The sequence below is a fragment of the Vidua chalybeata genome, chromosome 5 (genome assembly GCF_026979565.1).
Source record: "Vidua chalybeata isolate OUT-0048 chromosome 5, bVidCha1 merged haplotype, whole genome shotgun sequence".
NCBI classification, from domain to species: domain Eukaryota; kingdom Metazoa; phylum Chordata; class Aves; order Passeriformes; family Viduidae; genus Vidua; species Vidua chalybeata.
The window spans coordinates 22,884,617-23,012,996 of NC_071534.1; the positions used below are offsets into that span (position 1 = coordinate 22,884,617).

The following is a 128,380-nucleotide window of genomic DNA, read 5'->3' on the forward strand; positions in this document are numbered from 1 at the left end:
GCTCCATTCCTGTTTCTGCTATCTTCATCTTCTGGGCAAATCCCGTGGAAGAAACAGAGAAGGATCTTGTTTCTGTACTGGCTTCTCTTTCCCACTTCCTCATCTTTATTACCAGAACAGGAAATGTTAACTTTATTTTACATATATTAACACCCCTGAGGAAGCTATACGTATAGGTGAAGGACAGGATATGGAGTAAGCTGACAGATGACTTCTAGAATCAACTCTGTGTCTGTGCTTGGGGAACATGATGCTGACAGATGCAGGAACTGGGAGAGGAACATCAAAAGGCTGCCTAGGTAAACAAGCACAGCAATTCCTTCAAAAGCCTTTAATTGACACAAGCACCACGAGAAAGTGGCCAGGGCAGACACATATGCAGGTACCTGGGAGAAAATGAGCAGAAGAGCAGAGGCATGCAAATGATGGATTGCACATGCACGGGGCAGGGGGCACCTTCCTTTTAGTTGGAAAGAAAAGTAACATGAATTGCAGCTGGCATGCTGTAACTGTAGATATTTCTGAAGCCAGGTTTTGTTGAAGATGAGCACAGTCAGCCTTAGATGATCTTCTCTTACTAATGTCTGTGAAAGGAATTTTGCTCAGCCCAAGCTCTCTTGTTTATAGAGTAGTGCAGTGACAGTGTTGCCAGAAGAGACTAGTGGAAATATCTGGTTCACATTGGTCACTGGTCAGTCTGCATGGAGGAACGGAATTCACTCTCCTGGGTAGTATCAGCATCTGTAGGAGTTGAGAAGAACCACTGCCCCCAGGGCTGCTGACCAGAATGCTCAGCCTGGGAGACACTTGCTGACTTGAGTTTGAGAAAAGGGCAAGCAGTCATCGATTTCCGAGCTTACACCAGATTTAGCTGGTTTTTGTTGTGTGTAGCTGGTACTAGTTACCAGAGGATTTGTACTGTGTGTTGGAAGAAGAGCCAGCCCTAAAAGCTATTATAGACAACAGACACAGAAAAGATCCATTCCAGACTGCATCTCAGCTGCCGAACAACTGGATGTGAAGCTGTCATATCCTTTTAGATGATCGACTGATAATGAGCTTCTTTTGATCTGCCTGGAGCACAGAGAATTACCTTTCAGTGCCTGCCTCTGACTGGCAGGGGGAGGCTTGAATGCAGAGTTTAAGTTTCCAATTCACCAGGAGTTAAGGGGAAAACCATTTCCATTATTAGAACATAATTTTAGTAAGAAATTAGAACTTTGCTGTTAAGCACACAAATTTCTTTCTTAGTTCTTAAGCTATTTCTCAGTTTATGTTTTATTGTCAAGTAGACAATAACTACAGTGCACTGTCTGGAATGGTGAAGCATATGCATAGGTCAAGGAGCTCCCCAAAACTCAGGCTAGTGAAAGACAAAGGCTCTGCTGCAGTTAGCAGCAGGGAATTGCTTTTGATTTGGCTCTAACATGCTGTTTTTATACTGACTGGGAGGAGGGGACAAGGACATGCACAAGGTTATGGGAAAAAATATGTGGTCACTGGAACCACCTCAGAGTTACCTGCCTCAGGAAACATGCAAATAAAGGGGTTAGTTAGGAGAAATAGATAGTTGTTTTTTTTTTTCCCAGCAGTGAGATGCAAAGAGCAATGGGCAGCTCATGAGCTTGGAAGAATTTTTTGGAAGATGGAACAAAGGCCTAAGTCCATTTGCTGGGTAGACAACAAAAATCTTTGCTGATTATTTTAAGACAGAAAGAATAAAGCCATATAGACTGCTTTCTAAAAAAAGCCAACTTCAAAAATTCTCTGTATTAGCTCTAACCTAGGTTTGGAGAGCTTAACTGAGAGTTCTGGTGTTTTGGGATGTATGTTCATATGTAAGGAAGGCAGAGTGGCTGTATTTGCCTCCCAGGTTCCTATGGTGAGTTCTTAAGTGATTGCAGAGAGGCAAAATTGATTCATGCAGTCTTCACTACCTGAAAGCACAGTCTGACTGGGGCCACATATCCAGGGCAGAGTAAGATTGACAAAAGTAGCTGTTCTTACCCTTGCACCTTTCTACCCCCTTCCCAAACAAAGAACTCCTCCACTGAAACTGGTGGGCCCAGGCTGAGATGGAAATGTCATGACAGAGGTGGACTGAAGTCAGAACTCGCTTCAAGCATGTTCAAGTCTCTAGCAGCATTTAGGTCTAAAACATGGATCCATTTCTGGGCTTCTGAGCCTTGGACACAGAAACTGGAATCCAGATCCTCACCGTGCCTTGCACACGTTAAGCCTCCCAGCACTGGTCCAGATAATAGCAAAGAGTCACCATCTGGCTGGATTTTACGGTTTGATGAAGTGCTCAGTTTTAAGGCAAGCACGTGTCTGGCACCTGGGGACTGTGGAGCCCTGATCCCAATTCTGGCACAGTTTTTCTGTGGCCCTGGGCAAGTCACGTCCTCTTCAGAGGAGGGAATTCATCAGGTGACCCATGGCCCTGATGAAATGGCGAAGGACTGTAAAACAATCCTCAGCTCCAACGGGAGGAGAGGCTGGCTGGAGGGGCTCTCAGCAGTGCTAAGCCAGCTCCCTGCCACCGCTCCAGAGGTACTTGTGCTGAGACACAGCTGAGGAGGGCTCCTGTGGGTCCCTGTGGGAGAGCTGCAAGCCAGCGACCTTGTTTCAAGGCTTACGCTCCCACTCACTAGGGCCATCCTCATCCTCAAGAGCCTTGGGGCAAAGTATGGCCACATTTTTATCCCCTCTAGTTTGGTTTTGCAGCTGTGTGACACCAGTTACTGTCAGGCTTTACAGGTGGTCTGAGCAGGGCTTGCAATTCTATTGTCAGGTGCACAGCACTTTTCATTCGTTTGCCATTTGTTACCACTAACCAGTGAAATATTCTTTAGTCTTTGTAAGTTTTTAATTATGATGTACTCCCATTTTGCTATAAACCACAGATATTTTTCTATTTACCATTAGAAAACATGAGAAAGACACAATAATTTCTCATTGAGTCTATGTTTTTCATTGGTTTTCCTCCCTGTTTAAGCAAGAAACAAGGAGTCCAACAAATTAAAAAGCTCTCTTTGCTGCACATTGAAGCTTCATTGTAAGGAAAACTCCTAACAAGATATGGGAATTACAAACAAAACCAATTGTGCATAGTGGGAGCCCTTCCTTTACTTTCATCTTAAAATTTTTATATCTCAGTATGCCTTTATTTCATAATATATCCTCTCTGAATGCCAAAAATTGGCCAGTCTGGTTTCCTTTTCCTTTATAGTTTGTTTTTCTTATTTTTGTGTTTGGATACATTTACCTTAAAAAAAAAAAGAAAAGTTAAATACCTGTGAAAGTTATATAAATGATTTGATGTGAAGCAGTTTTTCTGAACTCTAAACTCTAAACCTGTGTTGCCCTCAAGCTCCAGAACTGGCCAGATGCCCTGTGCTTTGCTCTCACCCCATAGCATTCTGCACCTCACCTCTGGCTTCCTTCTGTTTCTCACAACCAAACAGCAGGGCTGGACATGTACAGTATTCGTTAGGATACATAGCATTTAACCCTTTATCTGCAAAGCAAGTGATAACATACTACATGGAGTTAGGTATCTTTTCCAACAGCAGCATACACCTCTAGCTCATATCAGAAAATGGATTGCATCTGGCATTTCAGCTGGGACTGATGCTCAAGACCTTCCTGCCAAACAGCAATTCTAGAAAGCTTCTCCTGGGCACTATATACAAGGGATAAAAAAGTTGCAATGGAATGGAAACCTTATGGTACTTTTCTAGCCACAGCTCCTAGAGCTAAAGTCTTCAGATTTTGTCAGGTGTTGTTCAGAATATGGTATCTAATTCAGCAGTTAAGACAGTGATGGCAGGGTTGATCTGGGTAATACCAGCTTCAGCAGTGCAGCCAAGAGCTGACATAAGACCTTCTTTCTGAAGGCATTCACAGTATAAAAAGGGGGGAGGGGAGGTTGTCTGGTAAGATAATTCAAATGGCTGCAAGGATGGGGCTTACCAGAGGAAAGTAATGTGACAGCTCTGAAGTTCTGTATTTTACCTCATCAGTTCACGCATTATAATTTTTTCCTGACTACAGTAAGATTCCTTCCATGAATTGCCACTTCGACCAACCATATTCCAGGAATCCATAGCCATTTGTTCTGTTTCTGCTGCTGGTTTTGTAATGCTTATTCCATTGCCAAGAGATTACTTGTAGGTGTCAATTATGACAGAACACAGGCTGCCTCCTAGAGAGAGGTAAGAAGTAAGCATCGGAGTTTCAACCCAGATCTGCACTCAAATAAGCCTCCATTGTAGGCACAGGCTCAGGTCAGCCAGGAGTGATGTATAAATGCAGCTGATGTAGGTATCACCAGAGTAGCTGATAGTGGGTGACCCTCACTAGACATAGAAACATGTCTAGTTTCTATGCTTTGCTGGATCCATCATTCTTATGGCTGCTCCTTTCTTCCTAAAAGGCTCACTCCCTCTGCTGGTGTTCCCGAGCTGCAGCTGGGCCATGTCAGGCACCAAAGCTGAGGCTGTTCATTTGGTTGAGGCTTTTGGTTGACCTCTTCCTCCAGTGTGGAGGACGTCACTCTCTCACTCTCTTAAAACTCTTTGGTAAATAACCCTGAGCTGTTTGGATCCTGGAAGAAGTTCTTCAAGAGCTTTTCCAATCCAGCTGTGCTGTGTTGACATCTCTGTTGTCACCAGTCCACTTGCAAGAAAAATGGGGGGGGGGGGGGGGGAAGTGAAGTAAAGTAGAACGTATTTCTTCAGGCTTGGTTTTTAAGCCCAAACATAGAAGTACTAGTTTAAGCATTTTGTGGAAGGCTAAAAAGAAATCTACTCAGGCTGATACTCATCTGTGCTCAGAGCTAAGAGAACAGCAGCAACACGATTGCATGAGCAGTGTCAGGATTAGCAGGATTGTCAGGATCAGTACACGAAGTTCAGCCATATGAGGAGTCAAAGAGCATTTCAGGACTTCTACATCATAGGCAGTGTTCTGTATCCTCACTAACCCAGAGTGCTGCTTTTCACTGAAGGAAGTCTGTGCATGTTGATGTCCTTTGCTTAAAAAGTTAACTGCATGCTTTGCTGAGTAAGGGCTGGTCAGTTTAGAGTACTAAATGATTCTTAGTTCACCCACTGCTTTATTTCTAGGCCTTAGACCTCATGAAAAAAATCCAGCTGCTCCCTTTCTGAATTCTTTCAGGTCATTCAAACTTGCTTCACTGTCAGTGAAGGATTTGTTGTTCTTCATAGATTTGGTTTTGGTTTGCTCTTAAAATGTTTTGGCTATGTTAATATTTTAAAAAAGTTCTAGAGTCCTATGACAGCACACTAGGTAATGATCATTACCTAGTGTTTGCAGCCTGTCTTTTCAGGACTTTGAGCCAGTGTATTATCAGATCTGCTACCTCAGTAGGAATGGAATGGATATCTGTGTGCTGTATCATGCACTTGCTACATATGCAGTCACCTCCGCCCCTGAACTTCTTGGAAACTGTGTACATTTAGTTGACAGCATATTACCTGTACAAGCACACCATTGCCAGCACACAAATGCACCTGCATGTTGAAATCTCACTCAAAATGTCTCATCTCAAGCTCGTGAGAAAGTAGTTTCATTTCTCTAACATTTACACTACTTTAGAAAATTTCAATGCTTTAACAATGCGTTAGGAACAGCAAATGGTTTAGACATTATAACACCTTACCATCCTTACACAACTGTCAACATATTCAGCCAGTATTATTTAAAACATTTATTACAATGGTTTGGAAAACATTTTTAACATCTATGAATAAGATGTGTATTTAGTTCTGCTTAAGACCTAGCCCAGCTTTTAAGACCAGACCACCTTTTCAAACACAAGCATGGGATTTTTTGAAGTGATCCAAGTGCTTTTCTGGACCATGGCCTTATTCCTCAATTCCCACACGTTCTGTTCTTGACTAATCAAGGCTTCAGAACTGCTCCTACTATATTTCACTGACAGACTCTTCCATGTCAGCTTTAAAACAAGGAGGATATGTAAGAAAGATTTCCTACTGTCTTGCACCTCCCTTCACTCAGGTTTTAGAGTTTATTCCTGTTCACCAAAACTCTCAGTTAGATACACTGGATTTTCATATCATTCCTTAAGGTACTTTTTTGGGGTCTTTTTCATCTTGTTCATTCATTGTACTTAGCAAGTTTTAACCTAGGTATGATGTTCATGGACTGCAGTTCTTGGAATAAGAGTTTACAAGCATAAGGTATGCGCAGAGAAGACACATGACAGGATGATTTGCAGTAGTGGCACCTAGAGAAACAAACAAAAAGAAAGTTAGGAGTTGGTCAATAACTTCTGCTGAAAAAACCCAATTGCCACGAGCCACTGTTGTTTTATCCATCTGCATTTAAACAGTGCCCACAGTCCCAGAAGCCCCAGATGCTTGAGACACATTTTAGTGCTTAAGTCATAGCTTTAAAGTCCTTAAATAATCTGACTGAAATCAACAGGAGCTTAATGTTAAACCTGCACTTTTCTAGGAGGGCAATCACAATGCTCAGGACCTAACAGGACTGACTTCTGCTTCTTCAGCACTCCCATAAATGTCAACAAATTCAGCACTGCATAGTGACATAAAGGAGGTGAACAAAGCCAAGTGTTTCTGAAAAAATGGTTAATGGTCCAATTTCTGTGCTACATATATGTCACAAAAAGAAGAGTCAGGAAAGAAGGTTTTTTAATATACAATTTCACCCTATAATGTCTCAAATCATTACTTTCCAGAAAAGAGGCCCTTCTCATCTTACATCTTTAAACTTTAGTCAGCAGAGAAATTCAGTAAAACTGCTTTAACACATTCTTTGTGCTCTTTGCTCTAATAAACTTAAAATTCAGAGAGAAAGGGATTTTTTGTCAAATAGATATAACCGTGACTATATAAGGAATCAACAGGCTAGTCAGCCATCTTTACAGTACTGGGACTCAAATTCAGTGATGGTAGAAAATATTTCTTATAAAAATCCATTTCCAATCTCCCTATTTCTTCATTCTCCTGTATATTAAATTTTCTGGTTTTGGAGAGTTGAGAAAGCTACTCCTTTAGGAACACAGAGTGACTCAGCACTTCCTAATGGTCTAACAAAGCTCTTTTTTTTTTGTTCCTGTGTTTCAAATTTATATTTCTGCCATGAAGTCGTAACAGTCTGAAGATCCAATTAAAGAAGAATTAGCAGAACTCCTGCAGGCTTCCATGGTACAGAATGAGGCTCACAGTCAATGCAGGTTTATAACCACTCCCCTAGTCCATATTTATAGGGATAGGTACATTTTATGGTGGGAGGAAGTGACCTGAATGGGAGCCGTTCTCCAGCGATGGCAAGCAAGCAATTGCTCTCTATAGGAGAGACAGAATTCCTTGCAGGCCCTGGAAGCCTGATGAGACACAACTTCTCTGCTATGAGCACATGTCTGGCATCTGATTACACCTCCTAGGGACTGACAAGCAGAGACCACTCACTGCACCCAGGCTCAAAGCTACACCATTCTGGGCCAGCTTTCTACTCGATGGGGACCACCCAGCAAGATGCAGTAAGCACAAAACTCCATCAAACAGAGGTCACAGAAACAAGTACATGAAAGACCATTTAGTATTGAAATTGACACTAAACTGGTCAGAAAAAGGCAACTGTACCATTTAAGGCTCAATTTGGACCAGAAACAAAATTTTTATTCATGTATAGTTTAAAATGCACATACTAGAGAGATCAGAATAACATCATCAAAAAAGGACCAAATTTTGCTCATTGCATTCAGTGCAGCTCTGCTCCTAAGCACCTGTGCAACAGCTAAGGTGTACTGGGAAATCTGCATAAACCCAGTACATCATAGTAAGTTTCAACCACATTTTTTACAGGGACAAATTCTGTCACTCCCACAAGAACCCCTTTTCCCTGTGAAAATACCAGTTCATGCCCCACACTGATCTGCTGTTACTATCTTGCACAAAAACCTACCCAGGGGCTAGTCCTTGTCTGAGAGGAAAGGCTCATCTTCCATAAGACAAGTGCCCTTAATGCCAGCCACAAACAATGTCTCTAAAAGGTTTCTTGCAGCAACGTCTTATTAATGCCTCAGTCACTGAAAAGGCCCATTTGGAAGTTTCTCTTAATGAGTTCGTCTCTACTGTGATGCTCATTATAGGGCCACTTACCTCAGATACTGGTAGACACAGTATAAAATTTAGCAGAAACTCTCTTATTGATTACTCTCACATCAGACAGCTTTTCACAGAATCAGATTGCAAGAATGTCTGGCTCTGTCTGAGACAGTAGTTTCTTTCACAATTATTTAAGGAGTTACTTAACTTTGCTACGAACTTCAAAAAATGAAATGTATTAGCAACACCTTAAAAATAAAATGTAGCATTACTTCTAAAGTTTAAATTCGTAATTTTCTTCTTCAAGGTACTTTCACTTCCTGTGGACTCTGAAAATCTTCAAGGACTGCTCTGAAAGTCAAGGTCTTATTGAAAAAATCATTGAGCTACATCTGCATGTGAGGTTTTTTTAAAGGCAATGCTTTACAGAGTTAGAAGTGGTTGGTTCTTTGACTTATGGCACGTGCTTCCTTTCACATTACTTCCTACAATTGTTATTTGCATTGCACTAGTTTTAAGAGACCTGGGTCAGAAAAAAAGCTTCCCTTCTTACACACACTGAACACACCCTCAAGAAAAACAGGACTCTCAAAAAGGGTTATGACACAAGAGCCAGCAGCACCATGCCCAACTGAAAATCAGCAATTTCAGGATGCCCAGAGGATGGGCAGGATGCTCATCTCTCCTCTGGATTACACGTTTACCCACCTCTGTCTGAACATCTGCTTCCCCAGGAGCAGAGCTGCTGCTGCTGTGAGCAGACAAAGGTGGTGCTTGGTTTCTGGCCAGAAGCCACATGCTTCAGAAGAAAGGTCTGACCAAGGGCAGAAACAGTAGTTGTCACCTTTACACATCTACAAACTGAGAATACACCTTACTTTCCTACTTCATTACATCATGGAAAAATCACTCTTGAGACACTCTTGAGAGAATAAAGTCCAATTTCCTGCCTCTCCCAATAAATTGATGCTGATATCCAAGACGTGACAAGTTTCCAACTGTGGTTTTTTTGAGGTCTAGAAATTAAGCTTTCTCCTCCTCCTTTTAATTCTCTATCTTTTACCAACGTAAATATTAGAGTAACTTGTAACTTGAATTTGCACCACTTATTTTTTCTTCCCTTAGTCATGGTATTTCAGGTCACCTGGTTTTGCAAAGCTTGCAAGAACATTGTATCTCAAACTCCTATTGGTCTCACAAGTTTGTTTTCTGCTTGCCTAAAACAAAACCAGGTCAAAGCAAAACATCTCCTTCAGAGACCTCTAAGACTATAAACAGAAGCTTATTTATCTTCCCATAATAGTGGTGTATTTTCAGCATGCTACAGGACAACTTTAAGTCTAACATCTCAAAATTGTTGGAGAGAAAAGACAGTTGAAGGAAAACCCAGTGTGTTACATGTGGTGAGCTCCACACAGCTTTGACATTCAGTTTTATGCTTCCCGTACATGAAAAACCAGTTTGTTTTCAGGAGACCAACTCAGTACTGTGTTAGGTCTCAGAGTAAGACAGCAAGACCATTAGGCAGTCTAGAGAGGAGTTTCCTAGGGACAAGGCATTCAGGCAGAAGCCAAATGAATTTCCAAACAGGCAGCTGCTTGTCTCGCAAGCTCCAACATGGGATCAGTGCACCTGCCTGATGCTTTGAGGAGGAAATCCTTGTTTTACAAGATTACAAAGCAAAAGGCATTTGGGAGGGGCACAGCCAAAGAAAACCAAATGCATGGGATTATGAACTCCATAGCTAGAGAACAAGAAAGCAGGGGATATTGCTTTCTGGTCCTGTTCTTCTGTGCCCACTCTCACTCTTCAGCCTTGTGAGGTTCAACGTGGGATTGTAGCAGGAAGATGTGTGACTAGCCCAGTACATTGACACTGCAGTTCCCCCCTTTTTAAAATATAGATGATATATGGGATTGGGTGCTTGCAAGGCTGGGACGGAAAGTCAGCAGTGGGATGGAAGGTCAGCAGACAGACTGAAGGGTACGGCCTGGCTGTGGAAGAGAACACACCTGTGGCTCCAAAACAGGAGAGATCCCTGGCCCATTGACTACACACTCAATTCAGTTCTAACTTCAATCAGACCACAATAAAGAACCATCCCCATTTTTCCAAATACCAATTTTTGACTTTTTGATTAAAGTGCATGAGATTGTTAATTGGTGCCTGTGAACTCTTGAAAACTGAGAAGCACTGCAGCCAAAGGCAAGGTTCTGTTACACAGAGGCACTTGACAACTTACCATCCAGAGTACCCTAGCAAGCCACACTGGCCACAAACATCCACTTCGAAGGCATCACTTGAAATCATCAGTCTCTCCAACAAAAGCATGCTGGCTCCATAACCTATCAAACAATCCCTTTCCATCTCTCCAAGACGTAAACCACCATCACGTGATCGACCTTCAGTGGGTTGCCTTTGAAATAAATATTTGAGAAATGTAGTAAGTACTCCAAAACATACATTCTATGACTCTAGGCTGTCTTCAAACTATAGGAACAACACAGGGTTGATGGACTTTACAAACCAGAGCTGCTGATCTCACAAATGTGCTGCTCCTGTGCCCGCAATATGATGCAGTTCTGTAAGTGGCAACTGCAGCACCAGGCTGCAGCTCTTTACCTCTCAGAATGCAGCTAAATAAGTGAAAACAAAAAGATTTCTAAGAGTATCCAAGACTATCTGGACACAGATTTGGCGCTTTTTCTTGATGAGACATTATCGTTTGTAGCTACCAAAACGAAATAATATTCAGCAGTTAATGAATCAATCATCAACCTAATGTTTCAGCTGAACTACAGCTAAGACTAATTTCTAAAATAAAGATGGTTTTGATCTGTGAGAGAACACCAAAATAAGTCAGGAAATGAGTAGTACACATATTGCTAACTCATGATTGAAATGCTATTTTTTTAAGAAAGTAACATTTATTTAGTTTATTTTTTATCTATGATAGTAAATAGACTCATTTTTGTGTTCTACAGGTTCCTCTACACAAGTTAAACTCTTATTTATTGTCTGCGGAGACTTCCTGTTTTATGGTGCTAGAGGAAAATTTTAATAAAGCAATCAAGTATACACTAAAGTTTTTGAGGTAAAAAAATAAGGTACTGTATATAATCTAACATTAAGATTGCATAAGACAATCTTTTTGTTGGACACAATCAAAACTTTTAACCTCTTGTTGGTCATTCTGCAATTTCATAGTATAAGCTCTACTCTCATGTACCAGTACAATGATGGAGTACTTAGGTTGCAAATATCAGAGCAAACTATGAAGCAAAACCAATCCTGAATTCCTACAGCACTAATATACTCCATGCATTTTAATTAATATTTCCATCTTAGTATATTCCCTGAAACATGACAGCAAAGAGAAGGAATTTAAAAGAAGTTACTGAGCTTCACTGCTCCCTGAAACCTCATATTTATGTGCTGTTTCTGACACTTGTAGCAGTGTAATCCACCTAAAATATTCAAAGACATATCTGGTCCATTACTTTTGGAGTATATTTTGTTTCTATTATTTCTAACAACTGAATTCGTTAAGCTTATTAAAGATAATAAATATAAGATTTTGCCCACTTGCTGCAAACCATAGGAAAGAATTTATAAAAGCCTTCAACTTCTAATAATCTCTTGTAGCAAGTAAAAACTAAGCCTAATTACCAGACCAAAATACCTTCTAAAGATGCAAGTTGTATTTGTTTTTAGGGGGAAGTAGTTTCTCTTACTCTGACCACACTGGAACTTTAAAACTAATCTGCTTGTAATTCAAATTGTCCTTTGCATTCATATAACCACCTGTTTTTCCCACTGTTGGGAGAATGGATAGAAGTTGTTTACATCCTGATTACACTCCCCAGGGCCCCCTCCCCAGATGATGGCACCATCACTGTTCAGATGCTGGTTTAAAGGCTAACCCTGTGGTGAATTCAGTTTCTCTTGTGAAGTGCCAAGAGGCAGATTTTAAAAGCAGTTTGGACCTCCAAGGAATCAGGCATTTGCTACGGTGCTAGAAGTGCCCAAGTTGTTTTATGAACTGACTGCTGTAATATTATTTAATACACAAGTCTGCTTTCAGAAGTTTCACCTGCTGCTGTTGTACAGGTCAAAATGACAAAATAGTTTTACAAATGTGAGCCCAAATAAAGTCCCACCCCAAATATGGCAGGATAAAACCTCTGGAAATAGTATGGGGTCTCAACTCCATGCATAGATATTCCACTGGTCTTTCAACAGATACAGGGTGAACATTTTTAAGGCAGATGAAATTCCATTTAAAAAAATACATAAAGCTCCCCAAACAAAAAAATCCTGTTTAGCTGTTAAGTTTCACTCCCACTGTCTGTGATCTCATTGAAAGAAAACAAAATGAAATCCTGACTTCCTAAAAAGTAGTCTTCTCTACAGTACCAAAAATTTCAATACTGAGATTGAGCCTTTGAAATGAGCCTATCTTCTGCTTCCTAAGATTATCATATTCTTCTTCCAGTTCACACAAGTTTTAAAATTCTTCATATAAAAAGTTGTTTAAAATGTTAAAACAGCACTTATAAAGCATTTGTGCTTTCCCTTTCCCACTATACACATATACACTGCAGCTGTTGCCCTGGGCGACTAACTTCTTTCTTCATTCTAAATATAACATCAGAAAACAAAGTAGACTCTTGAAAATAAGATTGGGAATATAATGAAAAAGATATATTTTTAATATTAAGGAAATAAGTAAGTTCCTAAAATCCTCAAATGCTAAATAAAATGCAGTGATGCTTTTAAATAAAAAAATAAGTGATCTTTATTCTATTTAACTGTTGCCTTTAGAACAAAAAATCATAAAACAATTAACTTCAGTGTTTTTAAGCACATTAAGAATTTATTGGCACTAATTCTGCATTTTCTGTAAGAACAGTGGGTTCTGCTGAATGGACTTATTCCTTGTTTCACTGGCCAGTGGGGGAAATAAGTCTGCCTCCATGGTCTCAGCAGATCTCCCTTGTGCCTGCTAGGGAAGACAAGCGACTAGTTTGAATGGAGTTGTTTGCTGAAACACTGATCTCTAAGACGTGAAGCATTACCTAAAAACCACTGCCTGAAGGAGGAGGGCATCCCGTGCTCGCAGAGCCCAGAGCACAAAGGGGAGCCCTGAGCACTGTTTGTCTCAGTGCTCCCCTGCAGCACAACAGGACCTGGCGCATCTGACATGTCCAAAGACACACAGGTGGCAGCTCTGACAACGTCCATCAAAACAACTCTGCATGCAGAAAGCTTACATTGCTCTCGTGTAAGAAAAATTAAAAGCAGTTTATCTATTAAAAAGATTCAGCAGGACTGGGTATCTGAGCAAGACCGCATATAGAACTGTGTTACACATGAATTGTCAATTACCCATGGCACTGAAATGAGGGATTGCATTTCATTTCTAGTACCAGTCCAGAGGGCAACATCCTGGTGGGTTTGACCATGTTGACAAAGGGTGCTGCTTTGCAATTCTGCAAAGTCTTGTTTTAATCAGAACAATAACAAGAATCAGTGATGATCAAGAAGCTCAAGTATTCTGCCGTATTCCAGATGGAAATATGGCTGTGCTCTGTCACTTAGGGTACATTTGATATATAATAAAATGCATTTCAAGACAACGACAGCCAAATTCCACATTGGAAGCTGTTACAGGACTACTTTTAAAATAAAAAAATAATGTTAGATGCAATCTACTCTCCAGGAAGTGCAATGGATGATAAAACAATAGCGAATAGGAAAGCTGGCAATGCTGACTCTCTCAGCAGAGGCAATGTCAGTAACAAATGTTTAATTATTTGAGGAGAAAAAAGAAAATTCCTGAAAGACTAGTCAAGAGGCAGCATAAATTGAACATCCACTAGCTTTCCTGAAAGTAAAATAAGGAGCCCTAATTACATAGTATGATGCTACTGACTGAACAAAGAATTTGCAGAAAGTAAGGGATGGGGAAAATCACACAACCTTCATCTTGACATATAAACATGCATTGACTTGGTATTCAGGCTTCATTTAAATTCAGTACCTCTGAACAGCTGAGAAGTTGGGATGGCAATACAAAGGCAGATCAAGGGATTTGGGTAAGCCAGGAGTTCCAGTAAATCCAGTGTACTGTTAGCTAAGATAGAGAGTTTTCACTTTCATGTGAAGGACCAATACAATGCTTAACACACTGAAGAACAGAAAATGGGGCACACAGCCCATTATTTGGGAATATCATTTATGTTCATATAGGCAAGCAGCTGTGGTTGTGCTACACCTCTTTTTCTCAATGTGGTTGATGAAAAAGTTCAGACAAGGGTTACAAAATCTTTTAATTATTTCTTTCCCAGTTCAACCACTGGCATTTATTTCCATGGAAAGCACAAGTTTGTCCTATAGACAGTGTGAGGTTGGAAAGCAAAAAGGCATAGGAAAAGCCAAAGAGGAAAACACCTCTGTATCAAGTACAGCAGAGATCTACCTCTCCTTTCTCTAACAGCACATCAATAGGTAGAAGCTGCACTTACTAAGAGCTGCTGTGCAGCCAGGTAAAGCAAGAGTGGTGGACCCTCACATGATCAGAGGCATAAAAATAAAGTAAGAGTTAAAGAATATAAATTATACTTGTTATAGGGAAGAGTAAAGGACAGACATGACTGTGCTTACATCTTACAAACAGTACAAAGATTGCTGTGGTCAGAATCAGTACAAGTTTTGACTGGTCAAAAAGAAAAGTGCTACCATGCAGGAGGTGAGGTATAAGGGTGTACATAATAGCCCAGAAAGACTGGCAAAAGACATTTGGAATAATCTTCGCTAGAATATTCAAGATTAGCTGGAATTTAATTTTCTGGCAAGTTTCAGTAAATAATCCTATTGTGATGGAGAGAGGTGAAGTAAATGACCCCTTAGAGGCATCCCCAAAGCAAAACCTGTGCCACTAAATCTTTTTTTGTGAGCAAGGAATATCAGGAACTTTGAACATGAGTGCAAGCAGACACAGACCTTGGTTTTAAGGAGAAAAAGTAAGTAGCACCAGTAAAAGCAGAAGGCTTCAATTTCCCCAAAGGGTTTCTCAAAGTATGTTGAAATAGACCATACTTAAAAATTTCTTCCTTCTACTCATAACCGATTTTGTTAAAGAAAAATACCTATGATATGAGCTAAATACCTAACAAACTTCTTAAAATACCTATGATATGAGCAATTTGACAAGAAGGGCCCACAGTAAGTACTGTGAATCAGAGATGGTGTTTTTACCAGCTGCTAGCAGAAGTTTGAGAAGCAAACTCAAGTTTTGAACTACATAGAGCACACCTGAACCTTCAGAACAACCTCCTGCCACAGTCTACTGACTAGAGTTTTTAGTCTGCAATCATGTAATAACAGTTCAGAGCACTTCATGCCAGGTATCACAAGGTAAAAAAAAAAACAACTTTGTTTTATAGCTATGAGTCAGCTGGGCACACTTCTGCATGTACACAAGAATTTTGTGCTTAGCCTGTAATGATACCTGGTGAGCACCGCTCTGGGTCCTCGAGCTCTTGCATGCATTTTATCCAACACCATGTGCTTCAGTTTCTGGTAATACACAGGACCAAAATAGATATATGCTTCCAAAGGCTCCCTGGAAGAATAAAAAGCAAAGCAAAACCAACAACCACAGTTAGCACACATCTACCTTAAGAGAGGCAAGGGTGTCATGTACAGGAGAAATGTGAACCAATTTGGAAATAATGAATCCTAGAAAAATGTGTTTGGGCTTTCTGGGCAACCAGTCTGAAACCTCTTCCAGGGAAATTTGCTGAACACAGGGGCAGTACACTGCCAGCACCACATGCCGCTGTCTCTACTGCAGCAAGGAACAAGCTCCTAAATTCTGGTCTTATGTTGTGCAGACATGATGCTACAGCTACAGGTACCTGTTTCAGCTGTGCCATGGTAAGCCCCTCCTCTGTATCTGTATAGGAGTGTTTCAACAGTGTCATCAGTAGCCAGGAAGGACTGTAAATGTCTCAGACTCTGAGGAGTGACTTAGTGTATTTCTGTTTACATTCCTTCATAAAGGTAAGCATATATGTAAGCAAATACATCCAGCATAAATGCTCAAAACATCCTTTATGTAGGAGCACTTTAAGAAATTTGCATTTGCAAGAATCTCTTAGCACTGGCACAGTGAGCCTGACAGTGTCCTCATCCACTAATTCTCCCTGCACAGCACCCTGAGGCACAACCCCAAGGCCCAGAAGGGTGAAAACCCTCCTTGAGTGGCTGTGCATCAGCACAGCTGCCCCGGCAGCACTGTCCAGCAGCTGCATCCAGGGGACAAAGATTGCTATCCTGGCTGGCACTGGGGGCTCAGATGAGCTGGGTAAAGGGCTCCTGAGAACTGCATTTAGGCACTTTCATCAGCTTGAGAACATCTGTGAGCTGTACAGAGGGTGCTACTCCATTCTGTGAGCTGGAGGATGGCTGAAGATTTCTGTGTTTAAAACACCCCCAACTGTAAGAAGAGTGTAAGCACCTAAGGATCAGAAAACAAGCAGTGAAAAGCACCCAGTCATTTCCCAGCTACCACCTTCACCCAGCTACCACCTACAGCACTGAGAATGACCAGAGTTAACACTGACAGACTCAGCATGGCCACTAATTTATTTGAGGAAAAAAAAAAAAAAAGGTAAAATGCAATGGAAAAACAAGCAGGAGACAACAGTATTATACTTCCCTTTCAGAGTAATTACTGACATTATGCAGTGTTATTCCAAAAGCTGACTATTGAAGAAAATAATAAAACTTCATTAGACATTTGAAATCCACAAACTTTCACATTCTTATGAAATCTGCCTTCAAATTTCATAACAAACAGATTAAGCCTGTGTAATTTGCATGGAAAAAAGTATCAGTATCCTTAAACAACATCTCCAAATAGGGCACTTCAAAGTTGAAGTTTGGAGATGGGGGATTTTTAGAGCTAGATGATTTTATTCTCCCTAGGAAACATGATTAGTCAGATTTTTTAAAAGCTAACATGTTATACCAACAGGAAGTGTTTCAAGCACCAGGATACTTGATATACAATTTATGGAATATGGAGTGAATAAGGAAAATAAAATTGTATCTCTGAAACAAAACGAGAAGCAACATATGGAATAAGTTGGTAGGAAAGGCAATTAAAATAAGAAGTATATTAAAAAAACTTGCAAAAGAGACCTAAACTTGCTCCTTGAGAAGAAGGGGACTGGAAGGATAATAAAAATAGCAGGAAGGTAGGATTAAGATACATTTTGGAAGGGCAGGCATGTGAAGCCATATGGCCTTTTCCTGTTCCTAAACTATCTTATGTTCTTTGAACTCTGTGTCTCAGAAGCCAGTCTGATCAACACAGCAGGAAGTTTGCAGATTAGAGTATTATGCCAGACTGAAACATTGTGTAATCGAAAGAAAAAAAAAAAGGAAAAAGGAAAAAAGAGCACACACAAAATATTCCCAAGAACAGATGCTTGCCTCCAAATCCATATTTGCAGTACTATTGAAGTCAACATGAAAATGCTTATCTGATTCCAAGCATATGCAAGACTTTCTGCTGACAGAAATCTGAATTTTCTTCTATCTCTCAACAAGAAAGCCTTGGTTTTAGCTTTTTTTTTTTGCCAGGCAGTAAAACTTCAGAAATTTTCATATGTACCACAAGGGCCATTCCCCATTACAGCCACACATACACTAGCAATTTTTAAAATGTGGAACTACAAAATGCTTCTAAGAAAAAAAAAAAAAAAAAAACGCACACCACTCTTCAGCCTCTTTTCTCAATCTCACAGACCAGTTTTCAAACAAGAGAAAGTTCTCAAGCTCTGAGATATAAGAAGATTTTTTCAGATGTGCCTCAACAGGATTTCCCCACTCTCCTGAAACACCTAAATCTAAAGAGCAGATTCTTACCCAGTGATCCCAGATGTTACATAGTCCTTCCCTAGGTAGTTATAACCATGGCGAATAAGATCTTCACACACATCCTTAACTTTACTGCCGCCAAAAGCTGTTCCATAGTGAAATCTGCCATCGAGCACCCCGGCCTTTCCAGCCAGGAGTTCAATCAGCTTTCCTACCTGTGAAAGAAAAGCAGAGTTAGCAGCCTGGTCACTGGGACAGGCACATTACTGCATTGCTCACAGCAAAAGTTAGTCAGAAAAAGTGTCCCAAATGGCAGCCTGAGCTATTGCATGCAACAGGAGGAGTGGAAGAAGCCCAAGAACTAGGAGTACTCCTGTGTGAAGGGGAAAACTGGACTCATCACAGGGTCTGGGAACACCCGAAAGGTACCAAGTCAGGCAGTTCCACTTCTTCCAGTTATCTGAAAAATGTACAGGATCTGTGTGGCCTTCTGCTGTAGGAAACAGCCATGGAGACTGATTTGCTGCAGTGCAGCAGGGGGAACAGAAGGGAAGATGCTAACAAAGGAGGAAAGATCAGAGGCTGTGTACAGGAAGCACTGAGGTCCCACAAAAAGGCCAGGCAGTGAAGTATTTAGCAGGCAGTGACTCTGCAGTACAGGTGCAAGACTTGCCTCAGTTCCAGGGAAGTGTGTATAACTTAAGAAGTTTTATAGGTCTAGATCTATAATTGAAGCTCCTCTCCAACCTTCACGCCACAGTCTGCCCCAGCCAGATTAGGCACAGGCAATAGGGAAGGAAGAGCAAGAAATTTTCAAACTCAAAGGGCGCAAGTGAAGTATTCAGTCGCATCCTTCTTAGCTTGACACAGAATAAAATGGGAATGGTGCACAAAGAGCCTGCAACCCTGCTCCTTTTCCAGTAGGATGTTTCAAAACACTGAAAGGGCTGACTACTCAGAGCAGAGCAAGTGCTGGCATGATGACTGGAGAATATTCTCAGTGAAATCACACTTGAAGCTTTTTGGTCTCTAGTGGCTGATCCCCTTCTCTTTCCCTCTTGGGGGACAGTGCCACGTGAATGGAGCAGCCCCACTCACCGTCATACGCGATGGGAAGCCATGAGGGTTCATTATGATATCAGGGCAGATCCCTGTATCACAAAATGGCATGTCCTCCTGAGGAACAATCAGTCCACACACCCCTGCAGAAGAGAAAACATTTCAATTCACAAAACAGCAAACCACCAGCAGGGCTGACACTCATCACCAGATTTTCTTTAGTGTTTTCCTCCTCCTCTCTTTCTCATGGATCACTTTTTACCTAGACTCATTACCACGACCAGTACTCCCAACCTGCAGACTAGAAGAGAGCCTTTGTGACAGGACTGGCAAAATTAGCATATCCTTATATAATGCTCCCAGTGATTTGTGCGTTAGCAAAGAAAGCTAAGTTAGGGAAGAAAGCTTTGGAACCTATTTTCAGAAGCAACTAGAAGCTTCTGTCCAATCAGACTGGAATATCTCAAGAGAGACCCAGTTTTTAAAGCTGATGTTATAATTTCCTGTAAGAAAATAATACAGAAATTTGGCCTCTTAGGTTATGCCTTTGGACATACAAAATTACTATTGATTTGAAATTTATTTATCATATGTATCTTTGCTAAATACTGCCAATAAAAACACAACAAATGGGATTTTGACAGGGACTGAGAAGAGATAAGTAGAGGAAAATAAATAAAAAATAACAAAGATTTTTTTCAGGTAACATCTGTTTGCTGAGCAAAGACTGCTATCGATGAATTACAAAGTGCAATCCATTACACAGACTGCTTTTATTTTGTCAGTCCATGAACACAATCTGTCCCTTTAAAAGTTTTGGAAGCTTTTTTCAGTCTCTATCAGTATTGGATATAAAACAAAGAAAACCCTCCAAACTCTAAAAATATTGCAGAAAGAATAAACAGAAATGTGAAAACTAATTTTAAATATCCATCATGCATCTCAAAATTTTTCCTTCCAACCCTTAAAACTTTCTATAGTGAACTCTGCAGTTCAACATACTGCAGCTATAAACGATCTAACATTCAAATTCAGGTGCTAAAATGCAGCTGCTTAAGCCCATACTCCTTTGAACCAAAGCTACTGTTTCAGCTGGACAATTTCTTCCAGAAGCCCTTAGAGCTGAAAAAGTCTGCAAGCTATTTGAGATTAGTCTGCTGCAACTGTGCCAGAGCATGTTTTGGGAACAGTCCTGGAGTGGAGGGGGCTCCTGGAAGACTGAGGGTACTGGTTACATCCCTAAAAAGGCATCCCCCGACCAGCCAGCTCACAGGGGGATATTGGCGTCTGCTCAGGAGGGAGCTCCTCTTCCACTGTCCAAGCAAGACAGGGATAGGTGTATGGGACAGTAGTTAATAGAATGAGAATGGTAAGTATGGGGGAAGGGAGCAGAAAAAAAACGTCTGGGGCAAGGGTGTGTGTGCTGTTGTATTTAGTTTTTAAACCTATTGAAACTAATTTTCATTGTTCTACTGTGATAAATCAATAACATCATTCCAGCCCTCCCTGCCAAGGAGCAATCATTTGCTGAAAATCAAAAAAAAAAGAAAAAACAAACCAACTCAAACCATCCCACTATCTCTTCCTTGCACAGCTTTTTTTCTCCTAAAATTTTATACATAAATACTCTGTTATATGTGTATTATTGTGCATACATTCTGCCTTATTTGCATTAACATCTAAGAAAGCATTAGGTTGCATCTGGACTTCACAGCACCTGTAAGCCAAGAATTAAATCTCAGCTAACTTAAAATTACTTTAGGCTCTGAAAACCTTTTATATGCCAAGCTGGTTCCCATAGCAGACAGCCACTGTGTTGTTTGTTTTGTGTGAAAGTGAATGATAAAAGATCCATGAAATCGACACAGAAAGGCAGAACAGCAGAAAGAACTGAGGGCTCTCCATCATAGCGGCTTCTACCCTCCGCTGACTTGTGTAACAATAGGACCTACACACCCAACTGCAGATCTAACACAGCTGTGCATTTCATTAGATGAAGAGCACTAGTGACACAAGTAAATAATTAACTTATTCTGGTCCGCTGACTGTGGTTATGAGACCAGTCATAGCTGACAGATTTTAATACAAGTTAACACAAAGACAGCATAATGAGCTTAGAAGTTAAAAACAAAATATTTAGACAGAATCCAGAAATGTGAAGCTTACTAGGCCATTTATAAAGTTTCTATTTTACAGAGAGGGGGAAAAAAGGAAAAAAAAAAAAGGGAAAGCTATAAAGCCTCAGTTCTAAGCTTCTGTATTTTAAGAAGTTGCTGAGCCTGTAGCAGATCTATAGCATGTCTGTGTGCATTTAGAGGATAGAGAAGCTTCTTCCTACCCTATGTTTTAAGAAAGTTCATTCAACTGTTATAAAAGCTGAAAGATACCTTTCCTATATACAATGCTACTTCTAAAAGTAAGTAACTGCAATTCATTTAAAATGTAAACTTGATTTTATTTTGCAATTGCTTGCTTTCAGAAGGTCTTTAGGAGACTAACGCTCACAGTTCTACACTTTAAGCTCCTGAATTTGTTACTCTTTTTTTTCTTTTTTGCAGCAGAGCTGTACCAGGCCAGCTGCAAAAAAGTGACCAAGTGAATTAATCCATGTAAGTGGAATTACCACTTGCAACTGGCCAATAAAACAGTAAAGGAGAGGAGGCTGGATTTAAAACAGCCTCAAGTTCTAAACCCTGTTCAAGTACGAACTTCATTTCACAAATGAGCTGCTCAACTACACCCCATACAATATTCATAAATAAGGCACACTCAAACTAGGAGGCTATTTTGCTCTGTGGCTCGTACTAGAGGCTAGTATTTCTTAATTGTTACTGATTTAGACATCACATGAAAATTGATCCCCAGCATTCATAAAGGACACATGGAATAATTTGGTTTAATTCACTTCCCTTCCTTTCACAATTTTTATATGCTGCATCTGGAATTGAGTAATACAACTTGAGACTGAATTCTATATTGCAGTGGGTCTGAATGGTTCTCACCTATACATTCTGATGTCTCATCTGGGACCAGAATCAAATACTAACAACCAGAAAAGGCTGCAGACAAAACCAAAACCAAAATGTGTTTTTTAATGTGGATTAACAAGATGGTTATGTGCTTGAGCAAGGAAGCACCTAGCAACTTGCTACATCTAATTTCTTTTCATTTAAAAAACAAATTAAATTCTAGAAAAAAACTTCTGTGTACCTATTTTGTAATGTCACCTTAGAAAGAAATTCAGTGAAAATGCTAAGAAAGTCTTTTACAATATCAAAAAGGAAAAAAAAGTGGATTAATAAGCACGGCAGCTTAATGCAAGGGTAACAGTTTAAATTAGAATAACCTTAAATCAGACATCCACAGTGGTTTAACATGCAAGTATAAAACAGCCATAGGCAGTGTTTTTCAATGCTATTGTATGGCAGCCAATAAATGACAGCCCCCTGACTATGCACAATGGCCCCCAGCCCCACACACGCTATCAGCATCAATGCTGACAGCATCTCAAACCCATGTACCTCCACAAGGCACTGACAGCATAAAGAGCCCCTCGCCCCTGTACTTTTGTCTGAGTTTCTTTTCCTAATCAGGAGAAACTCAGGTTTCCAGAGCTGGTACCTTTCGTGTGGCTGCTTTTACAGTTTGCTGACAAACACGAGCGCAGCCAGACTCAAAGCGCGGTTCAGTGCAGAGGGGGAAGGGGGGCGGCCGGGAGGGGGCAGGGACAGAACACAACACTATGGGAAAGTTTTTCACCAGGCTACGATAAGGTGCCTATTATACACACACATGCCAAATGGGGGGGTAAAAAAAAAAAATCATCAAATAAGTCAAAACAACCTAATATAGAAAACTAATTACTACCAGCAGGAGGGACATTAGAAAGCAAAGGAGACGATGTGAATAGAAGCAGCAGCAATACCAGTTTCTATCAGCAAGATAAAAAGAAGCGCGTTACTAAATGTGCTTGTTTACTCATTCTAATGATACGGTGGTAAAAGAGCTAAAACTGACTTGAAAGGCGTCTATTTTAGCTTTGCCAGATTTGCCAGAATTTGGAAATACTCTTGAGAAATAAGACATCACATAATTAAGCAAAGTTGTAGCAGTAACATTGCACTGTATGTTACGGACAAGTGACAGATTTGCAAAAATTAGTAAGGCTGAACAACGAATGTACAGCTGCTTCAAAACTCTCTAATTACATACTGTGTTGGCTAACTAAGCATAAAAGAAGTCTAGAAGAAAAAAGTGCTGCATCACATAAGCTTTGTTCAATATTGAATCATTCACTGATCTATCATATCACTTGCTACATCCCATTTGACATAAGAGGTAAAGAACAGAATTAAAATTAACAGATAAATAATGCATAAGTAAACTTGATTAGTTTTCTTATTAAAAACATCACTCTAAATGAGAGGAGGTGCTAGAAGACAATACAGTTTGTACACTGCTTTCCCATGAGCTGCTGAATGGTCTGATGTGATAAATTTGCATAGTCTGAAGCACACAAAGAGCTGATTAATTGAAACCCTTACAATGCTTCTGGAAGCAGCTATTGTAAAACAATAACCATAGGAACTTTACAAAATACACATGGCTGAATGAGTCAAGAGCTTAATAAAATGTGTGTTCAGGATACACTATTTGGAAACAGAATTAGAGATTTTTACTCTGTGCCATAAAATGCTAAATCGCCCTAATTTCAGAAGTTCAGTTGAGGATTTACTGAAAAGGTCAGAAGGTTACCTGTTTGCTGCTTGAGATAAAAAATGCTGTAATTTTCTTCTTAAGACAGGGAGCTAAGCAGTGGTTTTGTTAAAAATAAATAGAAAAAACAGTATGAGAAGTTTTAATGGCATTCTGACATTTTCTCAAATTCAATTTCTGAAGATAAAAATATGGTAAGAAATCCCTACCTTCCCTGATGCCTAATAACTACTAATCATCCCACATTCCTGCAGTTGATTATGAGCAAATTCTTTTTAATGCCACTTCAACCATTTAATTACTATAAACCCACTGACGTTCTATTAGAGATAAAGTACTAATTCTGACTTGTAACATGGGAGGAAATGACACAAGTAGCCATTTAAAACTAATGTTTTATTTTAAATGTTCTGATTATCTGTACTGTACAAGTGCCCATTAAAAGGAAAAAGATAAGTTGATCTCCACTATGAAGTTAGGAAAGCAGATGGCAGATGCTCAAACTAATAAATATTTTAAAAAGTAAGCAAGGTTAGACTTTGGTAGATGAGAGGGATTGTCATGAAGTTTATGTAGTTGATAATGCAGTGAATGGATTTTGTTTTGACACTAAAGAACATGGTTCATTTAGGAAAACAAAGACCATCTTTCATGAATTTAAACTTGTTTCCTTGTCTTTAGAGTTGTTTAAGTGCAGATACTTCAGAAAGGTTTAATCCTTTATCTTAGATCTTCAGCTATTAAAAAGCTTCTGTTTGCCAGTTCAAACAATCTCTTGCTTAAATACAGTTTTTCCACTCCTCAGGAATACTGTTCAGTATTGCTGCTTAGTTCTGTGATCTACAGGACCTTTGTTGGAGGTGTTAATCCTTTTTCACATGAGAGACTGAGAAATGTTCTTTCAGAGAAGTGTTATATTGCTTTTTTTCACATCAAAGGAGCCCAACTTTTTCCTCATTGTGACTTGTAGCAAAGCAAGAGGAAATCTGGAAATATAATAATTTACTTTGTATGGAACTCGTATGAAGCTTCTTTAGCTTAACAATCCTTTTGCCTTCTGTACTTTGAAAAGTGACTTTGCTTGAAGAATACAAGATTAAAACAACAAAATAATTAACCAAAAGAAGTTTTTTTTTATCCTCCTGGAAAATATATGATGCAACATAAGTGAAAACAAAGTCCTGCAGTTCAGGATAAACATATAACTACCAGAGAGGATTTATTTGTGAGACACTAGAAACTTAATGACTTTACAGACTACAGAGACAGTCCAGTCCCAAAGATCTTACTGCAATATCCAGTTTGAAGATGAATATGAAAATAAAGCAAAATATTTGCATTTAAGAATACAACATGGTGGCCTCATCTATTTGGGATTTTTTTCCTTCTCCCCACATAATTCTTTCTGAGAAGCCTTGAAGGATAGGCAACCTTTTACAGGCAGCTTGGAAGGAGTGTACTTAAAACATGGACTCATGTGAAAAGCGGGTGTGGTGGACAGGCCAGAAGTGGTGACCCTTGCCAATACCATGTTGACATGTGAGAGGACACAAACAGGGCAGCAAATACAGAGGCAGTGACATAGATCTGTGTTATTACAGAGGCCTACAAAATCTACCTACGTATTTAACGAAAGGCTTTTCTGTAACAAAAGGCTAAAGCTGGTTTGTGAGATTTAATCTGTTGTATCCCAGACACTTTCTAATTCCCTTACTCTGCTTCCTTCTGCTCCAGTGACAAAGCAGAGCTTTGAAATACAAATCAATTTGGCATACAAGAAAAAGACCATCAAAAAGTTTGAGACATGGTTTGTGCAATCTCTTATTTTGCAGATATTTTTTAAAACCCACTACTACTATGATTCCATGAAATCAAATCTCATCTTCCTGCATTCCTAGAAAATAAATATATTTCACAAAAAGACCGACAATGCAGACAGACATACGCTTTTTCTCCTTCTCACTGAACCAAGGTACTTGCTAGTTTAAGATCATTGTATGTTCAAATGGCCCTATGGCAGGCTTAAAGCTAACAGTCACAAATTAAACTTCATAGAAGTCATAATTGTCTACATTCAGACCAAGATGAGAGAATAAATTCAGAGCTAATTAAAAATTCTCTCAATAGAAAAAATTTAAACAGTTAGTATTATGATTTCTGTTTCATGAGTGTCTATATTCTTCTGATACAACTGATCCTTCCCTGGTTTGATGTCAGAGGATGATATCAGATGTAATGTTAAAAAGTAGGTTCCTGATTTTAATTTTCCTAGTAACATTATAACTTGAGAACTGCACGCCACCAAGCAGCTTCCTAATGGCACTCATTTTCAGGTTTTGGTCTGAAGATCCAGAGTTGCTCCATATCATGTCCCAGGTGTATTTTAAAAAACATTCCCTTTCTTTCTGCTCTTTGCTGGTGCACCCCTAGTTGTGTTCCTGATTTGCTTCCCTTTTACACCACGGTTCTTAGTTATCTACCTGCAGTCTTGTTTTAGACCAGAATGTCTGCACAGACCTGCAAAGTTCCCATTTAATCTCTCTTCTGTCTGTTCAGAACCTCTCCAATCTATTGACAACCCACTGACAAATCTATTACCTAAATCCAAATTGTGACTTCAAAAAAAAAAAACCCAACCAAACCTCAAAAATCCTGTACTTGTTTAAACTGGGCAACTACTGCATTTTCCAGATTCACGGACCAACCAAGAGTTGTTTTTGCTAATACGTATCTGTTTCAGAAATATCACTGCTAAATTAGGTGAACATAAAAAAAACGGATATGGCCTTCTACCACTGTATTCATAAAAGATCTGAACCAATCAATGGAAACATACATTATGTACATATTTATTTATTATTAAAAATATAATTTATTTTTATTAAATGTGTCCTTTACCTTTCTGCCCATGCCGACTGCTAAATTTATCTCCAATTTCTGGACGTCTGGTTTGCCTCAGCAACATTTTGATCAAGAAAGCATCCTCTGCATTTGATGAAATCATTACTTTTTCAATGTAAGAATCAGTGGCACCTTTGTAGCTAGTAAAAGAAGCCAAAACATTGGTTTTACTTCTATGAACCAAATACAAGTTACAGACAACTATCTGTGTCTTGGTAAGCTCCTGACCAAACTGTAATCTTTATGGAACTTATATATGAGGAAAAAGGATTTTATATTTATATATATATTTACATACAAGTTCCAGAGTACAGCATGTTTCTGGAAAAGAAAAGTTTTAAGAGTTGCAATAGAAACTAACAGAGAATTAAGCTGAACTTGTAAAGGACAAGGTATGGGATTTTTTTCCACATGGGCTCTTCTTGACAGCTAAAGATTCCTCATATATTGCCAATTCCTTGATCTTCAATTAAACAACAGCCAAATATAGTTATAACTATAAGGAGAAGGGAGTTTTCTAGAATTGAATATTTTTTCAGACAACTTTCCTTCATGTAATTTGCCCAGCTCTGAAGCTATATTGCAACATACGTTACTGGCACATCTTTGTACTGTGGCTGCTGAGGCACACTGCTTCCTTCCAGAGGTGTCTGGGTCACAGTTGGCATAGATTTGTTCACAAGAACTTGCTTATTTTCTACTTTTTCACCTACAGAAAACAAGAAGAAAAGGCACCATTAAAATGTATCTGTGTCAGAAATACATTTTAAGCTTTAAAAAAAAAAAAAAAAGGTGGAAGACAAACTGGAAGGAACATACCAAGAAGTACGCTCTGCTGTTTGGCTAAATATTGAATGGTAAGGGAATCACTAAACCAGTTTTTTTGGTAAACCAAAGCAGAGCAGCTTGCATGCTGGGTGCACTATGAGAACAGCTATTCAACATAGCCTGGGTCAAAAGTCTGTACAAAAGCATCTGAAGTCATCTGCTCTAAGTATGGAGAAAATTTAGAGGAAACACTTTGTCATGACTGAACTGACAAATTTTAGAAATTCACACCTAAATTTGGGACAGCCCATCATTCTACAATGAGCTGTGCAAAACTACTGTCAGTCCCCTTGTATTTACATATTTCTATTGATACTGGTGTCATATATAGCTTCTCCCTGCTCCATTCCCTTATCCTGCCCTTGACATTGAAAACCAGATCAGGAGGATGCCCAGTGATACAACTGCACACCAAGTATCTACCTCCCACCTCCTCCACTAAATTACACTGATCTTCAGCCTGTGTCTCTTCTGCCCACATGAACTATCTCAAACAGGTTTTTACCTACATGCTGAGAACAGTCTCAGTCTGGAGTCCAGACCAGTCCTATCTATCCTAATACTTCAGAAGATTTTTGCCTTTTTTTTCTTAATTAACTTTGAAAGCTCCATTGTGATGGAGCAAAACTGACCCAATTGTGTTACTATAATGGAATTAAATTTAGTGCCCTTTAAAACACCTTTCTTACTAGATCTTAGCAGATCTATTAAGCCATTTTCTAACTAAAGGATGACAGTACGGGAGAATTCTTTCTCAAATCTATTACCACTGAAAAGTTATACACCTCTCTTTACATTTCTATTTATTTTTCTTATCTCTGCCCAAACATCTTTCTAAAGTGTTAAAACCATAAGGTTTTACTTCCTCAAACAACTGCATTAACTGACATCTTGCTAGGAGATTTTGATGCATGAAATCAAAATAATACGGAGTCTGTCTTTATCCTTAAGAAAACAACAGTACATGACAGACAAACAGGGAAAAACTACAGTATTAAGAGCTTGCCAGCTTGGGAACATAAGAATACAAATTCTAATGCTTCAGTAGATTCACATAATTAAGAACTCACTCTTCTACTTAAATATAAAGCTACTTTTTTTCCTGCACAAAAGTCCCCTCCAATGACTGGTAACATGCTGCTTTGAGGAACTAACTTTTTAAAATTTTCCATCACAATACCGTTGTCCTCAAGACAAAAAACTCCCAAGATGCTAAGTACAACACAAGGTGCACAAGAAATACTGACAGAACATTAATTTCCACTTTGAATACGAACATGCCCTGAGTGAACATGCAGTTTGACCTACCTGGAGAGCAGATACCATCAGCATCTAAAATCTCATGGCGCCAGATGGGCTTACGGGTGGCTGCATCCAGCATCGGCCCCATCACTTTATCAAACGTCTGATTCGTGTAACGCTTCAGTGTACACTTGGCATTCTTGTACACAAGACACCTTCCAAAGCCTAAAATGGAACACAAAGTCATCTGCTGAGGAATTCAAAGATCCTGTATAACACATGACCAGGATAAAATCTGAGCTATGGAATATAAAATATTCTTTATTAGTTAGATTATTCATTGGCTTGAATATGCATAACGTTGTACACGGATACCTGGTGGTGCATAACTTAAACATCAGATCATGTACAGTACAGATCATTTTAGACACTGGACTACAGTCCAATTCTGAACTGTGCTAATCTGCTTCTGTATCTCTGCACACATCATTTCTCTTGAAATCACTGAATCTCTTGAATAATTTTGGTGGTCTCCAGGAAGATGTAACATGGGACTGTAATAGGGTGAGAGGAGCACCTCTTCCTTTCATGAGTTCTAAGAAACCTGAACTTTTATTCATGCTTGTGGCTGGCATAAGTTACTCTAACAAGAAAGTACTAACTGAGTGTTTAGTATAATCAAGCCATTATTCTTCTTTTCCTCACCTAAAATTACATGTACTGTTATAAAATAAGTGGGTTTCAGGTGAGGAAAAGTAGAATCTGTGGAGTTTTTCTCCAAGTACAGCAACTAACCATGATACTAAAAGCTTTAATTACATTTAGAATTACAGAGCCAAGAGCAAGGCTTGCAAATAATCCTGCATTATTTTAGTTCATTTGAAAGATGGCTGTAGCCACATACAGTACATCTATATCTTCAGATTATGTCAAGTAATTCCTGACAAGCACCACAGCTCTCCCTGTAAATGTTACCAGTCTACCAGAAAAGAAAACATTCAGTTTTAAATCATGCCTGTTGTTGTTTTAGAAAAGGAGGCATAAATTAAATGCAGCAGACATTAATGCCAAAGATACATGTCTAGGAATACTATTACTGCTGCCTAGCAACTAGGAAGAAGGGAGTTTGAGGAGGGAATAAAGTGATGGAAGAATCTGATTTTGGCCACCCGAAACTAAAACCAGCTTGATCACTTGCACTATGCCTGCTCTCAAAGGAATTTATGGAGAAAAGGGAGAGAAGAGAGACTAAGTGTTCAGGCAACTCTCCTCCAGCCCTCAGCAGCATTAACATGAAGTGCTGAAGAATTGTGGAGAGAGTCAGAGAGGCTAGACCTACACAAACATGGGTCCCTGTTAGTTAACTTTCCCTTCGGTGCTTATGTACTTTTCCTTAAAATACACTGCACCACAGAGTTGGTATTTTTTTTTAAGGAAGCAGGTAATTAATTTAGCTCTGGATAAATACTAAATTATTTTGCTTTAGACAATACCATTATTTTCTCTCAGAAAGTAGGCAGTACTGCTGCTGCTCCCTCAGAACACCAAGCTCACAAACTGCCTCGGGTTCTATTCCTTTCCTAAATACATTCACAAATCTAATTTCATCTACTGCTTTTGTTACTGGTGGAAATAATGAGACCTCTCTGTTAGTCGTGAACAAAGGTTCAGGTAAACAAAATCTACAAAGCAAGCCCAACAGAACAGATTAACTCATGCCTTATGTTTTTTGTAAACAAAGTATTTGCACTTTTTTTATCCGAGGTCAGAAGTTAGCCATTTTTTCTTATAATATCCAGACTCAGAATTTTATATGCATGTTGGCAACCTCACCACAGTATTGTATGCCTGAAGTTACCATCTCTAATCATACAGAAAACCAACAAAAGCATCCAAAGCAGTTTGGGAATTCAATTTCTTAACTGAAGATCTAATGCTCATAACTGCAATAAAAGTTACTACAGGATAACACTATGAGAAAACAAGCTTATTAGAATATATATTGGAACACACACTGGAGAAGTGGGAAAGAGTTGATGGATCTTACCTCTGTCCAAAGAGGCTTTATTTAAGACAAGAGCATCTTCAATATCGTAGCCACTGTAGCTCATCACAGCGACTGTGGCATTCTGTCCAGCAGGGAGTTTCTCAAAATCTATCAGCTCTATTGTTTTTGTTTTTACCATTGGCTTTTGTGGATAGGCCAGGAGATACATCAGAGTATCTATCCTGTTTCTTTGGTTGTACCCAATAGTACCTGCATGTGAAAGAAAAAAATAAAGCAGCGAACATTACTGAGTTTTCTAGGAATATTTTGGTTAAAAAGTTACCAAAATGCAAATTAATTAAAATCACATAGAAATTCTTCAAGAAAAGAAGGGGAAAAAATAATAAAACAATTCAAACCAAAACAATTTTACATTATTATATTTAAATAAATATATAAGTAGTTTCTTAATTTAAGCTCCCAGTAATATTTATTTTCTCTTGAACAGAGAAAACCTAAGCATCAATATAAAAAGAACAACAACAAAAGAAATAAAAGCCATTTGAAAAAATACAGATAAGATTTTTTTTTAATTACAATACTGAATCCTGCAAGTATCAAGTTTGCTTTTATTGTTCTTATAGCCACTGGGTTTGGGTTTTTTTGTGGAGTTCAACTTGTGTTTCAGAGAGCTGATCCAAAATTTCATGAGAATCAACAGTAAGACTATCAATGAGTTCAAGAGAAACTGTGGATCAAGCTCTTCATCTTCAACAACATTATTTCCTTTTTTGTACAATAATTAGCTCAACAGCAGCCTGTGTTAGAATGGGAAAAAGTATTAACAAAGCATACCACTAGCAGCAGGCCAAGAATGATTTACTTTCTAAAATCAGAAGCACCATTGATAGAAAGACTACAGTAGAAGTCCACTTCAATATTTGTCTTTTTACATGAAATTAATTTTAAATTTACAGTTCAGAATTCAACCCTTTGCATAGACCTCCCAGCTTGAGACTGAAATTTTTGGCCCTGTCCCATCAGAATGCCAAAGTGTCTCCTGAAATCTGAGGAAAAAATAATTAAGACCCAGCGGGGAAACATAAACTGTTGTGTAGCAGAACAAAAGTTAAGGCAGTCATGTTATTGGAGTTTGCTGTACCAGGACTATGCTATGTTTCTAAGCAATTAAGAAATTACAGTCTGAAAAGTTAACATCAATTTAAACTTTTAAGTGCTAAACATTCTGCAGTACTTTGTCCTTAAGATGCAAGTCTTTCAAAACCTTTCCATTTTGTCCTGCAGTATCAGAGCCTGGCTGCTTTCTTGGAAAGGTCAAGGCAGTCAGTGTTCAAGGAAGATTTCACACAGCCAGGAAGCACATCTGAACACAAACCTGCTTACTGGGGAGGTCAGCTTCACATTTTACATGCATCTACTTGCAATTCCCATTTACATAAAGGTCTAGAAAATCAAACTCTAAACCCAGGCATTTCCAAAACCTATCCTGTGCTTGGCACTAAGCTCACTCTCCTAAACCACAAGAGGTCTACCCTTCCCAAAGACAAGAATGGAGAGATAGTTCAACAGCTACTGTCTGAAAATGGACTGTTACAGCTGGCCTGGACTTTCCCAGGTTCTAGAAAGCAGATTCAGTGACATAGGTACAGAATTTTCAAATGACAAGAGAAATCTGGTAGACTTGACAGGCTTGTCTCTTGCTTCAAAGCAGATGTCTTTCTGTCTTTTTCTTGTATAAGGGATTGAATCATCTTTGAACAGTATTTTTTGTCTCCAGTAAGATACAACCCGGTAAGGCCTGGATTCCTCAAGACTGAAGACCTTTGCAGTCCCACCCTGCAAGGCCCCCTATTTCTGATATACCCTGAGATTTCAGTTAGACATTGTTCCCTTTGTACTTTTGACTCAAGTCCCCTAGTTTTCCCAGTATACAGATAGGAAAATATACTTCCAAATTAAAAACTTAAGAGGTTTAGAACATTATTCCCCTCTGCATTTAGAATTTGTGTGCTTTCAGGATAGGTTGCAGTGAAGTTCAGCTTAAATGTTTCACAGATAGGTACATTTTCCTGATGTTGAGAGAAATCTTTCCAAGAGAAAGTCATGCCAAACTTAACTTTCAAACTGCTTGCAATTTTTTTCTCCTCTGATATGCTTATACACTATACCTGCTATGGTTCGCTGGTTAGGGATGCTAAGACAGGATGAAGTCTGGAGCACCAGTTTTATCTTTTACAATTTAAGGGTGTCCTTTACACCTCAGTAACAATCTGTGGGACTCCCCTATATATCAGAGATTTCAGATGACACTTTAGCATATTTCAGGTAACACAAATTATTTCTCTTCAGGTGTTTCATGTATTTCAAAACTGGCATTTTTATCAGAAGTTCAGATAAGCCTAACAGAACTGCTACTGTCTGGGAGCCAGAAGCAACTGACATTACTGAGATTCTGAGCTTCAATAATAAATTATATTCAGGCTATTCTTCAGGAGATGAATGCTGTATCAAATGGAAAACATATACATATATATCAATGACCGATATCCTAGCAGGAAAGAAACTGGTTAAAGAGTGATTCCAGAGCACAAATTAAATAAATTAGCCAAAAAATATGCCATATATCAGCAATATTATTCCTAATGCTAGGATTTAATGGTTACACAAATAATCCTTTCTCTAAACTGGGCTAACAAACCACAGCCTGAAACCACAATCTGCTTATTTAAAATAAAGCAGCAGCTCCCTTCAGAGGACTGGTATGTTGGGACGAGCCCTCTGTGTGGGCGCTGAAATGAAGAAAGTCACTAGTTTTATTTCTGTTTTCTCTCTGAAAGAACAGAGTCCTTGTTTGCTCCAGCCAAACAACCAAGCAAAAGTAAAGTATAATTAAAGTTCACCATAACAAATCCTGCTCACAATGACTAGCATTTATAATTATCCCACCAGCAAGAACCAATTTTTTTCATTGGTAATTAGCCCTGGTTAAAGCAAAACACACAAAGTTGACCTGGATACAACAAAGATGATTTTCTTGCTTTTCTCAGTACTTGATATATTGTGAATGCACGTGTGCATTCTTTCTTTTTTTTTTCCGTTTCCTGACAGTTTTTTTTCCCTTCTTTTTAAGTATGACTTGAGTATCCTTTAGTGTGAAATAATCACTACAAAAGCACTATCTACTGATATTTAGCATAAATGAGGAATTGTTATTCCAATGCTGAAAGTTTTAAGAACTCACCAGAACAAACAGCCAGCTAAAAAACAAGCATTAATCCAATTCTCTGGTGTATCACTTACAACAACATTAAACTGTACAATCTAAATTAACAAGGATACAGAAATCAATCTACTTGAGCCAAAAGGGCTTTTACTGCACATGTCAAGAAAAGAATTGCTGTAATTCTGTACTTCCCGTTTTCTCCATGGATTTTCTATGATGCTGTCTTTTTATATGAGCACAAAGCAAGAGAGTTTTTAAATGCTGTGATAAACCTTGTGGAGGGGGCTCCGACTCAGCTCAGACAGACAGTCACAGTACATGCATTAAGTGATCTGGATGGTAGGTGTTAGAAATACTCCTTTCACAGTAGAAAGATTAGAGAGTGGGTTAAAAAGACTATGGGTAAAATATGGGGGCGGGGGGAGCTCATTTCTGCCTCAGCACTTCTGTGCCTACTACTAAGGAGAGGAGAGGTGTCAAAACGAGGTCGTGTTGCAGAGCACAAACACTCCTCAAAGAGCAGTGGCAGAACAGAACTGCGGCCACAGCACACCCAGATCCAGCTGTGATGACCAGCAACAGCTGGTTTTGCTTTGAGGTTTGTTTAGATTTTGTGCCCCTAGGCTAGCTGTACAAAATTTAGGAGGACTCTGGCTCTCAGTCCACCAGAGAATTTTCACAACTGTCAAAACCTCCCAGCAGTCAGTTCCTTGAAGCATATTTATCTTCTCAACTCAATTTTAACACATTCAGCTGGCTACTGTACAAGGCAGAGCAGAATATAAAGAGCTTTGCTACTTAACAGAAGCAGAAAAGTACATGATACATTAACAGGCTTTTTTTGTGACATCAAAGTTTTTGCTTCATTATAAGCTTCTACAACAAAGCTCTCACCCACCTATGTCTGTCCCCTCAAATACTTCCTTTTCTTTCAGAGGTTAAAGTAATAATCAACACCCAAACCCTCCTTTTCTTAGTCAAGACTTGCGTTATGTCTTTTGGGTTGAAGCTGCAGTGCACAGTTGTGCTGTGAGTGTACAGCTTGCTTTGTGTACCCACACCATCACTTACACAGCAGCACATGTGCATGTGCAATATGGGGGATTACTGGCAGGAAAACTGTATTTTTTCATTCTTCAAATTAGGCTTTTACACAGTCACAGATGTACAATGTGCAAAATTGACTAGGGTTTTATGTCTTAACGGAATTTAAAAGCTCAGTTTAGAACTATTTCTCTAACTTTCTCTAACTAGAAGCCTTTGATCCTCTTAAGCATTATTTTACTAACACACGAAATGCAAACATTTCATTTGTTTGCAATTGAAAAACAAATTGCAAACAGTTGTAGCTTAAAATCTCAGAAGTACTTAAAATGAAAATACGAGAGTCATGTATTTTCATCTTAAGTACTTCTGAGATTTTAAGCTACAACTGTTAACCTTGCACTGAAATGTCAACATTCAACTGAGGTCTTTGCAGCTGCTGTTATATTTACTACCTAACTTCCTCTCAGTCTTACAGTTCAACCTGCAACACATGGTAAATAATCTATGCCAAAACTGAGGGGTTTTATTTCAATTTAATTTTACTGAAATCCAGTTTGGTCATTAAGTGCAGCTCTAGTCCTCCAACAAGATGACTCATCTACCCCTGAAAGGGAGGTTTCAGGACATGTAATGCTCTCCAGAAGAAACACTATTTTAGGACTCAATACTTGTCAGGGACACTGAATTACAGACCTCACTCCAATCTCTGATGTTCACTCTCCACTTACTTGTGCTTTCACACCTTTCCTTAGCTTGATGCTGCTTAAAAGAGACTTAAAAAAGAAAAGACTGTCCAAAGCTGCTGGCACAGCCCTGTGATGTGGCCAGAGGGGGTGGGTCAGTGTTGACAAGCACAAGGCTCTCCTCTCCCAGCCTGAACCCCAGGCTCCCTTCACCACTCCAGGTCTCGACAATCGAGGGAGTGACACAGAGGACTTGGACATGAAACTTTCCCCATGGCAGTGTTGGATGAGGAGCTGCTCTGCAATCTCAGTATGGAGAATGAAAGCAATTAAAGTGGATAGTAACTTAAAGGTTGGGGTTTGAAGTACTTCATCGTATCTCTTCACAAAAATAAACAGAAAAAAGTATGTGCAATGTTTCAGGAATACCCTCTAGGTCTCATCTGATCAGTGAATGCAGAGAAAAATCATCTCTGCCCCTACATATTGCCACATATGGTGGCTTTTTTTTTAAGCACTTATTACAAAAAGCTTCAGGTGTTTGCAGGTACTTCAGACAGATCAAAATAAAGCTCAAGTCATGTGCCAACTTTTAAAATTTACTTTTATCTAGCTGCTTATTGTTTGAGTCAGGTGTTTTGTCATAACAAACTGAAACAAAGGCTTTTTTTATTGCTCAAGATATTCAATGGCTTTTGTGTTCCTAGCGTCAGCAGGAACGTCAGAGGATTGTATCCAAGGAGCTAAATGTGCAAGACCTAGGGTCAAAGCAGCTGAATACACCAACCTCAGAAAACACAGACAATGAATTGCAAATGACACTCAAAACAAAACGGAGAAAAAAACCTTCACACAGAAAACTACAAAAGAACTCCACAGATACTGAATTGGCTTTCTGTACACACTGATCCTGCTTAACTGTGTGTGGTAACTAACCAAACCTTCTGAGACTAATAGTCATAAAATAGAGACTCAGGGGTAGGGGAAAGATAATGGGATGGGGGAGAACTGTAAGGAAAAAGATTGCATTGCTCCTCTTTCCACCCACCCTTTTTTAAAAATTTAAATAGAGAACACACATCTTGCTATTTTCTGTTTTCATGTGCTCAACATGATGGTTCAGCACAAGGCAGTTACTTTGCTATTAATTCTGCTGGAGAAGTCTCACAAAAGGTGTAGTGTTTAAGCTTTGAAAACACAGCACAAAATAAATGGTTTACTAAACCTAACTGAAGTGGCAGTTCCTTCATGAGACAGAGTTGTGCTACTGTAGCTCCCAACTTGCAAGCAAGCCATCAATAGAAGCCATGAAACCAGCCTGTAGAGCACCACTGTGAATGCAGCTGTCTGAATTGATGTATGACTGCTCAGGCTCCTCTGCCTTGATCACAGGCCATAGACTTGGACACTTTAATGCTGGTTTCACTGAGTATTAACGAAAGGATCAGAACTTAACTGCAGCAAATTTACAAAACAGCTGGGTTTTAATGACCAGATATGACACTGTCAAATTAAATAATAAGTAATCAGAAAATTAATTTTCTTTCAGTGCTCGCCCCCTTCATCCAAAACAGCAAAAGCAAAAAATCTAAACCATGGCTGTGGAAAGTGTTCAAATTACTAACTACTCTCTTTCACACTTGATTCTTCTTATTCTCTGATGTCAATGTTAACTATTCATATATTTAAGGCACTTACTCAACCAGTCAAAGAAATGCTCCTCAATCTGTGCTCTCTCTTTGTGAGAACACTTTTTAACTCTTTTTTGTCTGGAAACCCACAGCACATTGCATCATAAAGAGAAGTAAAAACCCACTCTGCCAATCCTGCAGATATGCTGAAAACTTGGAAGTCGTGATAATTTCCAATAAAACCCAATAGAAAATGCAAAAGTGTCCCAGTTTATTAAAATTTTCTTTTAAGTATTAAGAACTGCAGATATAGTCTTCATTAAGTAAAACTGACTGGTACTTTTCTCACATTAATCTTTCCAAGTTTTAGAGGTAAACTCTTTCTTTTCTCAAAGCTAAAGAAGTGCTCTTTTCCTAGCAAAGCTTTTATGTGAATCAGGAAAGAAAGAATTTTTGTTTGTCACTTCTGCTACATAGCTTCAAAAACTACATAACACTTCAAAGAGGAATAAAAAGTGAAGTCTTACCCATGGCTTGTTTCCCCATGGCACACTGGTAAGTGTTCCTTGGGGACTGGTTGTGGTGAGGATATGGAATCAGCCCAGCACAGACACCCAGAAGGGTGAAAGGCTCAATCTCCAAATGGGTTGTATCTCTTAAAAGAAAGAAAGAGTACCAATTATGGCAGGCTTGTGAACAATTTCAGTAGAATTTATTTAATTTAGCAGTATCGCATAACACTTCAAAATCTATTCTGTTCAGGAGAATGTAAGTCAGTAGGACCTCAAAACATGGATTCACGACAAGATTTTTATTTTTATTACAAAAACCCAACAACTTTCTTTTGGTTGTAAGTGTTTCCACATGAAAAGAAATGAAGGAGAAATAAATCAGGGTTCATGAAATTCCATAATGGAGGAAAAGCCTCCAGATAATGACAACCTGAGGGAGGCTCAGTAAGACAATAAAACATCGGTTTATACAGTAAGACCCAAAATGCCTTAAGGAATGTCTTCTCATGTAATGAGAGTACTCTGCATCAAATTACTAATCTCAGAGATCCAGAAATCCACTGGGGAGATGGAAAAAGGAAGAGCACAACAGATTCAGGTATTAAAATAAACTGTTTTAGTTTTCCAAGGTCAGCTATATCAGTCAAGGAGAAAACATCTGTCTCCAAACCAGATCCACTGCCATAGGCACATGACATAATACAACACTATTTGAAAAGCTCTGCAAATATTTTGGAAGTGATTATGTTGTTAAAAGACAGTATTGATGAGAAGTAAAAAGACAGAGAAAAGGAGTAAAGACAGAGAGACAATTTGTTCTATCTGGCACGAGCTTCAGAGGAGAAAGTCCATGCTCAACAAAGACAAATCATAGCATGCATTGGGATGCAATTGGAGAGACTCAAAACTAAGAATGAAGTGTACAGTAAAGCTTGGCTGGAGCAGATATGACTTTAAATCAAGATAAATAATTAGAAAGTGGGGAATTACAAAATACAGATTATTATAACTGAACCTATTCAAAGCCTATCTTTCAAGTCCTGGATTTACTACAGAGATCTTGGGTTTATGTGTACATTGCTTCTCCCAGACATCTAAACCCAATGCATTCTCAAAATCTCATCTTTAATCTTTGACTTCTCTTGAAGTCCTTTGGAAGACTTTAATTATTTAAATAAATTAATTTGATTATTTAAATTCAGGATCTTGCCAAGGAAATGACAGAGAAGTCTTTATCATGGCAACACTCAAAATTGACAGCCAAGCACTGTAAACTAAAAAAGGCTAAGGAATTACCCACAAGCACATAGAGACTGAAGAAAAGTGCCAGCAGGAACATTCTAAATAAACAATATATGTACTACTGGAAAAACAATGAAATCTGAAAGCTTAAAAAAAGAGACCAGGAAATCCTGAAGATTAAGCCAATGAAAATATCTATTAGTGCTAGAAATCTTTATAAATCACAAATACACCTGAAGAACCTAAAAATCACCTGCAGAGGATAGCCACTGTTTTTCTCCACTGATAAAAAGCAGCTATGTTATCTAAAGCCTGTCTTATGAAGATACTAATGGGAGAATCCAAACTGCAGTCAAGTAATTGCAAAATGGTCTCAAGAGCAAACTGGAAGCAGAGACTGCTCCCCCATTCTGCAGAACTTCACAGAACTGGTGACACTTTTCAAACAATAAAACCAGAAGCCTGACACTTACTGATAGTGAAGTTTGCAGGTTTCTTCAGAGGGTACAAGTGCATGGAAGTAGATACACATTTGCATTTATGGTATTCAACAAATGTCTTCTACCAGTGAGGTTAATCCTATTTCAACCAAAGATGATGCAACCTACACAGATCCTACTACCTTGTGAACTATTCCAGAGTGCTAATGGGAGACCTTCAAACTTTACAGGGCAGTTCAATTTCTGCAGGTCAAAAATGCCACTGCCAGAACCAGGCCCAAGAAAGGAAAGGCAACCTCATGAGTTTGAAAAGCATAGTTACAAATGCGTAAGGAAGAAACTGAACACATTAGAGTCAAATACTCCAAAGAAAACCCCTCTAGTTGGATTGGAAAGATAAAGAGAGGATACTGCAGCTAAAAGAAGCCTGTATTACCTGGGATACTCCAGATAGTGGGTTGTATCAGTGGCATTACCAGAATATGTTGTACCAACATGGTCACACCATTTAAAATGCAAGATGATCATCTGGGGAAAGGGGGTACACAACTCAGCTATTCAGGATGTAGGGAGTATCATTACCAAACACAAGGAGCAATGTGCTCATATGATGCAAGCTCAGATACTTATGGCACTGTTAGCACTGAAGCCAAACTCAAAACAATTGCTGGACAGTACAAGAATCTTCTGAGTTTCCTGCAAGTTGCTGAGGAGTCCTTTCCTCACACTGGTCCACTGGAAGTTCACTTTCTCCTCCACTTTTAGATTAAACAATGATTTCATGTGATACATTCCCATCAACCTTCCTAGCTGAGTCAGTTGTCCTATAACTTTTCAGCTCTGGTGCTTTGTGGAAGTTATTTAATTTTGGCACAAATGACAGCAATTGTGTGTGCTCTTCTTTGCTCATGTATACAGAACTCAGTCAAGAGCATGCAAGAGTAATCTCTTAAAGTGATAAAGTCTTCAAAAGCCTGGGTAGGAGCAATGCAATTTAATTAGCAGAGTTAATGCATTGCATTTAGCAAAGGTTAAAGATAATTGAAGAGCTCACCCAGCTCCTCTGAAATCAATGATGTATTTCTATTAGCTTGCAGGAATACCTGACCAGGACAGATTATTTAGAAAAAGAATTTTCTGCATAAATCTACCAATCAAACATTCATAGAGATAACTTCTAGCATTTCATATTCAGGCTTCAGTTTACAGGATATTGTCAGAGAAACATCAAAAAACAGTAAAAAGATAGGAAGCCTTAAAAATTTAAAAGAATCCTTCATTTAATGTAGGCTCTTTAATTACAGTCAGAAGACAAGAGTAAAAAAAAATTGCAGCAGGTCCTTCAAATATGTGGAAAATATAACAGAGCTGGAAATCTCTCTGAATTAAAATCACATATCAAAAATGGTTTTAAGATGTCTGGTAAAGAACACACAGAATGATGCTGACATTTTTATTGGGGCCTATTATACATCCAAAAGTCAAAGGGAAGGTCTCCTTCCAGCACCCCATTTACTGTAAGGTGGGTGTCTAGGTGTTTCTTTATAGCCAGAAAAGAAATTTCCACACAATCATGATATGCTAAGATAATCAAATAACATGTGGAACCATTTGCCTTCTGGATACCTATTGGAGAAGATTATTTATGATGAGCAGCCCAATGATCAGAACAAAGAAAAGAGCAACATCCAGAGAAAGAAAGTATATACCTTTAAGTATGTAATATTTTTGAGAGTTAGTGGCAGAAACAGCTCTCCCAAAATCTGAACCATTTTTTGTAACTTCCCAGGGATAACTTAGGATGTGTGTAGACAGATTTCTCCCTTTAGCTTTCATCTAGAGTTGTTTCAACCATTAGCAAGGGAGCAATGTGTACGTGTCAAAATGTAACAGTAATGTGAAACAGTAACATTATTTATATGTTTGCATTTCAGAAAGTTACCCTATGAAAGTTTTTCCTGTACCAGTTACTGAATGCATACTTACTTATTGATTGTATTTTCATACAGAGCAATGTTACAGTCATTTTCTTCATTTACATCCAAATATTCAACGAGGCCTTCATGCAAGAAGTCTTCAAAATTCCTATAAATAAGTTAAAAATTACACAAGAAGTACTGACCTTATATTTCTGCAAACATAAAATACTTAGTGCATATATTAAAGGAATGCAACATGTAAAGCTAAACCAGATAAATTCTTCTACATGTAAAGTTCTGTGCATATTACATATTGAAGAAAAATGTGGTTTTTTAATTAATCCTGTTGCCCATTCACTGCTTCACAGTCTGACAGATGAATGTTACTTACTTGAATAACTAAATAGTGTCTTCTCATATGTACTCATCATCACTGTAAATGTAGGCAAATATAAGGATAATCACACATGTTTTTATGATAGTTTTGTGAAATTTAATTAGAGCTAAATTTAAATGCCTTTGTTTTAGTGTGGGTTTTTTAAAAAATACATTAACTAAGAATCTGCAAGGACTTTCAAAAACTCTGAATGTGCCCAGTTTAGGGTGGTTGATACTCCTGTGAGGTGTTTGATTTTTCAGTCAGGAGGGTGATACTGCCTCAAACCTTCCACCTGCAGAAAGATGAGGCTGTGAGATGTATTTATTCTGTATACTCACCAAAACTCACAGCAGTAACAAAGCAGGAACACCAGCCTTAATTTGACTTTAAACAGAAAATCTCCCCTACAAAGATTATGAATTTAAATAGGAGAGCAGACTTCTCTAATTAGTTAACCCCAAGACTGAAATATCTCCACACAGTATTTACTTGGTGACGATGAATATGGACTACTTGAATTGTGTACCTGTAGCCCTGAGCCAGTTCTTCCATATGTTTGTTTGTAACTGCAGGTTTTTGCTTCTTGACAATTATGTACGGCCTGAAATTTAAAAAAAAAAAAAAAAAAGAATTCTTACAGTAAATACTTAGGCAGCGTTCATTACTAAGAACCCTGCCTATGCACAACCTATTCTATAAACTGTTCTTAAAATTTATCAGCCTTTAACTGATAAAACCACATAAACAAAATCAGTAACTATTCAGACCTTAGTTTGATGCAATTTAAAATGTCTATCAGAAAAATCAAGACTTAAATTTTGAGGTGAAAGCCATTTTTCCCCCTTTAAATCGTTCAACTAAAATTTTTTAAGTTTTACCTACAGATTTTGATGATGGCTTTAAAAGATTTGGGATTTCCCAAACTACAAAGCTAAGAACAGCATTTTGTACCGTGGTTATTGCAGGGATTTTAGAGAACACTGAGAGAACAGTTTGTGCTTAAGTGTCCACATGCAAGGCTGCATTTTGCAATTGCCTACAGGCTGTAAAGTACAGGCATTTACTGTGGGTGCTCTCTGATGAATCCATAAATTTCAATAGCACATGGATCTCTGAAGGCTTCCCTACCACACAAAAACACTGACACAAAGGATGGCATGCAAGAAGGCAACGTCAAGGGCTGTTGCTATTTGGACAAGTTGCTTTGATAAAGAGCAGCAAATGGCTACAAGATACTTGTGGAGTCCCCTCTGAAGTCTAAATAACTGTTAGAAGACTAATAAGCACTTTTAAATGGTTAATAGGGATATCTGAACAATTGCAGGGTGAGGGGTGCCACAAAGCAAACTTGGTAAAGCCTTGCAAATCCACATGATTTCTCTTGCTTTTATTTTAAAAATGGGAAGCTTTACTGCCAGCTCCCAAACGAAACATATTAGCCCTGACTGGAAAAGTGATTTCTCTGCCACTGAATATGGCCCTACTCAGGATCTCTTGACCAGGTATGATTAATTGCTGGTTTGTGCATTTACTATTTTAGAGCTTCTGACATGCCTCAAATTGCATTCAACATGCTCTGAGATTCAATTAATGAACAAAGTAGAATGCCACCAGTAGTTGTGACTGCTGCTTTGTTGAAGTGAACACAGAATATGCACACAGTCAGTCAATCCTAAAATAGGGATATATTCATTAACCCATTCTGCCTCTCCCTGCCTCTGCTTATTTTGACTGAGGGTTATTTAAGGAGAAAAGAGATGCTCAAGTCTTACTGAATTTACTTAAATCACTTCCTGTGAAAAGTCTTAGCCCAGTGCATAGAAGTTTATAGCCAGTTCAGCAGTGAGGTAATTCTGATGAGAAGTTTACCTGCACAATCTCCCTCCATCAGAGGAAATGTAGACACATCTGTCAGACAGGTTTGTGGAGATGGAAACGAATTCGTTGATATAACCAGCACGACGCAAGATCCGAAAGGTGTTGACTAATTTCTGGTGATCACGTATGACACCAAGGATGTTACCTGGTCAGAGAGAGAATAAATACCTCTTTGCAAATCCAAAACTATTTACAAATTCTGATCACGTGTGGCATGCGTAGAAGTACTTCCTGCTTCTTGTAAATAATGAGTAGTTGTAAAATTTCCCTTCTCTAACATGAATAAGAACCACCTCTTTTTTCCTCTCAACTCAAAGTTGTCAGAATTTCACAAGTCATCTTCCTGCATGCTTCCAAACAGCCCAAGAAACCAAATGGTGTGGTTCTTCCAGCTTTCTTCAAGTATGTTTCTGCTGAGAGGCCCATTCATCAGTTGGTGCACAACAACTCTGAAATCTGCAATTTCACCTGTACTGAAATGGATTCAAGGTTTCCAAGAACAGACCAAGGAACGGCTCTGCTGTCTTGTCAGAAATTTTACAGTCCTGATATTTTGATGTAAGTGATCACTCACAGTAGTACTAGAATTTTTCTTTTAGGTACTTAGCTCAACTCAGCTATCTTAGCAGGGTACTTCAGCTCATACTTAAATATTCTGACGCATGATGAACAAACAAGAGAGTAAGACTCATTTAAAGAATCAACTGACCAAATTTTAATATATAAAATTTATATTAAAAATATAAGTTTTAATATATAAAATAAACATCTATGCTCACATTTTAAAAACTTTAAAGGAGAAGGCAAAGGATGATCGTTTAGGGGAGATTTAAGACAACATAAGGGTCTTTACAGCTTAAAGAATTTGTACTTAACAGACTGTGCCTTTTTAAGTCATAAGTTTAAATCAGGATCAAGTCAGCTATCCACAAGTTTGAATTTTTTATTAAACCCACAAACCAGTGGATTGAACAGTAACTTGGCCTGTCTCACTTAGTACTAGTTCATCTACATTTGGGAACAGACTATCTTGTTCCGTACTCCGAACTGAGCTTGTCAAGGAAGAGTCCAATATTTTGCCTCTGCACTCTCCTTTGGACCATAAGACAGAAGAGAGTGCATGTGGTTTCACTGAACCTTATCTTTAACACACTGCTAGAGAAAAGCAGAGCAAAGGAATGTAGTTTGGTCAAGTGTTGCTTTTATGTTACCAGGAAAAGGCAGGGTTGAAGAATAACTGCTGCTTAATTCAAGCGTAAATGGAGAATTTACTCATGGTGACAGACATTACACATGAGTCCCTGGAAATAGATGCTACTGACAAAAGGCTGTTTTGAAATCACAGTCAAAAATGTCAGTATTTTGAAATCTGATATCTATTGTTTTAGAAACCTACAAGATCAGTTGTAAAAGAAATATGAACATGCAGATGCAAAGCACGTGTGCCAAATCATCCCTTTAACAAGACAAGCCTGGTTTTCATGGTCTAATTTTTCTCATCACATACAAAGCAAGATGCCCCTTCAAAGGTATTTTTAAAGAGAACAGCATTGCTAAACTTCACAAACAATAATCTGATGTTTCCTTTCTGTTTTTAAAGGCTCTTTAAAATGCACTCATATATATAAAACATATAAAGATTACAGAAAACTAAATGCTTTCTGTAAAGAAAGATCTGAATTTGTAAATTGATTACAGTATTACATATTACAAATTGAAGTTATTTTCTTTTAAAAGTACTTTATGAATGGCACCTCCTTTGGCCAATATCTAAAAAACAAACAAACCTCTAGTTGAATGTACATATTTTTGTGCCTATTTATGCAAGTGAACTTAAAAACAAGGCTGAAATTTGAGAAAGCTTCCATTTCCCAGCTACACACATCTGCAGTCAGAGTTCTGAAGACCCAACTTCATGAAACTAAGTGCCATCATCTAGCCCATCTACTTTGCCCAACCCTATCAAAATATTTACAAAGGAAATAATTTGCAAGTGGAAAGCAGCATCTGCTGTTGACTGTGATCCAAGAACTACTGGAGGGTTTCTGAAGCCTAAGTCTCCATCAGCAACAAATCGGAGTCAAGACTGCTGAAAAGTAACATACCATTAAGAAAAACCAGGAACACGTTTGGGTATGAAAGTTCTTCACCACAGAGCAAGTTGACATCTTCAACTCCAAGATTACTGGCTAATTTAATAATTGGGCCATCTTCCATATCTGTAGTAATGTGAGTCATGAGGGCAAGGTTTTTAACCAAACCACAGGCCTAGGAAAAAACAAAACCAAAACCCACTAATTTTATCCCTTCTCTTTCTACATGTTAACAAACATACTTGCATTTTCCTCCCCAAACTGTATTTATGATTGACAAAAACAGATAACAAAGTGAAAGAAATTAAACAAATTAATTACTCTGAAATTTTGGAGGAAAAAAAAGATAGAATTTTCGGTATCACACCGAAATGTAATGTTTTAGCATTTACAAGCTAATATAAAATATAGGCACTGAAATAGATTTTAAGTTAACCAACCAACTATAACCCTGTATTTCTTTCCTCAGCTACTCGGCAACATAATAGAAATACAAAATCAGTCCATTTATCAATTTTACCTGTATCCTGTATGTTCTAGGAGAAACATTAACATTTTTAAATGAAAAAGTATCTTACACAGTGTAACTTTATTTCAGCTGCCTAGTAAGACTAGCTCATATTGACTTATCCAGAAAGTCCAGAGTTCCTCGCCCCAGAGTATCTTCTATTAAAAAAAAAAAAAAAAAAAAAGGAAAGCCAAACAAAACAAAAAGACTGTCAGAATTAATTCTTTGATTGAAATATGTACAAAGATGGTTTTCTTCCTCAAGCTGATGGCTAAAGAAATGGTGGTACATGTTTCCAGAAACACTGCAGGTTGATGCTGCAACTTCAAAACAGAATGTTTATTACAGAACAAAGGGAGAGGGGTTTAGGACTCCTCTCTTTCTGTTCTCACCAAAAGAGAACAAGGAGTTCCACTGCAAAAATGGGACCTGTTCAGGTCATTCTCATATAGCCAAATGATTTCAGAACTGCTTCCAGACAGTCTATGCAGGAGAAAAAAGGCAATATAGTAAGGAGGGCAAGGATGTAAACAGGTAGGATGTAAGAAGTCACACAAGTTGTGCTACCAGGCTGAGGATAATTTATCTCTGCAGAAACCTCCTCATCAGAATTATTCTGCTGATGGAGGACCACCTGCTTCAAATTAAACAGTGCCTCCATTTGTCAGGACAAGAAACACAGAAAGCAAAACAGAAATTCCTCACCTCTCCTTCAGGAGTATCAGAAGGGCAGAGCATACCCCACTGAGATGGCTGTAGCGATCGAGGACCACTGACTTTCCTTGTCTTTTCAAACTGAGAAGAGATCCTGGTCATCATTCCCAGAGCAGATATGTAAGACAAGCGGGACAAGACTTGTGTCACACCTTGCCGGTCCATCTTGAATCTCTTTAGAGACCAATTTCCCTGCAGAATAAAATTAATGTTTCAAAAGAATTTGTGCAGTTCATCCTTGTCTTGACTTCTTCCAGAGTCTAGACAGAATGATATCTGAGGAGCTTTGCAAAACAAATGTTGCCCATTTATATAAACCAAGTTTCTCACTACCTATGTGCCTGTAAATTCTTACTTATAGCATATCTGTATTAAGGATTAAAGAGAAGTTGAAACAAAAGGACTGCTCTTTCAGATGAAAGGATACTTTTGCTATTACATATTTCATCACAAAAATAGTCTTTTTCATCTCTCCCTCACAGTTAAATAGAAACTCAAATTTAGCTAAATTAAATTATTTTGGTTTTGTTTTGTAGATTTTTTTTTTAGTATTTTAAAAAGGAAAAAAAAGGTCTTGGAGTGATATAACACTTTTACAATAGATTCCACAAGCTTTCAGTTTTGCCTTTTCCATGTTTTGTTACTTTTGTAGGAAACACAGACATCTATGCTGGAGCAGTCTGACATTAAAGCCCTCTGTATTTTTTTGAAGTCTTTTGGTTTTGGAATCCAGAGGAAAAAGAGTCACTGATGTGTCTTCCCAGAGAAGAGTGTGTGTGTCTGAGGAGTAGGTCTTCCCAACTTCCATTTAATTTACACCTAATATGACATGCAAGATCCATGCACATCTCAGAGGTTTTCTGTTTCAGGACTGTCACAGGCACTCTCATTTTGAGGAGAACAGAGGAGCTCAGAGCATGTTCTAGGACACAAATATGTTTCCATGCCAAGTAGATTTAATAATCTCTACTGCAATATTGAAATTTGGTGCTACAATTTTGTCTCTGTGACATTTAATCCATATCCAGTTCTCAGCACCTGATACAGTAGATACAGCAAGTTTCTCCCTGAAATGCTATTTACTGCAGGCACCATGTTACTGGTCAGTCCAAAGATAACATTTTCCCAAGGACTGCCTTCGGCTAATTCTTGAACCCTTTTTGGCAAACTCAGCTCACCAATAATAAGAAATAATTTGAAGCTCGCTTGCTGTACTACACCAAAACCCTTTTAGAGGGTGATTTGCTTGGCTTTTTTATTTCCACTTTTAACAGCACAATCCCATTCAGTGATCAACAGGAAGAAAATACCATCCATATGAATGGTTTTGTTATTTGCTTCCACTGGAGACTATCAAATAGTCTCAAATTTGTAATAGCAAGTGGGAAGATATCATGCCCAAGGCCAAGTCAGTCAAAAGAAACCTGTTCATTTGTTCACCATCTTTGGGAAGGGTTCACTGACCATTTCATTCTGTAAAGACTGGGAGTTATGGGAGTGGAAGTGGAAGAATGCAATAAATCAGTAGTTTTTCTTCACACTAGAAAGTATTGCATCTGTAGGCTAAATAAGTACGTGGTTTCTCATTTACTGCCGAAAAGAGTCGAAAATCAAAAAAACTGGAAAAAAGTGGAAGTAAAAATGCTGCCTGAAGAAGTCATACAAAATATTCTCTGTGCTTTGGAAGAGACAGAGTGGATCCTTCAAAAGTTGTCCACAAAAAAGAAAATCAAAAGGGGCCAGGGCAGTTGTGAGACTACCCCCATTGAAAACATCCTGTTGAGAACTCTTATGAAAGGGAAGTTGCTCCCTGAGTGGCATCAGGTGATCATCAGATGCTGAAATGTCCATCAGGTTTGTGGCACTAATGCCTGCCCTAACTTCTCTTCTGGGGCTTTTCAGGGTAAGGAGAGGACCTGGAGCAACTACCACTGAGCACCACTGTACAGCTGTAGGGCTATGAATTCTTTTGCATGCTACTGGTGTAATTATGAATCTGCTCATTTATTTCATGCTCTTTGAGACTATCATTGAAGCGTTCTGGTGAGATTGGAGATTGTCATTTCCAAGAATGATTTTTATAGTATTTGCTTAATCTCTTGAATGGTGTGCATTGGGCATTGTTCTTGAGAAATTATTTTTCAATGCTTAAGAGCAGATGGTGTTTAACTGCTTATGTGGCCATAAAAAAAAGTCCAAAGACAGAGGAAGAACTAAGACTTTACTGAATATGGACTGAATATTTGCAGATTTATCTCTGTCAGTCCAAATGGAAAAACTGGCACAAGCTAGAAGAAAGCACTAGCATTTAGAGAAACAAATCTGTCAATTGTTTTGGTTTCGTGTACTGTGGAGATTTAACTACATTTGAGGCACTCATAAAATAAAACAGTGATAAGCTTTAACACTGGGATTTGTAAGTTACAGACTGTTGGTGGTTTTGGATGCAATATGTGGAATTAATTTGTTTACAAGAACCAAAAAAAAAAAACCCTCAGATTTATGCTAGGCAGAAAAGCCCTCTCAAGAGCGCCAAAGATTAAAAATTAAGTTCCCCAATTTTTACCAGCTCCTAAAATACTTAAGTCTAACCTAATTTCTTTTAAAAATCATGCATTTCAAAGTCTTTTACAAGCTACTAGCTGGATTTCAGGAGCAATCTCACAAATTGTTCTTGCAGATATCTGAGGTGAAAGACAAAGTTAGTAGCTATTACTGTTCTTGTCCACTGGCACGAAGGAAAGTATCTGTTCCAGCAGAAGACAGAAACAGGCTAAAATCCAACCAAGACAAATATTTAAAGGGTAATTATAAGGGTTTTTTTAATATTATGGCATGCAGCAGATTTTCCTGTTAAATAGATCGCTACCATTAGCAGAGAAGTACCAACTTCTCTGCTGCAAATTTGTTCATTCCAGCAACTTCAAAATAAAAAGGCACTGCCCTCAAAGAGCTCAAAAACTGAGGTTGAGGGGATTTTTTCTTCCTCCTGCTCATGATGTTTTCCTGCTGCTTTTCAAAAATCTTTTGTACAAATGATGTAACCTGACCCCAGCTAAATCCAGATAATAAAAAACCACATAGTCAAGTAAAACCTAGAAGACAGTCAGTTGGATAAATACAACCACAACCACTATTTTAATTTTGCCTGTTTCTACCATTCTTTCTCAAAAACTAAAAAACCATCAGTTTGAAATAAAAGATGCTGGATGATTATTGATTCTTACGTGAATTCCAAACGCCCTGCCCATTACAGAGTTTTGCAATTTTAATCTATTAAAAACACAAAATGGATCTGCTTTTCAAACCAAAACCAGAAGATTCACCAAAAATAAATGTACACATTTCCATCATTCACTATGGTGGAAAGGCTCTGCATCCTAGAATGACAACAGGAATACTCACTGTGGAGATGGCATTGACCATGCCGTTGGTGATCTGGTCCTGCCGCATGTGTTTCACGACATCAAACTGAGCTGCACGCTGCTTGGGGATCACCTGGTCAGCAATCTTTTTCAGCTCAGAGTTAAATTTTTTGAACAAATCTTCAAACAGAAGAGAAAGAAGCTGGAAATACAAAATGGTTAAGGGAAAAATTATACTTCTTCAAGCCTAGGAAATGGGGAAAGAGAGAGCAGACGTGTTCAACATTTCTACCTTTCTATTTGTCAGTTAAAATGTAAATTTTCTGTTTCACAAATGATAATTTTATCACAAGTTTTTTGCCTTGTTACAATACTAGAGAACTTATAATAGAAATTAAGTAGAATGGTCTCAGTTTATGCACTTATCCCCTTTTGCTTTGCTTTAATCTTTCCTTCATAATATTTTAGCACAGCCATACTTCTCTATGCTAACTATTTTCCCTATACCGCTACATTACAATCCAGCTGATTTACTTCTTCCTCCCTAAAGCTACAAACTCTTCTGAAGATTTAATACCCTAAATGTACAACCCTGAATTACACACAAGATTTGGAGGCAAGACTGGTTTTTACCCTAATACATATCTCAGGTTTCATAGGCAGCTTCCTTACTCATACACACATTTTTTATCCTGCTACTTTCTGCCAATCACAATCTGTGGAAAACTAATTACACCCACAGAGAGTTCACCTGTGGACGTTCAATATCTGTCACTGTTTTCTAGCACTGCTGCTATCTGGAAAGTGCAATACTCTTCACAGGTCTCCCTTAAGAAACACAAATCAACAACCCAAAAAGTCTACAGTTTAGGCAATAAAGCTATATATCTCAGCTGAATAAGAAAAAAAATCCAAACAATCAACCCAAAATGAACCCAGCAACAGAACCACTCAATAGTGTTGCATTTTAACACAATTATTTCCTGTATATTAATTCTTAAAATAGACATAAAAAGAAAAGGCCACCAAAGTTGTAATCTGACTCCAATCTGCTTTGTTTCTGCAGTTTGCTCAGCCTCTCCTTGCAACAGCAAGAGTTTTCCAAAACATTTAAATCTGTACCTCATGATACATTTTAAGCGTTCACAACAATTAGCTTTGCAAGCAAGCAGTGTAAACTCTAAAGCCTGGCACTCTTGTCCTGGGACTTGAGTCTACAACAGCTCTAAGTGTTAGGAAAAAAAAAAAAATGCAGCTGCTATCAGTGCCAGAAATGGTAGTTCCCAGTGTACAAAGCACCCAGTCTAGAACAAGCTATGTGCTCATCCAAGCTAAGACATTCTGGAGTAATTTGTACCATACAATTTTTGTATATGCAAAATTAAACTGTATTTTAACTGTCTCCATGAGACATTGTCCCCTCCTATCCTACCTGCTGGAAACAAGAAACTAAACCACACTCATTCCTCTCTCCCTAGGATGGGCTACTAGCTTTCATTTTCTTTCCTCTACTACATGCTCCAGCTGGGCTGACCAAAGCATTTTTCAAATGACACTGTAAAGCTGGTCACAACACACACTGCATGCTAACCCTTGACAGAAATGGAATCCCATTGCCACTCTGGACAGACAGGTTTTTTAGACCCAACCTTGGAATGAGAGGAAGGTGCTGCAGAACCTCTTTTCCTTCCTAATGTCTGTAATACCATTAACAGTTGCAAAATTATACTCTCTCACCACTGTCACAAGAAATCCAGTCACCTGCAACTCACCTGTGACATCACAGTTAATTTAAATTAGATTTCCATCAGAAATAAAAGCAACTTTTATGAGGCATTATATTAGGAAGGAGAATGCACTGGAGTCCCCAGAAATAAGATTACAAGGGAAGAGTTTCAGAAGTAGGGAAAAAGTAAGAGGGGGAAATGTGTCATTTTAAGATGGCTGATAGTTTTGTTAAATAAGAACTAAACTCTTTTGAAATTAACTACAGTAAACATTTGATCTCAACAGGTTTGAGCAGGATTGAAACATTTAACTAAACACTTAAAATAATTACTCAGAACATGTTTTCATATTTGATTTCTTGATCATAAAACTGCAAGAATCTCGTCATTCTGTATGTCATGGGGACTATAAAGCCACACCACCCTTCCTCTTCTCTAACTAATAAAGTCACTTCCACCCCAAGTATACCAACTTGTTACTATATGCCAGTCTGGAAAGCCTCATACTTTGCTAATTTCACTCACAGACTCTCTAAGAGCTCTGACTATCTGGCAAAGAAGAATTTAACAATAACCACATTATTTAGGTCAAGAGCAAGAGATTAAAGAAAAAGGATGGAATGCCACTGATAATATTCAATGGATTTCGAAGTTAGTCCAGGGCCTTGCAGCCTTCTTCAGAGAGGAGCACTAAAGAGCAAATTATATGTAAGGAAAAAAAATACTGACAGCTCACCAATTGATTTTCATTGAAAATCCTAAGAAAAATTAATAAAGAAGTTAAGCTGCTGAAATACAGTTTCAGCAATTAGCTTAATGTCAGAGAATTCTAATTAGGCGCCTTGAGATTGCTATTTAGCGTTTAAGCCTTTAGAGTGCCAAATTCTCCCTTTCACACAAACTGGTTGCAAAATTAAAGACATTAGGCAGCCTTAATTATATTATCAGAACAGCTGGGATTAGGCAATCTCTGAAGTCAAGGCGGTATTCTTTTGTCACAGGGTAGAAATCCCTTGCTTTCCAGGGTGCCGGATTTTGGTGCTGTTCCATATCTCACCCATACAAAGCAAGCTGCATTAGAAACAAAAAAAAAAATGAGGACAAAGAACAGAGTAATGCTTAGCAAATAATGAACACATTAAGGGAAGAGAAAAGGTAGGTGAAAAGATTAAGCCTGAAATCGGTAGGTTTTGCTAACACCTCAGCTGGCACCTGGCCTACCGAACCTCTAGTGGCAGACAGACTAAGAGAAAGCTCTGTAAACCAGCTTGGCTAGTGGATACAACTCTGTTATCTAAAGCTAAAGCACATTTCGTACTCTCTTGTCCCATGGGGTGTGAAATTAGCAGCTATTGTTTTCACACATTTTTATAAACACAATGCCATTTATGTCTTTACACTGTTTAGACCGCTGTGTTTTTCTCCTCACATGGGAATCTTTTCATTTTTTTTTAAATTTATTCAAATTTTAAATCAACAGGATTTTTATTCCAGGAACATGCTGGCATTAAAAAAAAAAAAAAAAAAAAAAAAAAAAACACCCAAACAAACCACTAACAACCATTTTATCCACACAAACTTTAGCTAAACACAAACATCTAGAAACTGGCAAAACTCTACACTATTTAGTCTGCAATCCAACAAAATAAGTATTTCACAAAAAAAAAAAAAAAAAAAAAAAAAAAGGGGAATTCAACCATTCAGCTTGAAATGAGCATTTAAAATATCACAAGAGAGAAAGAACTACTCTTAATGAAGTGTTAAAACCCTGTGCACAGTTGTCCTTTATGTAGAAAAAATATGTATTGGCTTTGTAGTGATGATCCTCTACATTTAAAAACTTTTCCCACATAATTTAAAACAACTTTGGTTGTTAACATCTATGTGAGCAGAGGCCTTTTTTGAAGAGCTCGTAGAAAATTCTTTACCTTCTCTACTTTCTGCTTATAGAAGTATTAGGAAAAAACAAACTACTCCTTCAATCCAGTTAAATAAGAACAATCTGATGACAAAGCAACAACTAATTTACTGATTACAATCATAGTGAACTACAGCAATGTTACAGCAGAAACCCAAGAAACCCATCACAGCTTAAAATATTTATCCCATTGGAATGTTGCACTAATGTCCATTTACTACTCCTTACACTTTAGAAACATATTCTGACTCAGCACCAGTGCAAAAATTCGATGAACAGTGAAGACATTAATTTGAAGAAACAATTTCCTTATCCTAACAAGTTAAGTTTCTTTCATTGCATTTGTGCTTTTACTGTGTTTGAGAGTGCCATCTTAGTTTCTTCAGAAAACTAGGAAGCAAAGCATGTGGATTTTACTCTAAAATAATTGCACTCTTTGTGTGTGCTCACATGTGGGCATAGACAGCAGGGCAGGGTGGAAAGGAGGAGTATGATACAGTATGCAAGCACACATCTTAAAAAGTGTAATAAAATGAGAATTTCCATGGATAGGAACAAAAAGGAAAAAATATTGTTATGTGTGCAGAAACAGAAATCCCAATACAAATGCCGTGGGCGGCAGAGAGATGCAGTTTCTGCAGTCCAGTGCTTTTTGTGTACTTGTCTGAATTTCTGATGCATGATCAATAACCACAGGTGACACCAACTACTAAAACTCCAACTTGCATTAGTACTTAGCGAAGAAGTCCAATCCTAATATAAACTGTTTAACCACATAAGCACACATGGCAAGGAAAAATCCATGCCATATTAGCTAAGCAGTTCCTTCACCTGACAGGTAAATTCCTCCAGCATTAGAAGAATGCAGTTTGGCCAACAGCTGTGAACTGCCACCCTCTCTGTGAAACAACCATGCCAGACACCTCAAACCATTATCTGCTTTACAGCCCTTTGATACGGCTTCTGCCTCCAGCGCCAAAATTCTGCAAGCAGAGAACCCCACAAAATCCATCTTCATTAGCTGCTAAAGTTAACTTTGAACCACTCATTTTGTTAATTCATGCCACCCTAGAGGCCAGAGAGGCAGCTAACAAACAAGAAGTCTTATGGGCACCAAATTACAGGAGGCTTGAGTGGCTGTTCTGTGAGTTGGTACACAAGCTGGGTTCTCCACAGTGGGACAGCCTGGACATGACAAGCAGGCACCTCCTTTGTCCCAGTTTATTCCCTTACCCAGCTGCTTAGAGGGCAATACTGGGGGATGGCTTTTACTGTTGCCTTCTTGACACTAGCAGTGTTACGCCACAACTAGGACTGATGCTGTACTTGCACTCCTCTGTCCTTTCATCTGGTATTAAGAGGCAATACAGAAGTGAAGATACTAATCTCAATCATCGAAGAAGATCTAGGAGTCAACACAGAAAAGCCAGCAAAAATAAAATGAGAGGGAAAACACTTCAATTGAGAAGACAGGGATACTCTTTATTCCTTTTTTTGCATCTTTTAAGAGGAGACAGTAACAAAACCCTGAAAACACTTGGCTCTGAAGTAAAAACTCACCTGCCCTGCCAGCTCCAAACGTTTATTTCCATAATAGTCTCTGTCATCTACTTTATTTTCTCCTTGAGCCAAAATTACTCTGCGTACCATCACTGCTGTGTATATGCACTTGGCACGAAAATTGAATTCCTTCACCTGTAAACAAAAAATCAAAAAAAACTAAACAAAACATACCAGTGTTTCAGGATCAGCTCTTTAGTTCTTATTCAGACAAATGCATCCATTTAAATCACTGGTAATCTGGGCTGACTGAGTTACAAAAGGGATTTCCGCGCTTTATTTTCTTTAAAAATGCAAAAAATAAATGTTAGTGACTTTAAAACAGATAGCAAATGAAAGTATATCAGAATAAAGGTATCGGTCATGAGATGAAAGTCCTGAATTCACACCTGATACTGTCTGGCTATGTAGAAAAAAGTGCATAGTTTGATTAGTTCAATGGTACAGCATTTCACAAAGATTTCTTTTGACTCAATCCAAGTTTGAGGATGATTTACTTTCTCTCAGCTACAAAGCCATCAAAGACATTTTTCCCTGCCAACAAAGCTCACACCATAAATAACCATACAAGCTTACTCCTGTTTAAAAAAACCCCAGAATGTTACATACAAGCACATGGGTCAGAATGGTTGATGCCAGCAGCTCTCGGGCTTCTTCCATCTTGGTTTTCTTTGGGCCTCCCCACATCCTTTGCCTTCGTACTTTGTTTCCAATGTACTTCAATGCCTGTGAGGGGGGGAATTAACCTGAGTTAATATCAGAATTGTAACCTATACAAATACACACACATATGGTGTATTCCTCAACCAGTGCAATCTCACCACCAATGGATGATACAAATATCAAACAAATTGCAAAATAACAAAGATGTAAGTGATACGAAGAAAAAAATTCCTGAAAAGTGACACAATTGACTATGCATACAATGCGTTTGTCACAGGTTCATAACATCTGGAATGGAAAGTGGTGCAAATTCATTATTACTATGATATTAAAAGAAAGGATATAGCAGAGATATGGAAAAAAGGATTCTATAAATTCCAAAAATATCTAGTTTATTTAATTAGACTTTTCACCTTCAGTTCTTTTGTGTACTTGCTAAATTTCATTCAGATATTAAAGCATGACGTGGCATTCCCTGTTTAATATCCCCAAAAGCTACTGTGTGGCAGCCAAATCTGTCTCCAGGAGTGCCTTGCAGCAGATTCTTATTCTCCTACCAGCTGTCAATCAATCTGCAGAATTCCTAGTGAGATGAGTCAAGAAGCTCTCCAAGCCCACACAGGAAGCTCCTGCCTGGAAGCCATGAAGCTATGTGAAAGAATCACCCTCTCCACTAAATGACATCTGTTACACTCTTCCACAAAGAGCTATCTCTCTATTAACTTATTTGACATTTCTTGCACAGAATAACTTCCCTATTTCTGGTTTTCTAACTTTCTGAATACTTCACATTCTTCTGTGTTGCTCCATCTCACTCATCTTACTCATCTGACTCTGACTTAGGAGCTCTTTAAGCTAATTGGAACCCTCAAAAGCCCCCAAAGATGAAAACCAGAAAGATGTTCACTTTAAAACACTAAACATCACACATGGAATGATTTGGCAAAGTTTACAATGAAATAGCAGAAATAAGATTAATCTCCAAAAGCTTCTTCTAGCAGATTAATATATTCCCATTTGCTCCCAGCAAAATGGCCCATGTTCTGGCTAACTAAAAAAAGTACATGAGCTAAGAGAATTCTGCTGAGTCTTTAGCAGAACAGAGGGTTGCTGCTACTGTAGGCTTCATACAGGAGACTAAAATAGAAGAACATCTACTCATGATGAAATAGTCATAGCCACATCACCAGGGCTTCAGCAAAATGGGACATGCAAGTCCTTTTTAAGAAAAAGTCTTTAACAAACCCCCCTAATTTTATGGACATTGCTACTTGTTATACACAGGGTTATGCCATTAAAACACAGCCTTGGGCTTCTGAAAACAAAGCATTGCTTGACTGATTTTTTTTCTTCTCCAGTTAGGTTATGAGAGTCAAGTCTCACAAGTTTGACAAGTCCGGATCCTTTAAAAAGCCTCAGCTTGAAATAAACCCCCAAAACAAACCTTAAAACACGAAGTCTATGTCCTTTGCTGACACAGCAAAGTGGTCAATACCCACTGTCTTGATTTTTATGGTCTCTGGCCATGTGAAAAGACACACCTGCATCTGTGTAAAAATCTGAGCTTTTTGGCATTCTTCCAGGCTAGGAGCAAATGCAGCCATCACATGTTCCTCTGTGCCAATCATCTGTACAATCTCCTGGTCACTCTCAACACCCATGGCCTAGGAAAAGAAGAAAAGGCAGAAATAACACAGGCTTTATGTTAACTCACTGACATTTGCTTATGCTAATTTGGTATTGTTTGTCTGCATTACTACTAAGCAAGAGCTAGTTCTTCTCTAAGAAACTGTGCCATCTGGCACTGGCAGCACATATTCCAGCTATGGAAGAACGTTAAATGGAAATCTTGATAAGCAGCAGGAACACACACACTTTTTGGAGAGCCTATTTGGGTTTTTTTTTCCCTTTTCTTCACTGACAGGAGTTAAATTCTGTGGGTTTTTTCTTAAGAAAAAAAAATACTGAGTAAAATCAAATCACAAAGTGTTTAACAATGAAAGCCAAGTCAGAATCTACAATAAAGAAAGGAAGGTGAAATTTCTTAAAGGAGTACTCACAGTCTCTTACCATGAGCAATTTTGCAAATTCCATTGACTGTGATGTAGCTCATCATATTTGAGAAATGTTTACAATTGTCCCCCTTTGCATCTCTCTGCATTTAGAAGATGACTTCACTACACAATTCCACTTGAAAGACATTCTATTATTTCATTGATCCATGGACACCTTGTTAGACTTTATACCGCGGAAGAAGCTTAATAAACTAAGAAAGCGCTTAACAGGTTTAGAAAAATCTCTGTATCAGTAAGTGTTTCAAGGTGGCAGCCAGCAGTGAAGGCTTTTGTGGATTCCAGATGGTGCTAAAACTCCCCCCTTCACACATTTGCCTGGAGCTCAGCCATATCAAGAAATGGAATAATCTCACTAAACCTCTTCTGGCTGAGTTATAATATGTTTCTCAGAACTTTGTGAGGAAGTTACGTTTGCATTCACATTATTCTCCAAAGCGCCTGCCACAAAGACCATTGTAAATAATGGCCTATGTAGACTCTAGTATTCTGGTTCTCATTAAAAACTGGCAGTACCCCAAAAAGTCACATTTTCCTCAAAAATGCAGAAATACCTTCCCTTCTTATTGCCTTCATGGAGTGTCACTTTGTTTAACACTTAGCTAATGCCATTCCCTTGCAAAACCATTGCTCTAATTGTGAAATATTCAGCTTCTTTTTTCTTTCATTTCCTTCTTCTTGAACAAAGAAGTGGTTGAAGTTCCTTTAAATTCAAACACTGCCTTTTCACCTTATGGTTTATTAGAAATTAAAAGCACTGCAGAAGTGTAACACACCCAGGACACTGTGAGGACTCTTCTCTTTTAATGCAAAGCCCAGATCACAATTCCACAATCTCAGACAGACTTGAGAGCCAACTCAAGATACAGTTACTTCACCAGGTATGAGTGCTTCATCATAGTGTGATCCCACTAAGTAGTCACCCCTCTGATCTCAAGCCTCTTTTCAGAACCAGAAGCTGGCCATGTGATATCATTGTGGTTGAGAACTCTGGTTTTCAAATACTATTACACTTGCTCACCCTTTTAAATAAGGTCACACTGTAGTTAAAAAATCTCAGCAGAGAAGTTAACAAAATTCCCTCCTGACCTTAAAGCCAGACTCAAAAGATAAGTCTACAAAAGCTTGAAAGCTTCACAACAGTAAGTTTCCACGTGTCTAGGATTTAATAGCTGACCAGCAAACTACTTTAGGAACAACAACTAGATTCAGACAATTATTGCACTTAGTCTAGAAGTTTTCAGAAGAACAAAATTTTTGTGCCATTCTAGGCACATATAATACAAATACATTTATCTAAAGCACATCAACTGCAAGCTGGTATCACCCTATTTCTGTCCATCAGGTTAATCCTAGGATGGCAACCAAATCTTAGGTGCCATATAAAAACTGGGGGGAAAAAATCAATCTGAATTTTTATTATGTTTTTTTATCCATTAAAAACTGAAAGCCATAGTAAATTAAAGAGGGCTGATGATTTCTTCTGCCTTGATGAATTCTCTGATCAAGTGTTACAGCAAAAGGATGAGAGTAAGCAGATCTTTATGCCTGCATAGATTTTCTAGCTGGAATTTGTAGCAGCAGAATCACCTGAGAATTCTAAGTTTCTGAGTAGGAAAAGCTAGGATCTATCACCAAACAACAAATGTTGCGTTATTACATATGTGCAAATTGAAGGAAATGAATTTATGAGTAATGACTAATACTCAGGCAAACGACTGAAAAAGCTGTGCTAATACAACAGCCTAAAAGTAAACCTATTTATTCTCAACAATCCTGAGCAGAGTTGCATATGCAAAACCACCTACATGCAACACTGAAAGGACAAGCAGCAGGCCCATGCTGCCATCAGAAAGATTTGTAATCTTAACACTTTGATTTTCAGTAAATTTGGCCCTGATGTTACCCTTCCAAGAAAAACCAAACAAACAACTAAAAAAGCCAAACCAATACAAGAGAAGTAATCCAGAATTAGCCTGTAACATCATTAGGATACTAACAAAATATTCCCTGGTTGTTGCTTGTGTTACAGAAACATGGAAGACATGCAATATAGGAACGGGCCCTACGCTTAAAACACTCACGGTTCTAGGACAAAGCTGAGGGAAAGGGAATTAACATAAAAGTAAAGCAGTAGACAAAACTTCTTGTTTCTTTATGATTAGAAGGCAATGCCACAAAGGGGTAATTTCATGGGGGGCGGGGGGAAGGAGACATTGTAAAAGCATATTTTAACAGTGGCAGTGAAAGGATGAGGAAGGACAGAAGAGCAGGCTGCTGAAGACCACAGCTGAAGGCTAGCAGTCAACGGACATAAAACAGACAAGGCAAAGCAAGCATTCAGAATATTCAGATCATCCTGAGTTCAAGTGGGAGAAAGCGATCCAAGTGGGGTCAACCCCCTCCTAAGACTGGGGAACTTTCCTCTGCCCAAATGTGTGTGTGTCCACCTTTGTGTGTGCACACACACATGTACAGATGAGAGCGTGAGCCCAGCTCTTCCTCCCCTGGCTTATGTCTTAATGATGATGTCTAGGCGTTTCCATGGCACTTCCCTAGAATGTAGTTCTGCACTCCATCAGGCTGAATTACAGCATGGAGACGGGCAGATGACTGGATTAAAAAGATGTCAGGGAAGTTCAAGGTTGACATCACAGACAGAATTGGTCTGGAGCTTTCATAATTCAAAAGATACGAGCTATGAAACAACAGCCATGGGAACCCATAATCCTGCAGATCTAGTCAGACCACCACACAGCTGTTCCTCTAGAGCTGCATCTCCAAGGCTAAAGCAGGTTTGTAAAAATGAAACTCAACTTGCTGTTCAAATCTTTTGCCCCAGGTCCTCGAGCAGTTTCTTACAGCTCCCACATAAACTAAAGGAACTTCATCTAGTGATTCAGGTCATAAAATTCAACTTTTAAGTCCCTGTAGGTTATTTATAATCCTCTTCCTTCCCTAACTAGTTTTGATACAGCATACAACCTTCACTGACTTCAGCTCTCGGGGCTCACTCAAACCTACCAAATCGAGATCACAAACTCAAAAGAGAAATAGCCCTTACCTTTGAGCAGCTCTAACTCCCTCCAATGTAGGGAACTTCCTGCAAAAGCAGCAGCACCATCTTACCTCCAACTCAAATGTTTTTCAGGATAGAAACACCCTTACATACCACACAAATATTCCACACCTCCTCCAACACTCACTGCTACCTGAAACTGTCCAAGCCCCCCAGGTAAAGCATGTGCACCTCCCAGCTTGACATATTCAAAAGAGCACTGTGCACAGTTCACACAGCCCTATGAGATGTGCACAACTGACACAGCCTAAAACAAAGGTCTCTTGGGTTGCAAAGCAGCTCAAGACACCCTAAATACCCCTGTGGTCACAGATGTATATTAACGAATGAAGAAATGTTACAAAGTAAGCAGGAAGCAAATTAGATGTGTTTGTTTCCCATTACAAGGCAGTTAACAGCCCTTTTAAAAACTGCAACAGACACATATTTAAGGGGCAAAATTGTCTGTTTCATGTCACTACTTCAAAAGTAAAGTTGCATTTCCATATATAGGGACTGCACTAATGCTTCTCACTCATAAGAAGAAAGGTTAGGGAAAACTGTTTAAGCTAGCACAACTACAAAGCTCTAACTCCCTCATATCTAAAGAGCAGCTATCCCAAATCTGCCCTAGAATAGTGCCAGGCACATGCCTTTTGTAGCCTACCAAATTTCAGTTAGTTGTAGTCAATGTGCTAAATTTCACAAAACCACAACTTACACGTGTTTGGCACAACTGGCTGTAAAACGTCTGAGCATCCCAAAGATCCCTACAGGTCTGAATGGCAGAAAAAACAAAGCAACAGGACAAGGTCATTCTGGAATGCAGTTATGGGGGAGGATGAACTGAATGCAGATGCCTCCTTTAGGGTGACCCCACACAATTCAGTCCCTATCTATCCAGATCAAGGGACCTTTAGATCCATGGCTCCCTACAGCCCAGGTGCCTGGGCTTAATTTCTCACCAAAAGCAAGGATGGAGAACACTGTGTTCAGGTCTTCCCCTAGCATGCAGCTCTGTCCATGACTTTGTACCTGAAACACAAGGGTGACCTTAGATTCTAGTCTAGGGCGCTCTGAGAATTTTAGGCCTCAGCTCTGTTAGTTGGTGGTGTTTGTAATGCTCTCTATTTCACAGTCCTTGCTTTTGACAAAGATGTCTAGAGGATACATTAGTACACCTCCACCTTACAAATGCAGTAGCTTTAAATACACATTAGATTATAGATCTGCAAGCCTTGCTTTCTCTTGCATAATGCTACAATGATTTTCTGCACCTGATCTACTTCTTAAGTCACATAGAGAACATCATGTCAATTAAGCTTCTGGGACTAGAAAGACAATCCAAAATTGCTCACTGTCTCTCTGACAGTCCCTGACAAACTGTCTCCTCTAGCTGGGCAATGCACTGAATGGCAGCCCTCTACCAATTAGTATTTGTTTTCTTAGTCAAAACACAGAGGTCTGTGGAACTTGGTTGTAGCCTGTATGCTGGTCTGGGAGGAAATGCAGAGCAATAGATTTTTGCCATTGCTTTCTCATTTTAGTTTTAATTAGAAATTAAACATGGAGCTGTTTCAGTACAAGTTAAGGATTCAAAGGCAGTCAAAACTTCAGACCTCAAATCTATACAGCTTAGTTTTGTCCCTTGCACATGTAGATCTCACATCACAAGAAGCAGAACAGCTACCAGTAACAAGGAAGACACATGCTTCATGCCCAAGGCTTGGGTGTTGGCAGAAAGGAATTATTCTCCTTGCTTTTCCAACAGATCTCCAGTGTATAATACTGCCACGTGAGAGAGCTGAAGTTAGACAGGTGCTCCTAAATCTGGGATTCTCCAGGCTGAGGCCTATTGCATTTGTAATCTTGCTTCTAGTAGTTAAACAAAATGAAGCAATAGCACATTACAGCAATGCCCAAAAATGGAAAATGGAGACTGGTGACTGCTTTCATTTCCAGCTGGAGACTCACCAGAAGTAGACAGAAGATCCCTGAATTTCATGTCATTAAAGGAAAGGTAAAAAAGATGACCACTCATGAGAACAGCTGGAATGGAACATTCAGAATAGTTAAAGTGGAAGTAGCTAATTTGCTACTGTATTAAATCAATATAAATAATTGAAAAGCATTACAGCCAAGAGCTTTTAACAACTGTAAGCCCTTATGCAATTAATAAATGAAAAATTAAGGAATATTATCTAAAATATAAAAGATACTTATGAAGAGGGGGATAATTACAGCAAGCATTGTCAGAAGGTAATAAAACAGTCAGTATAATTTTGCTTAGGAAAACAAGCCAACAACCATCTCCTGAGACAACAACCCAGAGCAGTTACTCTACATGAGCAGGTATTTATCTGTACCAGCACAGGGTGACAAAAGGTAGTAAAAATCTAGATGGTAAGGTGGAATCCAGCAGTTTGGTATTGAAGCAAATGGATTAAGAGCCACATTAACACCTTCCTACAACACAAGAGTTGTGAATTTAATTCTGGCACTTTTATGTACATTTCTGTCCATAAATACCTTCTCAAATTCCTTTAACCCTGGTCACTAAAAACAGATTATCTACTCTTATTCGAAGAGATTTGCTTAATCAGAGGCACCAGCCATTTACTTCTCAAGCCTAAACCCAATGATTAAACTATTTGCTAGTACCAAGGCACACCAAGTGCTGCAGTAATTCGGACAAACCCGTCAGTAACAACTGTGCTGCAGGCACGACCAGCTCGGATGCTGCAACCTCATGCTGCCCTCTCCTGGCACATCACTTCCTGTGACCACCTCTCCAAACCTTCTGTGCTGTAACCCACTACAGAGAACACAAAAAAAGAGTTTTGCCTACATCCCTCCAGACAGAGGCTTTTTTGTGCCTCCAAGAACACAGCCCAATCTCCTCCTGCACACGCAACGTACCAGGCTGTAAAGCCACAGGCAGCAGCAAAGCAGGACAGGACAGGAAGGAGCTCCAGCTGTTGGCAGGACAGCTCTCAGCCTAAGGCCAGGCCATGCCCTACTGTCTTCTCCAGCAGCTGGACAGAGCGTGCCCACCCACCACCTTTCCCAATCCATACATTTGATTTCACAGACAGAAAACCAGAAACAATGACCCTTAACACAACTTGCAACATAGCTCATAACAAACCAAAATGCTTCTGACTTGTAGCAACAGACACCTCATAAGGCAGAGTAAGGGGGTGGCAGGCATTTGTCTTGGCCCAGCAATGCTCTCCTTGCAGAAAAATACAGCACTTATTCTCCTTTTTGCTGTACAATAAAAATTACTTCCCAGGGGGAAAAAGCCTGCAGTTTCTAAGCCCTGCCAAGTCCTTCGATACATATTAAATAGAGAGCTGCTGTCGATCTTCATTCTTGAACTACAGCACAGCATTTTCCCCCTTTTTTTTTTTTTTTTTTTTTTCTGAACAAACAGCTGTGTTACCTTAAATATGATAGCAATGGGAATATCTTCTGACAGAGTGTTGTGCCTCAGGTAAAATCTTCCTTGTTTCACAACCATATTTGTTCTGCTCTTCTTCTCATGAGTGGAACTGAAGTTAAAATAAAAATAATACTATGTCCAACAGAGTGTTTGCACTGATTCCTAGTATCTTTTGTATAGAACTTAGCAAGCTTGAACAATCTTTCAGCTGAATTAATCCCACTTTCTCCTCTTTTAAAAATTACATCAAACCAGTCAGGCATCAGCCTTTAACTTCAAGGGTGTTATCACCCGTGCTGGGGACTATTTGGAATATTTGACTTAAACAAATAGAAGTCTGTACTTTTCCAAATCATCTTTACATGCTTTGATAATCAGTTTGGATGTAACCAGTAAGGTCAAACTGTGAACAAGTACTGCAGCAACAGTGGTAACAACATAACAGTACTTGGTGGTCCATTAACCTCATCCAGACGTACTGAGAGACAGCAGAGCAGCTAGGAGAGAAGTGAGGCCTCTGGAGAAGAAAAAGCAGCCCTCACACTGAATAGTGACAAGCACCATAGAATAGACCAGAATGCAGCTTAAAAAATAAAAAACAACCAACCAAAGGCCAAACAAAATAAAAGCAAAGCTTGATCAAAGAAAGGCCAGATTTAGACTCCTTTGCCATTTTCAGTAATTTGTGTTGTACAAAAATATTTGTTTCCTCCTCAGCTGCCCTTCATTTAGAAGTTTTTATGCCAATTTTATGTAGAGAGGCAGACAAAAGCTTACATCCAATTTCCACTGCGGTAACTTCATGTTACCTGCTGCAAACTGAGATCAAACACCATCAATTACAAAGTGCACTTTGTTACATTAAAAATTAGAACTTGCTTTTCCTAATCTGAGATGAATCCTGAAACAAATGAGTAACTCTCACTGATTTTTGTAGGAATACTATACTGTTTAGGGATTGACATTTTAGCATACAAAATTACAGTAGCAAGACAGGAGCATTGAATGTCTACAGCTTTTTCTTCTGCTTTTTTTTTTTTTTTTTTTAAACTATACTAGGAAGAAACCTCCACAGCTATTTCAATTACACCAATGAAGTTTTAAAGCTTTGGGTTTATCTCTTTTATGTAATGGTAGGAATTTACCATACCTGGTAACAGAAGCGCCAACTGTGCCTTTTCTATCAGCTTCAACAATGATTCTGTTTTTGGATAACTGCTCTTGAATAAGAATGACTTTCTCTACACCTTTAACAATGAAATAGCCACCTAGTTAACAGAAAAAAAATATTTTGCATGTCAGTTCCCTTGCACCTTACTTGGCTCCTCCAATATGCCTTTGAATATAAATTATTAGAAAATAAACCGTAAGTACACAATGGGAGAGTAAATTCTCACTTAAAAGAATAATGAACAAAGTTGACAGATAAAAACCAAAGAAGTTGTTTGTTATAACCCTCCGACTCCTCTCTAGATACCAAATAATACCATGTATTATATGTAACACTTTATTCTTGCTTTACAAAAGGCAATGACAAAGGAGAGATCCCACTCTGGAGGACATCATACTCCACTCTTTCCTAATCTGTTTAATTTTCAATGAATGAACTCCATCCTTTTTCCCCATATAGCACATCACTGTACAACACTATATATAAAATTCAAAATAAAATATTCAATATTTTGGTGAGTTGCTTTTTGGCGTTGAAAACTTTGTCTGCAAATACCAACTATTTATGTTCTCAACAAAACCCTGACAATTTCTTTTAGTTGCAAGCACACACTTGAGAAGTTTCCATAAAGACTTAAAGGTGGCAGGAAACATACCAAAAGATTTAAAACTCAAAGCACAGATGGGAAAAAAAAAAAAAAAACATGAGTGAAAATGTACCTGGATCTAATGGACACTCATTTAATTTAGCAAATTCTGCTGGAGTTTTCCCAGTAAGTACACAATTGGAGCTACGCAGCATTATAGGCATTCTGCAAGAAAACCAGGTACAAATTAACTTCAGACTCAGACAGAAAAATATGAATAGTCAAATTCAGAACAAAAACCAGGCTGAACAAACTGGAGATACACATTTAAGGTAATCAGAACTCATGCATGCTGTAATCCAACAGCATGCTTATTTGAGCCCACCTTATTCCATTGAACATGTAATTCAAAAGAGACCTGAAACTGGACACCTGCAAGCAGAAACCACAGACTTCCTATTTAATTGCTATGCAGCTACTCAGGCATTGTGACAAGCAAGGGTCACCAAGGGCAATGACAATAAGTGCAAAGACTCCTGGTCCCCAAAACAGTCTGCAAAGAAGAACATGCCACTGCAGATCCACTGTTACCAGTTTTTATTACATAAAGTTAGTTCATATCTCATTTCCCACAGAGGAATGACACCTTCTGGCTGCAAAGAGATAGTGCCTCTAATTCATAACCTAAGCATGAAGTATCCCCAGTAGTACCTCTGACTTCTCTCGTGTCCTAGCAGAGAAGCCTGCAAGCAAGGATTTTGTGAAGCCAACATGTGGTAGAAAGATACTCCAAGAAATTTTTTAAAATTCAGTGCTTAGGGAAGTAAATAAAAGAGAAACTAAAGATCCACAGACTGCATGTGAGACAAAACTTCATCATGAGGGCAGTCAAACAGTGCAAAAGCTGCACAGGGAAGTTGGACAGTCTGCATTTATGGAGGTCTTCAGGACCTGACAGGATAAAGCATGGAGCAACCTGGTTTGATCACAGAGCTGACCCATTTTGAGCAGGAGGCTGTACTAGAGGCTGAGGAGATTGTATACTCTTTCAACCTGAATTATTCTATCACCCCATGATAAATCATAGAATGCTTACTTTCAATTTGGCTTATTTAACAACTAACCAGCAATGATTTTGCAGTTATTATTGAAAAGTGTACTTTTATAGTCAACTTCATAATGTACCTTTTCACTCTCAGGTTTTTCATTAAAACTTTGGAAAGAGAGTAGTTTACTTCCAAAGAGAAAGCTGTATTTTGCAAAAGACAGAAAGAGTTTACCACTACGTCTACCAAAAGACCTCCGTGCTCTTTAGCCTCTTCTACAAAAAAGCTGACTTTTGATCCAGCTTACAGAATTTCACTCCTTGGTGGACAGCCTTTGTAAGAATTGTGTTCCAAGTGTTTTCTAAAACACACGTTGACAAAAATTATTCATGAGTTCTACTACACAAATATTTTCAACCTCTGAGATTTTTCATTCAAATTTGCTTCAATAAAAAACAAGATTAGGTTATACATTTTGTATTCAGATCTCATAAATTATTTTAATTTATTTGCTGTTTTCATATTCTTATATCCTAAAAGAAAACTGATGAACTCAAATTCTGTATTTCTGCAGAGCATAAAAAGCTATCTTGTCACTATATTTCACTGAGAAAGTGCTTCCTAGAGATAAGAAGCTTCCTATGACAAGCAAAATCTATCACACACAATATAAGCTTAATGCATTGGCTGTTTATATCAGAAACAAGAAGCAGTTGGCATAAGGTAAAATGGAATACTCAAATGCCATTACTGAAAACTCCAGTGAAACATCTGTCCCAGTCCAAACTGCATGTCAAACAAGAGCATTGGCCAAAGAAAACAAGTATAATACTAGGGAGAGATGAGGAAAATTATTTCCTGTGGAAATAATAACTGGATATTAACAGTTTTTAACAGCAAAAAGCTTTTTGCATGTATGCCCTTAAAGCCAGTCTAGTATCGTAACTTAAGCAATTTTAAATGAAAGCTTAACTTGTGCAGCAGAACTAATGCTTGCTTTCCTTGCACCTTCCACAGATGCTACTCTACATACTATGTATGAAAGACTGAATAATTTGGCTACAAAGCAAACATGCCTGATTTCATTTTACAGTAATGCAGCTTGCAGCTCCAGGCATACATTTTCCTCTGTGGTTTTATACCAACAGAATCAGAAACAACATTCATCCTTATATCCATCCTTCTCTGGAAGGATGCTTTTGCAAAACAAGGTCTTAGACTCTAAAAATCCTGTACAGCTGTTTATGAAGATTTGCCTGCTCATTGTTTCTTTTAACAAGGAAGCAAGGTTGGCCTACATCTGTTTTGCAGTAAAAACTCTTCCCAGCATGGCAGCAAATGAAAACTGATAGCAGCAGCTCAGTAGGTGGTGTCTCACCTGCCAATGGGTAGCGCATTGCGGATGATCCTCTGGCTGCCTCGGGTGTACTCAATATCCACGGTAATCGGCGCGGAATAGGTCATGTCCCTCAGGCGGCACTGAAAGGACAACAGGCACACACAACAAGTCAGGTGTTGGCTCAAGCATCTCTCTTAAAACAGCCCTGTCCTGTAAATTCTCACAAAGAAATCAAGCAAAGCAAAGCTTCAGCAACATCTTCATGATACCTGAAGAATGTTTGACAGACTCTCCGTTTTGTTTTTGTTTAAAACAAAATCTAAGAAAATCCAAATACAATTGCTCTGATTTTCAAAAGTAGACAGCAGATCTGTGCCTTCAGAAGGCAGCACTGCAGAGCTTAACTTATAAACTCTCTAATTAAACCAAAAGGTCTAATTAAACAGGTATAATCAGCAGAGCTGGCACAAAGATCACAGTGTGTCTGAGCAGTGCTCAGCTCAGGGACATTTCTATACTGCAGACTCTCAACAGCTGAAGACCTGTGCTGCCATACGAAGTCTGACAGAATGGAAAGGCACAAGATTGAGAGACACACCATGCTACTTTATTATCAGAATGAGCAAACCTACGGTACCATTTATTAAGATGATTTACAGAAGGCTCACTACATAATCACTTCCTGCAAAGATTCCTAGAACTTGTCTGCAAATTCCTTGGAGACCAAGAGAAGCAGAATAAATATCTAGGGCATTAGATACCTCAAGGCTCAATAATTTCTAATCCAATCTTTCTGTTCTGCTCTCCCCAGCCTCACTCTAAGATGTTGCCAGCCCCTAAGGTACTGTGTCTCTTCATGCAAGACAGGCCTTACTGCATCTGCTGAACACAACAGAGCAACTCGCAGCACGTCATTCGTGACCTCACTGAGCATGCTTTACCTTTCAGCTCCAGGATTACAGGTTTAACAGTAGTCAGACTAGCACTTATATTTCTGCAGTCCTTCGGCGTATTGATTATGTACTAATAAAAGGCAATTAAGATTGTGCTGTGTATTGAAGATGCAGCTCTATAGAAAAATACGCCTCAATAATCATCACAAACTTGATGCTTCTCCTCTCCACACTACAAAGTAAACCTCTTCTCCAGTAATAAAATACTGATATACAGCAGCAGCTTTCAAGCCATACCTTGAAGGACACTAGGGGCCATTCTGGTCCCAGCAACTACACCCAATTTAAAAGTAACTGAGAATATTTCTATATACTAATTACTTTAAATTCATCTGTATGAATAGTTCGTGAAACTCCCATAAGAACTGGAAGAAAAAGAGAGTTAGTCTCTTTAGTACCACCTGGGGGAAAAAATAGTACTACTTGGGACTCTCTGGGTATATGCTTTTTTAACACAAGACACAGATATAAAATACAAATTACAGTGTAATATTCCAGTATGTGTATTTTTGTATCACCTTCCTTGAGGTAATTTCTTACTATAGACAGGCATGACCTGATATACACTCAGACCCTCATAAAAATCTAATGATTTTAGGTGGTTTTGGGAAGGAATTTTATAGGCTTTCAACAGAGAAATATAACAGCAGACTCCTATCTAATATCTTTTTAAGGCACCCAGGCTTGACCTGAGCAGCATCCTATTTAAGAAAATAACTATGGCTTCCGTTTGTGTACAGCACACTGAAAAAAAAGAGAAATTATGCACTAACATTAAGCATCAATGAGAATATACAAGATACAAGAGTATCTCATTCTAAACTCAAGGTCAATATGCTCTATAAGCATTTATTTTGCCTTCTTCTATATGTACAGTCACTTTAGCTATACAGTAAGCAAGCATATTAATACCTGAATTCTTGAATATGAGTTGTTGGCCACAAACAATCTTTTGCATGTAATTTCATTCATATTAAAGAAATGTTTCCTGTTGCATTTTGTGCATGTTCACATTAGCTAGACATTTGTGAAATGCAACCACTATCATGTATTACACCTGGCTGAGTTATTGGCTTTATTCCAAAGCTGTCCATCAAACCAAATGAGATTAGAGTCAGGTCACTGGAGACAGAAAGTGGCTATGCCCAAATGGCATCCACTAGACAGCTGATTCTTACAGAATTTCTCCAAAGCACAGAATGTATTTAATTATAGTCTAGATTACATGCCAAAAAACATTTCCAGTATCAGGTGGATACAGCAAGGAAAAAAGCATCTGATACATGAACTGAGTTATGAGGTTGACAACAGGCTGCATGCAGGTAAATAAGTGCAAGTTCCAAGCTCAGTTCTCCCTCCAGAGGCCAAAAAGAAGTGGTCACTACTTCTGTTGCAGTGGTATAAATCTCAAAGGACAGTAGCAGGAGAGAAATACTGTGTTCCTGAGCACTTTGAAGAGAACTTAATGTCTCTAGATACTTGAAAGCAATCCTAAGAAGTTCAAAGCTTATGTTAGCTTATGGCTTTCTCATACATACAGAAGCTACCTTCTATCCTGTTGGTCAAAAGCAAGAGACTTTCTGATTTCAGTCACAGCAGCATGTCCTCCATCTTTATTCCAGAAGTACACAACCCATTTGGTAACCTACATGCCTACAGCACTGCAATGAAATTAAATATACTCCCCAGAAGGAGAATGTTCTTCTGCAGCTTCTTGTAATTTTAACAATTTCCATCTGTTTCTGCTTAAAATTTCCATGTTTGCTTTCTGAATCAGACTTTAAAAATATGAGCAAAAAAAAATGAGATGCAAGTTCTCGAAGACTGGAAGGGAAACAGAGACTGAAGTGACTTCTGGTGGAGACAGTAGCAAGGCTAATATTAAAAAGAAGTAAATAAGAATATCAAAAAACACTACATTATGGCATGAGGACTTCAGCTCTGTCATGAGGAGAGCCACAAGATGAAGCAAGAGAAGTACTTTTCACTACTTTCATGGAAACCCACTCAAATTCAGCTAACATAAAATACTGAATACAGCAAAAAAAAAAACAAACCCTCAACAATTTAAAATAAAATTAAAAAGCTTTATGTAATGATGCTTAAGTCTCTGAAGCTTCTTTTTACAGTGATGGTGGAATGCAATGCATTACCTAATATAACACACACGTACTCAAAATTACATGCAGCTACAAGACACATTTTGTCCAAGATAAAAAAACTCAACAAGATAGATGCAAACACTAATACCTCATGAGGTGATACAGGTCGTGTCACATTGAAGCTTTCTTCCACATCTGGAGTACCCACATAGATATTGAGGTACCTGTAATACAGTTTCAAAATAAGCAATGAGGCAAATATTTTTCAGGCAATCTGAAGGAAGCAAAATTTTACATACACTGAAAAATGAAATTACTTTAATGAACACAATTTGATTAATAATGAGCAATGATTCTTCCCAAAGTAACTCACTGTATTTGAGTTGTGGTCAAATTAGCTCAAATTTAGCCTTCATATGCAGTAAACCTTTAAATCTTCCCATATTTCATTGCATAAAGTAAGAGATAAGTCATGAAAAACACCCTCTTGATTTATACCTACACAAGTGATTATAACCACTTTATAGCTGAAAAACAAACCCCTGAGATAGTACTAATGCTGCTACTGATATGGAAATCATCTCATGCTTACTTCAGGTACCACATTGGGTCGGCATCACTTGTCACTTTTTCGTTGGCCTTCATGATTTTCTTTATCTGGAGGAGAAAAAGAACAGAATGGAACCATGGCCTTTTCTGAGTATTAAGAGCCACTCTCCCCCACAGGAAAGCCTACCTCAACATTGATGAAATAGTTGAATGAGTCTATGTGCTGCTTCACCAGTCCTTTCACCTGAAAAACAATGCACGCAGCAAATAAAATCAGCTTCAGTAATGTTCATCACATAAGGCAGAAATTAAGATATAAGCATTTATAACTGGGTTTGGATAATTGTGCTAAATTCCTTCAGCTGACGAACTTCTGGGAAGTAGCTGGATGCTCACTCTGGTTCTACACTGCATTTCCAAGCTTACACTGGATTTGTCATATAAAGAGCATGGACAGCATCTCTGAGAGCCAGTAAAACAGGAAAATAATCTGGAAATATTACAAATATACAGTATGGACTGAGAATAACCACACCAAAATGCAAACCTCTAGGAGGATGTCTCCACAAAATAATCTGTAAATTAATCAAGAAAACAATCTATGGAACAAGTCTATTGATAACTGCAAGGAACTAAAACAAAAGGCAAAATCCAAAGGAAAGTGAGGACAGGTATTCTGGGAAACAGTAAAAGCCAGAAGAAGGGAATGTAAAGTTAGTAAGGAGATTAAATGTTCACACCATGAAATGAGTGTGCAGCACTAACCTTTAGAAATGCTGGAAGAAGTCTCCATTTTTCCTGAAAACAAAAACAGTTTGAGACATCTTTCCAAGGAGTAGCCAAATATCTAACATGCCTGAGCCTTTTTGTCTACATGTTTTATTGTTATTTTTTGAACAGTAACATTGTTTAAAATCAGATCCATGTAGGAAAAAAAGAACCAAAAAATAACTGTCTAAAGCCAAAAGAGATGGATAAAAATGACCTGGATCATCTCAGTAAACCATACATGCAGTATTTACTCAGGATGCAATGGCACAGTGCCTTTCCTAAGAGCAACTTCTGGGAAAATATAGTTTTCTGAGAAAACTCCTTAACACCATGTCCTCATTTAAGACCAACTAATGTTTTTTTCAGTTTTGTTAACACTGTAAATTATATTTGTAGAAAGGGAAGATTTCCTACAACATTTACTTTACAATATACATGCAAGAACCTCAGTTCTGGGAGCAGCACTTGCCTCTGTAACACTTATCAGGACCCTAAATCCTACAGAGATTTAGCAAAAGTACTGACAAGTGCTAAGTATATCAAGGTTCCTACAAACTTTCTCCCATCTCTAATCTTCGATGAACACAGGGAACATCTCTTTATGTCAGCCCCACCATGGCAGTGCAAAAAACTTGCATATATCTTTGGCTGGAGACAAAATCCTTCTATTTAAGAGGAGTGTTCCCAGCTCTCATATGCTTCTCCATCTACTACCATTTAAAAATACTACAAAATTAATAACCAAAGAAAACTGTAGGAAGTTGTTAGCTTTCTTCTACCCACAGAAATGTTGATGGTGCTCTTGGCTTTCAGCCTTCACTGCTGGTGTTTGTTAATCTACTAATCTTGCTTGTGATCCCAATTTAACATCTAATAATGGCAAAGCTAATGCAGTAAAAAGAGATACGTGCAGAATGGTGTGGCTGTTACCACTGGCCCCTTTTGGTTTATCTGCAGTAGCGTTTGGAAAATTGAAGAGTGCTTGATTTCAGGTTTTTCTGATTTAAATGTTATGTCAAAAAAAAGGAGTTTCATCTGTTAAACAGTAATGCAATTAAACCGATGACCTAAGGATGAGACTAATGATTTTGATCTTAAGTAAATATTTCAAGGCCAGGCTGGAAGGGGAATGGTGCAGCGGGAGGTGTCCGTGCCACGGCAGGGGGATGGAAGGACACGAGCTGTGAGGTCCCTGCCACCCCGGACCGCTCTGTGACTCTGCGTGCGGGACACAGGTCGGCCAGAGATTGGGGACGGGACGGCACCTCAGGAGGCCGAGCCCGGGTTCATGAGGGGCTGCCCAGGGACAGCTCGGACCAGACAAACCCCACCCCGCACCCACACACCCAGCGGCGCGGCGCGGGCAGGGGGGACCCCACGTGTGCGCCGGCAGAAGACGCCTTCCACCCCAGCCCAGCTCAGCTCAGCCCGGCCACGCTCCGGGAGAGCCCGAGGCGCACCGGGCCGCTTGCCCCTTGCCCCGCTGACCTCCACCGTGTTGACCGGGGCCGCCGCCTGCTCCGGGGTGAGCGCACCGAGCCCCAGCGCCTCCATGGCCACCCGCGCACCGCGGCGCTGCAGCACAGCGCGTCCCCCCGCGCTCCGGCGCGGCGCCCGAAGGTTCCGGCCCCGCGCAGCCCGGGCGCCGCCGAGGGCTGAGCGCGGCCAGGCCCCAGCAGCCCGCCCCTCGCTCTGCTCTACAGCCCGCCCCTCACGGTCCTCAGCAGCCCGCCCCCCGCTCTGCTCTACAGCCCGCCCCTCACGGTCCTCAGCAGCCCGCCCCTCGCTCTGCTCTACAGCCCGCCCCTCACGGTCCTCAGCAGCCCGCCCCCCGCTCTGCTCTACAGTCCGCCCCCCTGGGCTGTAGCTGCGGAGCTGGCAGCGCCGAGGTGCCCCCCTGAGTCCCCGAGCCGGTCACCGTCCCCCGCCGGCGCAGCCCGGGGGCCAGGAGCCGGCAGGGACACGGAGCAGTTGGGCTTTAAACGGCTTTCCTGCAGGTTTTAGCATGTAAAGCAACGCGGGGAAACAGCTTTTAGCTTTATTATTATTGTTGTTATTATTATTGACTGCTGTAGCTGAATCACCTACAAACTTACTTGTTCTCCTGTACAAGGCTCGGTGCTACAGAGACACCAAAATCGCAGTGAAATGGGGAGCTACTCATCTGCCCCAGTTCAAGATGAAACAAGAAGCACTAGTGATCTCTGCACATTCCTGTGGCAGTAAGGTTTTGAGATATGTATATGTATAAATATAATACTTTGTGAGTTCAAAAAGCAGAGTGTGAAAACAGTACATACAGACGCCTGCTCTGGCTCGGGTTCCACTGAGTAACACTCACGGGGTTGGGTCTGGGCTCCACCCATCCTGGACACTAAGGCCCCGATCCTGAAGAGGAGTAATATTTCAGACTCCTTCCATTTGGTTTCCTGCCTAAAGTGCACAGTCAGTGGACAATTTGTTTAATACGTGGCAATCCATGTTTAATCCATGCAAGGCCTCTGTCGGACACAGGGGGAAGCTTGGAGCAGCTCCTCACAGAAGCCAGCCCTGGAGTCCACTGCTCCTCCAACTCTGCCATGCAAACCCAATACATCCTCCGTCCAAGTAGTCAGATTTAAGCAGGTAACTGTTTTGAATATTATTTGTACAGCTGAGTTAAAGTCACTACTCTACACTGGAGCTGCTTCTGAGAAGTAACAGAAAAACAGTCACAACAGAGTACTAGTGGAGTCATTTATCTTTGGCATTTAACAATCTGTTGCATTTAATAACGTTTGTATAAATGACTTTTCAGCACTGCTGGTATCACAAACAAAATTTAATGCATACAAACCCTCAAATACTTATTTTTTAACAAAGCTGCTACAGAATGGCATCTTGTTTCACAAGGACAACTTCTGAGTAGAGGCAAGTGCATTTCAGTCACAGTAGCATAAACAGCATGCAACACACGACATTAAACAGATGGCAATGTCCCTGTTTGAAACATTATATTAAAACACATTAAACAATCACTTGAAACACAGGCCATGCTATAAAATGCCCTTTGCAAGTCACCTTAATCACCAAACCTCCCCAGTACATGCTATGCTTTTGAGTATTTACTGGTAAAAACTAGTATGACAATTTTCCCAGCTCATTAAAGAGCTATAGTTTGACATTTATTTGTACAATAGAATGGATATAAAATATTACAATTAAAAGTTCATAATCATATTAACAATCAACTTCAAATGTACATTAAATTCTCTTTTGGCTGAAGCTCAAAATCACGTAGGTATTTCTAAAATTGTAGCAAATCACTAAGATGCATTCCCTCTACCTGCTTTTGAAATGCATTCTTCTCTTAATGATTTTGAATTGCCTACCAAAATTTCATATTCATCTCAGCAAGCCTGGCTTACCTAGTGGCACAGTTATGATAGTCTAAGAGTTCCTTTCTCCTAGGTTTTCGAGGAAACAGTTCCCTTTAAAATATGTATTCATCTTTATTTTGTGCAATGTTTTCACAAGGGATAGAACAGAAGTGCACTAGAGAAATTTCTCTAAAAAGGCAAGAAAGTTTTCCTTAACATTTACAAGTGACCAAAGTCCTTGGACACTGAAGAACAACTGAATAGAAGTAATTTCCTTTGCTATAAAGGGTACACATTCCTGTAGAAATGGACTACAAAACCACAGTGCTAATAATGCCCAGGTTTTTTTAGACCTTTATGATAGACACCGTAATGTACATAAACAATTTGTGTGACACATTACGCTTTTACAGGTTTTGTCTCTTCATAAAAAATAGATTGTAATATAAAATATTAAAAACAAGCTCTAACTTGTACCACACTGAGGTTTTCTATATATGACATCTTAAAAGGAGTATCATATAGTGATATATTAAAATATAATTTTCAAGTAAATTATTCAATTTTTGACAGACAAAAACATGTCTATAATATGTATTCCAGTACTATCTAATCCCAGCAATCTGAAATATGCAAGATAAAGCCTATATAAACTTAAAGAAGTTCACTTCCACATTTCTCCATTTCAATCGTATTCATTTTCTGTATGCAAGACTCCCAATGCCTGAGATGGGAACTAAGTATTGGGGCCCAGTCCAAAGAAATTTGAGGAAAACAGGAGTATTTCTCACACACTCCCTAAAAAAATGAATCTAATAATATTTTCAAAAATTACTAATTACTAGAAATCAGGTTCTTGCTTTCAGGCCTAAGAACATCTTGTGAAACATTTACATTCTGTTGGATAAGGGCATGAAAGGGGTGCAGCTCTTCTGTGCTACACTCTAAGGTCACGGTTAAGTGCTTTTGGGAATAAAGGTTAGGAAGACCTAACTTAAAAATACTTAATACCCATCTCTTAAGAGCAAAGATCAATACATACACATATTAAAAGATCTGTATGACCTCCACTGAATAAACAAAATGCTTATAAACACATTATATACAGAAATTTACTCCACCCCCCACCCTCAGGTTTCTCAGGTGTTTATCATTAATCTCAATTAGAGTTGAGAAGTTCTGAATGATTCCTACTTGAAGTGGTGAATGCTGCTTCTGTAACTGCTATCCTGCAAACAGCTTGTAACACTGGCTTTCCTTAATGTAACAGAGGCAAAGTTCTGGGTCCAGTAATTGCAGGAGGACCTCAACTTGGTCTAGTATGAACCTAGGTTTGGTACTAAAGCAGGTATGCTATACTGTCTCCTTCAAAGTATTCTCAGAAACATAATTGCTGTCTGAGATGTTACTCTACAAAAATACAATGTAAGCATACTACATTTTATCTACAGTTGTTTTGTCATTTCCTAATATGCATTGCTATATGTAAATATATTTGAGTTGAAAAATAACATTGTTTTGATGGTGGCGAAACATTAAGTACATTGCCAGCTCTTTCCTATTGCAAGTCATAATAAATGCTTGCTATGGAAATTAATAATTCACTGGCTATTACAAGTGACAATCCATTAAACAAATATTTTTCTATTAAAATATATATATATATATGACCTTGACATTAATTTCTTTACAGTGAATTTCAGAAACTATCTGTATACATTTTACAAGACCTTTCTCCATCAACAGTCACTGGAGTAGGCTGTTCTTAGAGATGTGACTTCCCCACTGTCTTGTAAGATTAAAAAAAGGGTACATTTTTTAATTGTTAGATGTTTCTGCTTCTGTTTTCTCCATTGCTGCCTCAGGAAAAAGCAGTTTTCTAAGTATGTTTGCATAGAATGGTCCATACACTTTTTTATTGAAGTTTACAATGCTTGCATACTGAGATCCCAGAAACTCTATCTCTGTCTGAATCACTGAAAGGCCTCCTGGCATAGTAGGCATACACTTCTGAAAACTTGGAAGAGCAAGCAAGCTTCTCATGAAGAGCTGGATTCGTTTGTCTGAAATGAAATATAAAGTATGCTCAGAACAAATGTAAACTCAAGTCACCTTGTAAGTACCCTGCACATCAGCACAGCAAAAAATCCAACCATGTAAGCAACAACTCTTTCCCAATATTGTTTTGGGGTGGGAAACAATATTGTAAGCTTCTTAGGTTTAGCTACTGCAAGGTGGACACAGCATAAACCTACTGCAACAAGTTACATTAACTAATATGAAGTAGACTCAAAGGAAGAAACAAACCCACTAGGTTTAAACCCAGAATGGACAGAAAGAAGACTAAGTAACACTCATTTTATCTAAATTCTTATCCAAAATACTAGGCTGCCTGGGCGAGTCTCTACATGCACTTTTACAATTATTTCTAGCTGTGACTAACCACACTCTGCAGCATACCAAGAACACCATCTCTAAGTAAACACCATAACCTTACTCTTAGTTGAGCCAGTGTTCTACTGCAGTAGGAAAATACTTTTAGAAGTATTATATAGAAGACAGCTGATTAAGTTTGCTGGGAGTAAGTTTATAAACAGACACATACAATATGACAATTAGGTAGTATCTTACTAACCAATCAAGGAACAGACAGGATTATTCTTCTCAACAATATGAGCAATTTGACCCATTAAATTACTCTGGATTTCTTCACTAAGAGTGGGAAGACCTCTTTCACTGAGAGACTTGTTCACTATGTTGCAAATCTGGACGCCAATAGCATTCAGAGCCTCCTTCAAGTCAAAACTTCTGGAAGAAACAGAAAAGCATTAAATTATGCAGTTTCTGTAGCATAGGTTGTCAAGTGCCCCCACTTGTCTCCTTTCCCTTTTATTTTCAACCTGGTCTCTGCAATGAGAATTTTGAAACGTTTTCATCTTTTACTGCAGATTTATGTAAATCTACATATACAGGAAAATTTCTATGTGGAAGATGAAATAAGGACCTAGTTGTGATTCAAATGGGAAAAGTAATTTCAAGTGTGCAGCAGTGACCCCAGTTCACTTTATCCTTGCGCCTAGATGTTTATCTGGGCCACGTGCATAGCATTTCATGAGAAAAAACAGAATGGAAAACTTTTAAAAGACAGACTTGCCTGTAGTACAAGCAGGCAAAGAAATAGGCAGCCAAGTAACTTGAACTACCTACAACAAGTTTGAAGCAATTCCCAAGAGGATTTAGTGAATGTATTGTAAGCCACAGTCTCTCCAGTATTAGGAGTGTATGAATGAACTTTAATAGTAGGTTCAAAAATCTGTACATTAACATCAAGACTAAGATTTCATTAAAATCTACCTTTGAAAACATGTGTCTAACATATAGCGGCCTTGTATCATAAAGGGAATATACAAATTATTAACATTTGGTATCTTCCTATTAATAACAAGCACCAGCTATAACACTAGAATTGTTTCCCATTATTTACTGTCAAAAAAAAGAGTTAAAAAGGAAGCAAAAAAGGCCTTACTTCTTATTCATGCCTTCAAGAAGAGGAAGGGAGATCCTTTTCAGTTGGTCAGCAAAATCAGGCACATCTACAGTTGCTGCACCCACCATGTTGTTTGTTATGAGAGAAACACAAGCTATGACTTTTAATTGTTTGAGCTTTTCTCTCAACTCCTGAAGACGAACTTCATCTGTTATTAAAGTCTAGAATTGAAACAATAATACTAATTTAGAATAAGGAGGGAGAGAGAGAGGAAAAGGACAGATCGAGGATGTAGTCATGAAGCACTACTATTTTTAATCACAAATACACAAACCCAGAGGAGACAGCAACTGAAATACCCTAAACATGTAGTATAGTATGAAGTGGCATTATGTACAAGTACCAGAAGTAAACCTGTAGTGGGAAGAATAGTAATGAGGAAACTGAGGATATTGCACTTTATTCTTCATCACTGCTGACAAACCTGCAACCAACAATTCAGCCCACAACATGGAACGCTCAGAGGACATTGTAATGGCCAAGTTACAGATAGAACAGTCTTCTGGATTTGGGTGTCTTTTGAAAAAATGCCAAGATTTGTAACTGATGGATAATAATGAACAACTGTGCTTGACAACCACCAATTCAACCACCAGAGCAGGTTCTGCAAGTGATACATAACCCGCTCCAGGCAAAAAGCCAGCTGATCATACCAAGAACATAAGTAATCCCCACAGCAAGATGCAGCTGGAGTTCATTTCAGGTTACAAAGAGTTCATCCTGAGCAGCTCAGGGGCATTAACATCCAAGTGCAGTTGGTAGCAATTTCATAGTATGGCAAGCTCGATCTACCAGAGGACATCTATATGTAGTTCTTACTCAAAACTGCTCACAGAAAGGTAAGAAAGTCCACTGTCTGAGAACACCAAGATCATCCCCATGTATTTAACAAATTCTCTGCCAGGCCATCCTACATGTAGCTAAGGCCCTCACTGGAAATGCAAATTTTAGCCCTGACTGGTGGCAAATTTCACACTGGCTTTATGGAAAGTTGCAGAGGTCAGTAATCAGGAATTGGAGAGAAAAACTGAACACTGAGTCTTGAAGCAATAGTTTACACTGAAAGGGAAAATACCTAGTTTAGAGACCTCAAGTTTTTATTGATTCTTTTCTAAAGAGCGATCTCACCAATTCCTGCTGCTGTTAGGAAAACAGGGTGCTACAGTCAGTTCTTTTAAAGACAGAGAAAGCCAAGTACTGTCTATACAAGCCCAGCCTTTGACCACAGCCAAGACTGCTCTTAGGGTGGAGCTGGTGAGCTATGACTGGAAAGAGGGAGAACAACCTTTACCTTGTTCTTTTCTGGTTGTTGACTTGCCCATCTCAAATTTCAGAAACTGGACTGGAATATAATCTCCAAATTTCAAATTTATTGTGCAGAAATTAAAGGAGTGCAAAAGAGAACTCACTTACTGTCATCAATAGCAGGATTATTGTATCACACCAATGATTTCATATAGCTGGTAATCTGAAGACACCAAAATATATTTCTTACCTCTGGAATTGTTTTGCAATAATCCCACTGTAACAGTTTCAAGTAGCCATTGTTTAGCACCAGTGTAGGACTAATAATTGGTTTTGAACTACTATCAGCACCAGGGGATGATGAAGACTCATCAGAAATAGATGACAATTCATCTTCTATTGATTCCTTTATCCATTCTGTTGTGAGATTCAGGGCACCTAAGCATTGGAAATAGCACGGATTTACTGCATGCCTTCATCAATATAAGCACTGTCTCGAGAGAAAAAATATTTGCATACGTAAGACAATTCAGCTTCTGAAGACTTAAACATAGTGGACAGCTGAGTCTTCACAAATGGTAATTCTCTCACTTCATTCCACTGGTCACCTTTAAATTCTACCTGGTTTGTACAAACCCAGCCACAAATTGTGAAGACTTCAGACAAGACTTTTAGGTAATAGAAGTCTCAAAGTTTGAGTTCCCAAAGGATTGTTTTTCCTTTTTCGGAGAGGCCACTTATCAGATAGGGTGTAAGACTGAAAAGTAGAGGTGAAGGAAGACTAAAACATTTGATTTGTTCTGGTAGAGTTTTTCTCAGGCTGCATAAATGAACACTGCAGGCCCTATCAGTGGCTCAGGGCTCCCATTTTAGAAGCCCCTGCTCCAGATGTTAGCACGCTTACTTATTATTCTTGGAGGATATATTTATGAACACTGTTTAACCAAATCACAGAAAAATTGTAATAGTGGATCAAGTTGACTTTGCATCATCTAAGAAATTTTGTTCAGAGCCTGCCTTTTGTTTATTAAAAAATTGACCTTCTAGCTTTCAGGCATGCTAACTGGTTTTACATGTTTACTTCACACTAACAACAGAACAGTTGCACACAAAAAAGAAAAGTCTCATCTTATGTAGGGCTTCTGCATCCAGACAGCAAGAGTCACCACTTGTTTGGTTTTCAGACACTAACCGATTTGGCAAATATAAGTTTGTCTGAAAGCGCCCCAGATTACAGACAGACAAATGCGACAGCAAGTCAAGCAATCATCCAGTGAAGCTTGCTAGTCAAAAAAATTTCCCGTTACTTACATACAGACAAGAAATTGAAGTTTTCCTCTAAGTTAACTGTAACTTGTAGAGTTTTCACAGCATATATTTAAATAGTTTTCTTTTCAAAGAAAAGTTTAAATTAAATATAGCATGGTACATACTTGGTGTTTCTTCAAGAATTTCCTGGAATTTTGTTCTTTCATAGTCCACCAAGTTATGCCAGAGGTATGGTCTAAGGCTTTTAATTGTGTAATTTGCCATATCCACTTTCATCAGGTCCAAAACATGGAATATTTGTCTGAAAAGAGGAATTTAAGATTTCACAGTTTAATTTAGTCTATTGATTTTCATCAGCACACAAGAAGTACATGTATATTATCACTTTAATTTCAATTTTAGAGAAGTGAATGCCTTCATTGGCATTTCAGAGTAACAAATATGTTACCTGTCATCTGGAATTCTTGAAGGAGTAGTATATATAAGGCTTGGCCCAAGTTAAAAAGAACAGTACTAATGTAGCACCACTAAATGCTACAGCTCTGTAACTAAGCTTTTAAAAAACTACATTAATTGGTATATTTCAGCCTAAATTAACAGATTTTAACTTTTTGGTCACTGATTGCATGAAGAGAAACAATCATTCTGACCCAATTGTTTTGATCCCCATATATATACACAGTAGAACTACCATTTAGTCTTAATATTTCAGCATACCTCAGGAGCATTGTTTTCTGCCCTGTATGCAAATGTTTTACTCAAGTTCAAGATCTTAACTAAAGAGCTTTTCAATCCACAGTTTGGCCTTCTAGAAGCAGCATGCAACTAATACTTCCAGAAGAAACAGTACAAGTGTGCTGCTTATATTCTGTAAGAATGAACAAGACAGAAAAATAGAGTTTCCAAAACAGAGATTACTGTAAGAGTTGTTGGCTTAGCTATTCCAAGCTGCCTGGTTTGTAGGTATCCTACACATTTTATTACAAAGTGAGATACACAATCTGATCAGCGTGTCAGAGCTCTTCCCCTTTAATGCTTCAGGAAGTTCTCCTATAGTTTGAGAACAGGTGTTATGCAAACTGACACAATTTTAGACTTCCTTTACCCAGCCCCCCCACCTTCCACTGTCTACTGCCCTTTCAGAGAGGAGTTTTTTTCTCCAAAAAACCACACTTAAATACCAACCTCAGTAACTCTACAATATTGTCAGTTGCTTTTAACTGTTTTATGTCGTTGTCTCTTATTGGAGCACATAACTTTCCCATAGTGTTGATGATATAGTTAGCTAGCCCAGGAATATCAACAGCATTGTGTTCTGCCTGTTGTCTTATAAGATCCGTATCTAGAACTTCACAAATTTGATTGTGCATCCTGTTTGCTCCAGGAGTCAGGAAGGAAAGAAGAATCTAAATTAGAGGGGGGGGAAGGGGAAAAAGAAAAAGCTTATCAATAAAAACCAAACCACTTAGTAAGCACACTTGAGTGAAATTTTAATATTCATGTCAAGTGTATAGAGCTGACAGATTATAACTAGACATTTTAAGACTGAACATTATCAAAGGTTGTGGGGAAAAAGGACTGTTTGAAAAAAAAAAAAAAAAAAAAAAAAAAAAAAAAAAAAAAAAAAAACCCAAACCCAAACCAGTACAGTTCTGCAAAAATGTTCAAACCAATAAAACAAAAAGCAAGTCAACAAGTAGACCCATTCAAAAGCTGGGAGGCTACCCTGTAAAACAAACATTTACTAACTTAAAGTTCTGAAAGACTTTGTATTGTGCCAGGATTGTATGCTCACCTGTGTGATAAACAAACAATGAAGTCTAAGTGGGCAGGTGCAATCATGTTTATACTCTTGTTCATGCCCTAAGCTCGCAGTATGGTTCTGGAAACAGGTTAGTAGAGATGTGAAGCTTTGGGAAAAGAGATGACTTTCAACTGATCACTGTGCAGTGAAAGTTGAGTGAACATGCCACTGTTTGTTTGTGGCCATATTCCTGGTTAATAAAAATATACTACAAATAGACATCTGTTTTCAGTTCTGAATAAAATCATGACTTCATATTATAAAAAGAAAACTAGAAGGTGCTGGCTCAGCTAAGTTAAGCAGACCCTTCAGTGAACTAAGGGACTCCTAAAGTTAAGCTGACAAAACAATACAGAGAAGGAAGAACATTACCTCCTTAATTTCCTCAAAGAGCTTGATAGCATGTTCGTATTCTGGAGGATCTTCATTCAGTTCCGATTCCAAATGATCCCAAAATGCCTTGTGTACAATTTGTTTCACTGTGCCTGCAAAGCTGTGGAGTAAGTCAATTAGATAGGGAAAAAACTCCCAACTAGCTTTCATCCTTGTAATTGTTTCAGATGGGATTGATCACTTGTTGAGAAACACATCTCCCCAGATACTATGCCCTGCAACCACATCTTTCTTGGGTGGTGGATCATCAGTTCCCAAAACAGTCTAGACCGCTCCATTCATTTCTCCTCGCTTTCCAACACCAGCACTGCTTTTTGCGAAGTTCAAACTCTTACCTGTTTTGTGGGTAGTCTTCATGTTTTATGCAAAAATTTGCATTTACAGCAATTTCATGAGCTAGAGTCCAGTTTGACAGATTTCTTGTAGCTGCCATCAGTTCATCAAATGTGATAACCTTGGGAGGGCTTGCTGCTGGAACAAGCAAGATCAATTCAAGCCAAATATCTATAGCTGATAAGTGCAATTGAATATACTAAAACCTAGAAATTTTACTGTTTGCTAACTGGACTCCAGTACTCTGGAAGAAGAAACCCAAGATTACCAAGTCTTTATATCTTCCTAAAACACTAACTCAGGAAACTCCCAGCTTATGAGGGGTGTGTGTGTTTGTGAGGAAATACCACACAAGCCTCAAAATATTTTGGGGAGCACTTTCATATTTCTACATCCGAACTAAGGTATCTTTTTTTCCATTAAAATGGGATCTTGCATTCCATAGATTTCCTACTAACTGTTCTGTCAAAGCCACCCAACCAAAAGCATGGGCAGTAAGAGATACCAGATGTCCACTATGATTCCAAGCACATGATGGCTATATTGCCTGTTGAAAAGGTTCTGAAGTTACTGACTGTGAAACACCCCCACTTAAGATCAGCAGAACTTTCATCTGCTGTGGAATGTAAGTTATACTCTTTTTTTTTTTTTAGGAGTTAGCAGCAATGACAAAACAAACTCTACACTGGAAAACAAGAGCAAATTCCCAAAGTTTCTAAATCCTCAAATTCTATAATTTAATTTAGCATTTGGAAGACTGGTAACAAGGAAGACAAAGAGCCAGCTGCCAACACCACTAACAAGCTTGTTTTAATGTAAGACTTCATTTACATGGATGTAAGAAGTAAGCATGGTCTGCAAATGCTTACAGACACATACAAACTACATTTTAACCAAGGTTTTATTTACCATTACTCAAATTATCTTCCTTTTGCAAATGTGTGTTTTCTGTTGGTACTACAAATCTGTAAGTTACAAAACTAATTTTTAAATGCAGAGATCAAACAAAAGAAACCCACCCTTTGCACAAAGGCATATCTGTTTGAGTGGGAGGCTGCTACCAATGTCAAGGTTAGGAAGATCATGGTGACACACTTTTCTTACAGTTTCTGAAGGGAAGGAGTGCACAGGGAGACCCCCATGGATACAGCTGCTGCTGGTATTCCACACACAGGAGTTGCACTGCTTCACAGCAGAGAGAAAGCCATGCCTCTCTGTTAATACTCTTAAATAGATTCAGAATCCCAGGTTCTACCCGCGACAGCAAAGAGAAAACAAGGTAAGTTAGCCTTATTGGTCCATGCACAGTGCAGGTAAGGCTGAAATAGGCTTACACGCTGGGGAGCTGGGTTTGCTTGAAGAATCACTGTTAAAGCTCTGCCTGGAATATTCCGAGTCGCTGGAAGAAGCTGTGCTTTCTGAGAGCCGTGAAGAATCTGAGTCACTGTTCTGCTCATCATTGAGAGGCATTCTGATTCCCTTTACTTTGTTTACACAGTAAACAAGACCTGGAAACACAAACAATTCCCATAAAACCAGCACTTACTGCTGCTTGTTTCTCAAAAGTCAGCTACTGATCATTATATTGTGGATGAAAATCAAGTAGTTGCCTTTCCTAAACAGGAAAAGCAAAGGATCTGGCTTGACACGCAAAATCACAGTTATCAACAAACTATACTTGTTCTGTAAGAAAGCTTTGTACCTTCAGCTGTTTCATACCTTAATGATTATGTTGGAGACAGTCCCTAAATTGGTTATATTTTAAAAAATGAAAGACTATCCACAAGAACCCCTGAAGGTGCTTGTTGCAAGAATTTTGGTCGCTTTCAATGTCCATGAAGGCATCTCATGATGTTACAATCCCCCACCTGACCTCACGAAGAAGTGGTGTTTAGCAATGAGTTTCCTTCCACAAACGGGCTGCACCAAGTGTAACAACTGTGAAGCAAACATAGAAGTTGCAGGGGGAGAACATGGAAGTAATTCAGAGTTTTACATTTCTGACAGGGTGTAGCTGAAAGTCTGGCCTGCGGCTTTAGGTGGGTCTGTGCTCAGAATCAGATCAACAATGGCACAGACCCAAAAACAACTCCTCCTAGGGGTGAAGGTGGATAGCTTTTCTGGTTTAAGTCAAATGGCAACTGTGAGCCTCTAACATTCTATTTAGCAGGGACAACAACCTCCACTGAGAAGTGCTGTGCTTCATCGTGTTTCTGTCTATGTAAAGAAACTGCTTCCCTGGCAGATAATCTGCAATTGCAGAAAATGTGGACAGCTGCACAGTGTGATGCAGATGATTAACAACTGCATGACAGGAAGTGAAAAATATGTTCATAATAATATTAAAATGAGAACCTGGAAGTCAGCTGTAATTACTACCAAAGGAATTTGGCCCAGATACCAAAAGTAGCTGTCCATCTCTGATTATGGCCATGAAGCATTCTGTAGTGGACTTTATGAAGAGATATAGGCAGCAATGGTTTCCATCAGCAAATTTAACTAATATGCAACTTCATTTATTATTAAATCACATCAATTTCAGTAGGCAGGGAATACCACACTTTGCAACTGCTGAATTTGGAAAAAAATAAACTTTTGGCAATAAAAGGATGATCTTTGTCTGTACTTATGTGAATCAACATATTGTAGGGTCCTGGGATAGACAAAAGGTAGTAAAAATGAAGACTTCTTTATGCTGGCACCTGGTTACAGCTTAAGGCATTTGACTTTATGGGTACCAACTCATCCTGAATAGGCCTTTATAACTTGATGAGCTACTACACTGATGAGCACTGCCCTCTTAATTGAGATGATTAACATTTCTCAAGCGTATGTTTACTCTTCCTCCTCTCCCAAGAGGAAAGAGGATGCACTTGAGTACCTTATTTATGTCATACTTTACATTGGGGTTTTTTTTGTGAAAAGAATTGGTCACATTAGCAAGAACACAGCTAACAGTTTATCACTGTACCAGAGGAGCCAGTAAGAGACACTTGACTAGAACACAGAGGGGTCATGCATTCAGAACTTGCAACATTACCAGTGATCCTAAGCATCATAACTCTTATTAGAACAGCATTTTTTTAAATTTCAAACAAGCAAATATTTAAAACAGTATTGGCTAAGCAAAACAGAGTTGTAAGAGAACCTAAAAAACACAAAACAGAGATATTTTGGCTTGGAAATGGTACTGAAGCTACAATTAGAAATGGGTCATTAGCTAATGCTAGAGAAGAAACAAACTATTTCTTCAATTAAAATCTGTGTTACAGATCTCAAAGTTAGTGCTGATCAGTAACTAGTTGTGACAAAGTAGTTGTAGAACATACCTGAGGTTCTTCATGTTGAACTGCTCACTTAAATACAGTAACACTGTACAGAGCCTACAAAGCGTTTATTACTCTCCAACTAATTTTTTAAAATCAATATCAGAACAGTTTATTTCCAGGCTTTAATCTTGTATAACACCCCTTTATTTCCATACAAATAACTAACCTCCAAAAGATTAATGTTGCAGGACGTGGTCCATCAAAAGTTTGCAGTGTAGTGGCCCAAAGTCTTGCAAATCACTTGCAGAGTGTGAGCAATTCACGGTGTATCTACTGCTTCAGTTCAGGTGTTAACAACATGGGAGAAGGTAAATGACCATTAAAACCCCAAATACTCTCACATAATTTACACATCATCATTTCGTTAACTTCCTCTTACCTCTAGGTATGACAGTGTTAATAAATATTCAGTTCTGCACGGTTTTTCTGAGAGAAGCACTAAACCAGCCATGAAGGCGAGTCAGCACTGCCATTTTCCACCCTGTCTTGATTTCCAAGAAGATCAAGTGGTTAAGGTAGAATTAGACGTCTGTATACATTAAGTCCTTAAGCACTAATCCCAGCAAATGATCAATGCAAATAGTTGCATTTCAAAGATGTACATTGCATTTTGATGTATCAAGACCACACCTGCTCCCACAAGATATGCACACATACAGACAGGAGAGTTGTCAGTAGAGTGCTTCAGAAGGCTTAATTTAAGTGAGAAGTTTCAACACTGCAAGAGGAGGTGACACACAAAAAACCACTGCAATCTTTTGCCACGCTAAATACATTTCCTAGTAGAATGCTTCAAGCACAATGGGAAGTAAGAATGGGTGTACGCTGCAGATTCAGATTATTGCTAAATTCTAAATTTAAAAGATAAACACATCAAACTAAATGTACGTGAATATACAAGCAGAACCTGCAGGGGCCATCTAAAACACTTAAGCAAAAATACAGTCATTGAGCATATGAAAGGTAAGTACAAACCAAAAATGGCATTTCTAATTAGTTACAATAGACAACTGAGTCACTTAGTCTTTGCTTTATAGCATACACTGGAAGAGCTGATTTTCCTTACATTTTTGTAGATAGCACAGAAGTTCTCATTAATAACTAATGGCCAAGTTCATTTAGAACTTTAAGTTTAAATTAGTATAATGGTCACAGAAAAATATTTTTAAAAGCCCTTCAGCCTTGCAAGATCTCTTTGTAACTCCCCATCTTGGATAAACAATACCATCTTGGTTTTTTTTTTAATGCTTATTAATTATTACATATTAGGCTGCTGTTTTAATACATATATTAATATCCCAACTGTTCTATTAAAGGGTCAGCCTGAGGTTACAACCTGCTTTACTCTGCTGCATTAAAGACTACCCACATTTACATTTATATTAGGTTGGACACCATCACAGTGGGCTTCATCACCCCATTTGCTTTCTTTCAATCAGTACCATACTGTAGTGTACTTCATTTAACACTTAACAATGAAGAAATAAATTCTCACATTTCTGCTATTTAGACAGGTGAGGATTATTCCTTTTAGTAAAAGGAAAATTAATACAAAACCGTAGATGCTTAAAGACATCTTGTCCTTAACTGGTTACTGCATCACCCAACTCAATTCTTCATTTAGAACTTATCAAGACTGCAAGATCAGGTTAGTTTTAGAAGGCACAAAAACACTTCATTTCTGTAGGTTTGCTTTAGAAGTAATTTTACAAAGCACCTGGGGGGAGGAGGGAGGAAGACAGTGTCACAGTTTGTTGGGTATTTTCTTCAGATACCATCTTCAAGCAAAGGTTTTCCACAGCCCTGCTTTGCTCAAAGTGTGCATGGACACAGAGACTTATGAGTGCTCTGTCCAGTTTTAGCACTATGAAGGTCTTAACTTTGTTTATTCTGCTGGGTTCACATTCTTACTATTCAAGCTGGCACCGACCGAATCTCATTTGGTCTCGAGTTTCCCTTTCACTGACTCCACCTCTGTCAGCACTCACGACACGAGAACAGAAAAGAGCCTTTGTTAAGAGTTTACTTGCGTTTCCACCCGCCTCATTTTTCACAGCTTACAGCCGACATTTCTCCCCTTTAGCTTTCCAGTTCCACAGTTCTTGGAAGAGACACTTCTCTTCGTGAAGGCTTAAAAAAACTGTATCGGCGAGAGTGAGATACGGTCGAGTGGCCCGAGCGCTGCCCGCGGGAGTGACCTCCGCCCGGACAGGTCGGTGACGGGACGAGGGGCCGTGGCCCCCGAGGGGAGCCCGGGGACGTCCTGCCCGCTGCCCTCCCCCGCGGGGGCAGCGACAACGAGGGGAGCCGGCGGCTCCTCCTCTTCCTCCATCTGTTTCGCTGCCTGTCTCCTCCCCCGGCCCCATGTTTTTAACACTTAGCAAAGGCAGGAGTTTGGCACCCGCCGACCAAAACAAACAGCGTCTCCAAGGACAGGCCCCGGGGGAGGGAGTCCGGGGGAAAAGCAAGGAAGGAACACTCCCTGTCAGCCCCAGAGAAGGCGAGCCCGGGCACCCGCCCCTCAGAGCCCCGGCCCCCATGGCCCGGGGAGGTCTCGGGGGTGCCCCTGCCCTGCTGGCCGGGGCTGCACGGGGGCACCCTGCGGCTGCGCCCGTCGGGGCGGATCGTCCCGGCGGACACTAAGGGATGGCGAAAGCCCAGGAGACACGGGGCGAGGAGAGAACTACGGACCTAGCGCACCTAACCCACCTGCTGCAGCGGGTGCCCCACCGGGGCAGCAAAGCGACGGGCCAGTCTACCACCTCCCTGCCACCCACACCGCACAGGAAGGTGGCAGCCCCCGAGCCAGCGCTGTCCCCGCGACTCATCGCCCAGCGTACCCGGACACCCCGCCGCGTGTCAGCTCCGCCGGCCGGCCGGAGCAGCCCTGCCCTGCCCCGCTGTCCCCAGCCGGTCACTCACCGCTGTCCCTCGCCGTCCTACGCGGCGCTCGCCGGGGCCGCACAAAGCCCCCCCTCTGATTTAAAGAGCCAGCCCGGACTATTAGTGTCTTCCTCGGGCACGTCCATCTCTGACGGTGGAAGGGGGAAGGTGCGTCATCCTTTCCTGCCTGCCAACGGAGAGTTATCTGAGGCGCTTGTGCCAGCCTCCACTTATGCCAGTAGAAACTGCCAGCATCTCCTCATTCTGCCTGCGACCGGGCACTAAGCGTAGGGAAATACGCGGCAACACGGAAAGATGCTTCGGCGGACTCCCCCGCGCTAGCAATGGGCCGTGCCGGCGTGCGGGGGGTAGGCCGGGGGACGGGCCGGGTGCTGTTTACGGAAGGGCCCCGTCCGTCCGGGCCGGCGCCGCCCCGGCCCCGCCCCCGGGCCGCCACGGGGACGGGACACCGACCCCGCAGAGCCCGGGCCTGGGGGAAAGGGGCCGTGCTCAGAGGGATAGGGCTGCGCCTCAGGCTGTGTGTGCACGCCTTTAACTATGTTCCTGCCCTGGTTTCCTTACCCTATCGATGTCAGGCGCCCCTCCACGCCCCATCTTGGCTCCCCACTGCTACCCCCGCCACCGCAGCTTCAGGGGAGCCACTCGGCACCGTGCTGAGTTTAGTCACCCGTCTCGCTCACGGCTGTGGTGTCCGGGGGCCTGCTGAGCGCCCACTGAGGAACGCAGCTCGGACAGTGCAGCACTGTCATTAGAAATGCTTTGCTTATTGCTGTATTGACCTCATGCACTGGCAGCTTCACGCACCCACTGGGCCAGCAATACCTGTCAGGGTCATCACCTCTTCCTGTCACAGGAGCTACGTGCCACCACTGCCTCACCCACCAGGAAGCACAGAGAGCAAAACGCCGGCAGTCATCTCCGAGGCAAGAGCTCGCTAACGCCAGCCTTGCCCATCATGAAGACGGAGCTCCCCTTCCTGCAGATAACCTTTGGCACGTGTGATGAACTACACAGAACAGATGTTGTATTCGGGTAGACCAAAGCCCACTGCAGGTCCCATTAACCTCTGCTATAAAATCAAGGGCTCGAAGCAGGGCACAGAGTTTGGCTACACAAGTGCCAAGTGCCCAGCTGGAGGGGGAGCGCTTGCTTGCAGCGATGCAGAGCACCTGTCAGCCCAGCCTCCAGAGACATTAAATGGGATTAAGTCCAACAGCCTAATCCGGTAGCTTCTATAAAGAAGACGATGTTTTAAGTAACTGTATTTGCACTACTTTGCCCCACTTTGTGCATGTCACATGGCAATGACAGTCTGAAAGAGGCTCAAAAGATCTTTGGAGAAGACTGTGATGGTATACAGATGGGCTGCTTCATACAGACCTGTTACAACTTCCAAGGACATAATTTATTATTTTTTTTATGTCAATTTTTGCTTAGACATCATCTGAAATATGGGGGAAACATGAGTTTTTGCGGTGATGGCTACTGACACCTTTTATTAATTAACCAGCTAAAACTGCACAAAGAGTACTTGCAAAAACACCAGGGTCAGTGATTCAGGGTCCATCTTGTGTCTCTGTGGACTGGCACTTGTGGAAACCTGTGCTGCTCAGTGGCCTAGCTTGCACAAGGGAGGGAAAGGGGTCAGCCTCACCAAGTGAGGTAGCTTCTAAATACTGATATAAAAGATAACTTCAGGGGGAAAAGTATCTCAGCCTAAAAGTTTCTCCACCTAAATCATGGAGTGAGAGATGGGATTCCAGAAAGGGATGGCTTTAAAACAATTTTTTTTTTTCAGCTATAGCAGTGTTCTTCTCTCACAAGCCCACCAGCTGTTTTGGAGCCCATTCTTAAGTGCATAGCTCTATCTATCTATCTATCTATCTATCTATCTATCTATCTATCTACCAACCATATCAGAGATGTACATTTGTCATATATAGCTGAGGCACCAAAGACATGCTTTGAGATTCTGCTCCAAAAGCCAAGAATAAGTTAGACACTGCAGTACTCAGCACTTCCTCTTCTTTTGGGTTTCAATTCTTTCCTGATCCAGAGGCACTGAAGCTATAGGCCACTGTATGGATCTTGAAGTAGATTACCTACTGGAGAGATTTTCTCCACAGAGAAATTATACTCTTTTCTCACTTTCTGGTGTCCCCAATGTCAGCCAGAAAATAATTGTACAGCCTTTAAATTTGTTCTGCTCGATTAACAAGATCAATGTCCTTGTGTCTTATATAGCACATGCATGTATGTCTTGGATTTGGCTGGGATAGAGTTAATTTTCTTCCTAGTAGCTGGCAAAGGGGTGTGTTTTGGATTTGTTTTGCAAACAGTGTTGATAACACAGGGATGCTTTAGTTACTGGTGACCAGTGCTTACACTGAGTCAAAGCCTTTTCTGCCTCCCACCCCACCTCATCAGCCAGGAGGAAGGTGTACAAGAAGTTGGGAGAGGACACAGCCAGGATAGCTGACCCCACTGACCCAGGGAATATTCCATACCATAAGGCATCAGGGTCAGCAATAAAACTGTGGGAAGGTTGGTGCAGGGGCACAGCTGGGGGACTGGCTGGCCATCAGTCACTTGCTGGTGAGAAATTGTTTTCATTTGCTTCACTTGTCTTTCTTGGCTTTTATTTACCCCTTTGTTATTTTCATTTTTATTACAGTTTAATATTATTTTAATGTTTTTTTCAATTATTAAACTTCTTTTATCTCAACTCGCAAGTTTTCTCACTTTTACCTTCTGATTCTCTCCCTCATCCCACTGGGGATATGTGGTGTGAGAGAGTAACTGTGGTGCTTATTTCCTAGGTGGAGTTAAACCACACAAAGGTGCATATTTGGAATTTTGACTAGTGTCTCAAGTCAACTTTAACTCTTAGCCTTTGACTACAGAAACACTGTTAATTGAAATGAAGGACTAGTTTGTGCTCACTGTTTGCAGCAAGTTGGCTCATAACCTTCCTTACTGCTACCAGTAAAACTGGCAAAGACAGTAAAGCCTATAATTAATGCTCTGCTTTATTCAGCAAACAGCAAGGCAGCTACTGAGTGGGTAAGATGTGCAGCTACATTTGGCTCCATGGGCCAGAAATGTCCCAGTATGTGGCTAACTCACGGTTAGCGTGGGAGGAGAGGGAAAGGGCAAGGCGTGCTACAGTTTATGCCAGGGCCCATGACAACTAAGTTGAGAGCATAACTAAAGTCACAAGACATTTTTCCCTAATCCTAATAAACTGAGCCAGGCAGATTGGCTTTAGTGCTAACAGATGGATGTTAAGACTCTGGGTTGACTGAGATCATCAGGCCCAGATTTGATAATAGGCTCAGTGTCAAGACAGAAAGACCACAAGGCAGGTGTAAGGATGCTTTCTCAGCTTATTCTTCTGTGGCGTTTCCTGTATTCCAAGGAGAAATAAGTCTTGTGAGAGGCAAACAGGGTTGCTACTTCTCCCCACTGAAGTAATTTTCTTCAAATTCAAAGGCAAAGCAGAGTATTGACACTTCTGAGAGAAAATGGTATGTCAGTAGCTTCCCCAACCATGCCAGTCTGCAGTGTCTAGCAACTTTACCAACTCAGCAAATTCCTAATGCATACTCCCCTCAGCACTAGTAATTGGTCTTTCTGTACAAAGGAAATAAGAGTTTGACTCACAGTGTCAAATACAACAAAAAGCTATTTGTAGAATGGTACTCTTCGTCAGAAATAGCTTGAATTGGTTCTGTAGTAAGCAAAATCTTTAGGTAGCATATTGCTAACATTTTCCTTGTCACTACCAAGTGAGAAAAAAAGAAATAGTGACAGTTACCTATGCTACCTTGCTCCCTGAAACATCCCTTGACACTTAGCATTGATGATCCTCGTGATTATTCTCTCTAGTGAAGTCCATATAGCTCAGTTCTTATAGTAAACTCTGAAATAAATGGCTTCAGAGCTAAAATCCTGGGTCTTAGGGTACTGCTACAAATCCTAGCCTTTCTAGGCCTTTCCTAAATAGAAATCTGATATCCCCTTCTCATAAAGTGTGAGACAACTAAGGCTGTAGCTAGATGTTCACAGTGGAAACTTCTGTGGTGGCTTTCCTAGGGTGCTTTGTTTGCTGCTGAAGATTTCTACTCACATTGTATTGAGGAAGATGGATTATTCTGAGGGTTCCTCACCTGCTTTAGGGCAAGCCTCCTCATACTAGCTTCAGCCACCTCTGGGATATATTTAAGACAACCTCCTGGCCCCAAGCAAGCTCTCTGTTACTTGTTAGGGTCAGGGCAGTAACTTCTGTTGTGGTGCTCATAACCTGCAGTCACACCAACATCCTCTCAGGTCTGTGCATTTGACAGAATTGTGCTAACAAAATACCTGAGACAATTCGGTATAAATTCTCCTCTTATCACCCATTCTAGTAGTTACTAGAACATCATGTATCGACTAAACTGTTCAGTTCATCCTAAGCCTTGGCAAAGGTGGAACTGTATTTGACAGGCTGACATCAGGGGCTGTGATCCAGCTGACTTTACGATTCAGTTTCTACATAATACTCAACATAATTTTTTAAAAAATTTATATATATACACATGTAAAGGAAGAATATACCGTAATCAAAGGAAAGACCAAGAAAAGAAAACATTTTCCAAGACAAAATTTGATTTAATTTCTTTCTGTAATCAAATAGAGAAACAGATCCATTCACTGCCTCAAGCTCCAGCTGGAGCCCGTGGCACAGGGGAAGGCCTGCTCAGCCTCTCCTTTCCTGTCCTGTGCCGGGACTCGCTCCGTGGGGAAGATGAAGGCAGCAGGCTCGTGTCGGTGTGGGGAGGCAAAGAAGCATGGCCAGATCAGAAAGGCTCTGCGGGCAGACTCGGTGCTGAGCTCTCGGTCTCTCCGACTCGGATAAAGCCGTCCGTGACCTGAGAGGGGCTTGCCTGGGGCCTGCAGCGCTCCCGCCAGCCAGGGCAGCAGCTGTTGGGTCCCCAGGGACCAGCCCGAAGCCAACTCTACGCTCTACAGGCACGAGAAACGGGTTGGGGAGGGGGGTTGCAGATGGAGAAAATAACTTTCTCTCCACGCCTTTCTCTCAGTCATTCCGGAGCTTGCTGCAGGTATTCCAGCCAAAATGACAACCAAGCAAAATAGAAGTTGCCTGAGGCAGAATTCTGCCGCGTTATACCACCAAAACTACGAGCGGGGCCAAAAACTGGCAGAAGGACCGGTCTGGGTTGGGGGACGCCCGGCGCTGTGAGCTGCGGGGGCGGAGAGCCCTCCTCGCTCCGAGACCCCCACAGTGGGTCGGGCGGGAGTCTGTGATCGCGGAGCTGGGCCGGGGCTTCCTTCCCCCCCGCCCGCCGCTTTCCGGTCCCTTTGCTCCCCTGGGGACGGGGCTGGGCCCTTTGCGCCACGTTTGCCCCCAGGCAGGGACGGAGCCCATCCCCGTGTGCGTGGCGGCTCCCCGGGGCGGAGGCCGGGGCGGGGCGGGGAGCGTGGCGCTGCCCGGGCCGGCGCCTCCGCCTTCCCTCCATCCTCCCTCCCTCTCTCCCTCGCTCACTCCCGCTGTTCCCGCTCTGCGTACGACGGCGGCGGCGTCCCGCCATGTCGGCCGCCAAGCACCGGGGCACTAAGGGGGGCAGCCCGCCCGCCGCCAACGAGAAGAGCGCGCACCTCGGCGGCGGCGAGGAGCCGCCGGCGAAGAAGCCGGCGGCGGCGGGGCATGGCCGGGGCGGCAGGGCCGGCGGGGGGGGCCGCTCCGGCGCCGGCCCCCGCCGCGGCTGGGCGATGCTGCTGGGCGCCGCGGTGGTGCTGGGCGCCGCGCTGCCCGCCGGCTGGTACGTGCTGCAACTGCAGGAGGAGGTCGGGCGGAGCGCCCGGGAGGTGGAGGCCTCCGGCCGGCAGCGGCAGGAGTTAGCCGCCACCCTGGACACCGTGGTGCAGAAGGTAGCGCAGCGCCGGGCACCGCCGGGGGCGGGCGGGCTGGGCACCGCCGGGGCGCTCGGTGCTGCTCGATGGGGCGGGGGGCAGCAGCCACCCGTGCAGGGAGGCGGGCGCGGGGGTTCGCCCCTTAAATAAGGAGCTGTGCAGCTGTCGGATGGCCTGGCTTGCGGGAAAGCGAACGTGTTCCCGTTGCCTACCCTCCTCTTCCGTGCTCCCTCAAAGATGCTTTCATGCCATTAGAGGGGCAGATGGAGTCCGGGCATTCCGCGTGCCTGCAAACGTGGCCCCGGAGCAGCGAGAAATCCCTGCCAGGCAGCGTAGAGCTGGGCGGGACGGGGCGGGACGGGACCCCGCGACGGTGGCCGCAGCCCCCAGCTCTCCTTTCCAGGGCCTGTGCCTGAAGCCATTTTATGGAATGCAGCTCGCACGCTGCATTAGGTGTTGGCAGCGGTGCGGACCCGCAGTTCCGAAGGAGCCTGGTGCCAGTAATTCTGTATCTTCGAGGCCCGCAAATCACTTAACCTAGCGGGGCGAACGAGCTGCTCGTCGCTGCCTGTCGAGTAGGCAGATGTGCACGCCAAGGGACACGGGGTGGCAGCGCTGTCAGAATGGGGCAGGATCCTGCCTCAGCGTCCCCACGCTCTAGAAAACAAAATCCATGTGAGCTTCACCGAACAACAGAGGCTGTGCCAGAAACACTGCTGCAGTACCCTGCCTCCCACGTTCCCGCTGCAGTCCCTGGCCAAGGGAGTGACACTCGCAGTGTCCACGGCAGTCCAGGACCATGGAAAAGCTGTGAAGTTGCTGGCACAGGATGTGGCTCAAGTGAAGTGAAATAAATGCTCACTTCCCTCATTTTTTTCACTCAGGCCCTTATTAGCCTCCCAGCTATACTTTCACAAATAGTGCTGTCCACTTGGATACGTCCTAGGGTGCCTAAATCCTTTAAAAATGGCATCTGTGATTGTGCATCATCAACATACAATTAAACGCCTCTCCCGGGAGTAGGTTAATTGGTTGGAAGACAGTATGTAAAGTTATGACTGAGTCAGATCAAGGAAAAGGAAATTCTTGTCTCAGCTTGACTGCTTTCTGCATGGCAGACCATTCAGATTCCCTGTATTCCCTGCGAGCTTGGGCCTGGGCTGGCAATGGGGGGACAGGCACTGGCAGAGATCTTCTGGCTGTTCAGTGCTTCCAGAAACACGGTGGCCTCCACATGTGGAGATTATATCGTCCGTCTTGGTGTTTCCTGTCCCATACAACAAGAAGTAAAAGGAAAATTCCTGTCAGCGGGGGAGAAGAGTTGTAAACTTCACGGCTATAGGACTGTGTCTGAAGCTAGTTTTAAATCACTGATGACAGGACAATGATTTGAACTGGCAAAGGTTGTTGCTTTTTACTGTTTTTTAAGCCATTTTTGTAGACTGTTTATAAGAAGGAAGAAATCAAAATGGCAAGATGTAAAACTACAATACATGAGTGGAGAACTCAGATGTACATGCAATGTATAAGCCCTTCTAATCAAAGGAATGGGGACAATTTGCTGCCTCCCATCTCCATGTCATTACAGAAAATCATAAGTATGTGTTACATATTCTAGGAGACCAGTATGTAACAGAAGTTTATAAATAGTTGGTTTCAAAGACAACTGAAACTGACTTGCCTTTGCATAGCAGATGGCTGTTAAAGGTGGGGGAAAGAGATCACAGGGTTTCGATGTAACCCATGGAAGTCTTGCTTGCTGTGGTTTGATGACACAGAAATTTACTTGAGGGAGAGGAGAGCAGGCTGTATTTCACTGCTTCACAAAGGTGTAGGATTCTGTGTTGTACTTGCAGAGTGCCATCAGCACAGGCTGCTGTAGCTTTGCCCTTCATCATCTGACTGCAGAGAGCTTCTGCCAGAAGTAAGCATTATATAAACTCATCTGCTTAACACATCGAGGAGAAAGGAAATTATGTGGAAGTTTAGTCTTTAACATAGCACCATTCTCAGAGAGGCCAAAGTCATTTGGTGTTTAAACACAAGATAGTATGACCAGTTAGAGAAAACAGTAGTCATTTGCTGGAGATACATTTTTATGTACTATTTATGATGTTAAATCTTTCAAGGGCTATGGCTTCAAATCTTACCAGCCATGTATGCCAGAAAAGCAAACTCACATGAAGGTTCACACACAGACCAACTGCTTTGAAGCTGTGGGTTTTTACCCCTCTTGTGTAAGGGTATTGCTTTGAGTCCTGATGGCTCTTGGTTAGGACAAATCAGATTAGAAGCTGGTATATTTTGAAGACCCCAGTCCATTTTATTATATCAGAGCTCTCTGATCTTCAAGTGGCTCGCCCAGATGGGAAATAGCTTCAACTTAGACCATGAACATTGCCTGAATGCAGTGGAGGAGCAGGTATAAAGTACTTCCCTGTGCGAGGTGGGATCCACCTCTGTCAGTCATACAGTTGCAGAGACCCAGCCCTCTGGAGAGTTCTGGCTATTTCTAATTTCTTAGACTAAAAAGACAGTTACTTGCAAATATGAATTTGGTAAATTGGTTGAAATGTGTCGCTGTAATAGAAGGGGGAGGAGAACTTTCCTGTGTTATCCTGTTTGATTTCTGACCTCCATTTATAGTGATACAGAAAAAGCTCTCTTCTCCCTGTGGAAGTAATCAGAATGAATGACAGCTAAGATGTAATGAAAATGAGGTTGGTAAGTCAGTCAAATGACTCGTGCCCAGCTGCAATGTGTATGACAGTATTACCTTCTCCACCCCTTCCCCATAGCTCAGTTCTAATTTCCTATGGGAGCACTAGAGAATACAAGTGTAGGGAATGTAAGGGCGTTAGAAACCCTTTTGCTGAAGAGGGAGAAAAGAAGTCATCTTAGTGGGTATTGTTCAAACTGCAGGGATCTGTCAAAGCAAAGACAAGTCTCATGGCCAAACTCTACAGTCTTTGCACAGTATAGGCTTTCATGAAAACTAAGGAGGATTTGGCCAGGGATTTGCAAAAATACATAGAAATAACTTAATTTCTAATTAGGATATCTGTTAGGTCTTTAGAAAATAATGTCTAGGTTCTGAGTGAAGGAACTGCTGGAGCCTGCTTCAGTTGAAAAGAAAAAAAAGGCAGCTCTGTATATTTCTTTCTAAAACCATATAAAACATACTTCTTTCTATTTATAGAATAAAACCACCCCTCCAGCTGTGTATCTAATCAGTAAACATGGCAGCCCATGTGGCATGGCTGATTAATATACCCCTCAGACACAGGGAGTAGTGTGAGGCAGGGCAACGTGCATTACTCAGCACTTGCCATCCTGCCAAAGCCTTGAGGTATTTTCTGTGTGATGGATTCCTCTTGCAGCCAGTGGGAGTTCTTAGATTGCTTTACTAAGTTTAAGAAAGTACAACCCACACATGCACAAAAAGGTTTATCCACAGTCTTAAGCCTGATGCTCTGCTTGGCCTCAAAATTAAGCAATGCATGCTTCCCTTGCCTAGATCTTACCTTTAAATGTGAGAGTAAACGAACATGGCAGCCCCTCACTCCTTGACCTTTTCCCTCTGGCTGCTGCTAAAACCAGCTGTACAGATAGTTTTTGTAATTGGGAAGTTTAATAGTGTACCTGATGCAGTGTTAGGAACTTTCTGTTAACCTGAGCTAGATGCAAGGCAGGCTCTTGGCAGCTGCTGTGCTTTTGTTCTCTGTGTGTACATACATGAGCCCTGCTCACTGCGAGTGTGTGGGTGTATGCAGGAGTGGGAAAAACAACCTGCTAACTATTTAGAACATTAAGGACTTCCTAATTTTTTTTCTAATCTTAAAAAAATAGTTTACAAAAAAAAATCTCTTGTGTTTCCATTGGTGTCTAGGAGCAGCAAAATGTCATTACTACTTCCATTCCTTGGCCCATCCCAGCTCCCCTCTCCCCCTGATTTTTCTTGTTGCTCTTTCTTGTCTACCACAAAACTTCTTTTTCATGGTCAGGAATTGTTCAGGTATTCATGGCTGATAAAATATAATCCCAGTTTTTCTGTATTCAGAAGCTGATGCCAGATATTCTTTTGGTTTGGTTCCCTCCCCACCCCCCTCCTTTTTCTAAAGATCTGTGGTCTTTAGAATCAGGAATCCTGTATGGGAGGGATGGTTCAGGAGTCTGCATGGAGACTCTGGAGAACTGGGTTCCTTTTTCACTGACACAGATTTCCTGGATCATGAGTGGCGGGTCAGTGAGGCCAAGGACCCTTAACAGAAGGTGTATGTACTATAGAGCTGTAAGGCTCAAGATGCTTGTTTTTTTTTTGTGCCTCCCATATCTGTATGTCAGTGGGTCACTTCAGGTATGGGGCATGAAGGATTGCAACATAATAATTTCATCTGGTAACAAGAGCTATAAGGATTTTGGACAAAAAGTGTGAAATTACTGGTATTAACCACATGTATTTCTGGCCTAGGTACGTTCTCTTCAAACCACATTTGGAGAATTTGAATCCATGATGAAAATTGTTCAGCAGAAGCAGGAGGTGAGCGAGAAGGCTGTTAAACAAGGGGAGAGTGAAATAAACCGGATCAGTGAAGTGCTTCAGAAGCTGCAGAATGAAATTTTGAAAGACTTGTCTGATGGCATTCACATGGTGAAGGATGCAAGGGAACGAGACTTCACATCTCTGGAAAACACAGTGGAAGAGAGATTAACAGAGCTGACCAAGTCTATAAATGACAACATTGCTGTATTCACTGAAGTCCAGCAAAGGAGCCAAGATGAAATCAACAATATGAAAGCAAAGGTTGGTTCACTAGAACAGGCAGATGTGTATAAACATGAAATTAAGGTGCTAAAAGATGCTTTGGGTGAGATGCAAGCATCCATGAAAATGAAAGAAAAGGACATAGAGACCTTGAAGAGTACAATAGACTCCATGGAGTCTGATGTGTACACTGAAGTGAAAGAGTTAGTCAACCTCAAACAAGAACATGAGAAGTTCAAAGAGGCTGCGGACACTGAACACCTTTCATTAAAAGCTTTACAAGAGAAAGTTCTGAGAGCTGAGGATTCTATTATGCAGCTCCCTAGTGACATTAAAAGACTTGATGAAGATTTACTGCAAGTTAAAGCCAACCTCAACAAATGGGAAGATAATGAACTCTTCAGAAAAGTATTAGAAACTTTTGGGAAGAACAGTGAAGGACTGGAGTCTCGATTGAGCCACATAGAAGACAGCCTAGAGTCTCTAGCATCTGTTGCTGCTCAAAACAGTGAAAAGTTGGAATCTTTCCTTTCTAAGGAGGCAGAATATGAGAATAAGCTCAACACTCTAAAACAAAGCATTACCACTCTTCAGGGACTCTCAGATATTGATGTAACTTCAGTCACAGATGTTCTGAAAAATCTTGGTGAGGCACAGACTTCACTGTACAACGACGTGGAAAACTTGAAGAGAAGTATCAGTGACTTGCCATCCTCTGGTGCGCTCCAGGATGTCCAGAAGCAAATTAGTACTTTGTTGGATCAAGAAAATCTTCAGGCAGGTCAAACACATTCTCAAGGTTACCTTGAAAAGTTTTCTTCTATGGAAGGCTCTGTAGATGAACTGAGATCTTCTGTTAGCCAGGTCGATTCCGATTTGAAAATGCTAAGAACTGCAGTGGATAGTTTAGTTGCCTATTCAGTGAAAATTGAAAATAATGAGAACAGCTTGGAGTCTGTGAAGAGCTCAGTGGATGACCTGAGAAATGATCTGGAAAGGTTGTTTGTGAAAGTAGAAAAAATACATGAAAATATTTAGGCAGTGCTGCTCCTTGGGCAAATAATGGGTTAAGGGGAATAGCTTTTGTATGCCCTGTTTTTTACTCTTTTAAAAAGCAATTTGATACCTCCAAAGAGAATAAGAATACTTTAATAATAGAGACAGTTCTGCTTATTTCCTTTATTTTTTTCCATGTAGTGTTTTTGGAGTTTTTGTTGTTTGGTTTTTTCTTTTCCCTAAATTTTGTTTTAAGAAAACACAAGTTTACTTGGGAGTTGAGTTTCTTAAGGGCTCATCTTCTCTATGAAGTTGTACCACTGTTAAGTGTAGTGGTATAACTACAGCCTCATTAGAATGGGCACATATTTAATGGCATGAAGGTGTTTCACACTGACACTATAGATATCCCACAAAGAAGGGCTACAGCTGTTCTGGTACCCAAAGCACTCACTGAGGATTTTACTGGTATGTTTTGGTTTAAGAAGCAAAACTACATGCTATTTTAAGCTGTTCACTCTGGTGAACTTAAGAGTGGAGCAGGTGTGGAGCACCTCATCTATGTTTCTGTAGTTTGGGACTCAGATGTGTGGTCAGTTCACCAAGGGTCAGCTGAGCTGTAGTGTATTTCTGTGAGACCTTAATCTGTACCAAGGAACTAACAAAGTCTGAGGTAAGTGGCACTGCCTGGGGCTAAGGCCTAGGAGATTCATTCTTTGTGATCACAGGCTTCTTTGCCAGCATCTTCGGCTGCTGGTGCAGAAGATCAGTGCTTAGGAGGGACATCTGAAGGATGGGATTAATTTCAAGAGGGTACAGTAATATTTTTATCATATTTTTAGACTGTTTACATGATTAGGCTGTATCTTCCTTGGAAAGATCTAATTTGGTCTTTGATAAGGGATTTTTCTGTAAAAATCGTCGCAAATTTGAGGAAAGGGAAGGACCAAAATTGCACCTGTTGTGTTCCATATATAACAAGCATGCTAACAACAGCAATAATACACTCCAAAACACACAAGAGGGAAAATCACCATGAAATCAGCAGAATTGCTTCTATGGTATATACATTTCCAGGTTTTCACATAGCTGACAGTGACCTGAACTCTTGTTATGTATTCAGGACTTGGTGCCTGATTCTTGTCACTATTTTTGTCACCAGGTGTCTGGCTGGGGCATTGGTAACAAAGGATCCTTCTAGGAGACCTCCTCTAGGAGAGTGAGGAAGAAGTGTCATAATTCTATAGATGGTCTTTTAAAAATCACTTACTCGTGGAGCTTCTTTGGTTTTCTGTCTTTTTGGAAAGGATTTCTAATATCCCTCCTTTTCAAGTTTACTTTTGAACTTCATCCAAATAATTGGTAAAGAAGTCTGCATGTGGTTACCTTGGAAATAGGCGGTGGGCATCATGCCCCCCTCAGCTTGGACCAGACAGATCCTCGACTATATTAGATGAAAAATTCCTAGAAATAGCATCTCCCAGAAATAGGAACAGCACAGGTGAAAAGGAGTTCTCCTAGGTAAATAGGATACTGAACCATATCCAGTGTTGTTCCACTGTAAACAGGAAAGAATTGCTGTCAGAGAAAGAGGGAGCCATGGCATTAAGGTAACTGTTGTCACTGTTGGAACTGCACTGTTCTTTGTTGACTTCTCAAGTTCTTGAACAATGTTGTTTAGGTTACTGTGAAATGAACTGTATGGCTTATTTGCAGTATTTTTAATACATAATAAACATTTGGAATATTCTTTGCACCTTTTTTTTTTTTTTTTTTTTTTTTTTTTCTTCTGCTTGCTTATTGTTGTGTTTCCCAGGGTGCTTCCAGTGGGGTACAGGGAAGTGCTTGGGGAAGTACCAGATGTGCTGCAGCTTTGTACTTGTTCTCAGCTTCCACAGGGATATGTTGAAGAACTTTTGCCTGCTATGGAAGCAGCAGGGTTTGAGTCACATCAAGGTGTTGTTGTTGACCAGCAGACTCAGGAGCCTGGGAAGGTGATCATAAAGTGTGAAATACCTGATCTGTGCCATAAATGAGTTCTGTGCCAGACACTGCCAGCAAGGCCTCTCTAAGACTTCCTCAATGCCCAAGGCTTGTAGTACAGAAATAATGTGCAGAAAGAACCTGTGTGATATTTCTACAGTGGTCGTTCCTTTTGCTTAGCTTGGAATGCTGGATTGTAAGGCCCATCAACCGATACCATTCTCATGATGGATATCTGCCTTTCAAAAGTTTGGGAAAGGGTAATTTCAGGAGTATAGGCATCATCATATCCTGGCAATTCTTGAGGCCAAAGTCACAGAAATAGGTAATAACTTTTTAATTAAACTACATGTGCTTGACAAAGCAGGTGAGCACCCAAGCCCTTCTGTCTAAAGATATTTGAGATAACCCCAAGTTGGCAGCAAGCTGGCTGACAGCATGCAGTGACTTTGTAGTAGCTGCATGATGTTGGAACTTCAGCTGTTTTAAAGCCAGCAGTGCAGCTGGGCTGTATTTGATCTCAAAGATTAAACAAAGAATTACTAATTACACTTCTAGTACTGAATTTTTATGGCAAACTATTGAAATTATTTATCTCACTAAATGAGAATAATAATTCTCTGTAAATAATAAAATGTTTGAAAGCAGGCACAGAGACAAGGATCCCTTGGCAGACTGGTGGCTCAGCTTTTATGTCTGGTTTGACATTTTCATCCAATACAAACATTTCCTAATTTCCTCATAAATACTCAAAGACCACATACAGACCTAATTCTGCTCTTTTCTGTCATTATTCAACTTTGTAATAAAGCAGTGGAGAAGGTCTTTAAGCAAGACAGACTGTTGCCAGTGTTCCTTATTTTGCTGGGAGTTCATCAGTAACATGCTGTTACAGTAACAAATTTCCACATAAATTGTCTTAGCTGATTGATGGGGTATTGATTGGGCCTGTTCATTAACACTTGCCTTCATTTTCGTCTCTCATAAATGGAGAAACCATTACACTGAGGCACTGTGGACTTGATCAGTCTTGAAAGGGCTTGCCTAAATAGCTACACTGGCAAATGTGATGGAGATAAATCTTGCAGGGACTTCTCCCAGTGGGAATTCAACCACTGCCTTGAGCTAAATTACTGAGAAGGGCATCTGGTGGTCTAAATGCATGTGTTGGAAGTTTCATTAAAGCATGGATTAGTGATTCAGTGGCTTTACTACCTTTTTTGACATAGCTCAGCTGGTACCATAAACAAAGCTGCAGAGAGGTGAAATGACTAGGGGAAGTCTGTCTGAGATGTACAACACCCCAGCAGCCAAAAAACATCCAGTATGGACCTTCTGCTTGGCTGGGCACTGCCAAGGGTGCCTCTCTGTCCAGTTTGGAGCACTGCAGGACAGGAGTGGCTGAGCTGGAGCGTCTCCCCAAGAGAACAACGGCGATGATGGGAGGCGAGATGTTGTAGAAGAGCTGGAACAGACGGGGCTGTTTAGACATCGACAAGCGGAGGGGAAAGGAGGATGGAAGGGGAAGGAGGAAGGAAGGGAAGAACGAGCCCTCCCCGCCCGCCGGGGCTGAGGACGCGGAGCTGGGCGGTGGCGCCGGGCGCCCCCCGGTGGCAGCGGCACGGCAGCGGCGCGGGCCGAGCTCTGCGCCAGCCCGTCCGCCCGTCCGTCCGCCCGTCCGGGCCGCTGGAATTCCCTCCGGGGGCAGGGGCCGGAACATGTCCTGGAGCATCTAGCTGGCAAAAGACAGATGCCAGGTGCCCCCCGCCTCCCCTCCCCAGGTCCCGCCGCGGCACCGGCCCGTGTGCCCTGTTAAATGCTCTCCTGTGCTACCACCGCCCTGAAAAATCCTTCATCCACTGCAGGGCTGACTCTAGAAGCAACTGCCACTTGTTCTGTCCAGTTTTGCCATTTTGCTAATAACTGGTGCCTGGCTCATTTGTCGTGTCATCACCTGCTTGGTTTATACATGTTTAGGGAGGGGGAAGCTGTGGCTCTTTTGGGTTTAATATCAACTCTCTGTAATACTTAGCACTGTGAGATGCTAATCCCTATTGGTCCTCTGAGTAGTCGTACATTATTGCTACCCTGGCCTTCCTGCATGCATTTTAGTCATTGTCATCCTCTACCAGCCAAAAGCAGATATTCACCAATGTTAGACATGTTCAGAATATTTACAATCAGGACTTTTTGGACACCTATTTGTAAATCTTGGCATGAGGTCAAACAGCAAACAACGTGATTCCTTTGCCAAGAACCCACTTAGTCTAATGCTGACCAGGGATGCTCAAAGGGCAATTCTGCCTTGGACACCAAAACAAAAAGTGTATTTTGTCCTTGCTCACATAGGAAAACCTTGCCAGAGTCTCTAGTATACAATCCACTGCAAGCTCCCAAGATAATGTAATTTCGCCAGAGTCTGTGCTTGCTCATGCACTCGGAAAGTGAAAGAACTTGGAAATCTCTTTATGTGAGCAGAACTCAGTAATTCCTGCATTTATAATGCAAATACTAAACCCCAGAGCTATTCAGAGTTAATACAGCATCACAGTTGTAGCTTGCTAGACCTCAGACAAAGAGATCTCTGAATTCTGCTTTTTTTTTTTGCTTATGGAGCAGGTGTCCCTTGGCTGCCACAGATTTGCAAATAGTACATCTCAAAATCTTTTCCAAGATTATGCTACTAGATGCTGTGCTTAGCATCACAAGGACAAATCTTTTCTCAAGTGATTTCTATTTCACTGTGAGAGGAAAAAAAGCCAAATAAGCAATTTCTTATTTTACTGCATATCCTCTTTAGGAAAAAAAAAATAGTTTTGAGGAAACACTAATTACACAATTAACTCCTGCGCCTCACCCTGGTGTTCATCTGCAATTCTAGAGGAAGAAGCTAGTTCAAATAAGGGCAGTTTTGTTCCACTCAGAAAGACTTTGCTTTGGCACTCTCTAGATGTAAATATGTCAAATTCCAGTGGATAATCCTTTCCTGTCAATACTGCTTAGGTTGGGGTTGGGATGGAATCCTAGAGTTATGAGCAAGGATGGAAAACATAACAGGTGGAGAAAGAATCAGGGTTGCCTTGAAACTTTTGAATTTTTTTACTGCTCTGACTTTCAAAGTTCTGACAATTTTTTCTTTTTCCCTCACTTCTCCCTTTTCACCAATTTTTCCAACTATATATACATAGTAGGGGGATACAGAATATTATGCTTAGATTTTAATTGATTTACAGTAAAAATCTGAAATCACAAGCAAAACCATGCCTTAAGATGAGAGCCACTGAAGAGTTACTTGTTTAGAGACAGCACTGCAAGAGACGTGATCTAAACATAGGAATTTATATCCTTGTCAGTGGCAGGTCAAACAAAAACTTTGCAGTTCCCAGAGTGTGTTTGAATAGTTCACACTTTGGTGTCACTCAGGCCAGAAAAACCTTACTGACAAGTAGTTCCCTGCCCTGGAAACTCAAAAAGCTTTTGCAGGGGAGTGACATACAACCTGCAAGGTGGTGTTGCTGTGAGCCAGAGGCCTGAGAAGGGCAGCAGACAACCTCTAGTCTGCTCAGCCTGGGAAGCTTTTCTTGGACAACCTCTGCTGAGTGTGCAAAGTATGTAAATTGAAACAGTGTGGTCAAAAGAAAATTTACACCCAGATAGGAAACTTACACAGAGTGACAAGGGTCCTGATCCAGATCCCACTCAAGTCAGTAGCTTTTTTTCTTTCGTGGTACAAAATTCAGGCCAAAGCACTTCACCCAAAGCCACATAGAAAATGTGTCATATACCCAACAACGGTTTCCAACTCCTCAAGTTAAAATAATCCTCTCCTTTCCTATGAGTGCATCAGAGTTGCTTACCAGAACACCTAATAGCTAACAAATCTTCCCATCCTGAGCAAGGCTCTCCTTTTCCAGAATCCCTTCTCAGGGTCTGGACACAGCAGCATAAGAACATGATCAGAGAAGGTAGCACTGGCTTATATGGCTTATGGATTAAGCAAATATGGTTTGTGGTGTTGGGGAGGCAGGCTGGGCCTCAGGGCACATTTATTAGCTATTTCTGTTCAAAAAATGAACAAAGTAGATAGCTCAATGCTCACCACGAGGCTCTTCACTGAGGGACAGCCTTCTCCATGCTGTTGTTTCCAGCTGCCTAGAATTTCAGAGCAGCTACCTGGTACATGTTCAGCTAACACTTTTAGAGATGCCATCACAGACCTCAGAGTTAGAAACAAAGAGACATTGAATGACCTGAATGTGTGCCCTGAGTGAATGAAGCTGTTGTTATTCTCACACCATGCATATAACACCAGTTGAACCCAGAGGATCAAACAGGTGCTGGATGAGGAGATTTATTTAGGCACCTGTCCACTGGAATGCTCTGGGCACCAAACCACTCTCCCAAGGGCATATTGTTTAGGATTAATTTGTGGGCTTCAAGTACCCCATTCTGATCATTTTTGCCTCATCCCCATACCAGATTTCTAACATCATACATTCATGTCTGAAAATGGTATTGGTCTTAGCACATCCATTGAGGATTCCACTTTCTCAAGGTGGTTTCTCGGTTCTAATATGTTTAACATTTAAAAATAAGATATGCAAGAAAATGAGCAGCTTTTCCATTCAGAAAGGAGATATTTGTATTGCTAATAATAGCACCACTAAGCTTTTGTGACCTTGAGATTGATGGAAGGATAATTAAGGTTTGCCAGAGTCTGAATCCTTACATATAATTACCTGAGGTGAAAATAACCTCTTAGAGCCATGCAAAATACCTCTTTAGTTGAATGCATTCAGTGATCAAAGTGCATTATGGCATCCCAAAAGAATGTCACGGCCTCTCAGTGACTGCAGTTTGGGGACACCACAGACAATACTGGAAAAAGCCCTGTACCCCCTAAGTCACTGTGGGTTTAAAGCCACAGCAGCTGTAGAGATAGCAGGGTGACTCCTCCTGGCCTCTTTTGGTTTCAGAAGAACCTCCTTTGATTAAATCAGTCTGGGAGACATTGTAGACCCTTCTGAGTGTATTACCACACAAGCACATTTGGGTTATCCGGTAGTTTTTCCATGGGGAAAAACTAAGCTGTGGAGCTGTAGGAAGTGAGGATGCAGGCTACAACTGTCCTTTGTGTCACTGCTCCTTCCATCTACTGTGCAGTCAGACCCCAGAGCACCTGCCCAAAGGAGCTGAGCAACCAAAGAACAGACAGAGACAGAGAGGGACAGAGAGGGACAGAGAGGAGGCGTGCTAAAGCAGTGAGGCACACAGCAGAGACAGCCACCAGTCCACACGGCTGGTGGCAACCATGGCACCTGTGACATTTTTATAGTGTTAACTCTCAAGTATTTCTGCATCCTCTCCTGTCTCTTGTAGAATTACATTTTTCATGGGACATGATCCAAGGCTTATGGACATAGATCCTTCTTTGTTGACTTCCATAGTCATTGGAGTAGTGTGTGTGTGGCACAGGGAAAGGGGAAGGTGAAGCACCACCAAAAAAAATAGATACCTGCTGCTTTCCAGCCTCCAGCCCCATTATATATTTTCCAGTGTTTGGGGACCTTTATTTGTTTATGAATCTTCCCAAGGCAAAGAATCTCCTCTTTCTTCTTTCCATTCTTTTGGTATGGGTAAGGAATACTTATAATGAAGTTGGTAATAGATAGTGGTGTTATTTGTTAAATATAACCCTTAAAATTAGTTTTTGGTTCAAGTCAAGAAGTCAGATCAAGGACTTTAAGCATTGTAACTAAGTGCTCCAGAAGTGCTGGTAGCACCATGAATGCAAGACAGGAATCACATGTTTTAACTGCCTAGAATTAGTGTATTTTCCCCAAAGTCCACAAGAACCACCAAGGGTAGGGTGAGGGGTTGCATTCTCATGTGGTTTGGAGGATTACTACTGACCTGTAATCTTGCTGTTGTCGTGGATGATCTGCAAGTACTTTTAGCAGAAATTGTGTGTCTCATATGACGTCTTTGGGACTTGCCCCTTGCAGCACACATGCTGACTCTCTTGCTTATCGTGGCTCATGAGCCAGGTCTGCCCCAAACCTCAAACAGCTGAAGTAAAGGCTGAATCTATCCAAGAGCCCTACTACTTTGTCCTTTGTTCAGATCCTGATTTGCTTTCACTTGCCTTCACAAAGCTCTTCAGTTTCCTCAGGTTTAATGTTTCACATTCATTAGAACTGGTATAATTTACTACTTTACCAATAAAATTAATTCAGCAACAGAGCTTCTGTTTCAAATGGTTGCACAGAGCTAAATCCCTGTTTGTGAAAGTATTTGAACTATAAAAAGAAGCACATCTATTAAAAAGAGTTTTTGGAGTGCTGTTTATTGATCCTTTCAATTTTTTTCATGTCACCTTAACAAAAAGTGCTCCTCCTCCTGAAGAGCAATGAAATAAATCTAAGTTCTTACAGACTTCACAGCACAACCCACGTTCAAGACTAGGTGTGCTTTCTTGCATTGGCAAAAAAGAATTGAGAAAAGATCTACTGTAGTGAGTGAAGTTCAGTGTTTGCATTTTTGCCTGAACTATTTAGAGGCAGCCCTGACTTCAACATTTCCTGGACAGAATCTGAGAGATAAATTTGTATTGGGATGATGGCTGAGTCTAGAGATCAGCACCTGATTCCTGCAAAAAGGAATCAAGAGCACAACATGGAAATGCCCATTGCCAGGTGAATCCTGCTCACCTCAGTACTGCTGCCTGCCAAAGGGAAGAGAGTTTTGAGGGTTCAGCCACACTGTACCTTGACTGTGAGCCCAAATTTCCTTTATACCTAAAGCATTTGGGCAAAAGCATTGGACATGGGGTTAACTACAGATTTGGGCAGAGGAACCCAGAGGAGCTTCTTTCTTTCCCTCTCTCCCAGCTTGCATTCCAGAAAGCAGAAGCAGGGAATTACTATGGGTTTATACAGGCAAAGAGAAGCTTGAGGGCTTAGGCTAGCAGCTAAATCTCCCAGCAGCAAGTCAAAACTCCTAGCCAAAATTCTGACTTCCAATTCAAAGTGCTTAGGTCTCTCTGAAGTTTGTACTGAGTAAAGATAAACACATCCTGAAGTGCTTTGTTAATAACACAGGGATGGGATTGACACAGGGACCAGGTCTGAGAGAGGAGTTCTTCACTACAAATGAAAAAAATCTAGTAACTGGGTGATTTATTAGTCTCTCTTCAATGATACTTTTGTTTTAAGAGGGCTTCAGTTACCCTCTGCTGACTGGAATTTTTCATTTATGTTGGAGAAGTATTGCTCCTTGACTTGAAAAATTACTTCCAGTGAGCAGTAAATGCTGTGGGCCTCATCCTGTGGCTTTGGGCATGACAGCTCACCACCGGTCACTTTGCCACGGGATCCTTGCCATTCTTTCTCTGTTTTCTTTTTCTTGCCTTATGCTTTACACATGTTTGTAATTAAGACTTTTTTTTTTTCTCTTTTCTTTTTTTTTTTTTTTTAAGTTGCCTTGTTACATCTCCCTCTGTTCCAGGCTGTACCAGGAATCAAATACAGGGTTTCCCCTGTATTTAAATCCCAGACATTCCTCATCAATGTGCTTGCTGAAATCCTCTTACCACTGGAAGAAGTCCTTTTCTCACATTGTTTCCAGTACATGTGGTAGAGTGAGTCCTTGCAGTTAAAGAAAATTCCCTCTGGGAAAAGATCCTAAGTGCAGTGAAAGGCTCAAGACCACCAATTAACCTGCTTTCAAAAATAACAGCAACATTTTAGGTGTAGCTCAAAGTTTTCTTGTACATTTTGATCTTACTTGCACATTTCTGACAATGAAACCTCTGTGTGGCTGTATTTGTGAGCCTCCTGTGCAGTTATCGAGGAAAAGGTTGGGTGTTTTTGCAGATCTCTAATGTAGGTTCTATCAGGAAATTTATTTAAAATGTTTTCTTTGATATGAGTCCTGCACTTGTGGAGAATCTTAATATTACTCTGCTTTGTAACAACTCTTGGTAGGGATCTGTGGGGTCTGTTTGTTCTTGCCCAGCATTCTCCTGCTCCTTTTTTTGCATTTAGTAAAAACAAATATGTATTTCAAGGCAGTTCAACTTTACTTACTCTTTTTGAAGTCGAAATGAAACCGTTTTAAAGTAGGGTGTTTACTTATCAAAGCAACTCTTGCCTACTTACAAGGGAGAAGAAAACAGCACATTGTTATGATGCTGTTATTGTGTCAGGATGTTTAATGTCTGTCAGCTGTGTGGGACACCTTCCCAGGGCACTTGGGGACACCAGGGTGCAGAGCTTCACCACTGCTTGCTGACCCTCCTTCACTGTCTTTGCAGCAGATGGCAAAGGAAAGCTGTGGCACCCTTAGGACAAGGTGTATTGCTGAACCCCTAATTCTGCAGCTTGTTTTGTTGAGATCAGAGCCCTCTCTCATCACTCTGACAATATAAATGGACTTTAAAGGTAAAAAAAAATCCATAATAAGTCAAGAACTATTGCTGAAGATGTTGGGTAGAACAGGTCTGGCCGTGCCTGTCTTTGAGCTAGACATGTTGATTAACTGTCTCTTGCTTCCCAAATGCCATAGAGTTCTCAAAGTGGGGCAGAATTTCCTGTTTGCTGCCCTAGCAATACATAGGGAGGCCAGCTTCTGTTGACCAAGCTTTCTGTATAAACATGTACAAGTCTTCCCAAATCCAGTTACCTTTCTAGCTGATTTGCCTGTACAGATTGGGACAGATCTTCAACATTTTGATAATATCTTCTGACAACGCCTAAAATTCTCCTAATTTTTCCTTATATTCCTTTATATAGGATAATGAGAGTTGTGCCAGGGGATCCTTTCACAGCATCCAGCTCAGCTCAGCTACTGCAATAGCAATGAGCAGAACTCACTCCTGTGGGAGTAACCTTGTCTCTTGCTTCATGCAAGATTTAGGCTGCAGCTTTCTGCTGAGACTTTTTCAAAGGCAGCCAGGAAGAGCAAGGTTGTCAAACCTCACTGCAACCTTACTGGCATTCAGGCACCCAATTCCTCCCTGTAGCTGTGAAATCCCACTCTCAGCTCCATATCTTGTTCTTCACATAATGTTCACACGCCCATGCTGCAGCCTGGCTAGTCAGTCCCAAGGCAGCGCCTTGTCTTTGGTTCTCTTAAAGGGCTGCAATGTAGGTTGATGTGCCCAAAGGAAACACAGGAAACACATCAGATTAAAGAAGGAAATCAAGAAAAAAATCAGATAACAACGCTCATCCTCACTACCCTGAAAGAAATGAGATATAGAGAACAGAAGGAAATGAGATGTAGAGAACAGAAGGAGTAGCCACCAACTAAATAGGTCAGGTTGCCAGCATGAGGCTATTTAGACAGAGATAGCAGGAATGGTGATCAGATATGCAAAGATTTGAGACGTAGATTTAAATTCCCCTGGTCAATGTCTCCAGATGTTCTCTAGTGTAGCTGGGCAGAATTTTTTCCACAGTAATCCCACTTTCTCCTCCTGGTTTCACTGAACATAAACTTTTCATGAATGCCCTTAACATGAAGCACAGAAGTCTTCAAACTAACACCTGTTGCATCTGTTTTTATAAGCTGTGGGACTGATCAGTTCTACAGGGGATTCAAGAATAAAACATATTTAGTAACCACAAAGGTTTTCTATTTCCTTTCAGAACTTGGGACTATACAGCCTATATGTGTCACCTGCTGCTGTTCCTGTTTGGCATAAACTTTTTTTTTTTTTTTTTTTCTCCTTTAACTCGGTGCCAGATTCTGCTCGTGCTTGTGCCCTTGTAGATCCAAAATAACTCCCTGGGCACTAATGGTGCAATTCCAAGGTCTCTCTAGGGTAAGTGAGAATAGGAGCTGGCCTTTGTCAATTCAAATTTACCCTTGATGCAACTTCATTGAAGGTGAAGGAGCTACCATGGGGTATTTTGGCCTCACTGCTCCATGACACTGAGCTTTTCTTGGAAGCAGCAAACAGAGTGCTGTCCAGCCAAACGTGGTGAGTGCAGCAGGTCACATACCTCTCAAAGCTCTGGAGCTAAACTGGGTCAGTGGAGGCACGACAGTCCACACCAGCTACAGAGGGGCCTGTGCTGTTTACATGAAGCAAGAAAAACATGTGCCAATGCATCCATGCAAACCTCTAACTGGAACTGACAGAGGCGAGGGGAGTTCCCCGCTCTGCTCTCTCATCAGATATCCTCTATAATAACCCCTGACAGAGAAAGCCTCTTCCTGGGCAGCTGCGGATTTAATTTTGGTCTTTGTCCAGCCCAAGCAGCTCAGATCTCTAAAGGAGTGGATTTGCTATACAATAGGGGTGGGATGCACCGAAGCGTGAGGAGGAGGAGGGACACCAGGTGTCTATGAATGAGCTAACCAGGAGCCTGAAATGCCTCCGGAGCCCTTCCCTGCCCCTTGTTGTGCCCTTGGACTGTAACACGGAGCAGCACAATGAATCAGTATTAGCCCCGGTGCAGCTGCGAGAGGTCAGGCCCTGCACTTTTGTACCGGCATCTTTAATTTAGGCTCCTCGGGGACTCGTTTTTTAAACGGAGGAGAGGGCTAATGCTCGAGCTATCAGGGGAAATTACATCAGTTGGTGAGAGCACAGGCTTTTAGGAAAGGCAGCTTATACTTTAACCTCTCCTACCACACCCTCAGTGTGATGCTTAGGTAGCCTTTTCTGCCCTGGTCTCTTTTAAGTAGGCTGTATAAAGTCAACAGTGCAAATCTGTTCACCTATTCTGCCACTGATCTTCAAGAATGTAAAAGCTAAAAAGCTTAAGAAAAGGGAATTGCATTTGGTGGCACTTAGTGCAAAGTTAAGTCCAGAGACACAAAGTCTGACAGTAAAAGAGGCAGGGATAGACACATACTTTTGCTAACTGCATCAAAGGGAGAGTTCAGATTATCTTCATTATGGTCTACACTCCTGGCTGCTAAATATGAAGCCCTTTACTTTGGCTCTGATGCTCTACAATGCTGCCTGCTATCTGTACTCTATTATTTTGTACCTAGTTTTATTGATATGGCCCATGTTATTAACTGCAAGCTGTTTCTCCAGGGAAAATCAGGTTATCGAGCCAACCCACAAGGAAGAGAAGGGATGCCTCATGCATGTGAAACCCCTCTGTCTCCAGTCTTCAGGCAATTAACAAGCAGTATTAATGAATTTCTGGGGGAGGCAGCCCTTCCTGTCTGGAATGGTGGTGGTTTTCACAGTGGCAGGAGGAAAATGCTGGGGAAGGCAACGTGGCAATCATTAGCATCTGGAATGGGATATGCACTGGGGAAAACCATTCACTCTAAGGAGCAGGTACTGGATGTGGGCACTGAACACCTGGTTGCCTTCTGTCTGAGACTATGCAAATCTGAAGTACATGTGAAAAATCAGGGGAACAGCACCTGCAGAAAAATTACAGTAGGTTAGGAAAGGAAACAGGCTATGAAAGCTGTCATCCACCATCTGTGCTGAAAAGCAAAAATAAAAATTTTCACCACTTATATAAACACTTATATTCCTAACAAAGTGGAATTACACTGGCATAAAAACAAAGAAAAGTGAGGTCTCATAAAGAACATCAGTCTCTGGATTAAATCCATTACTGGTGTAAACAAATGCATTCCACAGACCTCAAAGGATCATGCGTGCTTGTACATACGGTGAATTTGGTTCATTTTCCCCAGAGGCCTTTTTCCATTTTAACTGTAGTGTGCATGCAGATGGCCAGAGCTACAATGCGGTGTCCAGCTCTGTACTAATACTGTCAGCTTGACTTCAGTTTGAACACAGTGCTGTGCTCTGCTGCGGTTATATTTTTAAAGTTATACAGGAACAATATTTCAACTCCTAGTGGACTTTGACTTTTAGATTCTCAAGCATCAAGATAAACATAAAAGGGCTTCTAACACTGATAGTTAGTGTTGACAGGATTCCTACTATAGCTGTCAAAGCAATGTGAGCTTGCATATGTACATAAAGATGGGTACCTAGATATTATTTTTTTATATATTCATATATGCATGCTGCTGTTTGGTATATCATGGACACATATGCACAAGTACAAAGAGTTATTAATGATTATAATAATACCTTGGAAATTAGACTTTGCCATGTGTTTTGACTCAATTTATCTATCTTCCCTCAGGATCAATCTGCCCTTCTTTTCAGGAGTGCTGAATAGCCACTGCTCCTGAACACTGGCAACTACGCATAATCACCTCCTCTGAAATACACACTGAGCTCTCAGAAGCCTGCTTATGATGGGTCCTGGTCTGTTGGTTCTTCTCTTCAAATAAAAAGATTACCATTATTTGTCTGCAGTATTGTACTGGAGGATGAGTCCAATAATCATACCACTGGCAGCCGCTGTTTTTGAAACAGGGCTGTGCAAAGCTTCACCTCAGGTCCCTTTTATCTTTGCCTGTCATGCTAAGAAATGTATTTTTGAAAGCATATCTCTGTCATTAGGAATGCTGAGTCCTGCTGCTTCTTTTCCAAACAGCGGCACCTCAGGCATCTCTGGCTGTGTTGCAAGTTTGTAGGCAGGCAAACAGAATGGCCACCGAGCACCTGCTTTTTTAATTACAGAAGCATTTGCTGGTACAGAAGAAGGTGGCCTTTTATTCCTCCTGGGGCTCTTTTCACTTGGGCAGCCCCTGTGAAGGGCAGAGATACCTTTAGTCCCTGCCATTCCTGGAGGTAGAAGGGAGCTAATGCTGCTGTGGCACTGCACAAGGTCAGTGATGAACATAAGTCTCAGTATCCTGCTTTTTGACCAGAAAATGAGTGGGGATCATCGGCTGAGACCTAATGATACCTACAACTGATGAACACAGCAATTAAAGGAGGACATGATAGCTGAGAGAAGAATTACACCATGTGCCTTGCTAAGGCTAATCACCACAGACACAAAGGTTTTGCTCCTGCATTCAAACTTGCTGAAATCTGTTTTACACAGATGCAGCCTGATGATCTGGTTCCAGGAGCAGTACTTTTAGTCTTTCCATGAGTCAGATTTGTGAGTTCAAAAAAAAAAAAACTGTGACCAGGACAATGCCAGTGGCTTGGGCTCCTAAGGCAGATGCTACTTTGCTCCTGAGGACCGTGTTGGGAGCCAGGCTTTACAAGGGACATCCGGCAATCCCTTTGCTTGGAAGTCTCTTTGTAGTGGGGGTGAGCCTGAGCAATCAAGCTGTTATAGGCCTCTCTCCATCAGAAGAAGACTCAAGGCAAAGGAGCCCTCCTTGAGTAGCAACCCTGAAGGTAGAGCAGCAACAACTTATGACATATGAAAGAGTTTCACTGATCACTTACCACTGGCAAAGCGCAATTTTACACCAGCAGTCTTTCATGGCACCAGGAATCGGCCCCCATATTTATTTGTGATCATACACCCTTCATAGTTGTTCCAATCTGATTTATAAAGTCACACAGATTTTTTTTTTTTCAGGAGAAGAAAAGTAAATTCTGTTAAAAAAGACATTACACCATCTTGCCTAGCACTGATTCCTGATACCATTTCCCAGTGAAAAAAGCTCTCAAAGAAAGACCTGTCTCTCATTCTGTGACTTTAACAGTCCTAATACATTCCAGTCCTGGTTTTCACAGCTCAAGACATCTGCTGATCCACACAAAAACCAGATAAGCATTAAGGTTTTGTCAGTCTTCTCCTGACAACTTTGAGTGCCACACCTAATACTGTCTTCACCCACACTCTGGCCAGCTTCAGTGATGCCAATCCCAATTTACATCCAGGTTTACAGACAGAAAATCATATTTACCACTCACAAGACTGTAAAGTAGCTGGAAAATGTTGCTGTGAGGTACTGCTGAGGCTGGTTTTGCAGACAGATTTTTTCCAGGGATGATCAACCACTTGGTGGTGCTACAGAAAAGGTCTGCTTCGCTTTCTAAAGCAAAGCAGGTTTCTTCTCTTTCATCAACAGTAACCAGAGATCACATGAGATAAAGCTGTGGCAAGAAGCACCTTCCTTCCTTTCTCTTTTCTTGAATATCATCATTGCAATGATCAGGTCGAAATCTTAGAAATCTAGCTATTGTATTTCTCCAAAGAATGTGTGTGTAAAGTTACAACCTCAGCCAATTCATTTCCCTCTGTTGGACATTTGATCTACGTATTTCCAGTGGAGCTGAAAATTGGAGGAGAGATGGTGTCCTGGGAGAATTCACCCATTTAAAAATGAATGTGTCCCTTACTATGCTCACTTTTCCTGATGATCCAGCTCTTAATTTTTCTTTTTCTCTGTCACTACCACTGGCAAGAATCAAGCAGATTCAAGAGCTCATGCCACAGTGACACAGAGCAGAAGATGTGTGTCATTTGGTGTAAAACCAGTGAGAGCTGGGCAATGACACCCCTTCATCTCCTTGGAATACCCCTGCCATACTTGTAGGTGCCAGCTGAGCACCTACACAGGGATGAAAGGTGAAACCCTTCTTTTTTATCAAGCCAGGGCAGAAAGGTGATGAAAACCCTGATGGAACATAGGTTTTGAGCCTTGTGTCTAAGTTCTAAGAGTTCTTGTCCTCAACAAGCCTGCTGTATCTATCCCAACAAGTGACTCTGGGCTGGGGACTGAGGGAAAGGAACAGAAGGATGAGAGACAAGACTTCAGACAGTATAATGATGAGGGGGGATGCATATGGAGGGAGAAGATAAGTAATTTCCATCTGTTTTACAGCAGCATCTGGTTTATTCTAGGCAGCATAACTGGTCTCATCTTCACAAGCTTCAGTGCTGGCAAAGGCTCCTGTGTGTGGAGCCATGACAGAGATTAGCACAAGCTGAGGTAAAGTGAGAAGGATTTGGTCTTGCTAAAGCAATGGTAAGTATGCAGAGGTCATGCTGCTCCTCTTATTAAATTTGAGTACTTTTTTCATCTTAGTAACAGACCTTCAAACATGCTCTTTGAAAATTACTGTCCTGTTCCATTAAAAATAAATCTGTTTCTTTCTTATAATACAATTAGTGTCAGCAAAGCATTCTGCAGATCCAAGAAGATTTATTTCTGCATAATTCTTGGGAGGCAGGGAAGAGTATTCTAGTTCTTTAGGAGAGATAAGGAGACACAAGTTTAAAAGTGTTTTTAGGCCCTGGGCCAGATTTTCTGATTGGCCATAGATCATGGGGGAGATGAAGGCATCTCCGCAAACCTCTGTGGACTTGCTGGGGAGGGTGGCTGTTTCTTACAGCTAATATTGCCCAAAATGTTGGGCACTTTGCATTGACACAGGCAAGCTGGTGGCACCAATGTGTTGCCTTGCTTCTCCCTGGTGGGTTGGGACTGGATCCTAAGATCTGTGTTGTCTTCTTGGGGTTGTTCAAGTGTGACTGACTGTGGTTTCAATGCAGGCTGGAGAAGCCTGGGGGTGGCTGTCATGCAGACCAGCTAGCATCAGCTCCAAAGAAAATGACCTGTCAGCATAGGAAAAACGTGTTCTTCCACCCTTAAAGCCCTCCAACCCAGGCCTGACACTCACCCTCCTGTGACAAGCAGTAAGGACAGTGCTGGAGTCAGAGGGACTGTCACTCTTGGATGACAATGCATGAGGGGCTGGCATCCTCTGCTCCCCTATACCCACTACGAGACTTTAGAAATTTGCAATTCCCTTATGCTGCATGAGAAGCACAAAGGAAACACTGAGAGTCACAAAACCTTCCCTCTCACGATTCCCTAGCCAGCAAAATTAAATTTTCATGCATAATGAGGCTTTGATCAAGTTTGTCACTTAGCCAATTTGCTATTGATTTAAAGAGTCCTCTCTGTTAGCAAACAGGCATAAAGAATGGGATTTTTAAAAGATCTAATAGAAAATTATATTTGGTTCTTGGGCATCTATACACAAACAGATTCATTTTCCATTTAACTGCTCTTTGTAGTTTGCTGCCTGAGAATTCTGGGTATGTCTTTTTCCTGTGAAAAGTCATGCTGGATCGTTAGTACACATCCTAAAGCCATAATATTCTGTTTATATCTTTCTAATCACTTGCCATAAAATTATTATGTTGCCATTAACATTTTTTTATTATTTGACCTAATTTTTTACAAGTCATAGAAAACACTATTTTCTAAAGCCAGGAAGTGGCTGCAGACAAATGAAAAGTAAACAAAATAAAGCTAAAGGAAGCTGGCAGTCTCTGTGCTGAATCTATTTTCTAATTTAGTATTGTTTTGACTTTGACAAATTAATCATCAGTGAAGGAAAAATACAGCCAGTCTTACAACTATGAATTCCAGTATTTCAGTGGGAATTTAAAGGGAAGTGAGGAGGATGAGATGATTTCTCCATGTCAGGTTGTATCCCTAGCATAGAGCCTGTGGCAAGGGCATGGAGTTGTCCAGTGCCCCCTAGAACACCTCCAGGAGGGGAAAGCACTGCCTTTTGAGAAGGCATAATTCAGTCCTTTCTCCTCTTTGTCTGTGGAGAGCAAGGAGGTTACTAGCCAGCCTGCAGCACCTGTGTTCAAGGAAGGAATAGAGAGCCATGTTGTCATCTATTCCTTAGAGATCTGTCTCCTAACAGGAGTCAGGTGGCACACAGTGCCCATTTGCCCACTCAATTTGAACTGCATACCCACACTGCCAAGGGAAGTGATGCATGTTATCAGTCAAATATAACAAATGCTGTTCTGTCTGATAGGATACATTGTATGTCATAACATGGCAATGTCATGGGGTCCATTTTTGGTAACTGGGAAAGATTTTTCTGTCATTATCCCTGATATCTGCCAGTCAGTGACAGTCTTGCAGAAAGGTTCGCTCAGGTGTATCCAAAAGTATGAACATCCAGTAACTCACTGGTGTCACATGCAACGTGACTTTTAGCAAAACATCTTGCACTTAATCTTCTTTGCTCTAAAAATTATGTATATTTAAGAAAAGAATATATACTTTTACCTGTCCTTTTATTTCCTATATTATTACAGCAGCTTTAACCTTATATTTCGAAGAATACTGGTTATGCGTCAAACAGCAGCATGAAAATAGCAATACAATCTAGACAAGGATCCACAGACCTCAACATCAAAACAAAAGTCATATGCAAAACATACTCTTGGTTTTCAACACAAAAGCCACAACTAAGGCTAATACCTTTCTCCTTGTAGGATCTACCCACTGGCTGTGATATCTCCATTCAATCAGAATGGGCAGGAAATCCCAGAGTCCTGGAGAGATGTATCTGCCCCATCTCATCCATGAGTCATCCAGGATGAAGGGGTCACAATGGCAAAAGTTCATGCTTCCCCATTATGTTCCCACACAAACATCTCTGAGCGAAGGCCCTGAGGCAGGCGGCTCCCGGCACAGCCCCCAGCAGGATGACACCCGTTCCATCACCACCTCAGCTGCATTTCCCTCCCTTCTCTGCACCTCAGCTGCCTCCTGGCCCCAAACCACCCCAAACCAACCCGGGACTGCACAGCTCCACCCTTTTCCACCACAACCCACAAGCACCACTGAACACCACCTATGTTTACAGGATAAGGGCCTGTGGCTTCACCACCAAAACCCAACAGGAAGACACCTCGCTTGCCTGCACCGTTGCACCGGTTGAGTTGGGGCTGGAGGAATTGAGCGAGGGTGGCTGGGGATGACCACTCGTGGTGATGCCTTGGAGGAGCTGGTGTGTGTGAGCTATGCCCAGAGCAGCTGTTCCTGCTGTGGGAGCTGGCGGTGGGCAAAACAGCCTGGGTGCAGATCTGGCTAATGGGCTGATGGCGGAAAGCGATGCCCTCAGTCAGACTCTCAAAATAAGGGCAAAAAACCAGAAACAGCACAAGGGACGGAACTGAGGGCAACAAAGGGAAGTGATGAGAACAGGGGAGCATGCTGCTGAATGACTCAGTTATGTTTTACATGTCTTTTTTTTTCAGTTTGCATTGTTGGAATGTGCAATCCACTGACTGTTACTGAATACAATTCTCTGCTCGCAGTGTTACAACTTGTATGTGAATTTTAATCCTGAAAGGATTCATGTGCAGGGAGAGGGAGGGAGCTGGTAAATTGGACTGTATTGGTAATATATTTAATAAAATTAATACAAAGTAACACCACAGAGTTTGTCTGAAAGAACATCTAAACTGAATGAGAAATAGGAAAGCAACAGGAGAAGGAATTGTGTGTGCTCAGAGTTCTTCTAAAAGCTGTACAACAGAAAGATGCTAAGCTTCAACCACTACATTTCAGTTTTGTTTTCTGTGCAGTTCGGGTTGTTCCATCTCACTTCTCTGGTTTTGCAGGCCCCAGTTTATTAATAACAGTGGGCAGTTTTGAGGAAATGCTGACTGTAGTAAAGCATATTTTTTATGGATAAAATCATGTGACATAAGCATACAGGCACACGTGAACATATAAACAAATTCTCAGATCTGGAGATGTAAATTCAGCAGGTGATGGCTATCCTCTGTGCTATGGATATCCCAATAAAACATATCAAGCAGCAGAAGAAATGGAACAGTATTACAGGTAAAAATTATAACACATTAATGGTCTAAATTCTCAGTAAAAGCCACAGAAGCAAAAGGCTGAGGCTTGGAAATGGAATTTTAAAAGGTATTTTATGGACATACAGCTCCTCTCCTATTCAAAGTCTTACAGTCTTATGAAGAACCTCATTCTCAATTCCAGAGTCCTCTCCAAAAAGGCATTACAAGTATTCCTCAGTTTCTTCACTGCTCATAAAGCTCTATAATGGGTCTGGGATCCAGATTCAGAGAGCTTAATTTCACTTAAGTCTTTATTCTTCCTACTGCATGGACATCTCAAGAGTCCTAGCACCAATCAAAGAACAAGAGGAGACACATGAATTTAGATGGACATTATAACCTCTGAATGTGGGCCCTGTCAGTGATCATTACTTGACTGAAGTATTGTTTTAATAGTGAACTGACATCTCTGGATGCAAACAAGATACACCACAAAAGACAACTACTTGTCAAGGTAAAGTTTTTTTTTATACGGCTCACTACAGAGAAAATCAGCATTACAGTCTTAATCCTGAACTTTTTGATTCCTGCAATTTTCATAAAGCATGCAATTACAAGGATTGGATGTGATCTGCCAGGGTAGATAATATACAGATACCTGCCACAGCAGCCAGATGGATGCCAGCTGTCTCTGCTAGCACTGTTTTCTAAAGGATAATCCCTGTCCTTGAGTGGAACACATTAACATGCTTTCACTTCATCAGATCAAAAATCTGTCTCTCAGCAGGTACTTAACGCAGAAGAGAGAGTTCCATTGAGAGAATGTCCTCCAGTTTCGCCTGCCAGTATGTTCCAATGATTTGAGAGTCATGTCATCTTTAGATTTGCAGTCTGGACAGTGCTGAACACTGAAGCTTGGTCCAGCAAATGCATACACCCATACTGAGCTTGATCATCAAACATAAGCAGTCAAAGCAACTCAATTGACTTAACTATGGTTATGTTTTTCTCCATGTACAGATTATAGAGCTCAACAGAGAGGACTGAAACCTAAGGGAGCAGCATATTAGTATCCTAGAACACATGTCCATTGCATCCAGGAATCCCTTTAGTACTCATTTCTTCTCTTTCCTCTATCTTACACTGTGGGGAACAGTCAAGGAACATATTCCAGCTCTTTGACAGCCCCTGGAAGCCAATCTGTGTAAGGGTGGTAACAACACTGTTAAACAATTCACAAACATGGGAGAATGCTGAAGAGCAAAAGGTCTGAGTACAGATGAGACCATCTCACCAAGTTAAGTTGCCATATGTACAATCCTTGCACAGAGAGTACCTGGCCTCAGTTGGTAAATTAAGTATTTTAGCAAGTATCTTTGAAATCCTGTTTTGTTTTGGTTTTATTTAGCTCAATACATGGAATAAATTAACATCAGCTCTATGAAACCCATGTCTCATTATAGAAACTGTCAATTTTTTGAGGAGCCCTAAATATTTGACTGAGTTCTATTAAGCCAATGGTCTTTTTTATCCTGAGTGTCTCTATGCCAGATAGAAAATAAGTTGTGCTGTTTTGAAAATTCATGGTAAAATTAATCCTAAAAAATTCACTAAATTTTATAATGATTTTTTACTGCTCACATGTTGCAATCTTTTAAGATCATTTTCCAACCCACACTGACTTCAGGAAGGTAAGCCTGCTGAAATCAATGGGTTTTTGTTGTTATTGTGATAATCTGTATAGTTTAGATTTGGTACAACAAATCCTCCAATATTGTTTTGCAAATTAGAGCCTAGTCCTATTTCCTTTGAAGTTGGCTAGCAGAAGTCTGATGGTTTCAATGGGAGGATAATTCCTTTTCGTGAATAAGGAAAAGCCGTTATGTAAAATAATACTGTCAGAAGTGAAGAGTTCCCTAGTGGTGTCTATAAACTCAAAGAACTGAAATTCTTACCAAATGTTTATCTCAGAAACAATGAAACACTACATGTTTCACATTGGCTTGCTAAAAATTGAAAGGAAACATCTCTGTATATTGGTGATACATTCAAACATATGAATATATAGAAGTATATTTATCAAATATATTTATCATTTTTTTCAATTCTCATTGCTATTACACATGAGCACAGAAAGTTTCTTTTGTCCAGTTTCAATTTACATATCTGATTTGCTCAATGCCTACTGGCTTCACTGGAAATTTAAAAGGAAAAGTATTTCTCATGCTACATAGTACCTGTACTTATTGCATTACAAAATCAGCAGTTTTAATTTTGGAGTTTTTGGTAATTTATTATGCTATCTCTCCAATCATAATCCAACATATAGCAATGATTTATGACATATTTCCTTGAAACTGATGATTTCCATGAAAATGATGATGTATGCTTCCAAGCAGCTAGAAGGGACCACTCTTGGGAATATTAACAATGCTCATGAGTACAACATAATGAAACCTCTTTTCATCATGGGCATTCATGCTTTCCTGCTATTCAAGAGGTATAAAGGACCTGAATACAGGCTATACTGAGTTTCAGCCTGAAGGGAGCTTCCAGACTGTCTGACAACCATAGCTGGACACTTCCCTGCTGCCTCTGGGGGGCCCCAGCCAGTCCTGAGCTGCTCCTGCAGCACCGTCAGCTGGCACAGGTCAGAGCAGGATCCGGGCTGCTCCCCTCTTTGGTGGGACTAGGGCTTGCACTGGACATGCAAAACCACCAGGCAGTTGTCACTGTCATCTTGACAGACTGCTGCACCCCTGGCACTCAGCAAGACCGGGACTCTGATTGAATCTACTTAAGTGAAGTTGCGCAGAAGTGAACACATGCCAGGACAATCTTTCACTTCTCCTGGCAGTCAAGGACACCATTCATGTTCCCTGTGCTGCCAGCCCCTCTCCTAGGTCCCTCCTGCCTCTTGCTGCTGCCACATTCCCACCCCTGTGCCAGTCCTTACTTGCAGCAGGTCTGTCCTGCATTCCTACACATGGATGTCTCTTGAGGCATCCCCTCAAATGTGAGAAGAGCTATGTAAGTGGGTTTCAAACTGGGGGCATGGAAGTCAGCCAGGGCAGTAGCAGATGTCCCTCTGTCCCTCTCCTGCATGTTCAGGTAGTCCAGGCATTGCTTTTTTCTGTGCCAGCTGGGGGGAATGCAGCAGCACTTCACAGCATTAAAACAAAAATAACGTCCAAGCTACAAATGTCATCTTGCTTCTTACAAAGAGAAGGCCACAGAATTTTTGTGCTTTCCACATTTAAGATAAAGGAAGAGGCTACAGGATGAAAACATGTTTGTTTTTTTTTTTTTTGTGTGTGTGTGTGTTTTTTTTTTTTTTTTTTTTTTTTTTTTTTTTTTTTTTTTTTTTTTTTTTTTTTTTCTTATGGTAACAGAGTGAAGTGCTTCCCTTACCTTTCCTGCTTTGGAACAGCCACTTTCTTGTGCATTCTGTGAAAGAGATGTTAAATTCCATGCTCCCAGACTTTGATCAATATCGGGCTTCCAAAGATTAAGAAGCCAGCACAGGAGATGTTTCTTCTGAATGCTGCAGGATTCTTTCTGTCTCTTTCAACCATTGTGGCATGGTGCTGGCTCCTGCCAGGAACAGGGTATTGCCCTAGGCAGACTTGCCTTGAGCCAGCTGGACACTTTTGCTGATGCTAAAATGAAGGTGTAGTAATGTAATTACAGAGAAACTTCTGTTTTCACGGTCAAGTCAGAGAAGCTAAGGCTACAACCTCAGGGCAGAGTGTTCATGGTCTCAGGAAGAAACCTTGCAGAAATCCAGCTTTAGACACAGGCCCAGTGAGTTAGAGGAACCAAACAAGAATCCTCACCAAAGCTGGTGCCTGGGTATCACCCCATCACCTCGATACTCTAGAGTTAGTTGCCTTTGACAGACCTGAGCCTTTGCAGGAGCCAGCCAGTAAAACTGTCTGAGCACATGGATCAGCTTCTGTGCTAACACTCCCCCAGCAAACCAGAGGGATGCGGCTATTGGCTCCTGAAATTCTGTGCCTTGATATTGCTGTGACCACAAAGTGGAACTCAAGATTTCAAAAAGTCTGTGTGTTATCTTTGCAGAGCAGACAACCCCAGCTGTAATCTGCACCTTAAGAACAGTCAGTGGGGGAGAGACACTGAACCAGGGCTCTCACTTGAAAGCCTTTATGTTGGTCCAGAAAACTGGCCATAGTGGAGAATGCCAGAACGATTCCACCCCATGCAAATTTCCCATTTCTGCTACAAGCGACCATCTGCCTTCTCTGGCCATGCACTTGGGGATGGCTTATTTTCTAAAGGGAACATCTGATTCGTCTTAACCTTGGCAAAATTTCTATGTCTGTGTTGGTTTAAGTTTTCAAGCTGTCTTTGCGAAAAAAATAACCCTTACTTTAAAACGGAAAAAGCGCAAAACCGATGCATTCTTTGTATTTCAAATATCCCGAAAGCAGACACGAGGTGTTCCTCAGCTCTTGGCGCAGATTTGCAAGTCAACCACAGCAGGACTGGGCCCGGGAAGGTTTCTCACCGGCAAAAACCTTGTGGAGCACGCAAACACTGCCTGCCCATGCCAAGGACAGGCGGCACCTGGGTGTGCCTGAGTTCTTCTGCCAGCTCCACCAACATGGAAACCCTACAGGAAACCCTCGCCCGCTTGGTGAATGGGGAAAATTAGACGTTTTCTGGAAAAACTTTCCAGATCTATATTTGGTGCAGGCTCTCTCGAGCCCCTGCC

The 128,380-nt window shown here is 40.5% G+C and overlaps 3 protein-coding genes across 8 annotated transcripts; 1 reads left to right on the plus strand and 2 right to left on the minus strand.

Annotated features, from left to right (window-relative positions):
* Positions 1 to 5,719: 5,719 nt before the first annotated feature.
* POLR3B (RNA polymerase III subunit B) lies at positions 5,720 to 74,919 on the minus strand. 3 transcript variants are annotated; one of them, XM_053943628.1, is made up of 28 exons: positions 74,848 to 74,919; positions 73,354 to 73,386; positions 72,776 to 72,832; positions 72,632 to 72,696; positions 72,188 to 72,263; positions 69,024 to 69,124; positions 66,733 to 66,824; positions 65,993 to 66,110; positions 64,843 to 64,951; positions 57,809 to 57,931; positions 56,214 to 56,330; positions 55,605 to 55,739; positions 50,440 to 50,601; positions 47,026 to 47,226; positions 45,825 to 45,987; positions 43,711 to 43,864; positions 42,368 to 42,442; positions 41,530 to 41,628; positions 37,877 to 38,004; positions 30,805 to 31,014; positions 28,824 to 28,982; positions 27,279 to 27,396; positions 26,685 to 26,827; positions 19,110 to 19,213; positions 18,060 to 18,226; positions 15,634 to 15,747; positions 10,363 to 10,536; positions 5,720 to 6,274 (listed from the first exon to the last, which is right to left on the minus strand). In XM_053943628.1, the coding sequence occupies exons 1-28, from the start codon at positions 74,911 to 74,913 to the stop codon at positions 6,145 to 6,147; spliced, it is 3,393 nt and encodes a 1,130-aa protein (XP_053799603.1). In that variant the 5' UTR covers positions 74,914 to 74,919; the 3' UTR covers positions 5,720 to 6,144. The 3 variants fall into 3 exon arrangements, with proteins under 3 accessions (XP_053799603.1, XP_053799604.1, XP_053799605.1); XM_053943629.1 differs by lacking the exon at positions 15,634 to 15,747; XM_053943630.1 differs by lacking the exon at positions 10,363 to 10,536.
* Positions 74,920 to 76,162: 1,243 nt separating this feature from the next.
* TCP11L2 (t-complex 11 like 2) lies at positions 76,163 to 92,153 on the minus strand. Of its 4 annotated transcripts, none has more exons than XM_053942272.1 (11): positions 91,561 to 92,153; positions 88,805 to 89,123; positions 86,644 to 86,817; positions 85,312 to 85,447; positions 84,956 to 85,076; positions 83,965 to 84,185; positions 82,944 to 83,080; positions 81,761 to 81,948; positions 80,245 to 80,426; positions 79,354 to 79,523; positions 76,163 to 78,781 (listed from the first exon to the last, which is right to left on the minus strand). In XM_053942272.1, exons 3-11 carry the CDS (start codon positions 86,777 to 86,779, stop codon positions 78,537 to 78,539), a joined length of 1,536 nt encoding a protein of 511 aa, XP_053798247.1. In that variant the 5' UTR covers positions 86,780 to 86,817; positions 88,805 to 89,123; positions 91,561 to 92,153; the 3' UTR covers positions 76,163 to 78,536. The 4 variants fall into 4 exon arrangements, with proteins under 4 accessions (XP_053798247.1, XP_053798246.1, XP_053798244.1 ...); XM_053942271.1 differs by having other exon boundaries at positions 79,354 to 79,526; positions 85,312 to 85,444; positions 91,561 to 92,151; XM_053942269.1 differs by having other exon boundaries at positions 79,354 to 79,526; positions 91,561 to 92,151.
* A 4,216-nt stretch (positions 92,154 to 96,369) lies between these two features.
* Positions 96,370 to 104,975, plus strand: CKAP4 (cytoskeleton associated protein 4). Its single transcript, XM_053943660.1, has 2 exons — positions 96,370 to 97,476; positions 101,930 to 104,975. The coding sequence occupies exons 1-2, from the start codon at positions 97,135 to 97,137 to the stop codon at positions 103,259 to 103,261; spliced, it is 1,674 nt and encodes a 557-aa protein (XP_053799635.1). The 5' UTR covers positions 96,370 to 97,134; the 3' UTR covers positions 103,262 to 104,975.
* The last annotated feature ends 23,405 nt before the right edge of the window (positions 104,976 to 128,380 follow it).

Coding starts and splice junctions, on each gene's coding strand:
- POLR3B (XM_053943628.1), bottom strand. CDS start 74,913: ATGGAGGCGCTGGGGCTCGGTGCGCTCACCCCGGAGCAGGCGGCGGCC. Junction 66,825..69,023: donor AATGCGCTACCCATTGGCAG/GTGAGACACCAC, acceptor GTTTTCTTGCAG/AATGCCTATAATGCTGCGTA. Junction 6,275..10,362: donor TTGCTAGGGTACTCTGGATG/GTAAGTTGTCAA, acceptor TTGTTTCTCTAG/GTGCCACTACTGCAAATCAT.
- CKAP4 (XM_053943660.1), top strand. CDS start 97,135: ATGTCGGCCGCCAAGCACCGGGGCACTAAGGGGGGCAGCCCGCCCGCC. Junction 97,477..101,929: donor TGGACACCGTGGTGCAGAAG/GTAGCGCAGCGC, acceptor TTTCTGGCCTAG/GTACGTTCTCTTCAAACCAC.
- TCP11L2 (XM_053942270.1), bottom strand. CDS start 86,779: ATGCCTCTCAATGATGAGCAGAACAGTGACTCAGATTCTTCACGGCTC. Junction 84,186..84,955: donor TCTTTGAGGAAATTAAGGAG/GTAATGTTCTTC, acceptor CCTCTAATTTAG/ATTCTTCTTTCCTTCCTGAC. Junction 79,527..80,244: donor CTTGAAGGCATGAATAAGAA/GTAAGGCCTTTT, acceptor TGTTTCTTCCAG/AAGTTTTGACTTGAAGGAGG.